The 111,423-nt window shown below is 43.7% G+C and overlaps 1 protein-coding gene and 1 pseudogene across 1 annotated transcript; both read right to left on the reverse strand.

Moving 5' to 3' along the window:
- Positions 1 to 1,539: 1,539 nt before the first annotated feature.
- Appbp2 (amyloid beta precursor protein binding protein 2) lies at positions 1,540 to 54,878 on the reverse strand. The gene is made up of 13 exons (XM_028890585.2): positions 54,450 to 54,878; positions 31,052 to 31,140; positions 29,730 to 29,881; positions 28,585 to 28,708; positions 21,964 to 22,132; positions 19,309 to 19,398; positions 16,512 to 16,579; positions 16,328 to 16,433; positions 15,308 to 15,432; positions 12,265 to 12,350; positions 10,405 to 10,595; positions 8,733 to 8,898; positions 1,540 to 6,378 (listed from the first exon to the last, which is right to left on the reverse strand). The coding sequence occupies exons 1-13, from the start codon at positions 54,585 to 54,587 to the stop codon at positions 6,125 to 6,127; spliced, it is 1,758 nt and encodes a 585-aa protein (XP_028746418.1). The 5' UTR covers positions 54,588 to 54,878; the 3' UTR covers positions 1,540 to 6,124.
- On the reverse strand, positions 49,751 to 51,105 carry LOC114707754 (annotated as a pseudogene).
- Positions 54,879 to 111,423: the final 56,545 nt, after the last annotated feature.

The following is a 111,423-nucleotide window of genomic DNA, read 5'->3' on the forward strand; positions in this document are numbered from 1 at the left end:
GCAACCACACTCAGCTGTTTGGCTTCTTAGCGTATCAGGTCCATCCATGTTATAGTACTGTCATAATTTCCTTTCTATGTATGTTTTCTTAGGTGTGGGGGAGGGAGGTGTGCCGAGGTGCACACGGCAGAGGACAACTTGAGGGAGTCAGTTTCTCACCAGATGGCTTCCAGAGTTGGAAACTGAGCTGCCAGGTTTGGTCACAAACCTTTACCTGCTCTGCTGAGCCATCCAGCCAGTCCATACTTTCCCTTTTAAAGGCTGGGTTCATTTTAAGGATGCCACATTGTATCTGTTCAACCATCGATATACAGATGTTGGTTTGAAATCCTTCCAGTAGAACTGCGGAATCACATGGTAAATGTCTTTAAATTTGTTTTTGAGGATCCTCCATATTGTTTCCCACAGCATCTACCATTTCGAGTTTCCACAACAGTGCACACGGACCTAATCCTCCACATCCTCACCAACACTTGTTTGAAAACAGCTATCTTAACAGGTGTTTATATTCTCTTAGGCTGGATGGGGGGGGCAGTGCTGGGGACTGAATTCAGAGCCTTAAGCATCCTAAGTCCATGTTCTACCACTGAGCTATGCCCAGACCATCTTGAATTTTTTTTAATCTACAGTAGTGTTTGAGGTATCTGGGTTTTGCTAACAGACATGTCACAGGGTAAGCTATCTATTATGTTAAATAATGCAGAAAGCAAAAGTCTACAAGCTGGAAGCAGCCTGAATATTACCAGCTGTGAGATACAGAAAGTGCTTTAACAAATTTTGGGGTAAAATGCCACCCTCAGAATTATAAGTGACAATTCAAACTTTATGCAGAAAGACATTTAATACTGCTGAGGAAGCAAGCAGTGAGATGCAGGTTTCTGTCCAAGTCCTTGGCTTTACACTGTTTCAAAATGAGGCCTCTGGCTGGTAGATGGCTCAGCAGTTAGTGAAGTAGGTAAGCAGCTGCTCTTCCAGAGAACCCGGGTTTGACTCCCAGCATCCTTGCCGTGTGGCAGCTCACAGTCACCTTGCAAGTCCAGCTCCAGGTTACCTGACACCCTCTTCTGGACCCCCTCAGACACCTGCACACAGGCGGCATGCACCACACATACATTCCCAAACATTTAAAATGTGACCTCATTTCCTGAATTCTTTTGACTCTCATCAAAGAGTTCTTTTAAAAAGAGCAATCTCCTTCATGTGAGAAAAAGGAGGGTTAGAACGACAGAATGTCTTACATGTGAGGGGCACCTGGGACTGAACTGCAGACATGGGGGGAACTGAAGAACTTTCAGCTGAATTCTACTCTTAACCACCCACCCACCGCCTTTTATAGTCAGGAGCTACTGACAAGTGATGGCTGCTCTCCTTTGCACTGAAGCTGTCATTTCCAGAGGCTGAAAAGGGCATGGCTCCAGATGCTGTGCTGTCCATACAAGAGCACTAGCGTCAAGTTTCCCTCCCTCAGTAAGGACAGCCAATTAAAAAGTCCTGAATTCCAACCCAAAGCAATCACAACTCAACGGGAAACATACACTATGAATGCAGGAACACTCTATTTATTAGGTCAATAATTCATTTAGCAATACGAGTACAGAATGTATCACAATGCTGGTTACAAACATACTTAGTGTGGTTTACAGTTACAAATAACGGCGGCCACTACAAGTAGGTGAGGATGATATGAAAGGTCGCTCCGACTCAATGAACTGTCTTCAGAATCTATTAATGAACTAGATATTTCTACAGAAATTCCTGTGGCACTAGTAGTGGGGATTTTCCTGTAAAGAACGTTAGTGATTCATTTGTAATTATTCCATTAAGGTTTTTTAAACTTTTTTATTTTGAGCCTATTAAACTAAAACCCCTGTTGCTTAATAAGGTATAAAAATAGTACTGACCTGGTAATATTTAATAAAATGTAGCATTCATTCACATAAAACTAAATTGAAAAGTTTTAGTCACCATGGCAACATATTTCCCCATAAAAGGAATATACAGAAACGAGTGATGTTATTAAAAAAAAAAAAAAGGGTACCTGCGATTCAGTGATCCAACACATTGTGCACCACAACCAAGTTTTCTAGATATCTATATATAGCATATATATTTAATCTTAAACTTTACTCTTGAAAAACATGTGCACTCCAACAAACTCATTAAGGCCACTCATGCTATAGATACCTAGAACTGCAATTAATAACAGTGTTATTTAAGAGATCCTAAAACACACGCCTTCAAATCACCACCAGGGAAAGCCAGTTCTCTGCCTAAAACATTCCTGAGATCTGGGGACAAAGGAACTACTATCGTTAAAATCTGCAGACTAATTCAAAATGTTCTATTTAAAATAAATCTTTTTTCCAGGTAATTTGACGTCCTCTAAAGCCAAGAGGTGAAAGAAGTGTTAATCTTTAAAACAAAAAATAAAACTCTTAAAAAAAAAATCAGTAATTATAAATAAGAATTTTTCCAGTAGTAACTTTGCCATCCAGAAAAGATGACCGGAAGCAGCAAGGTTAAAAACCCTAGGGGAAAACATTAAAAAAAAAAAGTGGTGGTTAACAACACCTGATACTTGGCAAACCACCCTTGGATTTTTCAAAGTTTTGGCCAAAAGCTTGCATCCTATTATTTAGGCTCAGCTGTTTGCCCTACAAAGACAAGTTCAAGGGCAGGCCCAAGACACCATGCTCGGGGCTGCGCACTTCCCATTTCATTTCTTGAGACGGGGTCTCACTAGGTTGCCCTGGCTGATCTCAAGTGAGTCTCCTGTCTCAGCCTTCCGAGTAGTTGGGATTAAAGCTTGTGCCACCACGTACAGCTTTCTGTACTTAATGCTCATGAGACTATGAGCTCTTCTCTCCGTCTAGGACAAAGGTCTTTATTAAAACTGTTTATTCTAAAAAATATTTTTATTTTCACAATGCAGGAATATCTGGGCAGGGTATTGGTGAGTTGGCTTTTTTTTGAGACAGGGTTTCTCTGTGTAGTTTTGGTGCCTGTCCTGGATCTTACTCTGTAGACCAGGCTGGCCTCAAACTCACTGAAATCCACTAGCCTCTGCCTCCCGAGTGCTGGGCTTAAAAGCGTGCACCACCACTGCCCAGCGTGAGTTGGCTTTTTAAAAAAGAATGTAGATTTGATGGAGAAAGGGTCCAAAATCCTCAGGGCAAAGTCTAGTTTGAGGACCCATAAATATTATGCACTAAAAACACAGTTGGTGCAATTAAACTGAATGCAAGTGACTCACCTGTGTCATGCATGAGCTCCCCAATGCCCCCAACTGGAGTAGCACCAAGCTTTAGGAATAAGAGAATTCAGGGGAGGGTGAGATCATAGGCCTTATTTAAAATTACATGCAAGCTATTGATTATTGTGAGGTAAATTTTATTCAGGTTTTCCTTTGAGATTCCTAGTTGAGGAATAAGAATCTCACTCAGTGTGCTGAATACTGAGATTACAGATATATGTTACCACACCCCAATTTCATGTATAAAAGTCAAATCATGGTGGCATTCCTCACTACCTCATCCTAAACATTCTTGCTAAAGTATAAATCCTACACTTGAAGTTATTAGGGCATTACTTTTCAGTAGAATCAGAACGTATCGAATCATATCATTTAAAATGACAGATTGTGCCAGGTGGTGGTGGCATACACCTTTAATCCCAGCACTCAGGAGGCAAAGGCAGGTTGATCTCTGTGAGTTCGAGGCTAGCCTGGTCTACAGAGTGAATTTCAGGACCGGCACCAAAACTACAAAGAAAAATCCTGTCTTAAAAAACCAACACCCCACCCCCAAAAAAACCAAACAGATTGCTAGAGTATAGGCATTAGATTAACTTTTACGAACTTACAGATAACTATAATTAAGGAAATGGTAAGATGGAACAACTGACAATAATGATGCTGGGGTGGGGGTGGTTACCATCTGACATCATCGCCCTGTGACCACAGGCTTCTAAACATCATGTTACTTTACCACCAACTATGAGTTAAGTTTAAACTGAGTTAAGGGGGATGAGTCCTTAAGTTAACTAACTATACAAAACGCTGTATATGCATAACACCAAAAATTCAGATTAAATAAAAATAATTCATGTGGAAACTTAAGTTTCAAAATATTTATTGAAAAACAATTTAGCACGACATTCCTATACCACAAACATACCACAGGGCTCTAAAAAGCCAATGAAAGTATACAAAGCCTATCTTGAAAATGTCTTTGGAGGTATTAAATATATAGGCCCGTGTAGCTAGAGTTCAGGAACTTAGAAATGCTCCTCCTGGTCACACAGACTACTTGGTTATAAAGGGTGCCACTGGACAAAGACCGCAATTAACTGGGAGGGGGCCAGCTGCATAAACTGCTAACATACTGATTTATTCTTTGAAGAATTTATAAAGAAATTCAGTTAGAGGAATAAATAAATTCAAGTCTCTGGACCCAAAGCTGTTATCTTAGGGTGTGAGCTTGTCTCATCTACTTGGGTATATCCCCAGTAAGTTCCTTTCTAAGGACCTAAACACACTGGCTTATCACTAAGACTGCAAATAGCAGTTTCAAACAAAATTAAAATTGGAAAGTTTAAAAAAAATGTTTAAGATAACTTCTGTAGTCTCTACTGTTTCTGTACTCTACATGATAACTTTGTTTTCCCCTTATCCAACAAGCATGCTAAAGAACAGAGTTTGACACACATCCACTCAACTTACAGACCACTCCAAGCATTGCCAGGAGCAATGCATCTAACACCCAAGTCAGGAACCCCTGAAAATAGGGGAGACACCCAGATTCTTAACTACACAGGCACCAGATGGGCCTCTGTGCTAAGAATTGAGGTAACAGCAAAAGATCTTTTTGTTTCTTCTTGTTACATTGTCACACAACTTAGGAATTGAGTATTAGCTCCACATTCAATAACCTGGCTAGTTTTTAAAAAATTAGAAAATCAGACATTATAGTTGGATCTTTCCACCCGACTCCTGGGTTTCAGTTAAAATGACTAGTTGTACTATTATTTCCCATAAAAATGAAGATTCTCTAAGACTTATTTTTTGTGCATTCAATCTTCTTAATCCCCACAGAGTAAACCTAAAATTCTCATCTGAACATGAATCATTTTCACGACTCTTAGCCGGTATGTTTGTTAGCAACATGGAGTATTAGGGCAAAGATTAAAATGGGTGGCTGCAGCAGACAGTTACAGACTTGCTTCTATGTACCTTGACTGAAGATTTGCCACTGACATTGCCCAATACCATAGTTTGGTATCTATGATACAAATAAAACTCTTGTATTAATACTTTGCATTCTATCTAAATGAAATTATCCTACTGGAAAAGGCAAGTGCAGTGACTAAAATAATAATCTAAAGTCCCTGGTCCAAATAACTACCTTCCACAGGTGCCTGGTCCTTTTAGGCCTTCTGGTCCTGTTATGTTCGCAAACACTGTTAGAGCATCTCACTGCTGTACCAGAAACCAAGAGTAAGAGCTGAGCTGCTGGTCCACCTGGTGTTATGACTGACAGATCAACACTGGTCCAGTCAGATGAATCTGACAGTCCTTCCCTGATACAGTTCTGGAATGGCTGTAAGCACTGATCTGGGAAAGATGGCCAAATCCACATCAGGATGCCCTCCTTTTTATTAGTACCTGTGTTACTTTTCTATACTGCATATAAAGAGTCTTCCATAAAATTTCTTTACAATACAGTATCGAATACCTCCACATGGAAGAATGTTAAAAAGTTGTTAAAATCATCCTTACATAAGAAGAATGCAACTCTTTTAAACTCTTAAATAGTTTTATTTAGGTTTTTTTTTTTTTTCCTTTCAGGCTTTCTGAAAAATGAATTATTTTTTAAAAAGGGGGGAAGGTCTCCTGCTGTTCTAATGGGGTGAGAATGCGGGACTACTCATACACGCGGCACATGCTGATACAACTCAATATATGCTTACTCTACAGGAACGGCAATGCAGGACCACCCGAAGAGGGTCTTCATGGACCGGACCAGTGTTTCAATGCAAATACCAGCCCCAAAACAACATGGTTTTGATTTCACAGTATGAATTCCCCGGAATCTGGGGAAAGGTAATTGTTAGCTGAGGCTGTCCCTCAGCAGCTTGGTCCCTCAGCATTCTGAGACATGAGGAAGGACTGCACCACTTCTTCGGTGGACTGGGGGCTGCTGTTGACATCTTCAAGGGCATCGGTTACTGAATACTGTCGATCTCGCAATCGGTTCCAGTTAGACAGAACATTGTGATACTCAAATACTTTTTCATAATTTCCAATGGAGTTGTACAGTTTAATGAGGCCTCGGTAATCATATTCTAGTCCACTGTAGCCTTCACCAAACAGTTTCTTCCCTAAAGGAACATAAGAGAGAAACAGATCAAAAAATGTACAATAATTTTTTGTTTAATACAAGTTTAGTTCTTTAAAGAGGCTGGCTTGGTTTTAGTCTCATGAAAGGAAAACAGTCCTTACATCATTGCCTCTTAAATCACTCTCATCCATGTCGTATCTCTAAGATTTAAAGGAGCTGATTTCACTAGAATGCTAAAATAAATTCCACAGGCTTAAAAAAAAAAGGTTTCTAATTAATTCAAGTGTGTGTGTGTGTGTGTGTGTGTGTGTGTTTTAATTTTATTTATTTATTATGCATACAGTGTTCTGCCTGCATCCCTGCAGGCCGGAAGAGGGCACCGGATATCATTACAGATGGTTGTAAACCATCATGTGGCTGCTGGGAATTGAACTCAGGACCTCTGGGAGAGCAGTCGGGGCTCTTAACCTCTGAGCCATCTCTCCAGCCCCCAAGCACGTGTGTTTATGTGTGTGCGCGAACTTGTGCCGGCTCATGTGTGGAGAGGCCAGAGGCAACTTTGAGGAATCTCTTCTCCTTCCATCATATGAGTTCTGGAGATAGAATTCTAGTTGTCTAGGTTGGTGGCAGCTGCCTTGACCTGATGAGCCATCTTACTAGCTAAAAATTTCAGGTTTAAGGATATCATAAAATAATATGGAACACTTACAGGGTCTGTCTATATAATCCTATCTGGCTGTCCTGGAACTCACTCTGTAGACCAGGCTGGCCTCAACTGGCAGAGCCACCTGCCTCTGTCTCCTGAGCACCGGACTAAAGGCATGCGCCACTATTCCTGGCTAGTTTTGCTTGTAAAGTAAAATGTGCTAGTTTTGTCAGGTTGATACAACCTAGAGTCACCTGGGAAGAAGCAAGTTCAACTGAGGAACTGCTTAGATCAGACTGGCCTGTGGTCATTATCTGTGAAAGATGTCATGATTGATGACTGATGTGGAAGACCCTGGCCAGTGTGGGCAGCACCATGCTTAGGCAGGTCGGAGCCTGGGCTATATGAGAAAGCTAGCTGAGCATGAGCCAGTGAGGCAGTCAGCAAGCAGCATTTCTCCATGGTTCCTCCAATGATGAGTTATGATCTAGAAGTTTAAGATGAAATAAATCATTTCCTCTCCACGTTCTTTTTGGTCATGGTGTTTTTGTCATAGCAACAGAAAAAACTAGAACACCAAGTATAGAGAATATCTATAATGCGCTTATTTTGTATGCAAAAGGGAAGATAAAATATTTATTCATTTGCCTTTATGTAAGACCATACACAGAAAAATAAGCCAGAAACAAATGAGACTAGAAACCCAAAGCAGGCATGTGGTAACTATATATGTAGAAGAAATGAAGGAAATACATATAACTAGGAAAGTACTTGCCTATGAATCTGTGCTTTTTCAGAACGTTAGTATTTCACACACTCAGGGATTGATCAGTAAGTCAATATACAATGGCTAACACACACATATGGATCACCACTTGTGACAGACACAGGCAGCAATGGCGGGGGAAGGGACAATCTGTACAAGCAATGGTACCGGGTCGACTACACATCTGCACAGAAAATGTAAGATTTGATTCCTTTCTTGTACTATGAACAAGTTAATTTTAGGATTACAGATCTAAAAGTGAATGGTTAAGTGTCCAGAAGATGATCTTTAGAAGAGTATTTTCAGAACTGGTGGGAAAAGCTCCCTCAAACTAAATACAAAAAGTACTAACAATAAAAGAAACATCAAGGAGTGATTAGGCTGGCTGTGCTAGCACATGCCTGGGATCCCAGCATTAGGAGGAAACAATGGTCTGGAGTTCAATACCAGCCAGAGCCACATGAGTCCCTGTATCAACAAACAACATAAATAAAATGAAGTGAAATAAACTGTCCTTTCCAAGGCACTCTCAGGAAAACAGGATGAGAGGAGACCCTTGCATCACAGGCAACCAACAGAGCTTGTAGGTAGAGTACATGAAGCATTTCCTAAGTCAACAATGCCAGACAGTTCAATATGAAACAGGCAAGAACCCTAACAGCCATTTCATACAACAGCTCAAATGCTCTATGTGTTCATTGATGTAGACGACACACAAACCCAATAAAATGTAAGTAATGGAAATTACCAAGGGACTAGTATGCAGCAACACATTACAGTTAACCCACTAAGAAGGGTGCTCTCCACTTAATATCAAGGCCAACCTAATCAATATTGAGGAAGAGCCTTGACAGGATTCTACACAGCTCTGTGGTCCGTTCTGTCTTCTGCAGTGCTGACTTTCTCAGCACTTTCCCTCACGCAGCATAGAAGAATTCGGACATGCTCTCTAGACACCTAAGAAAAATTTAAAGGAACCTACCAATTGCTATAGATCGCAAATATAATTTCTCAGCATTTTCATATTGATTCATGTCATAATTATATAAAGATGCCAGATGTCCCACTGAAAGGGCTACTTCATAATCTTCTTGACCAAGAAGCTGCTCTTTAATCTGAATGGCTTTTATGTGCATTTCTTCAGCTTCCTGAAAAATAGGCCAAATGGAATATTAGATTGCACTTTTTCTTAGGACAATTCTACTCAATGAGCAAGTTTGTTCTAAATGTCAATCCCAACTTATGAAAACTATTAGGTAGTAAGACCAAAGAACATTCTCTATCTTTTCCAAAAGCTGCTAATGAAAAAGCATCACTGGTGTTTGTAAACTACACAAAAGCTAATGACTGTAATGGTCCTAAAGTAGAAAAGGTAAATTATTAATAGACGTCTGAGTTGGGTGTGGAAAAATATACCTGTATTTCTAACAGGCAGACAGAGGCATGAAGAGTGATAGCTCAAAGTCAACCTGGGCTACATGGAGAAGACCCTGTCACGAAAATGCCAAAACTATCAAATATAAAAGAGCAAAAAAGGACCTTCTAAAATGAACATAAAGATAGGGTAGTGGCACACACTTTTAATTCCCCAGAAGCAGTTAGATCTCTTGAGATTGTGGCCAGTCTGGTCTACAAAGTAAATTCCAGGACAGCCAGGGCAGTTACACAGAGAAACCCTGTCTCGAAAAACAAAACAAACAAATAGAAAAACAAAAGCTGAGTGAAGGTGGCTCACACCTTTAATCCCAGCACTCAGGAGGAAGAGGCAGGAGGATCTAAGTGAATTTGAGGCCAGCCTGGTCTACAGAGTGAGTTCCAAGACAGGCTCCAAAGCTACACAAAGAAATCTTGTCTCGCCGGGCAGTGGTGGCACACGCCTTTAGTCCCAGCACTTGGGAGGCAGAGCCAGGCGGATCTCTGTGAGTTCAAGGCCAGCCTGGGCTACCAAGTGAGTTCCAGGAAAAGCGCTAAGCTAAACAGAGAAACCCTGTCTCGAAAAACAAAAACAAAAACAAAACAAAAAAAGAAACCTTGTCTCCAAAAAACAAAAACAAACAAAAAAAGAGAATTTGAATAACCACATTCCAAAATTAAACTTGTTAAGACAGTATTTAATTTATGCAGACATGCGCATACATACGAGCATGTGTGTGTGTGTCCAGGTTGGCACCAAACTATCAATCTGCTTGTCTCAGCCTTCCAAGTGTTACACTAAGGGAATGTACCACTCATACAGACTAGAATCAAAAATTCTAAAAGAAAATTAGTGTAAGTGTACTGCTAGATTTTGTAGCTCCTAATTCTTAGTAACTATACATAATCAACTCTAGTGTTATTATTAGAATCTGATGTCTCTGAATATTTATTATGGGCCAGACATTCTGCTAAGAACTAATGTACATAGCTAAGAACTATGACTGAAGCCTGACTATAACAATACCAGCTTTTCCAGTTTTTTTGTTTTGTTTTTTTCAAGACCGGGTTTCTGTGTAGCTTTGGCGCCTTTCCTGGAACTCACTCTGTAGCCTGGGTTGGCCTGGAACTCACAGAGATCCTCGTCCTGGGATTAAATGTGTGTGCCACCACCACCACCCTGCTCGATTTATTATTTTAAAGGTACTAGTTATTTAGAGATCAAGTATAAACCCCTTGACCTTAAATTTTCTCATTGACTGATAGAGTCTCCCAAGGTTGCCGTAGTGTTTTGCGGTCTGGACATTAAACTCTCCGAAGGCTTTCTTGGCCAGCTGGAGTGAGGACAGGTGCAAGTCATGTGCTTCTTGAAGCAGCCGCTGCTCCGTCTCTTTGTTGTGACAGTCGATCGCAATCTCCTCCAAAATAAGTGCTGAACAAGGAAGGCCACAATCAGAAAACACCAAATCCATAGTCAACATTCAACTGAAAATCAAAGACTTAGTATTTACTAAATATTGAACACATAGCTGACTCTTGTTTAGAACTGGCCAAGATCAAAGCATTCTACATTTGAGGTTTTTTTTTTTTTTTAAGCTGGGCTCTTGGTATATAGGCCAAGCTGGCTTTGAATTCATGGCATCCCTCCTGCTTCAACTTCTTTCTAATGCTGGTATGTGTGCCACTGTGCTAAGACAAATTATTCTACTTCAACAATACACTTCTGGGAAAGTCTATTTATACAGTATGTTCATTCAACTGAATGGAAAGAATGGTGTACCTTAAATTACTTTTCAGAATCAGCTTCTACTGTAATAGCCTGCTATATTTTATAGATGGAAATTTGATTTGAAAAGTAAGTGGCCACCTGGGAATGGTGGTGAATGCCTATGTGAGCAATTGGGAGGCAGCAGGATTGGAAGTTTAAGACTAGCCTTGGCTGCAAGACAACTTTAAGGACAGTCTGGACTCCATGAGACCTTGTCTCAAAAAACCAAATCAAAAGAGAAAAGCGAAAGTTAAAGTTACACCACTATGGGAGTGCTTTAAGTACTTCTGGTAATTCTGAAAGCACCCTTTATGAAACATAACCTTTGACCAAACATAACTGAAAAAGCGTTTCCTCCTGCTTACTCCACCAACCCAATCAGGTCAGAAGACATTTCAATTTCAAAGTCCCATCCAAGATTCCAAACCCTTACAAAACCTAAGAATAAAGACACTGCCAGCTCATTTTACGTCTTGGCTTTGTCGTGTACAGAGACAGTGAAAAGAAAAAAGAAGATCTAAAGCAGTTTCAGGTCCAGAGAGGAGATTAAGGCACTTAGAAGCAGGCACTCGCCTGTGTGCACTGAGGTGGACAAACGCCCAGGATCCAACAGGAGACAACATAAAGCTAGAAGAGACTTTCTTGAGTGTTCAGTTAGTGTGGGGGTGTGGGATATAGGGGGGGGGTTGTGCGCAGCACTCAGATGGGTGAGCAAACCATCTGGTGGCAGTCAGTTCTTTCCCACCACCTTCATGTGCGTACCAGGGATCAAAGTTAGGGTGCCAGGCTTGTCAGCAAGCCACTCACCCCCTTAGCCATCTCACTGGCCCTTTACTGTCTCATTTAAAGACAGAAGGGACTAAAATAAACAACAAAATGGTGACTCAGTATTAGTGAGGCTCCGTGTGACTTATTTTTTCTCCTTACTGTCTAACTTCATTGCTGGTCCTAAAGTGAATTATGGTGACCCAGAATTAGGAAAGACTCCTCCTCATGCACCACTGGGTGATGCAGTCTCAGCAGAATCAAGGCATTAAGTGAGAGCACTGGTGAGGATTAGCAGAAAGAAAACAAGAAAGAAGAATTTGGCAGGGATAAGGAGGGCTGCACTGTAAGCTGACCCTCTGGGAAGCCATCTCGGTCCTAACTAGGGACTGTGGAGTCTCTGCAGCACTCCTCAGTCTGACTCCAAGGAAAAGGATGGGGAAGAAGAAAGGAAAATGAACAAGCGTTCTATGAAAGTTAAGGAAACGATTTTAGTCATATATCCACACACTCTAACCGTCTAACTTTATGTCACATATGAATGAATTTACTAGATTACAAAGGGTACCTTTCACCCTCTTTGAAGAGGCCAATAGAAGATGATCTTCAGGTAGGATGTGGGTAATGATACCAATGGCTCTTTCTGCATGAAATCTGCAATACACATAGATATAGTCTAGTGTTTCTTTTTAGTTAAAAGTGATATAAAAAACATAACATGCATTACAATACTGACAGAAAGTACAAGTAAAACCACAGGGGGAGGAGTTTTGGGGCTGGAGAGATGGCTCAGCAGTTAAGAGCACTTGCTGTTCCTCCACAGGACCCTAGTTCAGGTCTAAGTACTCACATCAGGTAGCTCACAAATTTCTGTTAACTCCAGCTCCGGAGGATCTGACACCTTCTGGCCTCTGTGGGCATTTGCATTCATTTGCAGTGCAAACACACACACACATACACACACACACACACACACACACACACACACACACACAATCTTAAAAAAACAAAAAACTTGCGGATCAGAGTTTCGTCTGTTTTGATGGACTGGGAGTCAAACCCAGGCTCTTTCACATGCTAGGCAAGCACTATTCCCAGCCCCAAACTTCACTGTTATGAATTAAACTTTTAATATCTCATCTCATCTCCCTCAAAATCAAAGACCTCGATATGGTCTCCAAGACTCAGTCTCTCTGCTACCTCCCTGCCATCATTTCCTGCATCCCACACCAACCCTCTTATCCTCCAGCCACACAGCTGGCAACCGGTTTCTGGATGAAAACCATGTGCTCACTCTGCAGTGTTGTCCCTTCTATGTGCACACGGCTCACTTTACTAACAGAGCACAGGAAGTCCCTGAAACCACTCACCTCTCTCACCTTCTGACCATGGTAACATCTGGTTATCTGTTCACAGTCCAGCCCACTAAATACAAGGCAAACTATTACACCTGCTACTCCCTTACAACACAAACTTCTTTTGAAAAAAGACCTATTTTTATCATTTTAAATCATGTATCTGAGTGTGGGCATGTGCGGGTGAGAAGCCCACAGAGGCAAGGTGCTGCTGCATTCATTTCTCTCGTGCTGGAATTACAGGTGGTTCTAGGTCACCAGACATGGGTGCTGCAAACCAAACTCAGGCTCTCTGAAAGAACACCTTTAATCCTAACACTAGGGAGGCAGAGCCAGGCGGATCTCTGTGAATTCAGGGCCAGCCTGGTCTCCAGGGCAAGCTCCAGGACAGGCACCAAAACTGCCCAGAGAAACCCCGTCTGGAAAACAAAGCACCAGTCTTCATTCTCATCTTCTGAGCCATCGCTCTAGTTCCTATCCCTGGTCTATCTTCAAACTCACTAGCTCTCTGTAGTTTTTAACTAACACAGTTTAACTTGTCCACAGTTTTAATATCAATGATTATACAGGTGCCTTTTCCTCAGCTCTGTTTACTTTTTTGAGACATGGTTTCATTTGGTAGCCTAGGCTGGCCTCAAACTCCTGGCAATTCTCCTGTCTCACCTGAGTGCTACTGTACATCCACCACCGAAACCAATTTTAGGACATTTTTATCACCTTAAAAACAATTCCTAGATACATCTAGCCATCCTCACATCCCTCGGACACCCCAGCTCTAAGAATCACTCATTCCCTTTCTGTTTCTGGCTGCCTATCTAGCCGTAGACAAATGAAGCCACACAGATGTGATCCTCTGTGACTAGATTCTGCAAGTTAGCATGCTTTCAAGGCTCAACCATGATGGAGGATGTATCTTGTTTCATTTAAAATTCCCAGCCTTCAAGAGGAAGCAGGTGGATTGTTTGAGCCCAGGAGTACAAGGTCATCCTGGATAACTGCTAGGACCCCCTACAAAAAAAATAAAGCCCGTCTCTGGGGGGGGGGGTTTCCTGAGTTAGCTGTGGTAGCACATGCCTTTAATCCCACCACTTGGGAGGAGGTAGATGGATCTCTGTGAGTTGGAGCTAGCCTGGTCTACAGAGTGAGTTCCAGGACAGCCAAGGCTATACAGAGAAACCCTGTCTGAAAAAAACAAAAAGAAAAGGTCTTGCTGTATAGCCTTGGTTGGCCTGGAACTCACTGTATAACCCAGAGGGAACCTAATTTTTTTTCTCTTAGTAAGTTGTTGGAGGAAAGCTAGCAGGAGTCAGTTTTCTCTTTCCACCATATAGGTTTCAGGGCTGGAACTAGGCTGCCATAGTTGGCAGCAAGTGCCTTGGACTCTTTACCTTCCCGACCCAGCAGCAGTGCTGGATTACAGGGATGGCCTACCACGCCTGGCCTTTTGGCCTTCACTGTTCCTCCAAAATAATGCTGGTTTCCTCTTTTATACCAGATACAGAGAACTTACTTTTTAAGGAGTTACACAGTAAATACTTTGTTAAGTCTTTCACAACTATTTAAGACTACTATCATGACATGAAATAGTCATAGAAAATAGATGGACAAATGAGTATGCCTGTGACCCATGAAAGTAGTTTTGCATGTAGGCCATAGTCCACGGCTGAGGACTTTAGAGACTGTTATTTGTTGCTGGGGATTTTCCTCACTCTTGCAAGCTTAGTTACACATTTAAAAGAAGAGCTACAGTTTATACAGTTTTTCAGTTTTCGGCAACAAGTTAGTAGGTTGTTAAGTTTGCCATTGAGCCAGATTTTTTAAAATTACTTAAAGAAAAATCACTGAAGGAAATACTGAGAAGAGCTCATTCCATATAGAAATACATAAATCTTAATTTGAAACCAAAGGAAGCCTAAAGGGATGCCTTAAAAATTGGGATGATTTGGGGCTGGAGAGATGGCTCAGCAGATAAGAGCACTGGTCGCTCTTCCGGATGTCCTGAGTTCAATTCCCAGCAATCATTTGGTGGCTCACAACCATCTATAGTGTGATCCGATGCCCTCTTCTGGCATATAGTTGTACATGCAGATAGAGCACTCGTATACATAAAATAAATAAATAAATCTTCAAAATGATTTCTAAATGACTTCAAAAACATTTTATAGCACCAGGAAGACAGATTTATCTATATAACACTTAAGGACTATTATACGACAGGAAAACAGTATTATCCTTCTCAGAAAAGTGGGAACTTACAGTGCATTGTCAAATTTCCCAGAGCTGTACTGGTGAACGTAGGAAGAGTAAGCCAGATCTTCATGAGCTGTTGCTACATGAATATTTTTGCCTCCAAACACTGACTGTCGAATGTCGAGGGCTGCCTGAAAGAATCATAAAGACATTTAACAATACCGTATACCAACTACATTAAATTAACTATCCTCACACTCTATGTACCTACCTAATCCCTTCAATTTCAAATGGGAAAGTCCTGCTGGATTTAAACATGAGCAGAACCTGCAAGTCACCCCCGAAAGCCCTGGGTCTGTGAAGACAATGTCTGTCTTGGGAATCATATCAGTTGTCTTTCAGCAGTAAGGCTAAGTGTATACAAGGCAAGGCTCCAGCACAGAGCCATAGCCTCGGCCCTTCTTTAAAAGAAAACTGTAAAATCAGTGTTGTCTTGTCTAGAGCCATGGTACAGGACACCATTTATCTGAAATAATGATTATAAGACCTAAAATTATAGCTATCAACCTTGGCTGGTAAAAAGTCAGGTAAACTGACCCTGGATAAATCCCCCACAAAGTGAAGCCATCACCTTAGCAACTTACAGACAGAAAGTACTGTAGAATATGGACCCATAGCCTAATGATAATAGTCCTGGATGACTCTCTTCAATTCTTAAAACATTTGACTTTTTTTAAATCTTTTATGCAGGAGTAAGGAAGGGCTCTTCAAAGAATGAGTTATTTATTTTTTAAATTGGTCTGCTATTGTTTTTCTTTTAATTATTTTTATTTTATATGCATTGCTATTTTGCCTGCATGTCTGTGTGAGAGTGTCAGATCCCCCTAACTGCAGTTACGGACTGTTGTGAGCTGTCATGTGGGAGCTGGGAATTCAACCCAGGTCCTCTGGAAAAACAGCCAACGCTCTTAACCACCTCTGCAGCCCCTCAAAGACTTATTTTACATATGGTTTACAAATGGTAAACAAATATAGATCACCGAGTCAACTTAGGTTAAAAGCAAAGGGAAAAAACCATTAACATACCTGATAAATTGCAACAGACTGACAGATATTGTCTACATTGAGTAAGTAGAACCCATAATCTAGCAGTGTGTCAGAATATTTTGGGTGTTTGGATCCAAAATGATCTCTATAAAAAGATACAGAACTATTAGGATATAAAGTTGAAAAACACATTACAACTGTATCTTTAGTAACAATCACCTACCGTGCCAAATACACTGCATGTTTAATTAACTGTTCTGCCTTCTTAAATTCACGTTTTACTACACACGCCTAAAGACAAAGAGGGAAATTATTAAACAACTCTCGAACAGTTCATTAGGACGCTACAATAAGTATAGTTTGAGACCACACTATAATAGTCAATTTAAAAAAACAAAAAACCAATGATTCTGCTGGGCAATAGTGGAACACGCCTTTCTTTAACCACAGCACTCAAGAGGCATGGGCAGGCGGATCTGATTTCAAGGTCAACCTGGTCTACACAGTGAAATTCCAAGACAGCCAAGGATACACTTTCACTGTAATTTCTTTCCAAATCTCTATAATAATTTTTAAAGAAATAGATCTGTTAGCCGGGCAGTGGTGGCTCACGCCTTTAATTCCAGCACTCCGGAGGAAGAGCCAAGAGGATCTCTGTGAGGTCGAGGCCAGCCTGTTCTACAAAGTGAGTTCCAGGAAAGGCCCAAAACTACACAGAGAAACCCTGTCTCCGAGGGGGGAAAAGAAATAGATCTGTAAACAACTTGGGGAAAATTCTGATAGTCATTTCCAGTATAAACCTGTTATAAAAAAGGTAATCCACAAGCAGGTAAATGCCTATCCCTTTATTAACACTAAACTAAAATGTTGGGGGAGGAGGCAGTGTAATATTTTTTAAAGTATATATTCTACTTCTGGAATATGTTACAACGTACTTTTCTCACTACACACACACACTTTTAAATATGTTTTTATGTGTAGGGTATTTGCCTATATGTATGCCAGAAGAAGGTGTTAGATCTCTTAGAATTAGAGGTTGTGAGCTGCCACATAGGTGCTGAGAATCAAACCTGGGTCCTCCGGAAAAGTAGCCAGTGTTTAACTGCTGGGCCATCTCTGCAGTCCCATACTTTAAAATTATTTATTAACAGCTTATTGTGCACACACAAACATGCACGTATGTGCAAATGAATACAATGTGTGGTGGTCAGAGGACATATTCCAGCATTGGGTTTGTTCTTTCTACCATGTGAGTCTCCCAGGGGTTGAACTCAGGTGTCATGCTTGGTGGCAAGTGCCTTTATGAACTGAGCCATCTGACTGGACCTTTTTGTTAAACAGCACCTGGTCCTCCGGAAAAGTAGCCAGTGTTTAACTGCTGGGCCATCTCTGCAGTCCCATACTTTAAAATTATTTATTAACAGCTTATTGTGCACACACAAACATGCACGTATGTGCAAATGAATACAATGTGTGGTGGTCAGAGGACATATTCCAGCATTGGGTTTGTTCTTTCTACCATGTGAGTCTCCCAGGGGTTGAACTCAGGTGTCATGCTTGGTGGCAAGTGCCTTTATGAACTGAGCCATCTGACTGGACCTTTTTGTTAAACAGCACCTGCTGTTTACAGGTCTTGTTATTCAGGACTTCCCCACATGGCTTATGAGATCAGATAAAATCCCGGACATCAAGTTATCATGGACAAAGGCTCACAAAGTAATTTTTATATGTACAGAAGAACTTCAAGTTTTTAATTACTTTTGTTGTTGTTTTCGTTTTTTAAGACAGGATTTCACTATGCAGTCTTGGCTGTCCTGGAACTCACTCTGTAGACCATGCTGGCCTCAAACTCACAGAGATCCGCCTGCCTCTGTAACACACTGAGTGCTGGATTAAAGGTGGGTGCCACTACCACCTGGCTAAAAAATTATTTTGAACCATGAAGACTGCCAATTTTTGAATTCTAAATACATTGTGCATATACAAATTTTGCATGTTATATTATTTCATACAAGCATATATTTAATGTTTAAATTAAGCACGCTAACATCTTTTTCTTATGCGGATGAGATCTGAATATATATGTTGCTATTCACTTCCTCTAAAGTGAATGATGGAGACTCAGGCACACTGGAACATGCCTGTAGCCCAAGTAAAGTGACAATTTGAGGGCAGTCTTGACTACACAGCAAGCTTAAGGCTAGCTGAGGTTGCATACCAAGATCACATCTCAATAAACAACATTTTAGTATTTCGCAGAAACAGTGGTGTCTTCTAAACCAAAAATCTGCGGTCTTTTTTAATCGAAATGACTCGGACAAAACCAATCAGAAGGGAATATTCAAGTGTGAGTAACTTTTACACAAAGAACATATGTGAAAGCCCATCAGTGCTTTAAGGCTTTTCTATACAGAAGCAGAACTCTGAGGTCCTAATACATAGCCTCAAAGAATTCATATACTTATTTACAGAAAAAGAAACAGGAGAAAAATCAAATAAAGACTGTCTAGCAGGTCCAGTATAATAAGCTCTCTCACTGTGAAATGCAATCTAGAAAGAAGGTAAATACACTAGGAGACACTGTAGCCCTCGGCCTACGGGTCCCACCCACATCATTTCCAATGAGAAACTGAGGTTACTACTCAGCTTTAAGGACGACAAAATTTTAAGCCCAATTAGCATCAAATATTACTGTGATGTGTACTTCAGTGAGCTCAAGCAATTATTTTCACAGGTTTCTTTCATAACAGAAAATTTATAAGACAGTTGTTTGTTTGTTTTTGGAGACAGGGTCTTTCTATGTGGCCCTGGCTGTCCTGGAACTCACTATGTAAACCAAGTTAACCTCAGAACCCACCTTGCCTCTGTCTCCTTCTATTGGACAGTTTTGATTAGAAACTGAATTTCTAAAACTAAGCAGAGAAACTTAGAAAACAGATCTAGTTAGTTATTAAAGACTGATTAACAACTTAAAGCCAGGTAAGCTGCATAAAACACTTCATTATTAATGTCATACTCACCTTCGAAGCTTGCCTTAAGACATCCACCACCACTTTGACTGGTAAGCCTGCCGTGATCTCCTTCATTGCCTCCACACACCACTTATATGCCTTTGAAAAAGTGAGAAGAGAAAAACTGTGACAAACTAAATGGCAGTATTTAATGAAATGATTGTGACTTTTTCCTACAAGATTTCAAGTACTTAAACACACACAAAAACATTTACAATTGAAATTTTCTGGGACTATTCTCTGAAAGTGTGAGTTGATCACACTATTTTGACTCTTATATCTATTATACTTTTCTCAAGCAAAGTGTGGTGGTGCACACCTATCATTCCAGAGAGGCCATGGCAGGAAGATTTTCCTGAGCTTGGTGACTCACTGGTAAGCCTATGTATGAATTCTATCTCAAACACTCCTACAGCTTGTATAAATTAAAGTATTACAGATGTGATACACAATGAGGAAAGGAGGCATGTTCTATTTTTCCCAGAAGTCTTTGCATATAGCAGTTCCCCTTCTGGCTCCTTGGTGTATGTATGAAGCTCATCTTTTAGGCTTCAGTTCTAGATTAGGTTTCCTATATTTTCCTTTCCTTTCTGGAGCATTTTCCCCACACCACTCTCCACCCTTTTCTATGGGAGACAGGGTTCACCATGTAGCCTTGGCTGGCCTGGTGCTTGCTATGTAGACTAGGCTGGCCTCAAACTCAGAAAGATCCAACTGCCACTGTCTCCCAGTTGCTAGGATTAAAGGTGTGTGCCATTGTATCCAGATATTATTTTCTATATTAATTATCTGTTTGGTTGAGTACCTACATTATGCTAGATATTGTTCTAATAAGCACTTCACGTTCATTGATACATTTAACTGATAACAAAGCATCATGGTATGCACCATTATGGAAAAGGGAGTTACAGAGGTCAAGTGGCAGGCATATATCTAATATATCTAATATGAGGCAAAACAAACAATGATCTTTTCCTAGCAGAAAGAAAAATAAAAGGCAAACTAAGTTATTCTGGACAGTGACAATTGCTATTATATAAAGAAAGAAGATAACTAGAGTACCCATTTTGGTAAATCCTGGGCTTAACTGAGAGGTCCTGTCTCAAGCTGGAACAGTGACTAAGATTCCCAGTATCATCCTTGGACTTACAAGGATGTATCCATATACCTGCCCACATACATGCTCTCACACCCATGTGAATACATATATACATACTCATGCATATGACACATGCATACACATGAAAAAGGGCTGGAAAGGTGGCTTAGTGGTTAAGAGTAGTTGCTGGTCTTACACAGGACCCACATTCACTTCTCAGCATCCACATTAGACTGCTCACAACCACCCGTTGTAACCTGGGTCCAACACCCTCTTCTAGCCTCCTCTACACTCGTATACACATAGCAGCACACAGACATACATGTAAATACAATAAAAAACAAATCTATCAACTGGGCAGTTGTGGTGCATGCCTTTAGTCTCAGTACTCAGGAGGCAGAGGCAGGAGGATCTCTGTGAGTTTGAGGTCAGCCTGGTCTACAGAGTGAGTTCCAGAATAGCCAGGACTACACAGCGAAACTCTGTCTCAAAAAGAAACAAACAAAAAATCAAAAATAAATCTATTAAAGGGGGGGGAGAGGGTGCCTGGAGAGATGGCTCAAAGGTTAAGAGCACTGGCTGTTCTTCCAGAGGTCCTGAGTTCAATTCTCAGTACCCACATGGTGGCTCACAACCATCTGTAATGACATCTGGCTCCCTCTTCTGGCCTGCAGGGATACACGCAAACAGAACACTGTATACATAATAAATAAATCTTTAAAAAAAAATTTTCAGTGGTAGGGTGCTTGCCAAATTAAATACTTATGTTCGAACTCATGTTAAAATAGTTCACCCAAAATGACATATAACCAAATGCTTCTATTAAGGCTCACTTAACACAGCATTTTCTTTAAAATAAATTGGGCAAACACCTGTAGAAAATAAACAAAAAAGCCCTAAATTTCACTTGTAAATATTTAAGTTGCATATCACAAACACTTCTTTTGCCTAGTTTTTACATATTTCACTAGGTTGGGCTGTGGGGGTGCACGCCTTTAACCCCAGCCCTCAGGAGGCAGAGGCAAGCAGATCTCTGTGAGTCTGGCGCCAGCCTGGACTTAGACTTAAGAGTGAGTTCCAGGACAACCACAGAGAAATCCTGTCTCAAAAAAAAAAAAAAAGAAAAGAAAAGAAAGGAAAAAGAAAATTAAGTCTTTTTCCATTTTGCAATAAAATCTATGTCATGAACCTAGTATGTGAAAACTGGGAATGGTAGTACATGCCTATAACCTTATCCCAGAATTCAGGAGGCAGAGATGGAAGGATCCTGAACCTGAGGTTTGTCTGGGCTACCTGGTCTTTTCTTATCCAAAACAAAAACAAACAAACAAACAAAACACACAACCTTGAAGACCACCCAATACAAGAAATACAATTTAGAAGACATGTAAGAGAAGACTGGCTTATCCTGTTTCATAGGCAGTTACCATAAAACATTGATGTCACCATGGTATGGACATGGATGTGATCCCTGCACTCGAGAGACTGATAGAGGAAGATCACAAATTCAAGGCCAGCTTTGGCTACAAATAAAGACCCTGTATCAAAACACCAAGTCAACTTACCTCATCATAGTGGCTTTTTGCAAACAGGAGCGCACATAGTTCTCCATAGAGAGCAGCTCTGTTTGCTTGCTGGCCATGTTTTGATAACTTATCCATGTATGTCTGAGCTAACTTAAATGTTTCTTCACCTAAATGATATTTGCAATTTCCATTTCGCACATGAAGCAACCTAAAAAAGACAAAAAAGTCCTTTATTTTTGGTACTTCCAGCATAGTGACCCTGATAACTTTTTTTTTCTTCAGAGCCGAGGACCGAACCCAGGGCCTTGTGCTTGCTAGGCAAACACTCCACCACTGAGCTAAATCCCCAACCCAGATCCTGATAACTTCTTACAATGATGCAGAACCTAAATGACAAGACAGTGGATGCTAGAAATGAGGCTGCATGAGAAAGAGTCGTTCTGTCTGAAGTGGCGCTGACAGTGCTGAAAGCTCCCTGTGACAATCTCAGCCAATTCCTGGAGTTTTCTACATAGTCGTATATTTTGTGTATTCACCATGTGCTAAACACAATTTTTTTTATTCCAAATTCAAGCAGAATACAGAAAACAGTGAAGAAAATGAAAATCAGTCTGAGACATTAGCACTTGCCATTACTTTTCTTTCTCATTTATGTCTGTGCATGACATCATCAGTCGCCACCACTGTCATCCATGCTGCTTCCTAAGGGAACAGTGACACCTACTTGTCCAAACCCTCTGTGGAAGAAAGTCTTGAGTACACTACACAAAATAACGTATAACCTGCTTCAATCTAATGAGTATGAAAGTGTATCAACATGCTTTAGAGCAGACTAAAGGACAAGAATAGTTGTTAGGACAAATATCTATTATAGTGTTATTATATGTCTGGTTGAATGGCACATCCATTCTGAAAATGCTTAGAACCCAGAGGCAATAAAGACATAAAAGACATTTAAAAGAAAACCAGGCAGGGCATTAATATCAGCACTCTAGAGGCAGAGCTAGGCCTAAACAATGAAACTGTCTAAACCATGTGAGAAGCAGGCTAGGCGGCGGTAGAGCCTTTCCCTACCCTGTGTGAGACCCTAAGTTCATTCCCTAGCACTGGACAAACTGGAGAAGAGGAAAGGAGGGATGGGGATGGAGGGAGGATTCATGTCATTACTCTAGACTCGTGGCTGGAATGACTATACTTCTGAGCAGGCTAGTCAAGGTTGAGCAGAATACGAGAGTTTAAAAAAAAAAAAATCAGCAGATACTTGAGGGAGGCTGATGGCACAAGCTTTGCCTATTCATAATCTGCTTGGGCTAGAGAATGAATTTGAGGTCATCCTGGGTAGGGTAGCAAGACCTAGTCTACAAATAAAAAATAATAATAGGGCTGAGCATGTGGCTCATCTGGTGCTGTGCTTATTTAGCATGCATATAATCCTAGGTTCGAACCCCAGCACCATAAACTAGACATGGTGGTGTGAACCTACCATCTCAGCACTTGGACAGTAAGTAGAGTGAGTCATAAGGAATTCTCAGCACCACAGGCAGTTCAAAGCTAGCCTGTGTTACACGAGACTGTCAGAGTGAAAAGATATCAGGAGTTGCCAATGCTCTTTACCATGAGTACTCCAGGAGGATGATCCTTTCTGGCCATTACTTAGTAACTGGCACATGTTGGGGCCACAGACTATTTAATGCCGAAAGGCACTGCTTGGTGTTCTTTGCAGTCCCATTTGTGCTCTATTCAAACACATATTGAACATACAGAGACCCAGCAGCTTCTGTGTGTCCATCTGGGCTGAGAGTAAGCAGGATGGAAGAGCCAAGAAACTTTTGGTGCAACTGACAGCTCTGAGCAAAGGATGTGTTGCCAAGGTTCCCACCTGCACTCTGATTGTGGAGACAGAGTAGCTTACTTTCACAATTAAAAACATGAAATCATATCTTCCTTATCAACAGCTACTGCAAAAAGTAACTGGGGTTTGGTTGTTTGGTTGCTTGGTTGGTTGGTTGGTTTTTCTGAGACAGGGTCTCTGCATAGCCCTGGCTGTCCTGGAATGCAGAGAGAGCCTACTACCTCTGCCTTGCCTCCTGAGTGCTGGAATTAAAGGCATATACCATCACATTGGGCTAAAAAGCAACTACAGTACCACGCCAAACTATTCAAGTTTCGAATGGAAAATATGCAAACACAAAGTCAACTGGTTTCTAACTATATTTACTGCAGCTGAAGGGCTGGACTGGCAAGATGGCTCAAAGCTCATCTCTAGTTCATTAAGACTAATTCTACATGCCCTTCATATAAGTGAAGTGGTATCTTATCTGTATTTGACATAGAGCTCCCTGATGACTGAGACTATTAGCAATATTTTTTTGCCAGGCGTTGGTGGCGCACGCCTTTAATCCCAGCACTCAGGAGGCAGAGTCAGAAGGATCTCTGTGTGTTCAAGGCCAGCCTGGTCTACAAAGTGAGATCCAGGTCAGGCACCAAAACTACAACACAGAGAAACCTTGTCTCAAAAAAAACCAAAACCAAAAAAAAAAAAAAAAAAGGTAGTGTTTTTTCATTGGCAATTCACACAGCTTCTCTGGAAAGTGTCTACTCAAGTCTCTTGCCTACTTAAAACCTTGGGTCATTTGTTGTTGAGTTGTACTTGATACACTTTAAATACTAGACCCTTGTTCAATACATGATTTGCAACCTGTAGGTTGTCTTTTTTTGAGCCAGGGTCAGAGGAAATGGTAGTGTATCCCTGTATTCCCAGCACTAAGAAGGATCAGGTAGGAGAACTGAATTTCTGGACAGTCTTGGATACATAGTAAGACCCTGCAAATAAATAAGGACAAGATGGGTGTGCAGACAGGAAAGAAAAGAGTGAGAGTGGGGGCTGGAGAGATGGCTCAGAGGTTAAGAGCACTGGCTGCTCTTGCAGAGGTCCTGAGTTCAATTCCCAGCAACCACATGGTGGCTGACAGCCATCTGTAATGAGATATGGTGCCCTCTTCTGGCCTGCAGACATACATGCTGTATAATAAACAAACAAACAAACAAATAAATAAACACATAAACAAACAAATAAACAAATAGGGAGGGAGGGAGAGAGGAAGGAAGGAAGGAAGGAAGGAAGGAAGGAAGGAAGGAAGGAAGGAAGGAAGGAAGGAAGGAAGGAAGGAAGGAAGGAAGGAAGGGAGAGTGACAGACCTTGCTGTGTCCCCTGAGTGCTGAGATTACAGAAGTAAACCAACGAGACCCAGCTTCACTGTGTTGACACTGTCCTCTGATTTACAAAAGTTTCTAGAGGTTTTGGTTATTGTTCCTTTAAGTGTGTGTATGTGTGTGTTTGTACACACACACACACACACACACACACACACAGACACGTGTGCACGTGTACACAAGTACTGAAGCGCATGTCAAGGGCAGAGGTCAACACTGAGTTTCTTCCTTAATTGCTATCCACCTTGCATGTGACAATCTCTCACTGTATCTTGAGCTTGCCAATTCAGATGTGTGCCACCATGCCTGACACACCTCCCCCCTAACCCAAGTCTGCTTGCAGGCTAGCACTTAACTCGCTGGACTATCTCCCCAGCTGTTGGTCCTTTTCTTAGAGACAAGTTCTCAGCAGTCCCACCACCTCTGCCTCCTGAGTGCTGGGATTACAAACCATATCTAGTTTCTGAGTTCAATGAATGAAGTCCTTTCCCCACTTTCCAATACAATGCTATTTATTTCTTTTTCTTGTCTATTTTGACTAAAATTTCTAACATAATGCTGACTATTTCCAGTCGAGACATCTTTTGCCTTTTTCTTGACTCAGTGTGTCACCAAGCTAACTGTTTTTCTCTCCACCTCCTGTTTCGTTCTTTTGCTTTCAGACAGTGTCTTCTATATAGCTCAAGCTAGTGTTACAGGCATACACTACCACGCCCTGTAAGTCTGTCATAAATGGTCTCTGGCACAGCAAGGAGTTTCTCTTCTAGTCCTAGCTTTCTGTGTGTGTGTGTGTGTGTGTGTGTGTGTGTGTGTGTGTGTGTGTGTGTGTTTTATTAAGAAAGGACCTGGTTGACCTCAACAGATAAACTGAGATGATAGTCTTAGTTCAGAAATGATCTGAATGTAGATTTACAGTCTACATGTACAGCTGGCTAAGTGAGATCGCTTTCACAGTTCTGCATGTATCCCATCGGCTCCCCATTAGTCACTGAACTCTTAAAACTGGTATTGTAACATTATCACAATGTTTTGCGCCAATTTTATAAACTTTACAGTACAATATGTGTTTCTTTTCTGAGGCAAACCAAAGGTATATTTCTCAAGGTTCTGCTGCTATCAGCAGCGTTGATGGAGGATTTTTTTATACATTTGTAATAGATAGAAATAAACCAGAAAAAAAGAAGAAAAAAAGTGGTGGAGGAAAAGGTGAACACTGCAAGAATACTCAAAAGGGCTGAGAGTTGCAAACGCCAAGAATGGCTTTGCATAGTAAATGGAATAGAACAGTTCTGAACTATAGCTTACTTTTCCTGGTTTGGTCTGACAGAATGATTGAATGCTTTTGTACAAAAATCAGAGCCTTAAAAACAAGGATTTGGTGAGATTGTAAAATGGTGTGCCACTTTGGCAAAACAGTTTGGTGGTTGGTCAAAATGCAAAACATTGTTACTCTGTTACTCAACAATTCTACCCTTAGGAATATATCCTCAAACTACTGAAAATGTGCACCTATGAAACATGTACATGAAGGTTTACAGCAGTGTGATGCTAATAGTAAAAAAGTTAAAACAACTCAAATAGCTATCAAATACTGGAGAGAAATAAAATGTGGCTTATTCATACAATAGAATATTATTAGGACATAAAAATGAATGAGAAACTGACAGATTAAATGACTTTGGTGAACCTTCATAATTTCATTTGTAGATCTTTCCATTTCTAATTTATAAATACATTTGGGGTTATAGATTATAAATGTACTGCCTCCTGTCAACATTGTATACTTCTATTTGATGATTTCTGTGTCAAACATTATATGGAAATGTTTCCAAGTATTTGCCTCCTGTCAACACTGTATACTTCTATTTGATGATTTCTGTGTCAAACATTACATGGAAATGTTTCCAAGTTAAAAAAAAAAAAAAGAAAGGATAGCAGATTTTTTCAAATACTTATCACACATTTTGTTCAGTCTACTATTGTGGTATATTACATTGCTTTATTTTCATATGTCAAAGTACGCTTGCATTCTTGGTTAAAAATCTCACTTTAGATATTATTTTAGATTTGATGTTAGTATTTTGTTGAGGATTTCTGCGTCTATATTTAAGGAGGTACTGATCTATAATTAATTATCTTTTCTTGGGATATCCTCCCTGGGCTTTCATTAATGTAACTTCATAAAATGAGTTGGGGAAGGACTCTTCAATATTCTAGGAGGAGTATGGGATGGACAGGTGCTAACTCTTTAAATGATTGGCACATTTTATCAGCGAAGTCTTCTAGTCCTTTATTTTCTTTGTTAGAAAGTTTGTGACTACTTTTTGTAATCTGTTTGTTATGGGTCTGCTGAGATTTTTTATTTCTTCTACCATCATTTGGGTAATTTGTGCATTTCTAGAAATTTGTTGTTTTAATCTAGATTTTACAACTGATGATGTATAACTTTTTATAAGATTCCCTTATGATTTTTTTTTAAATTTCTAGGTCGGCAGTCATGTCTCAATTCTGATTTCTGACTATGGTTATCTGCATCTTCTCTCTGTTTTTCAGTTAGTTTACTTGAAGCTAAGAAAGGGATCACTACGAGGTGTAGCGGACAGTCCGCTCGTTCTGAGCCATTGCTGCTCCTCTTGCCTGATGACAGAGCCTGAGCCTGCTCAAGCACTGATAACCTTTGCAGAGAACTGAGAAGTAAGCTGTGACTAATTCCAACAATTAGTAGAGCAGGGATGCCAGTCCCCCAGCCAGTGACTCATTTGGAGGTTACCAAGGGTCCTAGCTCCAAGTTGTAAGACTCACAGGGAGATCTGCCAGGTCTTGATGGATTTGAAATATTTTCCTTTGTCCTGAAAATCAGTAAGGGATACTATTTTCTCTCAAACTCTGAGATACCACTATTTTCTTTCTTTCTTTTTTTAATTTATTCTATTTTTTTCTCCTTTTTTTAAAGAGATTTTCTATTCATTTTACATACCAACCACAGATTCCCCTGTCCTCCCTCCTCCCACCCCCCACTATTTTCTTTTAGCTTATTTGTATTTATCTTTGGACTTCAAGTAATTAAACTACGTGAGATTCATGTTCTCTTTAAATCCAGGTTCAAGCTGTTTCCTGCCCAACAGTTCAAGAAGGTTTTTACTTTATTAAAAAACAAAATAGGCTGGGAACAGTGTTGCACCCTTTAGTCCCAGCACTCGGGAGGCAGGGTCAGGAAGATCTCTGTGAGTTCGAGGTCAGCCTGTCTCTATACACGCACAAATCTAGAGCAGGTTCATAACATTTTGGAGATGGGAGGTTGCACTACTGAAACCATGACATAATTATCATCTAAGAAATTTACTCAATTGTTGGGAGTATTCCCAGAACTCTGAGCCCAAACCACTAACACCAATTACCTACATCTAAGTACCACCTAGCCATAGATAGGATCTGCTCCAAGCTCACCTCACACAACACTCCACTGCTCGAAACCAGTGAAGCATCTCATCGTGTAGAGCACACAACTGAAGACAGGACAGGAAAACCTTCTCAGCATCACTGTACCAGCCAGCGTCGGAGAGAAAGCCACCTGAAGAACAGACCATCAGTAACATTATGTTTAACATTTTTTTTCCCCTTCTTTTTTCTTTTTTGGTTTTTCAAGAGGAGGTTTCTCTGTGTAACAGCTTTGGGTGTCCTGGAACTCATTATGTAGACCAGGCTGGCCTCGAACTCAGAGATCCACCTGCCTCTGCCTCCCAAGTGCTGGGATTAAAGGCGTGCACCACTACAGCCAGCTTATGTTTAACTTTTAAAAAGTTTGGCCGGGCGGTGGTGGCGCACGCCTTTAATCCCAGCACTCGGGAGGCAGAGCCAGGCGGATCTCTGTGAGTTCAAGGCCAGCCTGGGCTACCAAGTGAGTTCCAGGAAAGGCGCAAAGCTACACAGAGAAACCCTGTCTCGAAAAACCAAAAAAAAAAAAAAAAAAAAAGTTTGACTCCCCAGCACAGAAAGAGGGAATAATAATTTGAGTAAGTAATTGCCTGAAACATACTTTTATCTCTGTACAGTTGTGAAAACTATTCAAGTTACAAAATTATGGCAGTATATGTTATAAGCCTTTCCAGAATATTTTTAAAGTGGTTTCTGATATCTTTACAAAATATCTCCACATACGTTAACTACTTTTGAAAATCAAAAACAAAAACAAGGCCCTAAAAAGATTTAGTCTCATGCCACAGCATACAGTAAGCAGTGAAAGAATTTGGTGACAGCATGACACAGCAGTAAGACTTGCTTTGAGATCACAGAGACACAGGATTCTAAACATAGCTCACTAAAAGCTATGAGCTGATCCACTTACTCAACTTCTTAAAGTCTACGTCTGCATATGTAAATGCTATCATTGCTGTCACTGTGCTGGAATGCCATGAGAATTCAGGAAGACACCACCTAGATGCTGAAGTTGAGTAGGCCACACCTAGGTATGACAGTTGCTCACAATCTGCATGTGCAGACTGTGGGAACTCTTGGGGGAACCCTTATCGTTAGAAGGTTTAACTCCAAGGCCATTACAGAATAAAACACTCCTCTACTTTGCCATTACTCACCTAGAACAAAGCCAACCTGGATGGCCTTCTCCTTTACTGCAGCATCTGATTCTGCTATGTAAGAGCACCGTCTACTGAATGAATAGGCCAGGACAGAAGCAACTTTAACACCATGATCCATCAAAGCCTGAAAACAATGATGAAGCAAATGTCTGAAAGACAAGAGAAAGGTGATTCTAGAGAGGTTTTTGCCCCTTTAGAGCTAGCTGCTCCTCTATTAAATATAATACCATTGTTTTTTCCAAAACAAGATAAGGTGAGGCTAAGTCTGTAACCTGATGGTACTGAAGAATGGGGCTAGCTTTAAAAATTACAAATGTTCCAATAACAAAGCCAACAGGAAAAGGGAGATGGCTCAGCACGTGCCACACAGCCCAGTTTGGGTCTTAGAGCACACACACGAGCTGGACACAGCAGCACAAGCACCAGCAATCCCAGGGCAACTCTACGGGGAGAGGGGAACACAAGAGAGAGACCTGCTGGATGCTCACAGGCTGGCTAGCCTGGCATATGCAGCAGTGAACACTAAGAGAGACACTGTCTCAAGTGAGGTGTAAGGCGAGGACCAACATCCACGGCCTCACTGGGCTATGAGACCTTGACTCACAACCCAACCAAACTATCAAACCCCTCACTAAGAGCTTTATATGTATTTATAAAGTAATAGTATGTCCTTTGACCTTTTCCCATTATATAAAGTATGACTATTATCATTTTGTTCTTCAAGGCTTTTCATTGAGTTGTAATTCTCTCACCATAGAATTTGCTATCATAGCATTCAGTGGTCTTTCACCTACTCATAAATTTTAATGGTGAAACATTCCAGAGATGTCTACTACTGGTGGCTGATATTAAGTGTACTTAATACCACTGAATTCTATACCATTTATCATTTTATGTGTATGAGAAGTGTTTTGCCGACATGTCTGTCTATGTACCACATGTAGGCTTGTTGTCCTTGAAGACCAGAAGAGGGGGTTGTACCCCCTGAAACGAGTTTCACATAGGCGCTGTCCTATAGGGGCTAGGAATCGTATCTGAGTGCTCTGGGAGAGTAGGCAGTCCTCCTAACCAGTGAACCATCTCTCCAGTTCCTGAGTTACACATTTGAAATGGTTTAAGTGGCAGATTTTATGGTATATATGTTTTAGTAGTCCTTTTTTCTTTTTTGAGACCCTGTCTCCTATCTGCAATTCAAGCACTCATGAAGTAAATGGAGGATCAGAAGTTTAGCAAGTTCAAGGCCATCTTGGGCCACGAGACTCAGAAGGAAGGACTGACGGATGAAAGCACGAACGTAGTATACACACACACAAATTTACCTTTTATCCAATGCTCTCAAAACTTTAGCAAAAACTTCCAATTCACAGAATTCGCTGCCCAGTTGACATAAGCGTCCCTGCTGGTAAAGCTGTAATAATAAATAATAAAAAGAAAAATAATTATTTAGAACTTTCGTTTTGTTTTTCGAGACAGTTTCTCTGTGTAGCTTTGCGCCTTTCCTGGAACTCACTCTGTAGCCCAGGCTGGCCTTGAACTCACAGAGATACGCCTGCCTCTGCCTCCCACAGTGCTGGCTGGGATTAAAGGCATGCGCCACCACCACCCAGCAGTATTTGGAACTTTTTAATTTAACTTCCTACTCGGTGATTTTTTTTTTTTTTTTTTAAAAATGGATTTAGAAGAGGATTTAATGATTGATTTTAAGTATGAATACACAGCAATATCAGAAAAGAGGCTTACAAAAAGAAAAATGTAATGAACAAATTTCTACAACTCATAGAGACTTTAACAATTGTACATAAATGTTCAGAATTGGTACTGTGAAATAGAATAGCACCTGGAACATGCTCACATAACGAAAAACAGTATATAACTATATATTTTATCATATACACACCCATTATTTAAGAAACTTAAATGTTTCTTTTTAAAAATATTTTATTATTATTTATTTATGTGTACATGTGCGTTTGTCCATATATGTACATGTACCTAAGATTAGGGCCATCCCCTGAATCTGGAGTTACAAGCAGTTATAAGCTGCCTGATGTGGGTGCTGGGAATTGAACTCGGGTCCACTCCAAGAACAATAACCACTTAACCACTGAGCAATCTCCAAGCCCCGTTTCTTTATTCCTTAAACAAAACTGGATAATTTGAAGTTATCAAAGTAACAGCAAAGACAGTGTCTAGAGAATACCTTGTCTGTAGAACTGAATGGTATTGTAAAATAAAGTAAGTAAAATTTAAAAAAAAAAAAGCGTAAATTTAAAAAAAGAAAATACCTTGTCAATATGCTCCATAGGGGCCCTTCAGCCCATCTCAAATATTCAGCTTGGTTCTGCATATATTTCACAAGCACTAACATTATACAGTACATCTATCTATAGATCCAAGATGACAAGGATTCATATATTTCTGACTTGTTAGAACTGGTTGGTTTTTTTGTTTTGTTTTGTTTTTGGTTTGGTTTTGGTTTTTCCAGACAAGGTTTCTCTGTGTATCTCGCTCTATAAACCAGGTTGAACCTCAAACTCATTAAGATCTGCCTGCCTCTGCCTCTCAAGTACTGGGATTAAAGGCGTGTATCACCACTGCCCAGCAGGAACTGGTACTTTTTAAAAGAACAATTTAGGAGCCAGGCAGTGGTGGCACACATCTTTAATCCCAGCATTCAGGAGACAGGGGTAGTCAGATCTGAGTTTGAGGCAGCCCTGATCTACAGGGCAAGTTCCAGGATAGCAAGGGCTACACAGAGAAACTCGTCTCTAAATAAATAAATAAATAAATAAATAAATAAATAAATAAATAAATAAATAAATAAATCAAGAAAAGAACAATTTAGGGACTGCCAAGATGGCTTCTTGAGTAAAGGAGTTTTGTAGCTTAGCCTGATGACTAGAGGACCCACAGGGTGGAAGGAGAGAACTGATTCCTCCAACCATCTTCTGATCTCCACATACATGCACAAATATAAAAAGTTTAATTAATTAATGACAAGTTAAAAAACAAATATGGAGAGGGGCTGGACAGGTGGCTCATCAGTTAAGAGATTGACTGCTCTTTAGGGGACTTGGATTCAATTCCCAGCACTCACATGGTGGCTCATAACTGTAACTCCAACTCCAGAGGATACAACACATTCTTCTGGCTTCCTTGGGCACCAGGCAAACATATGGTACAGAGATACACAACCAGTCAAAGCACTCATACATAAAATAAATGAATGAAATTTGAAAAAAGAAACAAATTCAGTTTTATCGTTTTTTCCCTGGCCTCTATTTCACCAAATGCTTTTGAATGTATGTATGCTATACGGTACCTTTAATGACAAATTTTGTTATCGTAGTTCACTCTGTATTACAGTCACTTCACACTAACTCAATTGATGACATCAGTTGCACAAAAAGAGGAAGGTAGCTTACTCTGTGCAGGAAAGCACACTGCAAACTCAGCATACTCTTGAGCATAAGATCATTAGTCACACAAAGGCCACATTAAATTAGGTACACACACAGCTCAGTGATAGAAAACTTACAGCATAGACCAAGAAGCCCTGGGTTCTATCTCTAACATGAGAGAGGAAAGGAAGCGTGGTGTGTGAAGTGTGTGTGTGTGGGGGGGGTACAGACCCAACAACTGCTGGCGAGGAGAGGGACCACATGTTTAGGAAGGAGAACAGAACCATGTTCTTCATGGAATGAAGATATTTAAATTAACGTTAAAACCTGGTTCATAAGGAGAGAACTGCTTTTGGAAATGGCTTTTCTTTTTTTTCTTTCTTTCTTTTTTTTTTTTAAGGTTTATTTATGTACTTTACATATATGGGTGTTTTGCCTGTGCGTACAGTTGCACACCAGAAGGCATTAGATCCCATGGGGACTACAGATATAGATGGCTGTGAGCCACCGTGTGGTTGCTGGGAATTGAACTCAGGACCTCTGGAAGAGCAGCCAGTGCTCTTAACCACTGAGCTATCCCTCCGGCCCCTGGGATTTTTCTACTACAGAAAAATTCACTAGTACCAAGCAGTTATACTTACTTGACAATTTGCCATTACAGAATAATGCAGGAGAAATAAAGCTGAGAATTTATAACCAAATTCCGATTTTGTGGGCAAAATCATGTAAAGCAGAACCAAAAATGTACTAACCAAGATACTCAGACATTCCCCCAAAACACTAAGATACTCAGACATTCCCCCAAAATACTAAGATACTCAGACATTCCCCCAAAACACTAAGATACTCGGACATTCCCCCAAAACACTAAGATACTTGGACATTCCCCCAAAACACTAAGATACTCAGACATTCCCCCAAAACACTAAGATACTCGGACATTCCCCCAAAACACTAAGATACTCAGACATTAAAACACTAAGATACTCAGACATTAAAACACTAAGATACTCAGACATTCCCCAAAACACTAAGAAAAAAACCTTAACTCCCGATGGCTCAGTGGGTAAAGCATTTGCTGTGTTAGCATGAGAACTTCAGTTTGAACGCCCAGTCTGCAATCCCAACACTCTGGAGAAGAGGGAGGAGGTGGAGACAGGGGAACAGCATACACAGTCGAAAAACAACAAGGGGAGGACTGACATTCAAGGTTATCATCAGACCTTTACACTCACACTGTAACAAGTGTGCCAAGGTGCATGTGCTGATACATACATGCACTCACATGTAGAAGCTCTGAGATACACACAGATACATGCATGCACACACATACGCACACAAGTTGTACACATGCTCTCCCAAACCCTTGCCAAAATGACTGACTTACCACTATCAACCTGAAGGCTTAGAATTTTTTATAAAGTAGAAAACATGAAACAAGTTACACAACCATTGTGTCTGCACTTGCCAGTCAAATAAACACGAGTCCAACTGCATGTGTTGTGCAGTTCTTAATATCCCTCACTAAAATTGGTATAACATACTAAATGGAGTTTGAAATAAAATTTAGGGGCGGTGCTTCCTTAAGATATGGATTAAGGGTCTGGAGAGATGGCTCAGCGGTTAAGAGCACTGGCTGCTCTTCCAGAGGTCCTGAGTTCAATTCCCAGCAACCACATGGTGGCTCACAACCATCTGTAATGAGATCTGGTGCCCTCTTCTGGCCTGCAGGGATACACACAAGCAGAACACTGTACACATAATAAATAAATAAATCTTTTAAAAAAAAAAAAGATATGGATTAAACTGGGCAATGGTGGTACATGCCTATCTCTGTGAGTTCAGGGCCTGGTCTATACAGAGAAATCCTGTCTCAAAACAAAAACAAAAAAGATACAGTTTGAAAACCTGCTCTGTCTGTTTCTATACTGAGACATTTAACTTTTCTAGATAAAATGTCTTCATACTTAAATTACCAGACACAGGTAATGATTTAACAGTTCCATTCAAGTTTGTTTCACCCTTAAATTTATCCCAAAATAAAAATTAATATAGTTGACAGGCCAAAGGGGGGGGTTGGAGATACCAACTTGAGATAAAAATAGTATCTAATCCCTAAATATTTTTTTTAAAAATTTTCATTTTATTCATAATTATTGTTGAGTGTGTAAATGCAAGCACATGTGTGGAAGAGTACAAATTTCAGGAACCATTCTTTCTTGCAGATTCTGGAGACTAAACTCCAGGCTTTCACAGAAGGCTTTTTTACCCACCAAGCTATCTCAACAACCCCAAATTTTTAAATGTTAAAAAGCTAAATCATAAATAAAGGGCAGATTTTTTTTGGGGAAAAAAAAAAGCTCAATCGGCGCTGGCACTGGGGAGATAACTCAGCAGGAAAGTGTTAGCCAATACAAGCATGAAGACCTGAGCTCTAACTCCAGAACCCCTGTGAAAAAGAGAGGCATGATGTAGTATTTATAATCCAAGCGCTGGGAGATAGGGACAAGAGGATCCCTGGAACTCACAGGCTAGTCCAGTTCATCTGGGCTGCTTAGTGAGCTCCAGGCCAGTGAAGAGACTCTGTCTCAACAAACAACAAAACCCAAAGTTAAGAGTTTCTTAGCAAATGACACTCATAACAGATCTTTGGCCTCTACACTTTGTGCACATACATGTAACCTGCACACCTGAACACACAAAAATCAGAATACTAAAAGTGACCTGGTAACATTGACTTTGTAACCAATATATCACAGGCAAAAATATCAAGGAGATAGTCACACAAAACCCAAAAATGGGGGCGGTGGTGGCGTACGCCTTTAATCTCAGCACTCGGGAGGCAGAGGCAGGTGGATCTCTGTGAGTTCAAGGCCAGCCTGGTCTACATAGCAAGATCCAGGACAGGCACCAAAACCACATGGAGAAAACCTGTCTTGAAAAACCAAAAACAAACAAACAAACAAAACCTTTAAAATGTAACAGGCTTGGTGCCTTTTTATCTCTAATCTCAGCACTCAAATGATTGAGGCAGAAGAATTGCTGAGTTCAAGGCTTGTCAAAACTATTCAGTAAGTTCTGGGTCAATTTGGGCTAGTGTAAAACCCCATCTCAAGAAACAAAAACAAAAATCTAAAATGTTCATGAATATAAAATACTACAAAAAATAACTAATTTATAACATACTTTTTTTTTCTTTCTTTTTTAGAGACAGGGTTTCTCTGTGTATAGTGTTGGCTATCCTCAAACTCACTCTGTAGACCAGGCTGGCCTCAAACTCAGAGATTCGCCTACCTCTGCCTCCTGAATGCTGGAATTAAACCACCGCCTGGCTATACATTTGTAATAGTTACAAGGTCATCTAGTAAAAAGATGAACTGGGGAGCCTGACAGACGCAGCCTGGAAGAAGCAGGAGTCCAGCAGGTGAGCCCGGCAGCCACAGTATGGTGGGCCATAGGTGTTGGGGTGAGGGTGGGTCAGCCACTAGCAGAGGTAGAGGGCAGAGGCAGGCATTAGTTAGGGGACACAGGTGGAGGCATGCGAGCCTTGAACACACTAGTTTCCTGACACTCGGGAGTGAGGCTGGGCTGACAGTGGAAAGGTGACTACAGTGGTAGTCACTCTATACAGTGCTCCTAAGAGGTGGTTCGGCTCAGAAATCCAAGTGAGTGACAATGGCTCATTTGGAACCATGTACCAGGCACAGCTGGCAGGCACAAGGGAACTTGTGCTCATCAACAAGGGTCTTTGGAATAAAAGGTTCAAGAACCAGTAGCTAATGATTATGTTCAAGATGCACATTGCCATAGTATGAGGCCAAGGTACTTTTCTACTTCAGTTGGAAGAAGGGAAGATCTCAGGGTATCCAGGAACGTGTGGACTGCTCCACTGATGCCTTCTGTTTTCCTGCCTGCCTTTCCCATGAGGTCCAGTCCTTCTCTCACTGTTCTGTGCACACCTTCCTAGCCTCTGCTGTCCTCTTCTCTTCACACCTCTCCTTTGCTCTCCAGAAAGATGAGCTGCAGTTAAATCTGGTGCGGGAACACATGGCTAAGACAGTGTACCTAGTGGTCCACCATTTTGCCAAAGCTGAGCGTGGACCATTCTATCATCTAGGTTAAGGTGAACTGTTCTAGAGCTTGGCTACATCAGTTTCACAGGCTACATCACCGTATCAACCCCAGAATCTTGGTGGATCCCGACACTACTATCTCCCTAGAAAATCCAGTGTTTCCTGCATTTGTTTTTGGTACTACTACTCTCCAGAGCACATCTTTGAGGTCATGGATAAAACCTTGTCTATAAACATGTGGTCAGTAGGTTGAATGCTGGGTGAACACTGCCCTCTCCTTGGACAGCTCATCTTCCCCAAGAACAGTGAACTAGCTTGTAAAGATGATGGTGCTAAGAATACCAACCCAGGAGGAATAAATCTGGAAGATGAACCCCAACTACACAGATTCAAGTTCTCCCACATAAAAGCTCATACCTGCACAAAGATGTCCAAATCTCAGATGCCACTTCTGAAGCTGGAACCCTGCTGGATTCCACACCTGACTGAAGGCTCTCCTTACTAGAGGCCTAGGTCCACAGCTTCTTAGCTGGATCCACAGCAGTGTCTGAGGATCCAGCTCCTTAGCAAATGCTTGTTTCTCCAACCCCTTTTCAATTCCAGTCCCAGTGACTTACCATCCACCGTTCTAGCAATGTAACCAACTCTCACCCTTCCTCACTTGAGGTGTTGGGGGAAATCTGACAGGATGACACAACATGACTGTTGGCCTCATTATCCTCATTTCACAAACCCAGAGCAGCCCAGATTGACAGGTGCCCAAAGTCATTCCTACCCACTGGACTCCCTCCACATCCATCTAGGAGTCCCAAATGGGCCTGGAAATGGGGGCCTATATTCCACCAAGCTCCTGCCCCAGCCAGGCCCCAAGAACAAAGGGTAGAGGTAAATGAATTCTTACCTCCCATTCTTACCAACCTCTAAGTCCTCCCTCACAGCTTCAACTCTGCAGTGGACTTTTAAAGAGAACCTAACTAGATGTGGACAGGGAAGAAAACTGAGGGCAGAGGGATGGAAACGTAAGGACCTTTGCTGCCCACTAGGCTCCTCCTGTTCTCCCAAGGTCTCAATCTCCTCCAGCCACCCTTGTAAATAAGAATTTTTTTTTTGTTTGTTTTTAATGTAAGTACCCTGGGTTTCTGGCCTTTTCTTTCAAGTCTTCCTCACTTTCTTCTTATTCTGGAGGACCCAGAATCCCTGGCGCTTTAGTTTCCAAAGTAAGGTTTGCCTATGTACAGATACTTGTTGGATAAATTATTAGTCTAAAAAAAAGTATGAACTGCCTGATTAAGAGGGGATTTTTTGGCCGGGCGGTGGTGGCGCAGGCCTTTAATCCCAGCACTTGGGAGGCAGAGCCAGGCGCATCTCTGTGAGTTCGAGGCCAGCCTCGGCTCCAAAGCAAGTTCCAGGAAAGGCGCAAAGCAACAAAGAGAAACCCTGTCTGGAAAAAAAATCAAAAAAAAAAAAAAAAAAAAAAAAAAGAGGGGATTTTTGAGCCAAGTGGTAGTGGCCCAAACCTTTAATCCCATCACTCAAGGAGACAGAGGCCGCCTGGTGTACAAAGCAAATTCCAGGACAGCCAGAGCTACAGAGAAACCCTATTTCAACAACAACACCCCGAAAAGAGAAGGAATTTTTTGTTTTTGCTGCATTTTGAGACAAGGTTTCATTCATATAGCCCAGGTTGGTGTTGAACTCACTATGCAGCAATTTGTGAACCTCCAGCCTCCAATCCTGTGGATTACAAGTGTTCACCATCAGTCAGTTCAATGATTAAGTTTTTTTTCGGGTTAGGGTTTCTCTGTGTAGCCCTGGCTGTCCTGGAACTTGCTTTGTAGACCAGACTGGTCTCTAACACAGAGATCCACCTACTTGCTCTGCTTCCCTAGTGGTGGGATTAAAGGCTTGTGGCACCACCTCCCAGCTTTATGATCAAGTTTTTTAAGAGCAAAGGTTTCCAGGAATCAAAGTAAAGCATCCTATAATAAAACTGAAAACCACCATTGTCAGGACAATGCAAGCCAGCTCCAAGCCCAGAAAACTTGGGCAGTTTAGAAAAGAATGAAAGCCTTCCTTAGTCCACATGATTCTGAATTGGCACAGCAGCTCCCCAAGTGAATTGAAATTTAACCACAATCTGAAAGGAAGTTTAGTCTTAACATCAAATTAGCATAAAAATCAATGTAGTCTAATTTCTAATGAAAATATGGAAGTTTTAGTAAAGGATATAAAAGAAATTGGGTGCAAGGCTGGGTGTGGTGACACACATCTTTAATCCCAGCACTCAAGAGGCAGCAGAGGCAGGCAGATGCCGGCCTATATAGTGAGCTACATGTCTCAAAGAAAAGAAAACAAAGGAACAAAGTCCAAAACTACTATATATTGTTCAAATCTTAGAGGGTCTTTTAATAAAAACTCAGAGACAGATATCAGGGTGAAAGCTGAAAGATCAGAGAAGCAAAGCAAGCCAGAGCCACCACCAATCACCTAACCAACTCCACGAATCCTCTGACTGAAATCCTCAATCTTCACCTGAATGGGTCTCAGCTGAACTGCTTTAGTTCCTGTTTCCACAGGCCTTATATACCTGTCTCTGCCCTGCTGTCACTTCCTGGCATTAAAGGCATGTGTGCTTTCCAGTACTGGGATTAAAGTTAGTGTGTGCCTCCAATGTCTGGACTCTATGTCTAATCTAGTGGCTGGCTCTGTCCTCTGATCCTCAAGGCAAGCTTTATTAGGGTACCCAATATATCACCACAACTATATAGGGAAAAAATATGGGGAAAAAACCCCCACAGAAATAATCAATTAAAGCAATTGCATGAGCATACACACATACACTGAAACTCATTTATCCTGTTTGGAACTAATGAAACAGTAAAAATAAACCAAAACAGCCAGGCGGTGGTGGCGCATGTCTTTAGTCCCAGCACTTGGGAGGCAGAGGAAGGTGGAGTTCTGTGAGTTCGAGGCCAGCCTGGTCTACAGAGGGAGTTTCAGGACAGCCAGGGCTGTTACACAGAGAAACCCTGTATCAAGGGGGTGGGGGCGCGGGGAACCAAAATAAATAAATAAATAAACCAAAATAAAAAACCTCAGAAACGAAAGGGGCCTATCATCATTTTTTTTTTTTTACACAAAAAGTAAGTTCTCCCCAAGTTGGGAGTAATATCATTTCATTTGTGTTTAAATATATATGCGTACATAAAAGTTTGAAATGACAGTCAATAAAAAGCTGGGTCGGGCGGCGGTGGCGCACGCCTTTAATCCCAACACTCGGGAGGCAGAGCCAGGCGGATCTCTGTGAGTTCGAGGCCAGCCTGGCCTACCAAGTGAGTCCCAGGAAAGGCGCAAAGCTACACAGAGAAACCCTGTCTCGAAAAAACCAAAAAAAAAAAAGAAAAAAAAGAAAAAAAAGCTGGTATCTCTCTACCAAGGAGAAGACTGCTAAGGAAGAGGGTGCAGCCAGAGAAAACCACAACCTAATGGCAGAAGTAGTCAGCGCTAATGGAATGAAGACAATGAGGGTGAATATAACCCAGCACATCGTGTGTGTACATAAATCTGTCAAAAACACATTAAAAAGGTTTACACAGCTTCGGTAAAGAAGCCACATTTCCAAATCTCCACTTCCACCATTGCCTTCTTTGACTCCCGTTACTGTAATATTCTGGCAGAACTGGTCTCTCCATTACCCTTCAGTTTTCTGCACATTCTAACCATTCTGATCATTCTAACCAGAATGATCCCTTCAAACAGTAAACAGGGATTGGGCATAGTGACTTATCTATAAGCCAGCTAGACTTATCTAGTAAGACCCTGTTCAAAAAAAAAGGAAATTGGCAGCCAGGCAGGCGCTGTAATCCCAGCACCTGAAAGGGCAGAGGCAGGAGGGCTGCCATGAGTTTGAAGCCAGCCAAGTCTACACAGGAAGTTCCTGGCCAGTTAGCTGGAACTATATAGTGAGACACCAACTAACTCAAAAACAACAAAACCACCCTATATATGCCATTCCCATTAAAATCTTCCTTATACTTGCACTCCCTATGTATTTAGAACACACCCCAAATCCTGGACGTAACCAGCTCCGGAAAGTCATCTATCTGCCCTCACCGTTCTTTCCTTCGGCCCAGTCCCTACATCCCATCACCTTAGCTCTCTCTCATTTCTGACTTTTGGATATATAAGCCACTGCCCCACATTAAGCACAAGCACCAGAACTCTGGTTAATTTATAACTCAAGTTGTCTCTACTAAGCTGGGTGGTGGTAGAGATCTCTGTGAGTTCGAGGCCAGCCTGGTCTACAGAGCCGAGATCCAGGACAGGCACCAAAGCTAGATAGAGAAACCCTGTCTTGAAAAAACAAAAACAAAACAAAAGTTGTCTACTAACATGTTACTTCCTCATGGAGATCTTTCAGACTTCTCAATTTAAATTCCATTTACTATATTTTTCCCATGATACAGTGTGCTTTCTTCCAGAAGGAGACTCAAGACACACATGCATTAACCTAAAAGGCATCTATCTGTTAACCATTACTCCACCACATTCTGCAATCTAGGAAGGGGCTTCAGTCACTACTATATCCCCAATCCTTAGCACAATGCCTGGTACTAGACATGCATTAAAATTTTTGGAATGAATAATGCAAATCGGTAGTTACCCTAACCTTTGGATGGAACTTGGAACTCAGAAGAAACAAACTGAAGACAGTCTCTACTCCATAGTTTATAATTAGCCAACCAAGTATTCAGTATTGTTATGCTGTTATTATTTATTCACAGTCCAGAAGTTGGTGAATATGACTAAGGAAAACCCTCAAATTTTACACATAGATAAGTTGCCCCAACCATGTTATGAACACGTTATGAGAACATGTTATGAACATGTTATGAGAAAGTTCTAACAGTTAATCTTATATATTTAACTATTCACAGTATCTTTTTAAAAAGTTTGTAAGTATTTGGCTTTATTGTTCTCTCTCTCTCTCTCTCTCTCTCTCTCTCTCTCTCTCTTTTAGTTTTTTTTCTTGTTTTTGTTGTTTTACAGAATTTATTTTATTAATTTTGGTTTTTTGAGACAGGGTTTCTCTGTGTAGCCCTGGCTGTCCTGGAACTCACTCTGTAGACCAGGCTGGCCTCAAACTCAAAATATACACCTGTTCCTGCCTCCCAAGTGCTGGGATTAAAGGTGTGTGACCCTACTTCCAATCCTTTCCAACCCTCTTTAAAAAAAAATAATTTTTGAGAATGTCATACAATGTTTTTGATCATATTCAATCCTGACTCCTCCAATTCTTTCCAGATCCAGCCCCCTTCACCGCCAACACAACTATGTACATGTTTACATACACACACACACACACACAAAATCAAGATCAATTTGTGTTACACATATTCTCTTGGTTGTAGGGCCACCCACTGGTGCTTTGGTTGGTTTCCTAGGGCCACATCCTTAAAGAAAATTGACTCTTCCTTTCCCAGTGGCTATCAGTTGCCAACAGCTCCTCAGGCAGGGGTGGGACATCATGTCTGAAAGACCCTAACCCTTCAGGCTTACACCCCCAAGCCCCAGAAAATGAGAAACTAAAAATCTAGTTCCAAGGGCAAGCTGACTCAATCATTACTCAATCACCCCTGCCACAATGTAACACTGTAAAAAGATTTCTGTTAAGAGATGTGCTCAAATGTGACTGGGATAACTGCAAGTGTTCCAGGAAAGATCACTGAAACCCTTGTGTAAAGTAACTCTCACTCCCACCCTGATACCCCCCCTTGAGGTTTCGGGAAGAATGTACATGGGGATGTCACTGTACCCACTCTGTGATTAGACCATAATCTTGAGAAATTAGCCTCTAGACATAAATCAATCGAAATGAAATTGCATGGGAATTGTAATCTTGTGGTTTTTCTTTTAAAAGTACCTATGTGGCTGCAGTAAGATGCGAATCTTGCTCTCAGGACAAGAGTAGCCCGTCTGTACAGTCACTTCAATAAACCTCGTGCTGTTGCATCAACTGGACCGGAGTCTGGGTTCTTGGGGCGCCCACTGGAGAAGGTAGTACCCTAGATTTTGGGGTCTATCAATGTCCACCTCCTCACTCCAGGCTGGTATTTTGTCTAGCTTGAAGCAGGACTTACCTGTCATGCTGTCACAACTACCATGTGTTAACTGCCATACAGAGGTGATTTAAGCAACTTTTTTAGGGCAAAGTGCTAGTAGCTGGTATAACAGCAACCTCACTTTTCTACTTAGGAGACTGACAAAAATGGAAAATTTTAGAACAAATTCTGAATATGGTTGCTTTAATTTATAGATAAAAATAGGTGTTTCCTATTTTAACATCAGATCAAGGCAGATTCATTTCATAAAACTCAGAGTACTGAGTTGTATCTTCATGGTTTTGATAGCAAAGACCAAAATGCTTAACAAGGAACATTGCAGTTATTTTCACTAATTTTTGGTGCTGGGGATCAAACCCTTGGTGTTGCACATGCTAACTACTCTAGCCCCACTTCCACTAACTCAATAAATCTCTGAATATTTGAATAAGGCACTGCTGTGGGAGGTTCTGTAGGCTGTGAATGTGTTGCTCTGATTGGTTGATAAATAAAAAGTTGATTGGCCAGTAGCCAGGCAGGAAGTATAGTCAGGATAAGCAGACAAAGAAAATTCTGGGGGGACTGGAGAGATGGCTCAGCGGTTAAGAGCACAGACTGCCCTTCCAGAGGTCCTGAGTTCAATTCCCAGCACCCACATGGTGGCTCACAACCATTTGTAATGAGATCTGGCACCCTCTTCTGTGCACATAATAAATAAATAAATAAATAAATAAATAAATAAATAAATAAATAAACAAATAAATCTTTAAAAAAAATGCCCACCGTCCAGGGAGCAGCATGTAATGACACACAGGTAAAACCACAGAACATGTGGCGACATATAAATTAACAGAAATAGGCTAAGTTTAAGTGTAAGAGCTAGTCAGTGGTAGGCTTGAGCTAATGGCAGAGCAGTTTTAATTAGTATAAGTCTCTGTGTGTTTACTTGAGTCTGGGCGCTATGAACTGGGTGGGACACAAGAAAATTTTAGCTACAAGGCACTATGCCAGCTAGTTTGGAGAAAATAGTGGTGACCCCTCCCACACACACATACCTCACAGCTATACAAAGAACTATTCTCTGATCTAAAATTAATTATCATCTATCAGAGAAGAAAAACAATCCTCAGATTTAGAAAGGTAGCTAAAAAAGTTTAAAAAGTCGGGTGGTGGTGGCAGCGGCGGTGGCGGCCCAGGCAGCGCACACCTTTAATCCCAGCACTCGGGAGGCAGAGGCAGGCGGATCTCTGTGAGTTCGAGGCCAGCCTGGTCTACAGAGTGAGATCCAGGAATGTGGTGATATTGTGTTCTCCAAAATATTGTGCACTCTAATAAAGTTATCTGGGGTCAGGGAACAGAACAGCCACTAGATACAGAGGACAGTTTGTGAGTCAGCTAGCCCCACTTCCCACTAAAACACATATACCTCTCCCCCCACTTTTTTCCTTTTTTTAAGATAAGGTTTCACTATGCAGCTCTAGGGGACACGGACACACACACACACACACACACACACACACACACACACACACGGCTAATAAAAGAGACCCTTCCCCAAAAGCAAGGTGGAGCAGGGCATAGTGGCACATTCCTTTACTCAGGAGGTAGAGGCAGGCACATCTCTGAGTTCAAGGCCAGCCTGGCCTACATAGTAAGACCTGTATGGTGATATTTTATTTGTACTGAAATGTAATTTTAATTTTATGTTAATAAATAAAGTTGCCCTGGGGGTCAGAGCTATTAGAGCCATAGCAAGAGCGTGATGGTTAGAAGAGCTAGGTAGATTTCTGTGTGTTCAGGGATACAGCCAGTATTGGAGACATATGCCTTTAAGACCTGGAGGGCGGTACTTACAGGCAGTGATGAGGCAGTCATGTGGTTGGGTTTAGAACCAATGAGAAGGCAGAACAGAAAGACTATTTAAACACAGACAAACAGGAAGTAGCTCTCTCTCGGGGAAGTTAGGAGCACTGCAGGAGGTAACATTTTATCTCTGAGCTCTGACCTCTCGGCTTTCTCTCTTTTACATTGGCTCTGTGTTTTTTATTTTAAAAAGACGATTGGATACATCTACAGACCTGTCTGAAACAACCAACAAAAGGACCAAGGTACACAGCTCCTGAGAAATAATACCCAAACTTGACCTCCGGCTTTCCACATACACACCTCACTGCACACACTACAATCACACTCACACACAAAACCAAAAAAATCTGGTATGAACCATGAAATTCATGTAGTCTCCACAGAGACAAATGTAAAAAAGTACCCCAGTGAGGGGATAATGATATTTCATATAGCAACCACTGAAATTCCAGACTAGAAAATTCTGTTCACAATACAACATAACCCATTTCTTTAAAACAACACCACACACACACACACACACACACAAAGAAAGCAAGAAATGAAAAGAAAAGTGAATTTACAGCTAAAGCAATACTTAAGAAAGATATCTGGTCTAAGGAGATTGCTCAGTGGATAAGAGTACTTGCTGCCCAAGCAAGAGGACCTAAATTCAAATCCCCATCACCAATGTGAAAGACTGGGCATGGCCACACGTGAGTTAATCCAGCACTTGGGGAGCAGAGACAGGGACACCACTGGAACTTGCTGGCTAACAGCCTAGCTCCAGGTCTAGTAAGAAACTTTCTCTCAAGATCAGGCAGAGTGATAAAGTAGGGCCCACCATGTCTTCTCTGATCCTGGTATACACGTGTGCAAGGGCACATACATTACACATTACACACATTCAACACAGGCACACAAAGATATTTTCCAGGACCACTGGAAAGAGCTGGGGATTTAGCTCAGTTAATAGAGTACTTGGCAACCCTGTGGGGATGCTGAATGTCTATAATCCCAGTACATGGAAGGCAGAAGGATCAGAACAGTTATTCTTATATTTTTGGTTGTGAGCCTAGCCTTTAACGGCTGAGCTATCCCTCCAGCCCCAGAACAGATATTCTTAACCACTTAGGAAGTTTAAAGCCACTCTGCGCTGTATGAGATTCTGTCTCCAAAAAAGGGTAATGGGACTGGGACTACTTAATGGTAGTGGGACTCAGGGTCCTGACTGAAACAAGTAAACTGAAATTAGACATGCATTATACTAGAATGTTAGTTACTAAAATATCACAGGTGAAGCCTAATCCCAGCACTCTGAAGGCAGAGGCAGGAAGATCTCTGCAAGTTGAAGCCAGCTTGGTCTACAGAGATAGTTCTAGGACAGCCAAGGCTACCAAAGAAACTCTGTCTGGAAAAACTAAAAAGAAACAATCGAAAACAAACAAACGAACAAAAAAAAAAAAAAACAACAACCAGGATCTCAATCTCCTCCTCCTCCTCCTCCTCCTCCTCCTCCTCCTCCTCTTCTTCTTCTTCTTCTTTTTTGGTTTTTCAAGACTCCGTGTAGTTTTGGTGCCTATCCTAGAGCTTGTTCTGTAGATCAGCCTGGCTCTGCCTCCCAAGTGCTGAGATTAAAGGAGTGCGCCACCACAGCCCAGTGGTCTTTAATTTCTTGACCCTCCTGTCTTAGCCTCCTAACTGCTGGAATTACAGGCACATGCTACCAAACCACATTATAAGAAACAGTAACTTTGTGTTAGCAAGATGTCTCAGTAAGCAAGGGCTTGCTGTGAAGGCTTAGGACCTGAGTTTGATCCCTAGAACCCACATGGTGGGGGAAGAGAACCAACTCCTTCAGGTTTTCTCTGACATCTACATGTGTATACACAATAAATAAATAAACAAATATATATATGTGTGTGTGTGTGTGTGTGTGTGTGTGTGTGTGTGTGTGTGTGTATGTATACATATACATAAGAAATGATAACTTTTAGAGCTGTGTAGGAGACAAACACAGGTCTACCCATCACCCTATTCTATGTTTGTATGTACTTCATTTAACATGAAAGGTTTGTTTTGTTGTTGTTGTTTCTGGTCTGTCCATCTTTTTTCTTTTGTTTTAGTTTTTGAGACAGGGTTTCTCTCTGTGTAGCTTTGGAGCCTGTCCTGGAACTCACTTTGGAAACCAGGCTGGCCTTGAACTCACAGATATCCACCTGCCTCTGCCTCCCTGAGTACTGGGATTAAAGGCTTGCCCCACCACCTCCCAGCATGGTTTATTTTTATGGTGCTGTACCTCAACATGCTAGGCAAGCATCTATTTCCAGCAGAGAAAAGGAGCTGAAGAGGTGGTTCAACAGAAGCACACACAGCTCTTCCAGAGGACACACCTTCATTTACAACCACAAGCTTTCTTCCAGACTCCAAGTGTAACTGCTCAGGCTCACGCACTCCCCGCTTCTCTCTCTCTCTCTCTCTCTCTCTCTCTCTCTCTCTCTCTCTCTCTCTCTCTCTCTCTCACACACACACACACACACACACACACACACACACTCTCTCTCTCTCTCTCTCTCTCTCTCTCTCTCTCTCTCTCTCTCTTTAAAAAGTAAAATAAAGGCCGGGCAATATGGCTCATCAGGTAAAGATACTTTTCACCAAACCTGACAACCTGAATTTGATCCCTGGAGCTCTGGGAGGAAAGACAAACGACTACTGTAAGTTGTTCCTCTCTGGCTTTCACACAAATGCCATGGCATAAGTAAAAATGCACACATGCATAAACATACTTACTCTCTAAAATAAAAGTAAAACAAATTATTTAAAAAACAAAAACCAAGCATGGTAGTATGCCTACCATTTAGGAGGAAGAGCCTAGAAGATCTTGAGTTTCAGGCTAGCCTTGACTACATGAGACCTTGTCTCAACATCAGAGGGGTGGGAAGAAAAGGGAAGTGTTGGGGAACAGAGGAAGGAAAGGAAGGAAATGGATGCTGGGGCGTTAGCTCACTCAATCAATAAAGTGCTTGCTTGCTCTGTAAGCTGAGGGCCAGAGTTAAGTCTCCAGCATCCATGTAAAAGGATGGCACCCTCCTGCATACTTATGACCCCAACACCTGAAGGTGGAGACAGCAAGATCCCTGGGACACACTGGTCAGCCAGTCTTGCCAATGAGACGCTGTCTCAAAAGAAATGGATGGTAATCTTGAAGATGGTACCCAAGGATATTCTCTGGACTTCACACACAGGTGTACATAAAGCATAAGTTTTAAAACATTAAAAATGGTATGTCAACCCGGTGATGGTACACGCCTTTAATCCCAGCACTTGGAAGGCAGAGGCAGGTGGATCTCTGAATTTGAGGCCAGCCTAGTCTATAGAGTGAGTTCCAGGACAATACAGAGAAACCCTGTCTCGAAAATCTAAAACAAAAATAATAACAATAATAATAAATATAAATTTGAACTCCCACAAACATTGTAGTAGTTTCTATTGTTTAATTTTTTTTTCTTTTAGGGTTTTATTTTTATTGGGTGTGTGCAGGTGCACAAGCCTCTGCTGTAGATATACATATGAGACACATTCAGTCTTGAATGCTGTTCCTCAGGAACACTGACCACCTCAGTTTTTCTGAGGCAGGGTCCTACAGTGGCCTGAAGCTCACCAACTGGGCTAGGCTGGCCGGCCAGGAAGTCCAATGTGGAGCCTGCCTGCCGAGTCTGACAACCAAGTTCAGGTCCTCATGCTTTTTCTTCCAGGCTTTTGGTTTCATACTTCGAAAAGTCTTCTCCATGCCAAGATGGCACTGCAGTGTTGGCAAGAAGGGCAACTTTCACTTTTTCTTTCTTTTTATGTGGTATTTTTAAAAATTTTAAATTACGTTTAAAAATTCTTTAAGCAATAAATTTCAGTCATTTCTCCATGTAAGAGGCAGACCTGATCATTTATTCTGTTGATTCTAATAGGTGTATTTAAAATTTTAATTCATGGAGTTAATTTTGGTACATGATCTGATGTAGTAGTCTAACTTATATACCAAACAGCCAGTTATTTAAATAAAGCATCCCAAAAATCTTTCCCAAGTTGATTTTAAATACAGCACTGTCTGTCTGTCTATCTCTCTCCCTTTCCCCTTTTTTTTGGGGGGGGGGGTTTTCTCTGTGTAGCCCTGGCTGTCCTGGAATTCACTCTGTAGCCCAGGCTGGCCTCAAACACACAGAGACCGCCTGCCTCTGCCTCCCCAGCCCTGGGGTTAAAGGTGCGCACCACCACGGCCACCCGGCTTCAGTGCTGTCTCTTAAGTTCAAACTGTTTTAGCTTCTTTCTGGGCTGTCTATTACACTCACCGTTCCGTCTCACTCTACGGTCACCGTGCCAGTGTCACAGTATATTAATGTATAGCTTTCTAATATACCCAGCTATCTTAAAATGCACCTCTCTCAACCAGTGTTTCAAATTTTTCTTGTTTCATTTTCCCCAGAAAAAAAATTAAGAAAGGCAATTTGAGCTGGGCAGTGGTGACACACACCTGTAATCCCAGTACTCTGGAGGCAGAGGCAGGCAGATCTCCGTGAGTTCAAGGCTAGCCTGGTCTACAAAGTGAGTTCCATCCAGGACAGCCAGGTCTGTTACACATAGAAACCCTGTCTCAAAAAACCAAAAGAGAGAAAGGCAATTTTATTACAAAGAAAGCTGGGACCAGGGAACAGGGTTAGTCCATGTGGGTCTTCAGTGTCCTGGTGGTGATCTTGTCATTTTCAACGATGTAAACAATGATGCTCATTCATGCCTGATTCGGCATCCTGGAGGCCCACAGCATTCAGCATGGCTTGGGAAATGGTTTCAGACAGGTGTTCTGGATCCATGTTGGGCTGCCAGAAGAGACTTGAACATCCCATACATTTGTCCAGAGCAGGTACCACTGACTATAATGTAATCAGTCACCATGGGCAGACAATGAGATCTAGAGAGCAAATGATGTGCTTAAAGGTCTTTGGGTCCAACCCATCGAAGACAGGCTCTACATAGCAGGGACCAAACTGCTTCTCATGAATAGGTTGGCCACCATGCTCATGAGGATATAAGACCTGATCTGCTGACCTTCCTTCAAGTTATACAGGTTCAGCTGGAATTTGAGGCTCTGGGCAACTGTCTGGATATCAGTGACCAGCCCAGCCAGGCCTATATAGAGCCTTTGACCCATAGGAAAAATTCCTGCAAGTTCATGGCCACCATCTGAACCTGGATTCCCAAAAAGCATGTCTGCTGCTCAATGGCCACACAGTTCTCTCCCTTACAGGACATAATAGACATGAATGTGCTGTAGTAGGACTCCACGTCCACAGAAAATTTAATGCTTCTTACACTAAGTAAAATCTTTTTTTGGTTTTTCTAGACAGGGTTTCTCTGTGAAGCAGTCCTGGCTGTCCTGGAACTCACTCTGTAGACTAGGTTGGCCTCAAACTCACACAGACGGCTTGCCTTTGCCTCTAGAGCTCTGGGATTAAAGGAGTGTGCTACCATCAGCTAACATCTTAATTAGTTAACTAATGAATTTTGAGAAAGAGCCTACCACTGTAGCCCAGGCTAGCCCTGAACTCTGAAATGATCCTCCTGTCTCCTCCACCTCCCTAGTCCTATAATTATAGCATGAGCCACCAAGTTCAGCTTCAATTTATTTTCTAAGTTTTTGCTTTTTTTTTTTGTTGTCGAGACAGAGTCTCCATATGCAAGCCCTGAATTTGTGATCTCCCTGTCTCAGATCCTCAAATACTAGGGTTACAAGCATGCATTATGACACCCAGTTTTATTATCAATCTGTACAGTGTTTTACAATTTTTCAGCATGTTCTATCCATTTCTCTTCCAAAATGATTCTATCCTTGGAAACTAATATTGGGAATCAAAGCCATTTATTTTGTAGGGTATCAATTTTTATGTAACCATCTACTTACTGCCTATATTCATTCATGTATTTTAGCCAGTTTTTCCTACCACAGACCAGTAACTATTTCCACCTTCTGTTTAGCTTTCCCACAAAAATCTCAGACTACTACTCCTTACCCTGAGCAAGCTCTCTTAGCTCCTAATTCACCTGTCTCATTTGTAGTTACAGCTGCTCTGTAGACCAAGCTGGCCTACAACTCACAGAAATCCACCTGCTTCTGCCTCCCAAGTGCTGCGATTAAAATGGCTGGCACTACTACACCTGGCTAAAAATTTCATTTTATCTTATGTGTATGAGTGTTTTGCTTGTATGTATGTCTGTGCATCACATTATGGATGATTGTAAACCACCACGTGGGTACTGGGAAGTGAACCCAGATCCTCTGCAAGAGCAAGTGTTCTTAAGCACTGAGCCATTTCTATAGCCAAATATATGTATTTAAAAAAAGCAACTTAAGGGCTGGAGAGATGGCTCAGCAGTTAAGAGCACTGGCTGTTCTTCCAGAGGTCATGAGTTCAATTCCCAGCAACCACATGATGGCTCCCAACCATCTGTAATGAGATCTGGTGCCCTCTTCTGGCATGCAGGCAGAACACTGTATACATAATAAATAAATCTTTTTTAAAAAAGCAATTTAAGCAGTATGGTGGTGGCACATGCTTTTAGTCCCAGCACATAGAAGGCAGAGGCAGGTGGATCTCTGAGTTTGAAGCCAGCCTAAGAACAGCCAGGGCTACTCAAAGAGAAAGCCTGTCTCAAAAAAAAAAAAAAAAAAAGAAAAAAGAAAAGAAAAGAAAGGAAGGAAGAAAAGAAATTTCAAAAACTTCAAGGCCTGGCAGGGCTAATGAGTTAATTCAAGGCCATACCAGGTAACTTAGTGAAACATTGTATCAAAGTGAAAAGTAGAAAGGGTGGTGGCTTCTGCCTTTATTTTTAATGAGACAAGGTCTCTCAGTGTATTTCTGGGTACCTTGGAACTCCTTATATATACAGACTAGGCTGGCCTCAAACTCACAGGAGATTGGCCTGGCACTATAATCTGTGCCCCAGGCTTAAATCCCAGCACCAGGGAGGCAGAGCAAGTCTGAGTCAAGACATTTATCTGGTCTACAGAGTTCCAGGGCAGCCAGGGCTACAACAGTTGAAATGCTTTCCTCAATACTTTCCCTCACATATCTTAAACAAGATAATGTAGATGAAAGTATTTAACACTGCTCCAAGCATGCCATCGGGGTTCACATGAAGTATCTAACTATAAACTAGTAAAGTGTACCCAAAAGAAGCAGTATGAAAACTGAACCACACGAAGACAGACCCATGACAAGAGCACTAACTGTTCACACTCACTAATAATCTTCAAAGGAAAAGCTTTAGTTTTGGCGGAAGTAAAAAAAAAAAAAAATGGTGTAACTTCTTAAATGATTTATTTATTTTTATTTTGTGTGCATTGGTGTTTTGCCTACATTTATGTCCATATGAGGGTGTCAGATCCCCTGGAATTGGAGTTACAGATATTTGTAATTGTCATGTTGGTCCCCTGGAAGAGTAGCTAATGCTCTCAATTGCTGAACCATCTCTCCAGCCCCTATTTCTTAATTTCTTACAGAAGAAAGCTAACTAAAAAGTGGCAAAAAGGCCGGGGGTTGGTGGTGGCACACGCCTTTTCCCAGCACTCGGGAGGCAGAGCCAGGCGGATCTCTGTGAGTTCAAGGCCAGCCTGGACTACAGAGCGAGAGCCAGGACACAAGAAGAAACTGTCTTGAAAAACAAAAAACAACCAAAAAAAGATACTAAAGTATTTCGACAGAATCCAAGTAGAAGTATTTTTCCTGGTTAGACTCCGAGTGACTGGCTCTAAAAGATGTACACGTCTGCATACATACGACTTAATAAAACTGACAGAAATGGCGCACACTGCAGCAGTTTCCCAAGTTGAGAAGATTAATTTGTCCTTGGGACCAATGTAGCTTAAATGCATAAAATTAACATTAGTTACACACGAAAGTAAATCAATGTTTCAAAACCCTTTGGAATGGAGGGAGGTTTCCTTCTAAACCCAAAAATTATAATACACGTTATCAAAATGAATCTTCTCCAAACAGGAGGGAAATGACTTGAAATGTTCAAAGCTGGTGCAAAGCAGCAGGATTTTAAAGACTGCAGTATATATCAGCTGCTAATTTTAAAAAAGTGTTCTCAAGCTGGAAAAAGCAGACAATCTCTCTAAAAAAACAAATGCCCTCAAACACCACACATACATAAAAGAACGTATACATCTACTAAGTATCAAATTACACGGTTGGAGACAACTTACTAATCAAGGAATATTTAACATCTAAAAATAAAAATAAAACCTCTACTGGTCATATTTTGCAAAGGTGGCAACTGCAAACTGGAGTTCTCGCTGACTCAAAGCAAGGATCAGTGAATAAATCCAGTGTTCACACTCCAATGTGGGGGAGAGGAAAAGGGAGGCTCCGAGTCCACAAAGTTCTCCTCCCTCTCAGAACACTGCAAAAATTGTCCACGTCTAAGGACACTTACCCTTGAAACTCCTTGGAGAGCAACTTGGGAGACTTTCTGTTCAGATTTTTGAGGGGGAGCGATTTAGGAATGCTGCAAAACTGCAATTTTCATATAGATGGGCCTAATTTAGATTTCTACTTCTTTCCTTCAAGGAATTTCACGGCTACCATTCTAAAGAGCCGGTCAATACTCCCCTATTAATAAAACCCCTAATTCAACACCAAGCGTAAGCCGAAAAACCAAAACAAAACCCGAAACCACACAAAAAGCTTTCAAGAGTATGCAAATGAGGGCCACAGAGCATTTCCAATAATCCCTAAGTAAATCCCATCGGTTTGAGAGAAGAAAGGAACAAGGACAGAACTCCGACCAGCGGAGGGAGGAAAAAAAAAGAAAAAGAAAGCAGTACTGGAGGGGGAAGCGGGGGAAGAGGTGCCGACCAGAACTGGGGGAGGAGCACAGGAAAGAGAGAGAGAGAAAAAAAAAAAGTCCAGCTGATGCTGACACTAAAGAGGACAGGGAGGAAAATACCCCAGCGACAGGAGGACCGGGTGGGACCGGGCTGGGCCAGGCATTCCCCGCAGGCCTACACCGGGGCCGCTAAGGAGATGGGGGGCAGCGCTCGCACAAGAACCCCCCCCGGGGGGACCGCACAGCTCGGGAGGCAGACGCGGGGGTGGCGGGGTATCGGGAAGCCGCCACCGCAGCGGGTCTCGGAGGGGACCCTGCCTCCAGGGCTGCGGGCCGGGCCGCGGACGTGGAAGGGGGTGCGGCCCAGGGGCGGCGGCGGCGGCGGCGGGGTCCGAGCGAGCCGGTCGGCCGTACCTTGTAGTAAACGTCGAACTGGATATTCTCCGGCAAGGAGCGGATGTCGCGCCGCGAGCGGATGTAGTTGTCCACGACAGCGGAGATGGCGGTGTTGTAGAGCGTCTCGGGGATCCACTCGAGCTCCACGGCCGCCATCTTCCCTCGCTCCTCCTCCGCCTCCTCCCGCAGGCCCCCGCCTCCCTCCGTAGCGAACCCGTGTGCGGCCCCGGAGGCTTCCGAGGGGCGGCGACCACGCGGGCGCGCGCCTCACGGACCCGGCCGCCCGGCCTCGGCGTGCGCACGGGGAACTCGGGGACGGCGGCGGCGGCGGCCGCGGGATGACCGGGAAGACCGAGGCGAACGCAGAGCACGACCGACCCCAGAGCCTCACATCCCGCAGAGGAAAGCAAGTCCGGTTCCGTCCCGGCGCCCAGCTCTGCAGGGGCGGGGCTGCGTTGCGGCGTCATGACGTCAGCGCGCGCCGACGCGGCCGGGAAGGAATGCGGCAGGCGGAAAACTTGGGAGAAAGAGCGGGGGACCGCCTGAGGGGCGGCGGGGGCGAGTTCCGAAAGGGCAGCAGGGTGCGGGAGGTGGCTGGGCCGTAGGTGTGACGGTGTGGTGCTCAGCGTGCTGCGGCTGCCCAGCACAGCCTTGCTTCAGGGCGTTCTAAGCGAGAGCCCTCTTGAAGTTTCAGGTTTACATTTAGAATTAATCCTTCCTTCCCGAAAGTGCACAGTGTGGCCAGGCGCGTTGGCACACTCCCTTTATCTCAGCACTCGGTAGGCAGAGGCAGGCAGAGACCAAGGAGCCTCACTTCTCTGCTTTCCTGGACAGCACAGAAACAGCCCACCCATTTTTTTTTCTTTTTATTGTTTTATGTGTATGGTAATAGGTTTTCCGTAAGTCGATAATAGATTTCTCTGCCAATGCAGAAAGCCAGATCAAGCCGAATTGAAAGAGCACACGAACAGATATATTTGAGCAAAGCAACTCCAAGCTGAGTCCTCCAGTCCCAGAGATGAGGCTGGAGAAGTCACATGGCTGAACTAAAGCAGGGAGCTCATATACCCTGTAGGTGAGGGGGTAATGACGTGTTCGCCATTAGCTGGGTTTATGCCCAAGTGTGGTCAAAAGCGGACCACTTTAGGTGGGGTCTTGGGCTACTGTCAACTTCAGGGGAGGAGCCGCCAAGAATGCAGAACTGGGCTTTGGGGCACTTTTTGTTTGAGATTCTCTGAGGGAGAGGTTCAGAAAGAGGGGAAGGGGGCTTTCCAAATCAAGCAGGAGTGAGCTGGAGGTTCCAGCCAAACACATCCATGCCTGCATGGATGTCTGTGCACCATATGCATGGGTGGTGCCTGCAGAGTCCAGAAGAAGCCACTGGATTTCCCAGGAAGCTGGTGTTTTCAAATGATTGTGAGCCAACATGTGGATGCTGGGACGCAAACCCTGGTCCTCTGGAAGAGCAACCGGTGCCCTTAAACACTGAGTCACCTCTCTAGCCCCCAACCCACCCAGTTTTTTTTGTTTGTTTGTTTTTTGGGGTTTTTGTTGTTTTTGTTTTTTGTTTTTTTTTGGTTTGGTTTTTTTTGTTTGTTTGGAGACAGGGTTTGTCTGTGTAGCCCTGACTGTACTGGAACTCACAGAAATCCGCCTACCTCTGCCTCCCAAATGCTGGGATTAAAGGCGTGCACCACCACTTCTCTGCTCTACCCACCCAATTTGAAGGCAAATTATTCTGATGTTTTATCTCTCTCAGTGATGAGAGCTCCAAAGAAACCATCATTTAAAAACTCAGAGGCCGGGTGTGATGGTGCACACCTGTACTCCAGCATTCAGGAGGCAAAGGTAGGCAGATCTCTATGAGCTCCAGACCAGCATGGTGTACATAGTGATGCAGTTCGTTAGTAGCCTGAGCTGGACAACTTTTTTTTTTTTTGAGGTGGCTATGACAGGATGTTGCTTTGCAGCAGATTCTGACCTTGAAAGCATCTCCTCCTACTCTAGCCTCACAGTTACTGAGATTTCAGGCCTGCGTCAACATCCTTGGCTATGTTACACTGTTTATACGAGTCAGCTGCCTAGACACAAGAGAATCAAGCACTGTCTACTGTGAAGCAGAGGATGACCTTGAACTCCTGACCTTGACTTGCCTTTATCTCCCAGGTGTTGAGACTAAAGTTGTGAGTCACCACAGCATGCTACATTAGGTATCTAGGATATGCAAAGTTAGAGACAAAAGAGCCCGAGAATAGGGGGTCACTACTTAGAGAGTTCAGAATTTTCAGTTAGGGTGATGATAAAATTCTAGTTCAAGACCAGTCTGAGCAACATGAGACTCTGTCTCAAACAAACAAACAGAGCAAAAACAAACTAGATATTTAACATAGTGGAATTATTTAACATCAGTGCTTCTGTATCTGGCTTATTAAGATGTTTCCAAGTGGGGCTAGAGAGACCGCTCAGCAGTTAAGAGCACTTCCTGATCTTCCAGAGGTCCTCAGTTCAAATCCTGCCAACCACATGGTGGCTCACAACCATCGATAATGAGATCTGATGCCCTCTTCTGTCATGAAGGCATACATGTAAATAAAGTACTCAATATACATACATAAATAAATCTTTTAAAAACATATGTTTTCAAGTTTCATCCATGTTATAACATTCATTAGACTTGAGCTCTTGTATGCTCCTGTGGGTATGTACATGTGCACCTGAATGTATGGAGGCCAAAAACAACTTCAGGCATCATTCTCAGGCGCACATAGGCCTTATTTCTGAGGCAGAGTGTCTCACTGGCCTGGAGCTTGCCAAGTAGTTGAGGATTGCTGGCTAGGCAGCCTCAGAGGTATGCCTCCCCAACACTGGGATTGAAAGCATGTGCTACCACACCTAGTCGTTGTTTTTGTTGTTGTTAGTTTTGTTCTTAATGTGCGTTCTGGGGAATAAACTCAAGTGCTATGCTTTCAAGGTAAGCATGTCTCGAGTCCAGATTTGCATTCTTTTTCTTTTCTTTTCTTTCTTTTTTTGAGACTGGGTCTCTCTGTGCAGCCTTGGGTGTCTTGGAACTCACTCTGTAGACCAGGCTGGCCTGGAACTCGGAGATCTGCCTGCCTCTCCCTAAGAGCGCTGGGATTAAAGGTGTGAGCCACCCCCGCCCGACCAGATTTGCATTCTTTTTTTTTAGGCTTACTAATACTCCATTGTGTATACATGCCACACTTTATTTATCCGTTGGTTTGTTGGTGACCATTTGGGTTATTCCCACCTTTTGACACGGGTGACTACCACTGCTATGAGCATTAGAGTACAAAGATCTGTTTGTCCCCTACTTTCCGTTGTTTGGGGAATGTACTCAGAAGTAGAGCTGCTGGACCATATGGTAATTCTATGTTTAACTTTTTGAGGAACTACCAAACTTTTCCATAGCGTCTGCACCACACTACACCCCAGAGGCAGTGCAGGAAAGCTCCAGTCTCTCTCCACTCTCAGCTCCTTCTCCAGCACCACGTCTGCCTGCATGCTGCCATGTCCTGCCATGATGATAACGGACTAAACCTCTAAAGCTGTAAGCCAGCTCCAAGGAAATGTCTTCCTTTATAAGAGTTGACATGGTGTCTCTTCACAGCAAAAGAAACCCTAGCTAAGACATCTTTGCATTTAAAAAGTCTCTGTGAATAACAGCGAGTGGGAACAGACAACAGAGTAGACCTGGGACAGACTGAAATAGAGTCTCCCAGTTTTTTTGTTTGTTTTTTGTTTTTTTTAAGAACAGTCAGTTTTCCTGCAGAGGAGAAGGGAAAAGGAGGCAAAGCTCAACTTAGAAAATATGGAAATCCGGGCGGGGCAGTGGTGGCACACGCCTTTAATCCCAGCACTCGGAAGGCAAAGGCAGGCGGATCTCTGTGAGTTCGAGGCCAGCCTGAGCTACCAAGTGAGTCCCAGTAGCAAAACTACACAGAGAAACCCTGTCTTGAAAAATCAAAAAAAAAAAAAAAAAAAAAATATGGAAATCCGCCAGGTAGTGGTGGTGCATGCCTTTGATCCCAGCACTCCGGAGGCAGAGCCAGGCAGATGTCTGTGAGTTCGAGGCCAGCCTGGTCTCCAAAGCAAGTTCCAGGAAAGGCACAAAACTACACAGAGAAACCCTGTCTCGAAAAACCAAAAAAAAAAAAACAGAAAAAAAAAAAAAAAGAAAATATGGAAACCCGACTATAAAGGAAATACATGCGTTCATCTTTTTCCCTTATCACTACTGTGTCCGCCCTCAGGAGGCTTAGAGAAAAATGGAGAAAGTATAGGTTTAAGAGAAGCCTGCACACACAGGGTCCACTTTCACAGTCCAGATATTGTGGTCCTGAAATCAGACCACAGCAGAGTTAGTGAGATAAGAGGGCTTATGGCCTTAGAGAACATCCCAGAACCCACTGCATGATGCTCAAGTGGTACACAGACTGTTGAGGACTGACAGGGAACCAGCCTCTGTGAAGTTTCTGTGACAACCTATGAGTTTTAGAACAACAGAATGATTCCTGTGTCTAAGGACTTTCGATTGGCACTTTTCAGGGCCGTGATGGCTCACACCTTTAATCCCAGCACTCAAAAGGCAGGTGGATCTCGGAGTTTGAGGCTAGCCTGGTCTACAGAGTGATTTCCAGGACAGCCTGGACTACACAAAGAAACCATGTCTCGAAAAAAACAAAGAAAAGAAAAAAATAGATTGGCACTCTGTCACAAGAGCTAACAATTTTAGAGCATCAAAGAGGGCCTATGAGCGAGGAGAAGGAAATCTCTTCTGAGGAAGTTCAGTGAGGGCTGGAGGTGTGGCTCAGTTGATACCGTGTTTACTAGCATGTATGCATTCCTGAGCTCCGCCCCTAGTACTAGGTAGAACCCTGTGGTGGTATTCTAATTGTACTGAAATGTGATTTTGATTGTATGTTAATAAATAAAGTTGCCCGGGGGTCAGAGCTATTAGAGCCATAGCAAGAGTGTGGCGGTGGTGGCACACACCTTTAATCCCATAGATCTCTGTGTGTTCAGGGATACAGCCAGCATTGGAGACATATGCCTTTAAGACCTAGGAGGCTGTACATTCAGACAGTGACGAGGCAGTCACGTGTTTGGGTTTACAACCAATGAGAAGGCAGAACAAAATACTATAAAAAAAAACAAAAACGAACAGACAGGAAGTAGCTCTCTTTCGGGAAGCTAGGACAGCAGAAGGAAGGGTGAGATTTTAGCTCTGAGTTCTGACCTCTTGGCTTTCTCTTTTATATTGTTTCTGTGTTTCTTATTTAATAAGACGGTTGGTTACATCTACAGAACCCAGTGTGGTGTTTCACACCTGTAACCCAGCAGGAGATTGGAGTATCAGAAAACCACAGTCATTTTTAGTTACATAATGAGTTTGAGGACAGCCTGGTCTACACAGCATTTCCAGGCCAGTCAGGGATACATAGTGAGACCCTGTCTGTGCTGGATAGTTCTATGCTAACTTGACACAAGCTAATGTCCTCTGAGAGGAAGAAACTTCATTTAAGAAAATGCCTCCAATGCCGGGCAGTGGTGGCGCCCGCCTTTAATCCCAGCACTCGGGAACCAGAGGCAGGCGGATCTCTGTGAGTTCGAGGCCAGCCTGGACTACCAAGTGAGTTCCAGGAAAAGGCACAAAGCTACACAGAGAAACCCTGTCTCGAAAACCAGAAAAAAAAAAAGAAAAAGAAAAAGAAAAAAAGAAAAAGAAAAAAAAGAAAAGAAAATGCCTCCATAAGATCTGACTGTAGGCAAGCCTGTAGGCCATTTCCTTAATTAGTGATTGATGTGGGAAGGCCCAGCCATTATGGGTGGTGCCATCCTTGGGCTAGTGGTCCTGGGTTCCATAAGGAGGCAGGCTGAGCAAGCCACGAGGATCAAGCCAGTAAGCAGCCCTTCTCCATGACCTCTGCATCAGCACCTGCTGCCAGGTCCCTGCCTGCTTGAGTTCCAGTCCTGACATCTTTTGATGAATTGTGATGTGGAAGCAGAAGCCAGATAAACCCTTTTCTCCCCAAGTTTCTTTGGTTATTGTGCTCCTTGACAGCAAGAGTAACCCTAACTAAGACAAGTTGGTACCAGGATCCTGGGGTATTGCTGTGACAGACCTGGTCGTGTTGTTTTGGGGAGGATTGTAGAGGACTTTGGAACTCTGGACTAGAAAAGCCATTGAGGGCTGAGAGCTCAGTGAGCTGCTGTGTGGGAGCCTGGAAGATAAGCATGTTGGGAGCAGAGCAGACAATGGAGGCCTGGCTTGTGAAGTTTCAGAGAGAAGATTAAGGACAATCAGGGCCATTTGTTATTTTTGAATTAAGATTCTGTGGTTCTGGCTAGCTTGGGCTGGATAATCAGCTGTGATTAACAAGATACCAGAACTACTAAAGTAAAACCTTTGCTTTGCTGGGATACTCGATGCTAGTCAGCTGGAGTTGAGAAATTAGTGGTGATTGAGAAGAGACCAGTAGGGCGTTGGTGGCCCATGCCTTTAATCCCAGCATTTAGGAGGCAGAGGCAGAGGCAGAGGCAGGTGGGTCTCTGTAAGTTCAAGGCCAGCCTGGTCTACAGAGTGAGTTCCAGAATAGCCAGACAGCCAGGGCTACACAGAGAACCCCTGTCTTGAAAAAACAGGGGGGAAAAAGTTATATTACAGAAATAAGAAATGAAGGAAAAGTGAGAGAACTTCCTCAGAGTTGGGAAGGGGTTTCTGAGAGAGGGGAGGAAGCCATTGTGTTGGGGAATTTTTAGAGCAATGGTAGACACTGGGCAAAGGCTGAGGTGATTTCTACCGAGATTGGTTAATTCCCTGGGATGCCGTGGGTTGACCCATGCTCTATGCCTGCCCCCTAGTCCCACAAGGGAGATGCTACCAAGTGTCGTGGTCTCTGTCCATCCTGGACTCTAGCTTTGACTTTGACCATCTGCTAGCTGTTTCTCACTGCCCAGTGTTTCCCCGCTCTAGCCTCACAGGTGCCTCGAGCGCCAGAGACTATACCAAGGTCTCCGTTCTCACATCTGTATGACCGGTTGGTGGCTGAGCGTTAACTCTCTCCCAGACACCAGGAAGCGGCTGCAGTGTTTCTTAGTTACTTCCCTTTGGGCTCCTGGGTTATAGGGTGGTCTCTAAGTGGAAGCACCCTATCACCAGTCACCTTTACTTATAATTTAGTCTGTCACAATTACCTGGATTCCAGTCAACAGCACTCGAAAGGTCAGTAGTGCCTCAGGTATATTCCTCAAGGGCTTCAGGAGGCCAGCCAGGCTGTCGTCACTGCCCCAGAGCCCTGTCCCTCTTCCTGTCTACCTCGGCTATCTCATACCCAGCTCCAAGTCCTCTTACTTAGTTTCCTCGGTGTTTCAAACTCTGCTGTTTTAACCCTTAGTCTTCTGTTCTCTTTACAACATATGTGGGTAACTTGCCGTTTTTACTCTGGGCCTGCTCCCCTTACCGTGCAGAGAATCAACTCCCAGCTCTCTCCTTCCGTCCTCTTCCCACCACAGGGGTCACCTGCTCGTCTGTTCTTCTTGGTGTGCTCACCTCCAGTTACCTTAAGCCTTCTCGGTTTTTGTCTTGCTTAAGTGATATATTCCACCCAGGCCTCCTCTGGTCATCCTAAATAGCATTGCAAATGGCCAGTCACTCTGAATCTCCTTTCTCTGCTTTATTTTTTCCCCCGTGGCATACACCACCTTCTATCATTTCACATAAACCGCTCATTATTGTTGTTGTTGTTGTTGCAATGCTGGGAATTGAACCCAGGACTTCATACCTGGTTGGCAAGCACTTTCCCATTGAGTTACAACCCCAGCTGTTACGTTTATTTTTATTGCCTTTCCACTCTTTCCACTGCTCTTACGAAGGTCCCGCAACAGTAGGGAGTTTTGTCTGTTGTGATTTATTTCTCAGGATCCAGTGAGTAGAGTGTGTCCTCGGTATGAGCGGCATTCAGTACGTGTGTGCTGAATGGAGTGAAGAGGGGGTACAGGTAACTCTGACACTACTATCAAAGTTACTGGTGCTATTTAACTTCCTGGCTTCTCTGTTTGGGTACCCTAAAATGTAGAGAATATCAGGCTTTTGTTTTTCCCAAGTAGAGGTCAATTGTGGAAAAAGTTGAAATGCCCAGCCTCCATTTTTTTATACTCAAATACGATTATCTCAAACTAAGAAATTGCTTCTCTAAGTAAATAAAATATAATAAAAATACATTGGAAGGGGTGATGTACACCCTTAATACCAGCACTTGGGAAGCAGAGGGCAGGCAGAGCTCTGTGAGTTCAAGGTGAGCCTAGTCTACATAGTAAGTTCCAAGATAGCTAGGGCTAGATAGCCAACAAACAAATAAAAAAGAAAGAAAGAACAACAGAGAGAAAGTGCTTCTTGTAGGTTCTTCTACAACCCTTTCTTCTGACCAGTTTCGTGGAAACTGCTTGGACATGATGCTGTGTGACTATGAGATAGTCTTCTCTGTGTTTTTTGTTGCCAGAGGAATATTTTTCTTTTGCAAGTCTGAACCATTTCATGGAAAAGTTGGAGAGATAGGAAATGGAACTGTGTGAATCTTTCACCACCTTGGCCAACTGTTGTGTATTGTTCTTTATTTTGTACAAAATAGTATTTGAAATATTCCTGGCTTCCAGTAAAACACACAAAAGGTAATTTCAACAACTGTGTTTTTCTGCCAAAAATTTCCCTTTGCCAAACTGTACTATAACAACTGTTGAGACTTTGTGGTTTATTTTGTTTGTTTGTTTTAAATATAAATTGACAAGATTGAGGGTGGGGAAGAATGGAGCTAGGTAGCCATAGGTGGGACAAACAGACAAGGAGAATTCTGGGAAGAGGAAGGATGCCAGCCTGCCAGCCAGGGAGCAGCATGTAATGGCACACAGGTAAAGCCACGGAACACGTGGCGACATATAGATTAACAAAAATGGGCTGAGTTTAAGTGTAAGAGCTAGTCAGTGATAGGCCTGAGCTAATGGCCAAGCAGTTTTAATTAATATAAGCCTCTGTGTGTTTACTTGAGTCTGAGCAGCGGCAGACCCAGCGGGACACAGAAAAACTTTCAGGTACAGAGATCCGCCTGCCTCTGCCTCCCAAATGCTGGGATTATAGGTGTGCATCACCACCACCTGGCTCCAGTGCTGTCTTATTTTTAACCACCCTGTCTTACATAACACATCCCTTTTAGATAAAGTGTGTAAACTCTACTATGTAGATGGGTCTTTCGTTCTTATTATTTTTTTTTCTTTTTTTTTCTCGGAGCTAAGGACTGAACCCAGGGCCTTGCACCTGCTAGGCAAGCACTCTACCACTGAGCTAAATCCCCAGTCCCTTCCACTACTTTTTTTTTTTTTTTTTTTTTTTGGTTTTTCAAGACAAGGTTTCTCTGTGTAGCTTTGCGCCTTTCCTGGAACTCACTCTGTAGACCAGGCTGTCTTTGAACTCACAAAGATCTGCCTGCCTCTGCCTCCCGAGTGCTGGGATTAAAGGTGTGCACCATCAACGCCTGGCCCACTACTGTCTTTATAGACCTAGAAAAGCACAGACTTGGGCCTGAGGAGATAGCCCAGTTGGTGACATTCTTGAAGAACTTGAACTCAGTGCCCTAACCCACTTAAAAAGCTGGGCACAGAAACAGTTGCCTGTGATCCCAGCACTGGGGAGGTGGAGACAGAGCATCACTGAGCCTAGCTAGCCAGCCATGCTAACCAAATCAGTGAGCTCCATGGCCAGTGAGAAAACTAACTTGTCTTCATCAATTGAAGAAGATACCCAGTGTTGATGTCTGGCTTCTGCACACACATATGAGAACACACACACACACACACACACACATTTAGGTCAGCAATGGAAAAAAATAATGTTGACATGATGTGTATCACTAACCACATAAAGAACTTACTAAACTCATTTAAAAAAACAAAACTCTCAGGGACTGGTGACAATATGTATCTTGGGATTGGGGAAAGAAGAAACTGAAAACAGAAGGGTAGACAGAAAAAAAATAGTAGGTGGTCTAATGCCTATACACTCGCACCCTGCCAGGCAGTTATTGCTCAATTATGGGAAAGACAGGGCCTCAGAGACAGCAGGTTAAGTGGTGAGGATTCTAGAGCAAAGACAAGAATACTCAGTGATGCAAGTTGAGATAGTCCTCTCCTGGAACCTTCTTCCTGTCTCAGCTCCTAAAATGCTGACAACTGGATCTAATGCTTAAAGAAAGTAACATCCAGACCTCCCTACCTCCATCAGCATGTGGACTCTGGAGACATCTTGGTATTAGATGGGAGCACTTGGCCAGGTGTCAGCTCACATGAGATGAAGACATCCAGTACCCAAGGAGCAGAACAAATCCCAACACTTGGGAGGCAGAGACAGGCAAATCTCTGTGAGTTGAAGGCCAGCTTGGGCTACAGAGTGAGTTCCAGGAAAGGAGCAAAGCTACACAGAGGAACCCTGTCTCGAAAAACCAAAAAAAAAGTAGGCCCCCAAAATCTCGTAGGACTGGCACTGTTAGGCGATGTGGCTTTGTTGGAGTGGGTATGGCCTTACTGGAGGAAATGTGTCACTGTCGGCGTGAGCTTTGAGGTTTTCTATGCTCAGGATCCCATCCAGTGTCTCACTCGACTTCCTGTTGCTGGCAAGATGTAAGACTCTCAGCTCCTTCTCCAGCACCATGTCTGCCTGCACACCGCCATACTCCCCACCATGATGATAATGAAGTGAACCTCTGAAGTTGTAAGTGAGCCACCCCAATCAAATGTTTTCATTTATAAGAGTTGCCATGGTCATGGTGTCTCTTCACAGCAGGAAAAAAACCTAACTGAGACACTAGTTTTATGTTAACTTGAAACATACAAGCTAAAGTTATCAGCGATGAGGGAGCCATGATTGAGAAAGATGGTGCTGTAGGTAAACCTATAGGGTGTTTTCTTTTTCTCTTTCCTTCCCCCCTCCCCCCCTTTTTGAGACAGGGCTTCTCTGTATAGCCCTAGCTGTTCTGGAACTCACAGAGATCCACCTGCCAGCATACACCACCACATCCAGCATTTTCTTAATTAGTGATTGATGTGGGAGGGCCCTGCCCATTGTGGGTGGTGCCACCCATAGCTGGTGGTCCCTGGTTCTATAAGAATGCAGGCTGGGTAAGTCATGGCCTCTGCATCAGCTCCTGCCTCCAGCTTCTGACCCTGTTCGAGTTCCTGTCCTGACTTCCTTCAATGATGCACTCTTGTGCCGAAGTGTAAGCCAAATAAACCTCCCCAACTTGTTTTTGGTCATGGTGCTTCATCATAGCAATAGTAACCCTAGCTAAGACACTTTCAGAGATATTTCTTCAACTAAAAAACAAGATGCAATTTCATAAGGAAACACTTAAACTTTAGAGAGCAAAGGAGCTCTTGGAACTTAAAAAAAGATAATAGAGGCCTGGAGATGTCACTCAGTTGTTAGAAAGCACTCTACCAACTGGGCTTCATCCCCAACCTACAAAAGTTGGAAATGTTTCCTTCAAAAGTATTTTTTTTTTTTTTTTTTTTTTTTGGTTTTTTGAGACAGGGTTTCTCTGTGTAGCTTTGCGCCTTTCCTGGAACTCACTTGGTAGCCCAGGCTGGCCTCGAACTCACAGAGATCTGCCTGCCTCTGGTTCCCGAGTGCTGGGATTAAAGGCGTGCGCCACCAGCGCCGGCTCCTTCAAAATTATTTATGGAAGTTTTATTTATTTATTTTGTTTATAATTTATTTATTTATTTATTTTATTAAGAATGCAGAGCCGGGCGGTGGTGGCGCACGCCTTTAATCCCAGCACTCGGGAGGCAGAGCCAGGTGGATCTCTGTGAGTTCGAGGCCAGCCTGGACTACCAAGTGAGTCCCAGGAAAGGCGCAAAGCTACACAGAGAAACCCTGTCTCGAAAAACCAAAAAAAAAAAAAAAAAGAATGCAGGTTGGGCCGGGTGGTAGAGTGCTTTCTAACAACTCCTCTGCTCTCTAAAGTTGAAGTGTTTCCTTATGAAATTGCATCTTGTTAATGTCTACATTTCCTTATGAAATTACAACTGTTAATGTCTATACATCAACAGTTCACTAACAGATTCCTTCCAGACATTTGATGTCTTGGTGACTTATCCTTTGTTGTTTCTTGGGTTTGGTTTGGTTTTGAACAGGGTCTCCCTATGTAGACTTCACTAATCTGGAACTTGCTATGTAGACCTGGCTGGCTTTGAACTCACAGAGATCCTCGTGTGTGCTGGGATCAAGGACATGCTCTACCGTGCTGGGCCTCTTTGGAATCACAATTGAAATATCATTCCTCCCAGTCTGGTCCTTTCTTTCTTTTTTTTTTTTCTCCCCTCTTTGAGACTTTAGTTCTCTTCACCTTTCTGGGAACTGTCTTAGACTTTGAAGTCTACAAACACTATTGAGGAACTGGGAGTGTGGTTCAGTGGGTAGAGTGCCTGCCTCTCATGGCATGAAGCATTAGGTTCAGTTCCCAGTACCCTATAAACCAAGGGTGGTGGTGCAAATCTAATTCTAATACAGGAGACGTAAAAGCAGGAAGATCAGAAATTAAAGGTCATCTTCAACGCCATAGGGGTTCAAGGCCATCGTGGCCTGGGCACATGAGAGGAAGCTGTACTTCTATACCAAAATGTATCCGTTTAACTCCTTGCTTAAAGACTGCTGCTGATCCACCTTCCCCAAACTGCAGTATTTGCACCTCACAACAGTGGCATTTTACAATCTTTCACAGTCAAATCATAACCTTCCTTTCCACTCCTTGTTCCCACTCTACCCCACCTCATTTCCTTATGTTTTTGTAACCTCGTCCAACTACATTAAACACACACATACACCTAGTCACCAACTAATCACATAGCACACAATGAATCACCTCCCTATGCTCTACACACTTCCTGTCAATACTTACAGTAGGTCCTCTGTACCCTGTGTTACTCAGGGTGTGCCCTGCCTGCCAGGGTTACTAGGTAACTCAAGGTCATACTTGTTGACTATTCATTCTTACTAGCCTGATTTTTTTTAAATAATTTATTTATTTTGTGTGTACTGGTATTTTGCTTGGTGTTTTGCCTGCACATATGTCTGTGTGAGGTTGTTGGATCCTGGAGTTACAGACAGTTGTGAGCTGCCATGAGGGTGCTGAGAAGTGAACCCGGGTCCTCTGGAAGAGCAGTCAGTGCTCTTAACCGCTGAGCCATCTCTCCAGATTACAGAATGGGTTATTTCTTAACGACATCACTAAATACAGGTAAGGAAAAAGCTTTGATGGTGTTAATTTAATTTATCTAAGGCTCCTTTTCCTTGTAGATCTGATCTACATAGAAATTTCCAGGCCAGTGGCTAGAGAGATAGCTTAGTGGTTAGGATCACTTGCTACTCTTCTGGAGGACCCAGCATCCATATCAGGTGATTCATAGCCATCTGTGACTCCAGCTCCATGGTCTCTGATGTCTCTGACCTCCACAGACACCTCCACTCACACTCACACTCACACACACACATATCCACATGAAAACACAAACACCTATAAATAATTAAAAAATCGCCGGGCGGTGGTGGCGCACGCCTTTAATCCCAGCACTCGGGAGGCAGAGCCAGGCGGATCGCTGCGAGTTCGAGGCCAGCCTGGGCTATCAAGTGAGCTCCAGGAAAGGCGCAAAACTACGCAGAGAAACCCTGTCTCGAAAAAACCAAAAAAAAAAAAAAAAAAAAAATTAAAAAATCATAAAGACAAATCTTAAAAACAGAGAAAGTTCCAGGCCACCAAAGGCAACATAGGAAGCTTCTGTCTCAATAATAATTTTTATTGAAATAAGGTCTCACTGTATATCCTCAGCTGGCCTGGAACTCACTGTGTATACCAGGCTGGCCTTGAACTCAGATTTGCTTGTCCTCGCTTCCTGAGTGCTGAGATTTAAAAAAGGAATTGCCACCACACCATTAGTAATTTTATGAGACCACTGTCACCTGTATAGTTCATTGCTGACTGAAACATTGACTGTCACATGACTGTAGTGATGAAGATACATTTCTTTTTTGTTGTTGTTGTTTTATTTTTTTTGGTTTTTGGTTTTTGGGTTTTTTTTTTTTTTTTGGTTTTTCAAGACAGGGTTTCTCCGTGTAGCTTTGGACCCTGTCCTGGAACTTGCTTTGTAGACCAGGCTGGCCTCAAACTCACAGAGATTCTTCTATTTCTGCCTCCCAAGTGCTGGGATTAAAGGTGTGCGCCACTGCCACACATCTGAAGATACATTTCTTTACAGAACAGGAATTAATACTTTAAATGCAATACATGTTGTAAAAGTTGTTGAACATGTAACCCTGCAAAAAAGCTATACCAATTTGCATTTTCACCAGTAGGACATAATTGCCTAGTTTCTGTAATCTAGACTTAATTGGCTAATGCTGGTCTTTTACATTGCCCTCTTTGGTAGGTAAAAGCATTTTCTTATTGACATGTTCATTCATGTTTTTAAACCATGGATGAATTTGAAATCCCCTGTGTCATGGGGTTTTTGTGTGATGATATATTTACTGTGACTGGTGTAATAAAAAGCTGAACGGCCAATAGCTAGGCAGGAGGTATAGGCGGGACTTCTGGGAGAGAAAGGAAAAAAAGAATCTAGATGCACAGGATGCCAAGAGACACGGAGAGGAAACAGGAGGTGCAGAATGGGAGAGAGGTAACACCACGTGATAGAATGTAGATTAATATAAATGGATTCATTTGAGTTATAGGATCTAGTTAGGAACAAGCCTAAGCTATAGGCTGAGCTTTCATAATTAGTAAGAAGTCTCCATGTTGTCATTTGGGAGCTGGCTGGCAGAACAGAGAAAGACTCCGTATACCCTTGTGCATCAGCTGTATTTTGTTGTTGTTACTGCTGCTTCTTCTTTCTTTCTCTCTCTCTCTCTCTCTCTCTCTCTCTCTCTCTCTTTTAAATGTGTGAGTGTTTTGCCTGCATGTGTGTGTGCAACACATACATGCTTTGTGCCTAAGGAGGCCAGAAGAGAATTTCAGATCCTCTGCAACTGTAGTTATGGACAGTTTTGAGTCTATATACAGGTGCTGGGAACTGAACCTGGGTCCTCTCCAAGAGCAGCAAATGCTCTTAACCACTGAGCCATCTCTCCAGCCCCCTTGTTACTGTTTTTATGACCTTCTTATTTATGTTTTCCCCCCTACTCCCTAGTTTTCTTCCAAAATCTTCAGAATACTCATCTTTTTCTAGGCATGGGGGTGCACACTGGATGCAGAGGCAGGCAGATCTCTGTGCATTCAGCCTGAACTACATAGTAAGTTCCAGGCCAGCCAGGGCTACCAAGAGACACCTTGTCTCAAAACAAAAAGAGATTCTTATCTTTTAATCAAGTGGTCCCATATATTTTCCCTGGGTTGTCCTTTGGAATATGTCTTTATTTTGTGGCTATTTGGGGCCTTAAAAAACTTTATATATACAGTCTTGTTTTCAATGTTTTCTGGTATCTTTTTAGACTTGAAATCAATAGGCTAATTTTTCAGAATTTGTCATATCCTGACCATTGTGTATCAGAACACTGTGTACCCAGTGATAATCCAGGGGAGGAGATCCTAGTCATATCAGACAAGCCCTTCCCACACTTCTTGGGTTGGCCTTCCTGACTCTAGTCCGACAATAAGACAAGTCTGATAGCTTGTCAAGGCCGCTGTGAATGTCTCTTTGATACTAGCTTGCAAAAAGTTAAGGAGAACACTCACGTTTTATTCATTGGCCACATTCTGCACAAGATGGGAGCTTACAGCTTCTTTGCTCGGCCACATTCTCACATTTAACTTCTTAGATGCCACTGGGACAACACAACACCGGTTGTGTGAAAACTTAATATTTTCCGTTTATTTTTAATAAAGAGCAATCCATATTTCCCAAATGAGTTCCTCCTCCTTTCTCCTCTCCAAGAACCAATATAATCCCCTCAATTCTCCATTCCCAATTCTTCTTTCATGGGAGTGTAGCTGGAGATGGTTCATTCCTCCTTTGCAGACAATAGTGGCTTTGTCCATCTCTTGATATATCTGTATTGGCTCCTCCATCTTTTTGCAGGATGTTTCATCCCAATTCTGCAGCTTTCTGAATTCTAAGAGGAGTCAGGACACTGGGCCAGCAAAGCATCCTCACCCAAAAAGCGTCATTTCCCATGCAGTTGTGATTTTCTATAACCAAGTGGAGCAGCAGAGTCCACAGGCAAGGTGCCAATCATTGTCCATCAGCAGAAGCCGTGTTGTTGGGGGAGAAAAGAGAGACAAAGAGAAAAGTCTTTGTTTGAGATTTGCTGAGAGTGGTGTCTGTTCTTTCCAGCTACTGAGAGCATGCCACACAAGAAGTTAAAATTCAACTGAGCCTGACGCCGGCCTATTATCCCAGCACTTCAGAGGTGGAAGAAGGAGACTCAGCCTAGGCTACACAGCAAGTCTCAGGCCTGCAGGGGTTACCAGAGACTGTTCCAAAGCAACTCAGCAGAGAGGGAATAAGAATATCCATTGCTCAGTCGAAGAGCTCTGGCTTGGCCTGGGCAAAGCCATGGGTTCAATCATAGCATGGCAAACTTAATGGACAGAGAAGTCAGCCGGGAGAAAGTCCACGCTAACAAGTGCAGAGCAGAGCTCCTCCCAGCAAACCTCTGCTTCTTCCAGACCCCTTGGTTTTCTTTTTCAGTGCTGGGGTTTGAACACACGACCTTGTGTGTGCAGGGCAACTTGACTACCGTTAAGCTACATTCCCAACCACACTCAACTTTTGTGTCTTTGGAAAAAATAAATTATAAATAAATTAAGAAAATTGAAAGCCGGTCAATGGTGGCTTACAACTTTAATTCCAGCACTCGGGAGGCAGAGGCAGGTGGATCTCTGAGTCTGAGGCCAGCCTGGTCTACAGAGCAAGTTCCAGGACTGCCAGGGCTACTCAGAGAAACCCTGTCTTGAAAATCCAAATAAAGAAAGAAAAAGAAAAGAAAGCAAATTGAAAATAATTAATCCAAAAACTCTCACACATGTGCTCTTGTTTGTTTAAATGACCCACCATCCGGGCCTGTAAAATGGCTTAATGGGGAAAGAAAGTCTCTGGGCCACAGTGGCGCACGCCTTTAATCCTAGCACTTGGGAGACAGAGCCAGGCGGATCTCTGTGAGTTCGAGGCCAGCCTGGGCTACAGAGCGAGTTCCAGGACAGGCACCAAAGCTGCACAGAGAAAGCCTGTCTCGGAACACCCCCCCCCCCCAAAAAAAAAAAAAAAAGTTAAATCTGACTGACAGCCAAGTTCAAACCCCAGGACCCACATGGTGGAAGGAGAGAGAGAATCGACTCCTGAAAGTCGTTCTCTGATCTCCACCTGTGTGTGTGTGTGTGTGTGTGTGTGTGTGTGTGTGTGTGTGTGTACCACTTGTGCACACATACATAAGTAATCTAAGTTTTCCTTTAATTGCTTATCATCCAAACTCTTCCATGGTGAGTGTTCAGTACACACCACAAAAAAACCAAAAGAGCAAGCTTTCTGCTCCCCATGCTTTCCCAGCAGCCAGAACACAAGAGTGTTCTAGTCCTCCACTGGAATCTGTTTTTTTTTTTTTTTTTTTTTTTTTTTTTTAAAGATTTGTTTATTGTTTTAATGTGCTTTGGTGTGTTGCCTGCATGCATGCTTGTGTGAGGGTACCAGATCCCTGGGAACTGAAATTAGTTGTGAGCTGCCATGTGGGTGCTGGGAATTGAATTCAGGTCCTCTGGAAGAGGAGCCAGTACTCTTAACTGCTGAGCCATCTCTCCAGCCCCTTCCACCGGAATCTTAATGTTGCGAAAGTGCTGACTGAGATGAACTGCAGGTCAGAATCCATTCACAAGAGGGGCTGCTGGGGTAAATACTTCTTGATAACAGGCAACTGTGGAATCTGCAAGAGAGGTTGCTGGTCCTCATAAACACCAGACCTATAGGACCAGAAGAAGCCACAACAGAGTGCAGGGGTCCCAGTGAACTACCAAAAAAGGACTTGGAATCTCTCCTTCCTTATACAGCAGAACCCTAAGAACACTGAGGCTACAGAGGTCACTGGCTCCCCTTTTCTCCCTCTCCCCAGGCAGCACCACGTGGAACCTGCTAGAGCCAGAGGAATCTGAGAATCTAACCTTTCAACTCTGTGCAGCAGGCTAATCCCTAAGTATCTGTTTTATCTCTTATGTCCTGTTTTTAAATTCCAAGCTTGCATACATATGTTTCTGGTTGTTCTGCTTGGTTTTTTTTTTTTTTTTTTTTTTTTTTTTTTTATTGCTCAGATTTTAGGGCTGTTTCTTTTCTCCATCCAGTCTACCAACCGCATTCTTTACTCATCAGCGGTATCTCATACACTCCTCTTATCTTGCCTAATCTTTTCTTCTTTCTCTCATCCTTATCCCCTCTTTATTTTATTCCTTAATTAAACCTTCCGTAGAGTTAACAATCTTCAAAATCTGTGGACCCTAACAGTATCTCAACTCCCCTTACAGCCTTCTTTACCCACCTTGATTTTTTTCTTTCCAAAGTTGACTAATATTTAATCCTTAGCCTTACCCACCATACTTCCCTCCTGCTCCTAATCTCATTAACTAAAATCCATGTAAACCACATAGTCTGCTTGGTTATTTATCCTCCACAGTTACTGCAGTCAAAGGGGCCCACTGTTATTAGTTGCTTAGTATATTTGCATATACTCTGTGATATATATACTATGATATATTTGCATATACTCTGTGATATATATACTATGATATATTTGCATATACTCTGTGATATATATACTATTATATATTTGCATATACTCTGTGATATATATACTATGATATATTTGCACAGTAGTGATATCAAGCAGCTGTGGTTATGCTTCCAGTTAATAGTCCACTCGGAGAATAATATAAAATTAACCCAGGTACTCTAAGTTCCTAGGTTAAGGGCTTGTTCTCTGAATTCACACTCAACACTACCATATTCAACACCACAAATACTTCAACTGAAAGAATATGACTGATTAAAAAAAAAATAAACCAAGCAACAAAATAACAACAGATGTTTAAATCCCAATGCAGTAACATAAGAAACATGAAAAAAATTGAGACACTATAATTCCTCAAGAAATTAATAGCCCTGCGGTGATGGCACCAGTGAAGGTGAGCTAGATAAAGTCCCGCACAGAGAAATCATGATTGTCAGTGTGTCAAAGGTACAGGGAGCTGGCTGAAATAAGGAAGCCATGCATGACCTGGAAGAGGAATGAATAGAAAACCTGAAATAACTCCCCCTCTTCTTGCTCATCACAATGGAATAAGCCCACCAATCAGAAGCAAGAGAAACCCTAGAGCTCACACAAACTCATGGAGATTAAACAGCACACTGCAGAGCAATGCATGGACCCTAGAATAATCAAAATGGAAATAAAAACACTTCTACAATCAAGTAAACATAAAAACAACATACCAACAGAATCTATAGGCTACAATGAAAACCATCCAAAAAAGATGACTAGCTCCAAGCGCTTACAGGAAGGAGGTAGAAAGGAAGAGCCCCAGTGAACGACGTCATGGTACACTGCAGAGCTCTGCAGAAGGAAGAGCAAAGCCAACCACAGCCACAACATGGAAATAAGTCACTGAGAGCAGGACAGGCATGGGGCTGGAGAGATGGCTCAGAGGTTTAGAGCACTGGCCGCCCTTCCAGAGGTCCTGAGTTCAATTCCCAGCAACCACATGGTGGCTCACAACCATTTATAATGGGATCTGGTGCCCTCTTCTGGCCTGCAGGCATACATGCAGACAGAACACTGTATACACAATTAAAAAAAAAAAAAAAGCAGGACAGGTAGGCAGTGGTGGTACACACCTTTAATCCCAGCACTTGGGAGACAGAGGTAGGTAGATCCCTGTAGATCCCTGTGAGTCCAGCCTGGTCTACAGAGCGAGTTCCAGAACAGCCAAGGCTACACAAAGAAATTGACTTGAAAAAAAAAAAAACAAACAAAAATAAAATGCAGAGTTGGTTCTTTGAAAATATAAACTCAAATCCTTAGCTAAACTAACCAAAGAGAGAAGACTCAAATTTTAAAAATTAGAGATGAAAGCCAGGTGTGGTGGCACACACCTTTAATCCCAGCATTTGGGAGGCAGAGGCAGGTAGATCTCTGAGTTGAAAGCCAGCTTGGTCTACATAGTGAGTTCAAGGACAGCCAGAACCACACAGAGAGAATGTGTTTCAAAAACAAAACAACATTCACCCATGATCAAGTTTACTTTATTAAAAACAATACTATAGGCTTGATATTCATAAATCAATAAATGTTATGAATTACATAATCTCCAGGACAGAAATCACATGATCATCTCCATAGATGTAGAAAAGGTTTCTGACAAAATCCAACATCCCTTCACATTAAAAGTCTTGAAGGAACTTGATATAGAAGAACCATATCTCAAAATAATGCATTGATTGCATCTAGAGTACAGAAAGTTATATTACTACTCAATAGGAAGAATAAAAGTAACCTGATTTAAAACTTTTGACTTTAATCTTTATTTTTACTACATTTTATTTATTTTGTATGTGTGCTGTATATGTATGGTGTATGTTCTGTGTGTGTGTATTTGTGTGTGTGTGTGTGTAGGTCAGAGGACAATTTGCAAAATTGGTTCTCTTCTACCATATGAGTTCCAGGAATTGAACTCAGCTTGTCAGGCTTGGTTCGCAAGCCACCCCTCCAGCTCCACAACCAGATTTTTGTTGTTGTTGAGATTATATTGTTTGTTTTAATTTTGTGTGTATGGGTGCTTTGCCTGCATGTATTTGTATGCACCACCAAGTGTGTGTAGTACCTGTGGGGGCCAGAAGAGGGTGTCAAATCCCATGGGGCCAGAGTCACAGATGGTTGTTAGCTGGCTGTCCTGTGGAATTGCACCCAGGTCCTCTGGAAGAACAGCATGAGCTCTTAGCAGCTGAGTCATCCCTCCAGCCCTCCAATTTGTATTTTTGAGACAGAATCTCACCTCGGTCTCAAGTTGACCTGGGATTTACTGCATAGACCAGATTGGCCTTAAATTTATGGCAATTCTTTTGCCTCGAGCGCCCAAAGCACTAGGAGTAGGGGTACAAGCCACCATACCACACTTCTAAGTTCTTATTTTATAAAACTCTAAGTTATGGTGCCCAGAAGGAAACCGGAATTCAAGAGGCTTGTGTTTGTGTCTGACCAGTCCCTTATCCTTGTCAGAAATTTGGAGGACTCTGAAGAGGCTCTGGGAGACAATGAGCTCAGTGTCTTCCTTAAGGTTTCTTGGGGGAGCAAAGGGTTTATTTCAGCTTACAACTCTTGTCACAGTTCATCACTGAGGGAAGCCAGGGCAGGAACCTGGAGGCAGGAACCGAAGCAGAGGCCGTGGAAGGGGCCTGCTTGCTGGCTTATTCCTCGTGGCTTGCTCAGCCTGCTTTCTTGTACAACTCAGGACCACCTGCCCAAAATTGGCATGACTCACGGGGTGCTGGGCCCTCCCACATCAGTTATTAATCAAGAAACTGCCCCACAGGCCAAATGGTGGGGGCCTTTTCTCAGTTGTGGTTCCCTTTTCTCCAATGACTCTATCTTGTGTCAAGTTGACCAAAATCTAGTCAGCACAGCCAGCAAGGCTGCTGACCTGAGGTGGATCCCTATAACCTATGATGGAAGGGAGAACTATGATCTCCATGTGTGAGCTGGGGCATATGTGTGTCCTGTCGCATAATAAATAACATTTAAAAACCAGAAAGTGTGAAGGTCTTGGAAGTCACTGTGAGGAAGGATGGCTCTATTTTGCTGAAGCAAAACAGCCCCCCAGCTCGGGGCACAGAACTCCGAAAGGGCTGCCTGCCCCAAAACAGCAAAACCGTGTTCCTTTGGCTGGAAGCCTCAGGTCTTTTCCCTCTGCAGTTTCCTCACTTCCGTTGCAATCTTCTCCACCAGTATTTCAGCATGTGACCTAAGTTAGGAACAGACGCCACCGAGCCAAGATAAGGTCGCACTGGATTAGTGTCGGCCCTCCCCTAGTGACTGGCCGCCCGTTTGTGGCTGAAAGTTAGGCAGAGAAACAACCCGACAAGGACACCATGTGCTGACAGAGAGTGGAGTTTTACATCTAAAACGAGGCGAGCCAAGGACTTCGGTAAACACACTAGGAGCTGGAGCTAAGGAAGATCTTGCTTTGTCAGCTCTGGCCAAATGGGGCTGCACAGCCACAAGAGCGCCCTCAGCAGACGCTGGCCTTTGTGTGCATGGGGTGGGGCTGGGGGTGGATTCAATTTTAAACAGGAATGTATCTGCTCTTCTTCACCTCACATGCTTGTCTGTCTCTTGCAGAACTTTCCCACAACCTAGAATTAGTTCCGAATTTCCAATTGTTTTGGGGAACGGGGTAAAGAGTGGGGCAAACCCTGTGGAATGTCTGGAATGAAAAGTGGGAAGATTCTGGTTCTTACCTTCAAAAGCTGTTGATGTAGCTCAATGCCAAACATCAGCCAGCAGAAGACCAGAAAGAAAGGTGAAGGCTGAGAATTTGATTGCTCTCTCTCTCCCCCCCATCCCCTGACCCCAACGAGAAAGCACCAGACCCAAACACAATGCAATTTTCTTTCCCTTTCTTTTTTAAAATTTTTTGTTTTTTGAGGCAGGGTTTCATCCTAGAACTCACTTGGTAGCCCAGGCTGGCCTCGAACTCACAGAGATCCGCCTGCCTCTGCCTCCCGAGTGCTGGGATTAAAGGCGTGAGCCACCACCACCTGGCTCTACATTGCATTTTCAACTGTAGTTGAAATCGAATTGCATTTGTCATAAATTAGTGAGACTGTTTTCCATATCAGCATGGGAACTCAAGGCCAGACACTCAAGACTGAATTATAGACAAGTTATATTGTGTACATACTCTCACAGGTGAGCCCTATGAATTTTTAAAAATACATTGAGCCGGGCGGTGGTGGTGGTGCACGCCTTTAATCCCAGCACTTGGGAGGCAGAGGCAGGCAGATCTCTGTGAGTTCGAGGCCAGCCTGGTCTACAGAGTGAGATCCAGGAAAGGCAAAGCTACAGAGAGAAACCCTGTCTCGAAAAAATATATAAATAAATAAATAAAATACATTGAACTTTCATTTCTTTATTGAAGATAGTTAGCTTGTGTGTGCACTCTTGTGGTCAGAGGACAACTTGTTGAAGTCGGTTCTTTCCTTCCATCATGTAGTCCCGGGGACTGAACTCGGGTCCTCAGGCACAGCAAAGGCTCTATTGCCTGCTGTGCTCTCTTGCCCTCTCCCCTTTAAAACATTTTTTTATTACATTCCATTTGCTTTTTTATTGTGTGTGGGTACACTCATATCGCTATACACATGTCAAGGTCAGAGGACAACTTTCAGAAGTCAGTTCTTTCGTTCTGCTGTGTGGGGCCCGGTGATTGAACTCAGGTCACTAGACTTGGAGGACATGCCCTTACCCCGAGCCATCCTGCTGACCCCTATCTCCCTATGCTCACACTGGGTCTCCCTCGCCTTGCTCTCTATTTGCTGTTTACACTGCGAACCTTTCAATATTTCCTCTGGTTTTCCCTTGGGGACATCCAGCTACGTCAGAAACCGTTCTGGCTACTTGACCTACTTTGTGAATTCCTGCCTAGGTCCCAGGCAGCCTCTCTGTTTTCTAAGACTTTTTATGGCTGTTAGAGCTGTGGTTTCTTCTTATGTCCATTTCATTTCTAGGATTACCGTCTTTCTTCATGATAAGCCCTTTTCTTCTTCATGTTCTGAGAACTAGTCTGTCCTCTGTCAATTCTGTATAAAAGTCTGCCGTGAACCCAGGCGACATCTTAATATCTAGCTTTTTTTTGGTTTGGTTTTTCAAGACAGGGTTTCTCTGCATAGCTTTGTGCCTTTCCTGGAGCTCACTTGGTAGCCCAGGCTGGCCTCGAACTCACAGAGATCCGCCTGGCTCTGCCTCACGAGTGCTGGGATTAAAGGTGAGCGGCACCACTGCCCAGCTTAATGTCTAGCTCTTTGAGGGCTGATAACAAAAACCTCTTTCATTCAATAACATGTGTATGTGTGTACACATGCAGGTTGTATGTGTGTACACATGCAGGTTGTATGTGTATGCACAACCTTGGCTGTGGTCTTCAGGAAACACCATCTACTGCCTTTGAAAGAAGGTCTCTCATTAGCCTGGAGTTCATTAATCAGATTAGCACTGTCTGGCCACTGAGTTCCAGGAATCTCTTGTCTCTCCATCCCCAGCGTGTGCCACCACGCTGGTGTATTCCTTACTTATCTCATTATGTGACAAATACCCAGACAACACAGCTAAGGAAGGTCTGCTCTGGCTTACAGTTCCAGGGGACACAGTCCGCCATGGCAGGGAAGAACATGTGAGCTGGCTGCTCACGTTGTGGCCTCTACCAGGAAGCAGAGTGATGGGTGGTAGTCCTCATCTTGCCTTCTCCTTTGGTATGTACTCCAGGACCCCAGCCCAGGGAATGGTGCCGCCCACCTTTAGGATGGGTCTTCCCACCTCAATTAACCTACTCGAAAAATACCTTCCCACACATGTCCATGGACCTGTCTGCATGGCGATGCTAAATCCCCTCTAGTTAACAGCCAAGATTAACTGTCACACCCAGGGTTTTTACATGGGTTTTGGGAACTGAAGCACTGACTGAGCTATGTCCCCACTCCTAACAAGTGTTCTTAGAGTGGATCGTTTCTTCATGAAGGGTTTACTCTGCCCTAAACTAGACATCAACCTTGTAACTTTGGATCATTCTCTAAAGAATCTATCTGGCTTCCTAATTTTATGTACTGCACTTTGGAAACGCCCCCTGGTGGACACATACAATGTTGCATCTAATGATAACGACCAGTCACAAGGGGTTAACAGACCCTCCAGCAGGGTCAACCTGGTTGAGCAAACAAGCCATAACGACCTGTCTGGATGCCACCATGTCTTTTCTGCCTATTCCTACCTACAAACTTTAATCACAATGTAAAGTGTTTATCTAATTATCTTTATCAATAAAAACTCAGGAGTCAGATGTCAGAGTAAAGACCTGAATGATCAGAGAAGGAGCGGAGAAGCTACCAGTGGACGTCCTCCTCTCTTTCCTCCATCCAAAAGGGCTGAGACCCTCTCTCAGACCCGCCCTACTACTTCCTGTCTCTCTATCTGTCTTCAGTCCTCCAAACTCTCAAGGGTTAATTGGGTCAGCTAGTAGCTAGCTCCACCCTCTTGTTCAAAGCAAAAAAAAAAAAATTTTTTTTTTGGTTTTGTTTTTTGTTTGTTTGTTTTTTGAGACAGAGTTTCTCTGTGTAGTTTTGGTGCTTGTCCTGGAGCTTGCTCTGTAGACCAGGCTGGCCTCGAACTCACAGAGATCTGTCTGGCTCTGCCACCCGAGTGCTAGGATTAAAGGCGTGCGCCACCGCCGCCCGGCCCAAAGAAAATTTTATTGTCAGTCTCGGGAGCATCAGAATGCTCTATGCAGTCATTTTAAAAAAAAAGTTCCTTCTTCCAATTCTCATTTTACCATTCCTGTTGTTTGCTACTTTACTGGCATGGCATTTCAGGGATTAGCGGGTAGCAGTGGCACAATCCTGGAATCCCAACACTTGCAGGTGGGAGCAGGAGAATCAGGAGGTCAAGGCTATCCTCATCTATATAGTGAGTTGCCAGCCTGGGCTACATGAGACTCTGTCTCACACAAAACACAACAAGTTTTGGAAAGTATATGGAGCAAGAGGCTGAGGTGCTAAGCAAAGCAGAAAGGCAGTGACCGGCATGGCCATCCCCTATCAACACAGAATAAGTCGCCAACAGGAAAATTTCTAAACCAAAACCCCATAGATCACACATGACTCCGACAGGCGTTTCCATACTTGAATATATGTGTATGCATAAATCATGACCTTTTTTTGTTTTGTTTTGTTTTTCCTGGAGCTGAGGACCGAACCCAGGGCCTTGCGCTTGCTAGGCAAGCACTCCACCACTGAGCTAAATCCCCAACCCTAAATCATGACCTTTAGTCTCAACCAAAAAGTAAGAATTGCTGACAGGGCTCCTCTCCTTGTAGTGGCCTCCTCTGGCACAGACACAGCCTGCTGCTTGTGGGAGTTGTCCTCAGGGACCGTGCAGACAACCCTCTCCAGTAGCCACTCAAGCCTCTGATTGGCTGCTTTTCCTAGTCCAGGCTCCAGGCAGGTATGCAGGGTGCCTTGGGGAAGGCCCAGGGCACGGTGGCTATAGTTCACATCGGCCACGTCAGCCGAGCCATCTGCACCGAGCTGTAGGACGAGAAGCACGGGACCCGCCCTGCAGAGGGCCGACTTCTGGCTCCCTGGCTGCAAAGAAATGAGGCTTCGTGGAAGTTAGGGAAGATAAACCAGAAGACGTGGTAGCTGAGTCATCGCCTCTGCTTTGGTGGCTGTGGGGTTAAATACTTCTGACGTTATGGTCCTCTAACAAAGTGGTTAGGCCCCACACTCCAAATGGCTTCCCCCCCCCCCTTTGGTTTTTTTGAGACAGGGTTTCTCCGAGTAGTTTTGGTGCCTGTCCTGGAACTCACTCTGTAGACCAGGCTAGCCTCGAACTCACAGGGATCCGCCTGCCTCTGCCTCCCGAGTGCTCGGATTAAAGGCATGCGCCACCACTGTCTGGTAATCTTTTTTCCTTTTTTTTTTCCCTGAAAGCTAAGAAGTCCCAAACATAGATCACTTACAGATTAAAACTTTTTAAAAGATTATTTTTGGTTTTTCGAGACAGGGTTTCTTTGTTCAGCCTTAGGTGTCCGGGAACTCTTGCTGTTCTTGACTGGGCTGGCCCCAAAGTCACAGAGATCCACTTGCCTCTGCCTCCCCTGTCCTGAGATGAAAGGCGTGTACCACCACCACCCTGCGGATTTATTTTTTATTTTAATGTATATGCATGTATTTTTGTACTTGAGTCGTATGAGTGCCCCTTACATGCAGTTACCGGCACAGGCCAGAAGGGGGCATCAGATTCCCCTGGCACTGGGTTCAAGGAATTCAACCTGGGGTTGGAGAAGCAACAAGTGCTGCCAATCACTGAACTATCCTTCCATCCCCACAGATGAATCTTAATATGGGAAATGTAAGAGCCAAACTGAAATCCCCATTTCAGAGTTTAGACAGAAAGGAACGATCCAATACTTGAAATGTTGAATTATCCGTGATTGCGCCACACGGGTACAGCCTTTGCCGTTTCTTCCTGCTCTGTCCGCGGTTGGGGGAGATACAGCATCTCCACTTCTTTGCTAGCCAGGAGCTGCACATTTGAATTTCAGCTTACAGAGGAACACAAACAGACTGCTATCAGAACTTACATGGTGGGGTTATGGTGTTTTATCCGTTTCTCGAAACCCCCAGAGACCACCAAGGAGCCGGTTTCCGATGCAAGCACATAGGGGTCCTTTTACTCAGGTTCAACCTGGGCCGCCACATGGCAGATGGAAGGAAATGTGGCGGCCAGGAGCCCACTAATGAAGAAAATGCTCTACAGCAACTGCCACCCTTTAATACAGTTCCTCTTGTTGTGGTGACCCTCAATCATGAAATCATTTTGTTGCTACCTCATAACTCTAATTTTGCTACCGTTATCAATTGTAATGTAAATATCTGATATACAACCCCAAAGGGGCCAAGACCCACAGGTTGAGAACTGCTGCTCCACAGGCTTGTCTAACAGATGGACCCTATGGAGGCATTTTCTTAACGGAGGTCTCATCCTTTCAGATGACTCTAGCTTGGGTCAAGGTGACGTAAAGGTAGGCAGGCACCGTGGAGGTTTTTTGGTAGCATTAGAGATTGAAACCGGGTCTCAAACACGCTAAGCAAGCACCGTAGCCCCGGAGCCCTTTCTGTATTTTGTAATTTTATTTATTTATTTCAGATTCACTGGGGGTGATGTACCTGTGAGGATCAGAGAACAACTTTTGGGACTTGGTTGTGTCCTTCTGCTCTGTGTGTCCGGAGGAGGACACTCAAGTAGCCTGGTAGCAGGGCATCTTTAGCTGATGAGCCCTCCTGCCGGGCACTGGTTTTTGTTTTTTTGCTCGCTTGTTTTTTTTTTTTTTTTTTTTTTTTTTTTTTTTTTTTCCTGTTTGTGGCAAGGTCTTTTGTAGCCCAGACTGGCCTAGAACTTATTATGTCATCACGGATGACCTTGAACTCCTAATCTTCCTGCTTCCACTTCTCAAGTCCTAGAGTTACAGGTATGTACCCCCACTCCAGGGTGTATTTCATTTGGAGACCGGGTCTCACTGAGTTGCTCAGGCAGGCCTTGAGCTTATGATCTTCCTGCCTCAGACTCCTAAGTAATTGGGATGATAGGTTTGCAACACCAGACCCAGCCAAAATGTTTTAACTGTGATGAGAAAATTGAAAATGTCAGGAGAAATGAATTGAGTGTGATTCCACGAGGGCACTTGGGAGACAAAACCAGGAAGATCTGGAATTCGAGGTCATCCTCGTCTACCTGGGGAATGTGAGGCCAGCCCGGACTCAATGAAACACTGTTTTAGAAATAAATCAACAACCAAAGCCAGGTGTGCCAGCTCGAACCCATAAAACCAGCCTGAGGAGGCTGAGGCTGGAGAATTGCCGTAAATTCAAGTCCAGACTGGACTATGCAGAAACAGCCGGTACCAACAGTGCCCACAAGTGTCCCCTGTATCTAGAACATCCTGTCTGAGGACAATCTCCATGGGAGCCTTGGGAGATCATAGGCAGGTGCATGGCAGGGCCACCCTCATTTGAGGAGATGAGGCGAGTGAGAATCCAGCCTCCTGTCTGTCAGAGGGAGCCTTCCTTCTAGATGTCCCTGTTTCTGCGGTTTCTCAGGAGGCTTCTGCTGCTAACAGGAACAAGTTAATAATGAAGCTTCTGTGATCTTTCTTCCATTCCTTAGTTCACCATTCCCAGTTCATGCCGCGGTCACCTTCCAAGTAAACCTCTTCACTCGCCCCCATGCCAGGCTCTCTGTCAGTGAACCCCATGTGTTCCCGAGAGACAAGTGAGACTCAGGAAGGTGTTGACTGGGGTTCTCTTAGTAATCTAAGAAGAGTATATTTACTTCCTCGTTCCCTTTTGTTTGATTAGGCAGAATGACATCTACTCCCATCTTCTTCACCTTCGTGTTCAGTCCTCCGTGGATGCCCTGACATCGCCCTGGGTCTTACAAACCTGCCGATCCTTGTCTGGGAGAGCTGAGTAACTTCCCTCTGCCCAGAGCACATCCGCCCCTCCTGTGGCTGGCTCTGTGTGGCTGGCTGTTGCGTCCTTTAAAGCTACCTTTATTTTTCCGTTTGTTTGTTATGTGTGTGATGGCATGTACGACACATGTGTGGAGGTCAGAGGACAACCATCCAGGAGTCAGCTCTCTCCTCCCGCCGGTGCAGGTCCCCGCAGTCAAATCCAGGCTTGTTGGCAAGCACCTTTACCCAATGAACCATCTCACTGTCATTCAAATCTCAGTGCAACTCCCAGTGCGTCAAAGAGGAAGACCTTGACCGTGAAAAATAACCCCCACATGCACACCCACGTTACATTGACGTAATTCTTTGACTTCTTTTCCTCACAGCAGGCAGGAATTTATCTGCTATGTGGGTGCTGGGAATTGAACCCTGGTCCTCCGGAGGAGCAGCCAGTACTTTTAACTGCTGAGCCATCTCTCCAGTCCACTTATTTATTGATGATTGATTTCTTCAGTTAGAACCTAAGCTCCTAAGTACAATTAGGCATTCAGTGTACATTTGCTGACTAATACATCTTTTTGAGTTTTGCTTGGAAATAATTGATAATCTTTTCTTAAACACATGCTTAAAAGCAATACAGACTCTAATCCAGCTAGTGTCTGAGAAGGGGCAGATTATGTCCTTAATTACGTCACCAGCCCACAACAGCTTCCCAGCCTAAAAAGTGGGCGTGCCCTCTCTGTGCTCTCTCTTTCTGTATTCTCTCTCTTACCCCATATTCTCTCCTCTCTCTCTCTCTCTCTCTCTCTCTCTCTCTCTCTCTCTCTCCCTCTCTCCCTCTCTCGCTCTCTCGCTCTCTCTCTGTCTCTCACAATAAAGCTCTAGAAAGTTAACCATGGCTCGTGATTCTTCCACCACCAGGCATCCAGTACTCTCTTCCATCAGCATGGCCAGCCACCAGCACCACCGCATAACCAACACCTTCTACATATATGACATTAATCCCAGCACGTGGGAGGCAGAGGCAGGCAGATCTCTGTGAGTTCAACGTCAGTCTGTTCTATAGAGTGAGAAACAAAATTTTAGTTTTGTGTGTGCACAGTGGTGCATCTGAGTGTGGGTGCCTGCGGAGGTCAGATGTTGGAGCCCCAGGAGCTGGAGTTACAGGTGGTTGTGAGAGGCCCAACATGGGTGTTGCAATCTGAACCCAGGTCCTTTGGAAGAGCAACTTACACTCTTAGCTGCCAACCCACGTCTCCAGCTCAAGATGAAGTATTGACCCCAGCACGTTCTGTGAATGAAGTGGAGAATGTCCACGTATGAATCTTGCCTTGTTGTGGATTTGAATGGATACTAATGTTGATGGAGGAAGGGGAACAATCAAAGAACTCCGCCCCCCCCACTAGAGACAGGGTTTCTCTGTGTAACCACCATGGCTGTCCTGGAACTTGTATTGTCGGCCAGGCTGGCCTCAAACTCACGGAGAGCCACCACGGCTCAGTCAAACTTCTTGAAGAGCAATAACTTGAGCCTGGCGTGGTGGTAGTTCACGCCTTTAATAATGTACTTGGAAGGCAGAACTAGGATGAGTTTAAGGCCAGCTTGGTTTACCCAGGGAGTTAAAGGCCGAAAAAGAACCCATTCTTGGGTCAGGAGAGACGGCGCAGTGGTTAAGAGCATTTGCTGTTCTTGCAGAGGACCCGTGATGGGCGACTTACCACTGCTTAGAGCTCCTCTCCGGTGATCCGATGCTCTCTGCTGGCCTCCAGTGGTACCCCTCCCACCCCCCCCCCACAGTTTAAAAAATTCTTTTAAAATAACATAATTTTGGTAAGTGGGTAAAAATCTGTCTGTCCAACCTTGGAGACAGCCATTCCTGGAATGCTCCTAAGGAAGAAGGAATTGACTGACTTGGAGGACTGCTGCCCTGCCCGCTGGCTGGCTGCGTGGCCTGTCATCTGCTCTGTGGGGTAAGGCAGGGGTGTGTGGGGCGGCGGGGGGGGGGGGGAGCAGGGGAGGTGCTGAGCTCATCCTGGCAGTTGAGAACTTAGCTTTACCTCTGAGATCATGTGGTTCCAGCCTACCTAGGAATTTCCTTTCTTTTGCCAGAATCCATGTTCTCAGCACACCAGATTAGTGGTCATTGTTATATAGGCCAGCGTCCTCTCATTCCTGGAATTCCCTCCGTTAGAAAGGTTCCACCCTTGACTTCTCAGTTGTGTATTGTAGATGTAAGGTTCCACCCTTGACTTCTCAGTTGTGTATTGTAGATGTGTGGCTTGGGACTAGGTTCCACAACTCTGCAGTTTGGTTGGTTGTGGGTGTTTTGTTTTGTTTTGAGACAGGGTCTCACTGTGTAGCTCTGGCTGTCCTGGAACTCACTGTGTAGACCAGGCTGGCCTCGAACTCACAGAGATCCGCCTGCCTCCCGGTGCTGAAATTAAAGACATGTGCCACCAGGTCTGGCTGGACTTCTCAGCTGTGAATCCCACTTCAGCAAGCAATCTTTCCTTTTCTTCATGATTTTTTTTCCTTTTCTCTGAAGAGCTAGTAGCTCAGAGTCAAATATCATATCCACCCAGTGTACAAGGCAGTCTAGGTAATGGGATGGCAGCATTTGACTGACATAAAGCCGCCATAATTCCACAGGTGTATCTGTTTTTCACATGAGGAGCTAGCCCGAGGCCTGGCTCCCTGGGGGAACAGTTTTTGTCCCCTTCTGTGACTGCTGTGGTGGGGGGTATGAATGGAAAACCATCCTTTTGGGGAAGGGTTATGAATTGTACCCTTTAGCCAGGCAGTGGTGGTACACGCCTTTAATTCCAGTGCTTAGAAGGCAGAGGCAAACAGATCTCTTTGAGTTCAAGGCCAGCCTATAGCTGATGCTTTCCTGGTCCTGCCTGGTCCACAGTCAGGACATATCTCTCCCACCCGCCAGTCCCGCAGCCACTAGGACCCAAGTAAACACATAGAGGCTTATATTACTTATAAACTGTATGGCCGTGGCAGGCTTCTTGTTATCTAGTTCTTATATCTTAAATTAACCCATTTCTATTAATCTGTACCTTGCCATGTGACTTGTGGCTTACTGGTATCTTTACATGATGCTTGTCATGGTGGTGGCTGGCAGCATCTCCTGACCCAGTCTTTCACCTCCCAGAATTCTCCTCTCTCCTTATCTTGCCTACACTATACTTCCTGCCTGGCTACTGGCCAATCAGTGTTTTAGTTATCAATCAATCAGAGCAACACATTCACAGCATCCCCAGCTCCAGCCTGGTCTACAGAATGAGTTCCAGGACAGCCATGGCTACCGAGAGAAACTGTCTCAAAAAACCAAAACAAAACAAAGAACAAACAAACAACAACAGCAAAAAAGAATTGTTATTGGTTTTAAAAAATACTGCAAGAGAGGTCATAAGGCACGAAGCACAAAACCCAGTATCAGAGCTTTATTAGGAGGAAGTGGGCGGGGGGACGACAAAAGAGATTGTGGCCAGGCCTGGGGCAGAGACACCTGCAGGAGAGAGAGAGTTGGGGGAGAGGAAAGAGCAGAAGAGAAGGGGGGAGTCTGTATCCGGCTATGAAGGATTACCCCGCACATGCACAGGTAGGCTTATGGAGCTACGCCATGCATGTGAAGATTGCGTGACCACGCCACATGCATTATGTAATCATGCAGCACATGGATGACATAAGACCTAAGACCCCTTGCTTAGCTACTGAACTGCGCATGTACGGTCATGCAGTGCAGGAGTGGCAGAATCCTAACAATGGTACCCTTGGGGGCTCACTGCTTAAGAATGCACACTGCTCTCCCAGGGGACCTAAATTCAATTTTCCAGCATTCATGTTGGATATCTCACAATCACCTATAGCTCCAGGGGATCCACCTCCAAGGGCACCAGCACGTATGTGCACAATCCCCCACACACAGTTAAAAATGAAGTAAGTCTTTAAAAAAGAAGAGAAAAGAGCTTTGGCCTTTCCAAGATGGGCATGGTGGCTCATGCCACAAACCTTGGTACCAAAGCAGGAGGTCCCAGGTTGGAAGCCAATCTAGGATACACAGAGAGACCCTGTGTGACACACGCACATGTACACGCACGCACGCACGCACGCACGCACGCAGACAGACAGACAGTCAGACTGAGATAGACTGGGAAGTAGACAACAAGCTCTTGAGATCCAAGTTGTAATTAGAAGGGAACTGGTCCTGGAGAAGGGGCCAGCACTGATGGGGGAGGGAAGGGTGCAGTCCCTGCCTCTGGCTGTCAGAGAGGTCACTTGGTGAGTCATGACAATGGTATTTTTAAGACATTTCTTCCTCGTGGTTAGAGGAGCTTTTCCTATGTAATCAGTGGACAGGCTGTCCTTGGAGACTTGGTGGCACCATCCTGCCCCTGGTGGATTTTTTTCCTCTGGCGATATGGACAGGTGCATTCCATACATTGTTGATAGTGGAGTTCCCAGTCTGTTGGGGAACATATTTATGGATTCTGGGCTTGAGAACTTGCCAGGTTTGGTTTGGATCTTTTGCTGTTTGGGGTTTTGGGCTTGTCTCTATTTCTATTTCAATCTAAACTGAGCTGGCCACTCACACTTTCACACTTTTAGTAAGTGTGAAAGGTAACCACACCTTCCTAGGGTCATTTTTGTTTATTTTTTCTTTTCTTTCTTTGTTTCTTTTTGAGACAGGGTTTCTCTGTGTAGCCTTGGTTATTCTGGAATTCCATATGGAGACCAGGCTGGCTTTGAACTCACAGAGATCCACCAGTCTCTGCCTCCCAAGTGCTGGGGTTAAAAGCATGAAACACCATGCCTGTTTTATGGTAATTTTCTTTTCTTTTTTTCTGTTTTGTTTTGTTTGTTTGTTTTAAAGACAAGGTTTCTCTGTGTAACAGCCTTGGCTGTCCTGGAACTCACTCTATAGACCAGGCTAGGCTCAAACTCACAGAGATCCACCTTGCCTCTGCCTCCCAAATGCTGGGATTAAAGGTGTGCGTCACTACTACCCAGTGGGGTGATGATTCTCATAAGCTAAAATCATGACCTCTGGTTCCAGATATGTCTCAAAGAAAAAGCCATGGTTGAGATGTAGCTTTTTGAACCAAAGCGGTTCCTCAGTCAGAGCCAACAGTGGTGCCAGGAGTGGGACTGAATAGACCAGAGTTCACAGCCTCTGCAACACAGCTTTCTCAAAAACCCGTATCTAGATGCTGTATTTGTTTTAGTGTGTGTGTGTGTGTGTGTGTGTGTGTGTGTGTGTGTGTGTGTGTGTGCAGGAGACCACAGAGACCAGAAGAGGGTATCAGGTACCTAGACATGGAGATAGTTGTGAGCCACCATGTGTGATTCTTTCTAGAGAGGACGCTGTCATGTGTTCCTTTAGTTTTGTTTTGTTTTTTGTTTTTGTTTTTGTTTTTTTGAGACAGGATTTCTCTGGGTAGTTTTGGTGCCTGTCCTGGATCTTGCTATGTAGACACGGCTGGCCTCGAACTCACAGAGATCCACCTGGCTCTGCCTCCCGAGTGCTGGGATTAAAGGTGTGCATCACCATGGCCTGGCTGCTCCTTCAGTTCTTGCACGGTGGATTCTTTGGATTCTCTAAATGTCTTTGGAACAGCTGATTTAAAGTTTGTAGAACTCAAAGCTGGCATCCTCTTGGACTTTCCCCCTCCACTGCTCTTGGCCCTGGGGTGCCCATGACAGTACTTGCCAACATACGTTTTTGTTTCTTGGTATTCATGGGTTTGATGATTTCCTCCAACTAATTCTGTAGCAATTGAGTTCTCTGTTATTAGTTTTTATTTTAAAGCATGGATTCATAGGGAGCATCCTGATCAATATAATTTAGTGATCAGCCAATAACTCCATAAAGGAGTTCCTTAATGCCATGTGCTTATGTTATCTATTCTTTTGTGAGAGAGCACACCTTCAGACCTGAGACAGTTCTTCAAACAGCTGCAGCTCAAATTTAGCAGGAAGTGACTGGGACCTTCTCTGCCACCTAATATTTCCTGGGTATGTGCATAGCTTTGCACATTCACAAAACCATTTAGATTCTCTAAAATATGTCAAGGCTTTACTTTTTTTTTTCTTTTTCTTTTTTTTTTTTTTTGAGACAGGGTTTCTCTGTGTAGCTTTGTGCCTTTCCTGGAACTCACTCTGTAGCCCAGGCTGGCCTTGAACTCACAGAGATCCGCCTGGCTCTGCCTCCTGAGTGCTGGGATTAAAAGCATGTGCCGCCACCGCCTGGCTTTCTTTTAATTTTTAATTACTTTGTGTGTATACCAGCTTCTACGAATGTCTGTTCATCACAAGCATGCAGTGCCATCATAGGCCAGAAGAGGGCAACATATCTCCATGAGATTGGATTTACCAACAGTTGTGCGCCATCCTGAGTGCTAGGGATGGAACCCTGGTCCTCTGGAAGAGCAGCCAGTGCTCTGGAGCAATTACTCCGCCTCCATGCTGAGTCCCATACAAGGCCCCTGGTTGTCAGGTTCCATAGTATGTATTCACCTTCCCAGTCTGAGTGGCTCACCCCAACTGAAAGCAGACTCAAGCAACACTTAGATTTTTATTTTTATTTTAGATAGGGTCTCAGTAGATAGCCCTGTCTGGCCTGAAACTCACTATGTAGTCCAGGCTGGCCTCAAAGTCGGAGATCCACCTGCCTCTGCTTCCCAAGTGCTGGGACTAAAGGTGTGTGCCACCAGTGCCAGGCAAAAAGGGCAAGCCTGTAGCATTTTCAGAAGCTCCCCCAAAGCAAGAAAGTGATTCCAAAAGGAGTTGCCGAAGACTGTGATGAATCTTTTTTTTTTAAATAATTATTACATTTATGTATTTGTGCACATGTGCGTGTGCGCGTGCGTGTGCGTGTGCGTGTGCGTGTGCGTGTGTGTGTGTGTGTGTGTGTGTGTGTGTGTGTGTGTGTAACATAAGTCCTGCCAAGTTCTCTGTTTAGCAGGGTTAGCTGGAACAAATCATAGTAGATACGATTGGGATGGGGTTTTGTTTGTTTTTGAAACAGAGTCTATGTAGCCCAGGCTGCCTTCCAAGTTCCTATGAATCTGAGGATGACCTTGAACTCCATTGTCTCAACTCTACCTCCTGACTGTTTGCATTACAGATATGTATGCCAGGGTTACTGAGACTCAAGCCCAGGGCTCAACACAAGCTAGGCAACCAATGGATTGATATTCTTAGTCCTCAATTTGAAAACATATACTGTTGGGAATTGAACACGGGGCCTCACCCTTGCTAGGTCAATACTCCACTGCGGACCTGTATCTTCAGCCAACAACCCCCACTCTTTTTAAACTTTGAGGCAGAATCTTGCTATGTTGCACAGGCTGGCTAAAACTGAGTACGTACTCTGGGCTTGCAATGAACTTTTGAGACAGGGTTTCTCTGTGTAGCTTTGTGCCTTTCCTGGAACTCACTCTGTAGGCGAGGCTGGTCTCGAACTCACAGAGATCCTCCTTCCTCTGCCTCCCAGGTGCTGGGATTAAAGGCGTGCGCCACCACCGCCTGGCTTGCAATGAACTTATCTTCTCCCAGCCTCATCATTCCAAGTAGCGGAGATTCTTGTCTCATCAGGTTTACTTGATTTTTGCTGAATTGTTTTTAGGGCTAGGGATTGACCAGGCTTTGTGCATGTCAAAGACCCTACCTTCAAGCTACATCCCAGCCCCAGGATATATGATTTTTTAAATCATCATCGATGTCAGGAAGAAAAAGAAGGATGTGGGTTACTTGGGTGAAGCGCTAGTATATCCGACTTAGTTCTTTCATTCTTGCCTGTCATTAGTGGAGCCAATCAATAATACTTGTTCTCTAGGGGGCTGGAGAGGTGGCTCAGAGGTTAAGAGCACTACTTGCTCTTCCAAAGGTCTGAGTTCAGTTCCCAGCAACCACATGGTGGCTCACAACCATCTGTGATGAGATCTGGTGCCCTCTTCTGGCCTGCAGAGATATGTGCAGACAGAACACTATACATAATAAATAAACTAAAAAAAAAAATACTTGTTCTCTAGATTTCTCAGTCCTTACCCTGAGAATCAGTTCGTGTTGTCCCCAGATCATGACGTTCACACGGCCTATTTGTCCTGGGCCTATTTGGGTCACGTGGTAATGGAACAGGAAGTCTGCCTTCTTCCTTATTGAATTAGTGAGATAGGTCTCACTTACTGTAAGTGTGGCCTCGAAGCCTGATCCTCCTGCCTCCACCTCCTTGCTGGGATTACAGGCATGCACCTCCATATCCATTCAGCTCAAAATACACTTTCTGTAATCTTTTTATTTACCTGTTTTTTATCTTATGTGTAGGAGTATTTTGTTTGCATGTGTTCTGTACATTGTGTGCATTCCTAGTGCCCACAGAGACCAGAAGAGGTCATCGGATTCTCTGGAACTTGCGTTGTAGATGGTTATGAGCTACTATGTAGGTGCTGGGAACCAAATCTAGGCCCTTTGGAAGAATAACAAGTGTTCTTCACCACTGAACACTCTCCAGCCCCTTTCTATGATATCTTTAATAAGTTTTTATCCTCTAAGGATTGAGTAGAGATGAGGAAAAAGACTCTTTCTCTAGGCAATGGATTAAAATGATCAAAGGGAAATTGATATCAGTGAAAACAGACGTCAGAGATGGAGTGAGGGGTCATAGATGTATCCCAGTCAGAACTTTTGCTTGATAATTGTCACCTAGCACCACACGCTAGAGCAAAACACATATTTAGTTATGTGCTGTCTAATATTTTAGACAGTGGCCGATCCACGTACAACGGTGGCTCTGTGAGGTTGTGATTGGGCTGAAAACTCCTATTGACTAAATAATGTGCCTGTCCTAATGTCATCATGCCGGTATAGCATGCATTGCTCATGCAAGCGTAGCCATGCTGACGCCATCAAACCTGCTGGACCGCCAGCCGTAAAAAAGTATACATGCACAGGCATGTGCCATACATAATACCTGATGATAAATGACTCTTGCTAGTTTATGTAGTTTGTATACCTTAAGATTTTTTTTCCCCAGGTTGGAAACGGAGCCCAGAGCCCCACACGGAGTAGGCAAATGTTATTTTGGTTATTTTCTTTCTTTTTTTTTTAAGTTAATTTATTTAACTTTATTTTATGTGTGTGAAGGAACCAAATCTCCTGGAACTGGAGTTACAGACAGTTGTGAGCTGCCGTGTGGGTGCTGGGAAATGAACCCGGGTCCTCTGGAAGAGTAGCCAGTGCTCTTAACCACTGAGCCATCTCTCCAGCCCCCTATTTTGGTTATTTTCATCATCATTATTTTAGTGTGTCCTCCCACTTGTTGAAAAACGTTTATTGCAGACTAGTATGTCGCACGAAACCAACAGCTGCCTCATCCTTCGGGTTTGCCTCATCTGTGGATTGTATCAAAAGTCTGAATCACCCCGGGACTGACACGTACCTTCCAAGTGTGTGCAAACATGCTCCACGTTGTTCACATGACAGAGTCACCTAACAATGCTGTTCTCACAGCTGCTCATTGAATGCCATGTGACTCAATACCTGTTTCTAAGAGCGGGAGGGTACGATCTTGAACACTGAGTGCAGGAAACCCTGGCAGATCCCCACCCTCACCCCTGCCACAATAAGCACCAATCAGAGAAGCAAGCTCTCCTAGAAAAGCTGGTATTTGGAGGGAATGCAGGGCATTTTGTCTGGAATCTCTCTTGAATTAGAACTTTTAAACGTATTGATTTTATGTGCATGAGTGTTTTGCCTGCATGTATGTGTGTGTACCTTGTGCATGCCTGGGGCCCTCAAAAGTCAGAAGAGGGCATCAGGTCCACTGAGAATGGATGTGAGCCACCATGTGGGTGCTGAGAATTAACCTGGGACCTCTGCAAGTCCAGCCAATGCTCTTAACCACTGAGCCGTTCCTCCAGCCCCCATGATCTCTCTTGAGGTTAGTAACAATGGAGATAAGGACAGACATGGAGGCTACAAAAGCAGAAATATGTATGGGCAAGGTCCTTCCCTGACTCAACATCTCATTAGAGCAGGTAGCTCACTGCAACACTCACATAAGCCTCCTTATCTTAGGAAAGGTTTCCCTCAACTCAGCTTACAAAACACCAGAAATGACGCGGATGTGTTCACAATGTCTTGTACCTACCTGAAGCAGAGACCAGAGCAAACAGAAAATCTGAATGAGAAGACACATAAATAGTACCCCTTACAGCAGCCATTTAGTCTTATTTCTTTAAGCCGTGTGTGTGTGTGTGTGTGTGTGTGTGTGTGTGTGTGTGTTCATGTGTAAATACATAGCAACCTGTAGATGTCAGAGGACCTTAGGTATTGGTCCTTACCTCCAGGCTAACTGGCCCACAAGCTTCCAGGGATTCTCCAGCCTCAGTCTCCCAACTTGTCATAAAAATGCCAGGCTCACAAATGAACATGACTGGTTTGGCTGTTTGTGGGCTCTAGAAATTCCAGTGCATACCCCCACACTCACATGATTAGGGTTTTACCCATTGAGCCGACTCCCCAGCCCAATTTTTGATATTTATTTATTCATTTATTTATTGAGACAAGGTCTCCCTCTGTAGACCAGGCAGTCCTAGAAATGTGTAGCCAGGCTGGCCTTAAACCCTCGGCATTCTTTCTGTGTCTACCTGCTAAGTGCTGGAATGACAGGCACGTGAGTGTCTCCCCCATCTCCCCCATCTTCCCCATCCCCCCCCCACAAGGGCAGCAGTCTGAACAATGGGAAGAAGTCCACAAAGGCAAACTTCTGGAGGAGATGCCCAATGCCTCTGGTTTCCCGGGGACTCTGTGTAGGATGTGAACTTGTTGAACTGGTTATTAAAGGCCATATAATGAAAGACTCCAACAGCACTCAGGTAATAGTGAGAGGCCTGCGGAAAAGAAATTCAGGGTATTTTTAGTTATCACATCAATCTAATCAAGAAATGGAAAAGTTTTTTTTTATAAGGAAAAATGGGGGGATAGTTAAGGTTTTGTGGGTCAACAGGCACAATCAGAGTTATTACCCAGCTATCCACATGACTTAAAACCTGGTAAGTTAAAAATATATAAAAACTATTCTTAACTTGTAGGCACAAAAAGTAAAATTAAACAAACAAAAACCGCAGGAGCTTGGCCAGATTTGGCTTATGGGATACTGTTTGCTGACCCATGATTTTAGCTCCATCCAATCAGACATAAATAATGAGGATAAACTGGGGTCCGTGATTCTGAGACAGAAAGGAAAAATAGAGGGTGTGTGTGTGTGTGTGTCTAGCTGAATGGTTGAGCGCCTGCCTAGCATGCAGAAAGCCCTGAGTTCAATTCCTACTGCCAGAGAAGAAGAGGAAGAAGGGGGAGGAGAAAGATAATCCAAACAGCGCATCCATAGCTGGCATTCAAATAATCCCTGCACTTAGAAGGAAGACTACCAAGATTTCAAGACTGGCCTTGGTATGTAGTGAGTTGAAATACAGTTTGAGACCAGTCTGGGCTACATGAGTCCCTACCTCGAAAACAACAACAACAACAACAAAAAAAAAAAAACAAAAAACAAACAAACAAAAAAACTGTGAGCCAGACATTGTGGTGCATACCTGCAACCTCAGCTCTCAGGACTGAGCCAGGGGGATTGTGAGTTCAAGGCCTAGGCTACAGAGCAAATCCTGTATCAAATAACATACAAAGAGACAAAAATGTAGTTGTGGAAGTGAATGTGGGGTGTGCTCCTGAAGGCCCAGACTGGGAAGTATTGAGACAAGATGATCAGTGGTATCCATGAGTCTGAGACCAGGCTGAGCAATACCACAAGACTCCATTTCAAATAGAAAAACATGGTAGCTCTTGTGTACTCTTACTCCAGCCCCAGTGAGTCAGAATCTATACTCAGTAGGAATCCTAGACGAGTTCAAGATCCCTAGATGATTTGTAGGCATTTGAAAGGCTCTTCTGAGGGGCTGTCTTTCCTTCTCTGTATTTCCTGTCTCCACCTTTCTTATCTCAGCAATTTTAAAAGATGATCTCTGGGCTGGAGAGATGGTTCAGGGATTAAGAGGGCTTGTAGGTCCAAGATGGGTTTCCTGTAACCACATCTGGTAGCTCACCAATGGCTGTAGCTTCAACTCCAGGGTGATCTGAGGCCTTCTGGGCTCCGAGAGCACTTGTGTTCACTCCCTCACACACCCACACACAAACACACACACATACACACAATGAAAGCCAGTCTTTGTCCTGTTTGCCCTTTAGCTGCCTTTCTCCTTTTCAGACAAGGGTCCCGAGTGTTCGGCCCCTGCTGGAGTCAGAGCCTCTTGGTGGGCATCTCCCACGGCCCTGACTCCCTTTGTCCATCCACACCACTCTTCCTGGAACTTCTTGGGCAAAGGTAAGGTGTAACCCCTTTAGATACATCCAATCAATGGATGATATTTTTTCCCTCAGCAGTGCTGGCAGTTGAACCTGGGGCCTTGGGCACATTAGGCAAGCCCTCTATCACTGAGACTGGGTGATTGTGGGGTGATAAATGTACTTGACTTCGCTGTATCACTTGACACTCTTGATTATGTGTGCTTCTGAAAGTCTTCCTCTGGCTTTTTGTTTTGTTTTGTTTTATGAGACAGGGTTTCTCTGTGTAGCCGGGGCTGTCCTGGATTTTGTCCTGTAGATCAGGCTGGCCTCGAACTCACAGAGATCCGCCTGCCTCTGCCTCCCGAGTGCTGGGATTAAAGGGATGCGCCACCACCGCCCGCCTCAGTATTCGCTACTGTGGGAGCTTGCTCCTGCATCCAACCATGTTTAGCAGTAACTCCAACATCTACCCACTAGATTCCAGTAGCACTGTCTCCCAGTTGTGACAGCTAACACTGTTTCTGGATGTTGCTAATTGTCCCTTTGGGACACACAGGCTTGGTAGAGGTTTCTAAGAAAGTCCTTTACTTTAGAACAAGCTGGGGGAAGCTGTTCCGATCGCGTCACTCGAGAAGCATGTGGTGTTGGTGCTGTAGGTGACACTGGATGAAGAAAGAGACTGATTCTGATGGTGATGTTGGATCGGTGGACCCACCAGCCTCACCGGGTGGTCTTCATCTTTGCTAACACACCTTCCCGACTTGCTTCCTTGGCACGGCTCCTGGGCGTCTTTCACGTACGTTTCTTGTGTCTCTCATTCTGCTCTCTTCAGATGGACTTTGCAATCACAGTGCTTGGTTTTCTGCCTCAGTTTCCCCAGAGGAGACGGCCTTTCACTCTTTCTGTCACGGCTGTCAGGATGACCCAGCTTTCTGGATCTACCTGGAGTGTCACAGACATGTCTGCACAGCGGAGGGGTTCCTGGAACACAGAGGTAGAGACACAGTCCTGCTGGGATGCGGTGGCAACCTTTCCCTCTTCTGCACCTGGGGCTGATGGCTTCTTGAGTCACCTGCACCTGGTGGTAGCACTGGGCCCTCTCCTGCTGAGGAACCAGACTTGAGACCCAGAAACAGGACATTCAGGCAGCACAAGTCTTTGGAATTGAAAGGGCTGGTAGACTCAAGGGACCCAGGCATGTAATTTTGGTCAGATTCCTTCCCTTCTCTACTCCCGGCACCTGGGAGAGTCCTAGCCCTTGGGGAGTGCTCAGTAAATACTTGCTGAGTGACTTGACAGGCAAGCAAAAACCTAGTCTGCCCAGAACAGCATAGCTGAGATTCTTCGTGTGCCTAGAGACATAAAGAGAGTGACTTCCTTGGTCCCTGACCAGTCCATCAAGGTTGAGCCCAGCTGGCTTCCTGACTGCTGGCTCCAGATGACACTCAGGTATCAGAACAACAAATTCCATTTCGTTTACAGTATTTGAGAGGTTTAGTATAAAGGACCAGTCCTTTTCTATAGCAATAATGTTTTTAATCTGGATACGTGGCCTACTAACACAAATGAATTAATTTCTCAGACTTCTGTAAATTAGATGTGACCATGTGTCTAAGGTCTGGCTAACAGAATACCAGCTGCTATTCTGGGCTGGTTCCACAAGACATACATATGCTGGACAACATGAATATCTGTGCACAGGTTAAAGATCAGCCTGGCAGGATGTGAAGTGTTGGTTATCAACTTGACTGGTCTGGATTCCCCTAGGAGGAAAGCCTCCAAGCATACCCGTGAGGGATTATTTAGCCTCTGCACAAGCCTGTGAGAGCGTGCTGATTAGGGTAACTGAGGTGGGAAGAGGAAACCCAGAAGTGGGCGGTGCTAACCCGGGTTTGGATTCTAGACTGTAGACCAGGGGAAAGGTAGCTGAACACATGCATGCCTCACTTTCTGCTTCCTGACTTCCGAGGCAATGTGACCAGCTGCCTCACGCTCCTGCCACTGTCAAGGGACCACAGTGACGTACTAGAGCCTTGAACTGTGAGCCAAAGTAAACCCTTCATTCCTAGCTTCTTTCTGCGAGGGGATTTTTACCGTAGCAACAGAAAAGAAAAGGAACTAAGAGACCTAGGGACCCCTGGTCCTCGGAGAAGGAAGAAATTGAGAGTCAAACATCCTTCTATAGTTCTGTTTAGCCCTGGGTGTCCTGAAACTCACTCTGTAGACTAGGCTGCTTCCCAAGTGCCAGAATCAAAGGTATGTACCACTGTCCCTGGCTCCTTTCTATGGTTCTAACATTGGCCTTGTGGTGCTCATTTTAATTGCTGACCTGGTTTGTACCACTCCAATCCCTGCCAAACCACTTTTAGTAGTTTCGGCCGTCTTGTATGGTTCACTGCTTTCTACTCATGGCTTCCATTTATAGTCCACACCTAGAGGAGGCCAGGTAGAGTGGTTCAGGCTTGTAATCCTAGCACCCGGGGAGCTGAAGCAGGAGGATCTGGGATCTGAGACTAGCTAGGGTAGGAAGAAAGAAAGGAAGAAAGGAAGGCAGAGAGGGGAGAAGCCTGGTGTGGTGCAGTGCTTGGGGAACTGAAGCAGGAGGATTGCTGTGAGTCCAAAGCCAGCTTGAGCTCTATATCAAGGCCCTGTCTCAAAGACAAAACAGTAGCCAGGCATGGTGGTGCACGCCTTTAATCCCAGCACTCAGGAGGCAGAGGCAGGTGGATCTCTGTGAGTTCTAGGCCAGCGAACTGGTCTACAAATCAAGTTAAAGACTGGACATGGAGACTAGCCTGGGCTACCTAGTGAGACACTATCTCAATGAAACAAACAAATAAGTAAATAAATTAAAGAGAAGAGGAAAAGGGCCTGGGGTTGGTGGATCTCAGTGGCAAAGTGAAAAGAGGCTGGACCCTCAGTTCTACCAAAGAAGAATAAGGACATGGGGGTCGGGGGCCAGACAGATCCTTTACATAAAAAGTTGCTCAGGCAGGTTCCTCCATCTCTGAGTAACTTAGCAAAGAGCTAGCTCAGCAAGGAGCGATGTCATCACTAGCAGATAACACCCTAGTATTTCAGTCCCTTTATCCCTACACACGGCTCTTCTCTCCATGCCAATCCTCAAGTCAGAAAACTGCTTGACTAGTGTTTCACACGCCTCTGTGTCCCTGTACATACGCACAGGGCAGCCTGGGGACAGATTCTTTTCCTGCAGGACTGTCTATCAAATGCCTGCTGTGCCTGACCCAGGCTTGCCTCTTCCTAGGGTTAGGGACTTGGGGGGCTGTGTGCATTCTGCAGATGCTTCTCTTCTCAACTTCTCTACAGGTCTTGCCCTTGTGTTTCAGGTCTTAGCAGTTTCTTCCAACCTGTATGCACCATAGGACTGCACTCTTGGGAGCTCTCTAAGTCCATTGTTCTTAAACCACAGAATTGCACGAGTGCGCCCCCCCATGTGACGTGGACACTCAGACGCCCAAGCCTGAATGCCTCCTGCTGACACTCTGACAGACTCACCTGTGCGGCCTGTAGAGAATTCGTGTTTAGCAAATTACTACGCTCCTGGAAGAATAATATCTTGCTACTTTTCTGTGCTCTCGGGATCATTTAAATCCTCTCTAGAAACTTTACTCAGAATCTGGATAAACTACAGACACCCATGACAACCAGGACTCTCCAGCCTGATAAAGTACAAGGAAAAGACATTGCCTGTAATCCTAGAGCTAGAGAGGCTGAGACAGGAGGATTGCTGTGAGTTTGAAGCCAGCCTGGGCTACACGATGAGACCCGGTCTCAAAAATTCTGAAAATCAATACGAGTGTCTGCTCAGTTTCCTCTCTGTGAGCACTGTCACCCCAAAGCAGGAAGAATGATACAGTAGGTTTATTGAAGCGCTGAACGTTTTATTGCTTGATTTCTCTCATATATATATATATATATATATACGTGTATATATATATATGTTTCGGTTTTGTTTTGAGAAAGTGTCACATAGCACAGGCTGGCCTTGAACTCTATACGTAGCTGAAGCTGTGCACGAAACTTTGATCCTCCTGCATGTGCATGCTAAGTGCTGAGGGTTCAGGCATGCATCCACATACCCAGCTGCCTCTGGTTTTCAGACAGTAACTCAGAAACAGGGTTTTGTAAGTTCCTCTCTAAATGCTCAAAAACATCTAAAGGAAGATAACTTTTATTTTGTCTTTTATCGTAGAAGGTTGGGGAATGGGGTAGACAGGGCTTCAGAGTGCAGAGGCCCAGGTCATTAGGGAATGCATGCCCAGACTCTGGTCAGTATCTGAAAGAAAAAAAAAAGAGACCAGAGACTCTGCAGTGATGTCTGATGGGAGCTCTGCAAGTGGAAAGGGACCTTTAAAAATAAAATCAAATGGCTGCACATGGGGCCCATAACCTGAAATCCCAGTGCTTGGGAGGAGAAGCAAAGAAGATCAGAAGTTCAAGGACAGCCTCTGTTACATAGCAAGGATAGCCTGGGCTACACGAGCTCCTCTCGGGGAAAGGGAGAGGGAGGGGAGGGGAGGAGAGAGAGAGAGAGAGAGAGAGAGAGAGAGAGAGAGAGAGAGAGAGAGAGAGAGAGAGAGAATCATAGAGATTCACCCAATATTTTATTTTACCTTAGTGTTAGTTGGTTAGTTAGATTTGGCTTTTTGAGGCAAGATCCTGTGGCCTTGACTGGTCTGGAACTCCATCTGTAGACCAGGCTGGCCTTGAGCTCATAGAGATCTTCATATCTCTACCTCCTGAGTGCTAGAATTAAAGACATTCACCACCATATGCAGCATCTATTTGAGGAAAATGCCTGAGAGAGAATCAAAGGCATCCTAAAGGGCTGAGTACTCAAAATCAGATCTATAAGAATTTTTAATTTAAAGTTGATATGTCATACCTGCATTTTACCAAATAATGAAAATTTAATCTCAAGAAATGGGTTGTTCTTTCCAATTACTGAGGTTAAGTTAGCTCCTCACATGAGATCCACATGTGAGTAGTGACTGGGCCAGATGTTGAGTCACCACTCTGCTCTGGCATCTGCTGGGATTGCCTTTTCTATCGCTTCTCAGGACATGCTGTTCCCTGCAGAACCGTGACACTGTTCGGGTTCATCATTCAAAGCCCGGGAGAGGCCCCAAGTCTGTCCTGGTGCATTATGACAGTGGGGAAGGCTAGGGGCAGGTTGGCATAACAAAATGACATTGACCCTTGCTACACATGAGCCTCACGCCCTCTGGGTGAGTCCAGTCAACTCCCAGGGCCTGTCTTGTGGTCAAAGCCAGGCACAGAATAGACTCCCCTGGAAACACCGCTGTCTGCCTGTTCCTGCTTCTGTTCCAGGTCATCTGCCGTGCAGCCTACAGATCATTAGGTTGTTGCTTTCTTTCTTTCTTTTTTAAAATCCCATTCAGAAGCTATCTTTCAGGTTTTTTAAATTGTTTTTTTAAAATTTTTAAAAAATTATTTTTAAAAATAATAATTTTTAAAAAATTATTTATTTTTTATTTTATGTGCATTGGTGTTTTGCCATGGGTGTCGGGTTCCCTGGAACTGGAGTTATAGACCGAGAAGGTTACAGACCGAGAAGGCAGTGAGTGAGACTGTAGTGAAGGATGATTGATGAGTCGGCTGATGTATGTCTGATAAACTTCCTAAAAGAACATCCCCTCTTACTGCTGTCAAGAGTTGTGAATGAGCTGGATATTATTATTATTATTTTACTTAAAAAAATTTTTTTTTTGAGACAGGGTTTCTCTGTGTAGCTTTGCGCCTTTCCTGGAATTCACTCAGTAGCCTAGGCTGGCCTCGAACTCACAGAGATCCGCCTGCCTCTGCCTCCCAAGTGCTGGGATTAAAGGCGTTTGCTACCTCCGCCTGGCTACTTTTTTTTTTTTTTTGAGACAGAGTTTCTCTGTGCAAACCTGGCTGTCCTGGAACTCATTGTGTAGACTAGGCTGGCTATTTGACTGTTTTTAAAGGTTTTATATTTAAAAATTGACTATTTTTAGAAGCTTTATCTTTATTATTTATATGGGCTGCCTGTGGAGTACAGAAGCCGCTACTGGATCTCATGGGGCTTCAGTTACATAGGTGATCGTGATCCACCTGATGTGAGTGCTGGGAATTGAACTTGGATCCCCTGAAAGAGCAGTATGTGTTCTTAACCACCAAGCCATCTTTCTACACTCCTTTTAATTTTTGAAGTTTAATGTGTGTGTGTTTGTGTGCATGTGCATTTATGAATGGAAGCCAGAAGTTGACATCAGATATTCACAATAGCATTCTACTTTTCCCCCTGAGACAGGGTTTCTCTGTGTAGTCCTGGTTGTCCTGGAACTCACTCTGAAGACCAGGCTGGCCTGGAACCCACAGAGATCCGTTTGCCTCTGTTTCTTGAGTGATGGGATTAAAGGCATCTGCTGCTGATGCTGCCACCACCACCACCTCCTGGCTTCCACTTTATTTTTTGAGACAGGGATTCTCACTGAACCTGGAGCTTGCAGATTCAGTCTGGCTAGAGAATCCACAGATCCCCCTGTCTCTGCCTCCCCAGTGCTGGGATTATAGGTGCATCCATGATGCCTGGGTTTCTTACATTCCTTCTGGGGAACTGAACTCAGATCTTCATGCTTGCATGTCAGGCACTTTGCCATCTGAGCCATCCCATGAATTGCTTATATATTTAAAAAAAATTTTCACTTTAAAGTTTTATTTATTTATTGTGTGACACGTGTGTGTGTGTGTGTGTGTGTGTGTGTGTGTGTGTGTGTTGGTATTCGTGGTTGTGTAAACTTATATGCCCTACAAGCATTCAGGATCCCGTGGAGCCAAAGAGGTAGGTCATCGGATTTCCTGGAACTGGAGTTACAAACAGTTGTGAGCTGCCATGTGAGTACTGGAATTGAACAGGGGTCCTCTGGAAGAGCTATCTCTCCAGTCACATGAATTGCTATTTTTGTATAACAAGAACAAAATATTATTCTTCAAATTAACTCATATCAGTTGTACAGAATAATGGGTTTCCTCGATATTAATTCTCTACATCTATAAATCATTTTTCTTTCTCTTCTCCTCCCCTCCTCCCACCCCCATCCCTTTTCCTTCCTTTGGCTCATCTGCCTTCAGATCACTGTCACTCTCCCCAGATCACACGCATAAGAGAAAATGTGGTAATAGTCTGCTTTCTTTGCGTTTTGATTAGCATGCTAATTTTACATAATGAGTTTCATTACGACGTTTCCATACATGTATATAACGTATTAGACCATATTCAACCCCCCTTTACCCTCATCCTGTCTCTCTTCCACTGTTAAGCCCCGTTCCCTTTCCCAGCTACTAGCCCTCCTTCTACTTTTATGTACCCCCACATTTTGTGACCCAACAGTTTCATTTAAGTTATTTACATGTGCTCCTTACTGGTGTCTACACTGTGAGGGGAAAATGTCCTTCCCTTGACCAATCATTATCTTCATATAAATCATCAGGAAAGTGTGGGGTCCCATCAGCCTCTCCCCACTCCCTGACTCGATAGTGACAGGCAAGATCTTGTGCAGACGGTCACAGCTTCTTTGAGTTCAAGGGTTCAATGGCCATGTTATGCTGGAAGTCAGTATAGCCTCTGGTAAGGTTCACATCTGGTTTGGCTGGTTGGTATTGCTGCAGGCAGGGTCCAGAGCTGAGTAAAACTGTTGTTTTTTAACGTTTTTTTTTTCAAGACAGGGTTTCTCTATGTAGTTTTGGTGCCTGTCCTGGATCTCGCTCTGTAGCCCAGGCTAGCCTCAGAACTCACAGAGATCCTCCTGGCTCTGCCTCCCAAGTGCTGGGATTAAATGCGTGCGCCACCACTGACCGGCGAGTAAAACTGTTGAAGTCTCTCCTCTGCGGCCTTCATAGACCGTTGCGGTGCTGTGAGGGGAATGCAGAGAGAAGACGTTCAGTCACTTGCAGCTTGGTTTTCTATGTCCTGTGTCTTAGTCACTGTTCTATTTTTGAGAAGTGACACCATGACCAAGGCAATTCTTTTATTTTTATTTTTTATTTATTTTTTTTTAAAATTTTCTTATGTTTACATCCTAACCAAAGCTTCCCCTCCCTTCCCTCTTCCCAGACCTCCTCTCTCAACCCCATCCACTCCTCTCTCCCACTGTTTCTCTTCAGGTACAGGCAGGCATCCCATGGGTATCATCAGCCAGTCACGGTCTTTCAAGACCAGGCACCCTCTTTTCCACTAAGGTTTGACGAGGCAATCCAGCAGGAGGAATGGGTCCCCAAATCAGGCAACAGAGTCAGAGACAGCCCCTGTTCTCACTGCTAGGAGTCCCACACGATGACCAAATCACACAACTGTCGCATATATGCAGAGGTCCTAGGTCGCTCCTACGCAGGCTCCCTGGTTGTCGGCTCAGTCTCTGTGAGTCCCTATGAGCCCCGCTTAGTTGGTTTTGTGGGTTTTCTTGTGGTGCCCTTGATACCACTGGATCCTATGATCCTTCCTCCTTCTCTTCTGTGGATTCCCTGAGCTCTGCTAATGTTTGGCTGTGGGTCTGTGCATCTGTTTCCATCAGTAGCTGGGTGAGGCCTCTCTGATGACAGTTGGGCTAGGCACCAGTCTGAGTCCAGCAGAATATCATTAGGAGCCATTTCATTCATTGATTTTTTTTTCAATCATGTTTGCTTCTATCCTAGGACTCTGGGGTGTCCCACCCCTGGGTCCTGGCCCTCGGTGGGGAGCTCTCTCTCAGGGTAGGGATCTCCAGCTGTGCCAATCATCAGTTGGCCACTCCCACAACTTCTGTGCCCCCCTTTTTACCTCAGCACATCGTGTAGGCAGGACAGATTGTAGGTTGAGGAGTTTGTTGTTGCGCTGGTGTTCCCGACCCTCCACTGGAATTCTTGAACCCAGGCAACTCTTATAAAAGGAAGTATTTAATTGTGGGCTTGCTCACCGTTTCAGAGGCTTAGTCCATTATCATCATGGCAGAGAGCATGGCGGCAGGCAAGCCTGGTGCTGGGGAACTGGCTGAGAGCTACATGCTGATCCACAAGCAGAAAGGAGGGGGGGTGGGGAGGGAGGGGGGAAGAGGAGAGAGAGAAAGAGAGGAGAAAGAAGGGAGAGAGAGAGACAGACTGGGTCTGGCATGGGCTTTTGAAACCTCAAAGCTCATCCCCAGTGACACACTTTTTCTAACAAGGCCACATCTCCTAATCCTTCTAATCATTTCAAAGAGTTCCACTCCCTGGTGATTCCACAATCAAATATGCGAGCCTATGGGGGCCACTCTCATTCACATCACCACATCCTGCAAACAAGGCGTTAAGATCTTACTGATTCTAGCCGGGCGGTGGTGGCTCATGCCTTTGATCCCAGCACTCGGGAGGCAGAGCCAGGCAGATCTCTGTGAGTTTGAGGCCAGCCTGGTCTACAGAGCGAGATCCAGGACAGGCACCAAAACTACACAGAGAAACACTGTCTCGAAACAAACGAACAACAAACAAACAAACAAGGTACTAGGAACTGAACTTTGCACATTGGAGGTAAACTCTCTACCGCTGCCCTATTCCCTGACCCATCTTTCTGTGCCTGGCTTGTTTCACTTAACGGGTGGAACACTCCATTATTTACTTGCAAATAACATTCTTCTTTATGACTAGATATGCTCTATTGTGTACATACAGCATATATTCCTGACCTGTTCATCTGAGGATGAGTACTTATTCTGATTCCATTGTTTGGCTGTAGTGAATATTGTTGCATTGAACATGTACATTTTTTTCATGTATTCTGATTTCCTTTCTTTTGGGTATGCATGTAGGATTGGTGTAGCTGGATCATCTGGTGATTATTTATTTATTAAAATGAAACTTCTCTCCTGTTTCACATAGTGTGTATACTATATTAGGTTCCCATTAACAGCGTATAAGTGTTCCCTTTTCCCCATATCCCCTTAGCATCCATTATTATTATTTTTTTTTTATATAATAGCCATTCTGACAGGTGTGAGATAGAACCACACTGCAGTTTTGATGTGCATTTCCCTGGTGGGCTAAAGGTAAGATCAAGAGTTGTGAAACAAAAGGCTGAACATTTAACATACTTTTCTTCTCACATCCTTTTCCCGAGGCCTAAACACAACCAAGGAAAGGGAAGAAAAGTCATGAGGTGGTAGACATGTCTGAGTGCACAAAACTAGTGAACACAAGAAAGAAAGAACTTAATAAATAACACTTAAGAACTTTAAGCTGCTGGGCATGGTTCCTTATGCCTGTAACCCTAGTGCTGGGAAGGCTAAGGCAGGAGGATTGCCATCAGTTTGAGGTCAGCCTGGATTGCGAGAGACAGAATGAGACCTCGTTTCACAAACACAAAAGCAACAATAAGCAAACAAAAAGCACTTTATGCTGATGTACATAAGCCAATCTAGAACACATCAGGAACGCCGGCTGGGATGAGAGCAATACTAGAGCAGGCCAACATCTCTCACCCCAGCGCTAGCGAGACAGTGGCAGAATTGCTACAAGTTCGAGGCTAGCCTGGGCTGTAGGCCGACTACACGGCTTCCTCTTGACACGCCTGTGCCTCTACTAGCAGAACGGTGGCAGGGTGACAGTTTCCCATCGCTGGAACTCAAGGTCCCGAGAAGACTTTGTTTCTTGTCGGTAGCCTTGCTACTAGGCTAAGTCCCCTTTCCCCGGGAGCCCAGCACGTGTTCTTAGGCCTCATTGGCTTCTGGCTATAAGTTCACAAAAGGACCCATCCTTCAAGCCATGGAGATGGAATGTGTGGATTGGCCCAAACAGCTGTTTTCCAAAGCTGGATCTGGGCCCATTACTACTACTCAACCACTTGGCTTCGGAGTTGGGACAAGGGGTGCTCACCTAGAAGAAAGTTATTGTGTTGTTTTACTACAGGAAAGATGAATGGATGCGGGACAGAAAAATAAAAGGGTCCATCAGAAGAGCAGAGCATACTTTATGGATTTTCAGTAAGTAGGTAGAGTGAGAGGCATATTATTCCATTACAAAAGTACTGTTAGTCATTGTCTGTGAATCTTTGATTTGTGGTGCTGGTTGGTTTTTGAGAGCCTGTTCAGAGGTTCCAGGGAAGCACAGACACTGGTATACCCTTGACTGAAGACGGGTCCTCCTCTATCAGGGAAGTGGCTGCCTTGGACCCAGCACAGCTTTCTGGAGGGAGGAAACAGCAGTGAAGGAGGAAGGAGATACCTGTCTAGGCATCGGGATCAGCTGGGTCAACCCTGGCAATCAGTGGGGTGGCAGCTAGATCACCCTCACACACACGTGTTTTTTATTTAAAAAAAAAAAAAAAAAAAGCCTTATGTATCCCAGACTGGTTTTGAACCGGCTGTGCAGCTAACTAAGGATGACCTTCAACCCAGGATCCACTTGATCCAGCTCCTGAATGCTGATATTCCACGCGTAGGTCTACTTCTGACTCTTTTTTGTTAAAGTTGTTTTAATCAGAATATTTCTGAGGTGCGTGCGTGCGTGCGTGCGTGTGTGTAAGAGAGATACGAGAGAGATAGACAGAGAGACAGAGAGAGAGAGAGACGAGAGAGAGAGAGGACAGATCGGGGTGTTCTCCCCTTCCTTCATGTGGGCTCCAGGGATTGGACTTGGGTTGTCAGACTCGGCAGTAGGTGCCGTCTTACTGGCCCTCTTTTGTTTTCCATCATGGAAGAGGACTTGATCAGGGCTCCAGGGTCATGGGTCTGCAGGCAGCTCTCTGTTTGACCTTATTCTTGGGTCCGAACTTGTGCGTGCCCGTGTTTCTCGTGGCTTTTAACAGTTTGGGAATGCAGGCACATGCAACATTTGCAGCTGGTCATTTTTGTCATAGTTATTCTGCTGGAGCTAGGGGAAAGGTGGCTCGGTGATGCCATCACGCAGGCGCAGCACCTGAGGACGCCCTGCAGCTGCTTGCCTTGACAATCAGCTGCTGCTGGTTGGATGGGATGTTTTCCTTGTTTGGATCTCAGCCTCGACCTTCTCTATGTCTAACTGGGCTCTGCCTCGAGGGTGATGGTCTTGCTCAGCAGAGCAAAGACAGGCTTCTTGGTGTCCCCTGGGACGCCTCATTGAAGAAAAGCTGTGCTTTTTTTTTTTTTTTTTTTTTTTTGGACACATGATCTTTTATTTTCTGGAATTCTCTGTGTTTTTTGGGGGGTGGGTGGGAATCTTGGGAGTGTTAAGACGGGGTCTTTCTATGTAGCCCTAGCTGTCCTGTGTATACCAGGATGGTTTAGAACTCAATGATCTACCTGTCTCTGCCTCCTAAGTACTGGAATTAAATGTCTCTAGGCTGGAGAGACGGCTCACTGGTTAAAAGCACTTGTTGCTCTCAAAGAGGACCTGGGTTTGGTCCCCAGCACCCACATGGTGGCTCACAAAGTCCTTGTAACTCCAGTTCCAGGGGATCTGAGGCCCTCTTTTGACCTCCCTAGCACCAAGCATGCAGGCAAAACACTCATACACATTAAAAATAAATAAATAAAAGGCATGTGCAACCTCACCACTCTGGTCTGGAATTCTTTATCAAGCTCAGGCTATCCCTGAACTCTTGCCTCAATCTGCTGATTATTGGGATTGTAGGTATGAACCACCACACCCAGCTTGAATCTTTTGACTTCTTCACCTCATTAGTATTGGAAGCCTGTCTGGAAGCAATCCAATACAAGTTCTTTCAACTAGTCACCTCTGGAATGATTCACCAATAATCTTCACTGCCTCGAAAGCGAGACTGAAACCCAGAAAATGCTGAACCCCTGGGAACTAACTTCGGCTGAGCTATATCCACCTACTGAAGTTCACATATACTCGGTCAGTGCTCGTGCACAAACCAGTTTATTCCAGTTCTTCTTGTTTTAAATGCATATTTAATTAAATGTTACATAACATGTACAATATGAGTGTAGGGAAAATGATTTCTCCTTATGAAAAATAAGTTGAATACTTTGGAGAGACTCCATAAAGGCAAAGCAATCTTGTTTGTTTTTGTTTGTTGATACAGGGTTCCTCTGTGTAGCCCTGGCTTCCCTGGAACTCACGCTGTAGAGCAGGCTGGCTTCGAACTCACAGAGATCCACCTGCCTCTGCCTCCCATGTGCTGGGATTAAAGGCATGCCATGCACCCCAATGTCTGGCAGCAAAGCAATCCCCCCCCCCCCCCCGCCCTCCGGAGCTGAGCACCGAACCCAGGGCCTTGTGCTTGCTAGGCAAGCACTCTACCACTGAGCTAATTCCCCAACCCCCAAAGCAATCTTTTTATTCAAAAGTTTTTAGACTTATCTATATGCATTTTTGCCTGCATGTATGCCTATGCCTTTGAAGGTCAGAAGAGGGCATTTGATCCCATGGAAATGGAGTTATGGATGGTTGTGAGCCACCACGTAGGTGCTGGGAATTGAACTGGGGTTCTGTCTAAGAGTGCTGTTGTTAACTGATAAGCCATCTCTATGCCCCAAGGCAAACTGATTTTTTAAAACTGTAATTGAGAGCCAGGGTTGGTGGTGCAAGCCTGTAATTGCAGGTATTCAGGAGGCCGAGGCAGGAGAATTGCAAGTTCAAGGCCTGTCTGGGACACAGAGTTGAGTTCAATGCCAGTAAAGGCAACTTAGCAAGACCCCATCTTATATTTCTTTCAAAGCGAGTCTAGGTTGACCTTGAACTTGTCATGGAACCGAGAATAACTGAATTCCTGACCCTCATGCCATCGTTAAAAAAAATGGCGCTGAGTAGATAGCTCAGAAGGGAAGATTGTTTGCTTTGAAAGTGGGGAGTTCTGAATTGAAATTCTCAGACTTGTTAAGAAGCCATGCATGGTCACCTGCATCTGTAACCCCAGCATGATAGGAGAGGCAGAGGTGGGAGGATTGATGGAGCTTGCTAGCGACCAGCCTAGTTCCAGGCTTAATGAGAGACTAAATGAGGGAATAAAATGGCCGGTAACAGAGCAGGACACTCACTTAGCAAGACACTCGGTACCCTCCTCCACACCCCCACTGCCTGTGAGTATACCATACACATACAACACTCACACAGAGATGCACACAATAGTGCAGTTGATTAGGTTTGGGTGAGGCCACCTATATAAAGCTGTTGGTAAGCTAGGGAAATTATAAAAACCAAAGAATTCTGTGTTGGAAAGACTGTGTATATGTTTTAAAGTTCTTGTTCTGATTTAAAGAAATCAAGGCTGAAAGATGTAGGCAGCTGTCTACTGATGTGGTTTACTGCAGGAAGGGAGTTGCTGAACACTCTTGTTTTTTTCTAAGTCTCTGTTGTTCTATTTTATCAATAAAGGCTCGGGAGCCAGATGCTGGGGTGAAAACCTGCTAGCTCAGAGAGGTAGAGAAAGCACCCAGCTGCTTCCTTCTCCGCTGTCATCCCAGAGAGTTTCTCCTACTCTGACTCAAACAAAACCCCCTCCAACCTCATGTCACTTCTACTTCCTCTGTTATCTCTTTCTCTGTCTTCCTGGCTTTCTCTTACTCTCTATGGTTTTTTTTTCCCTATCAATTGATTCCTTGCTCCTCCTCTTGACCATCTGGTTGATTTCATTTAATTCTATTTACAATATTTAAGCAGAAAAATCTTGGATTAAGGGTGTGTGGTAGGGCTGAGTCACACCACAACTGGAAACAGGTTTTTCCAGTAAATAACGAAATCTTGGGGTTCACGGTTGATCAAATATCCTGCAACAGAACACCAAACAGGAGATGCATCTAAAGTAAAGGTCTTGGCCTACTGCAGGAGATTGGCAAGTAAATGTGCTGGTACTATTAATTAAAATACGAGACCGCTAAAAATATGTTTGGTGAACGCTGTCAAATGAAGAAGAGAGGGCAAAGAGTAAGAGCATTGAACCAAGTTTGGTAAATTAGGATATAAGTTCTGGCTGTTTTGGAACATAGAGAATGCGGAGGTCTTTTTTTTTTTTTCTTTCTTTTTTTTTTTTTTTTGATTTTTCGAGACAGGGTTTCTCTGTGTAGCTTTGCACCTTACCTGGAACTCACTTGGTAGCCCAGGCTGGCCTCGAACTCACAGAGATCCGCCTGCCTCTGCCTCCCGAGTGCTGGGATTAAAGGTATGCGCCACCACCATCCGGCAAATGCGGAGGTCTTATAGGAGAATAAAAAATAAAACTCTTGAGAAACTTTAATAAAAGAGTTAATAGAAAAAAATATTACTAATGATAAAGGCTGGGGCTGGAGAGATGGCTCAGTGGTTAAGAACACTGGCTGCTCTTCTGGCGGACCTGGTTTTAGTTCCCATACACACACGGTGGCTTACAA

Source organism: Peromyscus leucopus, chromosome 8b (assembly GCF_004664715.2).
Source record: "Peromyscus leucopus breed LL Stock chromosome 8b, UCI_PerLeu_2.1, whole genome shotgun sequence".
In the NCBI taxonomy this organism is placed as follows: domain Eukaryota; kingdom Metazoa; phylum Chordata; class Mammalia; order Rodentia; family Cricetidae; genus Peromyscus; species Peromyscus leucopus.

Coding starts and splice junctions, on each gene's coding strand:
- Appbp2 (XM_028890585.2), bottom strand. CDS start 54,587: ATGGCGGCCGTGGAGCTCGAGTGGATCCCCGAGACGCTCTACAACACC. Junction 19,399..21,963: donor CAAAAAGCCACTATGATGAG/GTAAGTTGACTT, acceptor ACTTTTTCAAAG/GCATATAAGTGGTGTGTGGA. Junction 6,379..8,732: donor TTTGCGATCTATAGCAATTG/GTAGGTTCCTTT, acceptor ATGTTCCTTTAG/GGAAGAAACTGTTTGGTGAA.